This window comes from Pituophis catenifer, unplaced genomic scaffold, assembly GCF_029215685.1.
Source record: "Pituophis catenifer annectens isolate HBS135680 unplaced genomic scaffold, rPitCat1.0.hap2 SCAF_7, whole genome shotgun sequence".
Classification (NCBI taxonomy): Eukaryota; Metazoa; Chordata; class Lepidosauria; order Squamata; family Colubridae; genus Pituophis; species Pituophis catenifer.
Window position 1 is genome coordinate 9,854,655 of NW_027256887.1, and position 144,179 is coordinate 9,998,833.

General features: G+C 42.8%; 2 protein-coding genes across 6 annotated transcripts; one reads left to right on the forward strand and one right to left on the reverse strand.

The window, feature by feature from the left end:
* Positions 1-16,384: 16,384 nt before the first annotated feature.
* LRP6 (LDL receptor related protein 6) lies at positions 16,385-88,671 on the forward strand. 5 transcript variants are annotated; one of them, XM_070948064.1, is made up of 23 exons: positions 16,385-16,439; positions 25,664-26,057; positions 30,427-30,624; positions 42,141-42,337; positions 44,129-44,260; positions 50,287-50,683; positions 51,950-52,121; positions 62,216-62,432; positions 64,736-65,025; positions 65,907-66,133; positions 67,690-67,874; positions 70,141-70,467; positions 71,441-71,643; positions 73,634-73,845; positions 75,571-75,764; positions 78,452-78,661; positions 80,242-80,367; positions 81,871-82,107; positions 83,142-83,252; positions 84,718-84,948; positions 85,728-85,864; positions 87,594-87,691; positions 88,315-88,671. In XM_070948064.1, exons 1-23 carry the CDS (start codon positions 16,385-16,387, stop codon positions 88,604-88,606), a joined length of 4,842 nt encoding a protein of 1,613 aa, XP_070804165.1. In that variant the 3' UTR covers positions 88,607-88,671. The 5 variants fall into 5 exon arrangements, with proteins under 5 accessions (XP_070804165.1, XP_070804166.1, XP_070804167.1 ...); XM_070948065.1 differs by having other exon boundaries at positions 80,242-80,365; positions 82,004-82,107; XM_070948066.1 differs by lacking the exon at positions 30,427-30,624.
* Positions 88,672-105,064: 16,393 nt separating this feature from the next.
* BCL2L14 (BCL2 like 14) lies at positions 105,065-113,275 on the reverse strand. The gene is made up of 5 exons (XM_070947692.1): positions 112,837-113,275; positions 112,008-112,175; positions 109,012-109,082; positions 106,742-107,017; positions 105,065-105,218 (listed from the first exon to the last, which is right to left on the reverse strand). The coding sequence occupies exons 1-5, from the start codon at positions 113,273-113,275 to the stop codon at positions 105,177-105,179; spliced, it is 996 nt and encodes a 331-aa protein (XP_070803793.1). The 3' UTR covers positions 105,065-105,176.
* Between the last annotated feature and the right edge of the window lie 30,904 nt (positions 113,276-144,179).

The following is a 144,179-nucleotide window of genomic DNA, read 5'->3' on the forward strand; positions in this document are numbered from 1 at the left end:
AACTCAAAATACTTTGGCCACCTAATGAGAAGGAAGGACTCCCTGGAGAAGAGCCTAATGCTGGGAACATTTGGGGGCAAAAGAAGAAGGGGACGGCAGAGAACGAGGTGGCTGGATGGAGTCACTGAAGCAGTCGGCGTGAGCTTCAATGGACTCCAGAGGATGGTAGAGGACAGGAAGGCCTGGAGGAACGTTGTCCATGGGGTCGCGATGGGTCAGACACAACTTCGCAACTAACATCAACAATGGTTCTCTTCCGGGGAGTCGCAGCAGCAGTAAAACAAAGAAAAAACAGCGATGGCCATCTGTATTTTTGCAGCTGTGCCACAGCCTGGAATATCCAGGTAGTTTTTGACTAGCAGTCTTTATCCAACAACTAATCTTGGACACTCAACTGATGCACTCTGCGTTCAGAATGGAATTGGCAACAAAAGTGCTCAAAACCGTTAAAAATAGAGTTAATTAAGCCAGTAACCCGGGAGATTTTTTAAAAGTGGAAGTAAACTGGGCTGAAGACCATGCCCTCAAGGAAAATAGTAGCCCGCCGTTTATAATATTTCAGAAGAACATATTGGAGTTGGGGAAAGCTTTATAATGTGACACGAAATAGTGGTATTTTCTAGAATCACCTCTCTTAACATGGCAACTTTTAAAAGATATGGACCTCAATTCCCAGAATTCCCCAGCCAGTTTGCTGAGAGTTGAAGTCCCTCTTCTCCTAGCTATGTATGTATGTATGTATGTATGTATGTATGTATGTATGTATGTATCAATGGTGGGTTTCAAATTTTTTTTACTACCAGTTCGGTGGGTGTGGCTTGGTGGGCATGGCATGGCATGGCTTTGTGGGCATGGCAGGGGAAGGATACCGTAAAATCTCCATTCCCTCCCCACTCCAGGGGAAGGTTACTGCAAAATCCCCATTTCCTCCCGATCAGCTGGGACTTGGGAGGCAGAGAATAGATGGGGGCAGGGCCAGTCAGAATTTTTACTACCGGTTCTCCGAACTACTCAAACTTTCCACTACCAGTTCTCCAGAACTGGTCAGAACCTGCTGAAACCCACCTCTGGAATATATGTATATATGTATACAGAGGCCATATGCATATAGAGTATGTATATATGTATACAAAGGCCCCCACAGAGAGCCTTCTCTGTGGGGGCACCTACTATCTGGAATGAGCTCCCGGACCTGTGCGCCTTCCGCCACGCTCTTAAGACCTTTTTATTCCACCAGGCGGGCCTGGCCTAATCTTTTCCCTTTTTCTTTTTAATATGAAAATTTTAATCTGTTTTTTAAATGATTAGGGTGTTTTAAATCTGTCTGGGCCAAATTGTTTAATTCGATTTTATGCTGTTTTTTAAATTTTGTATTTATGTATTTTATCATTTGGCTGTTTACCGCCCTGAGTCCTTCGGGAGTAGGGCAGTATATAAATCAAATAAAGATAAAGATAAAGATGTATGTAACTACCCACCCACTCAACAGATAAAGTTGAGGACTTTATCTATATGGGGTCATCCCATCCAGGTCTTTGTTAAGTTACATTTGCTTTTCTGTACTAAGAATTCAAGCTTTCTTCTAGTTAGGAGATAGAAAATGAAGGCCATGGAGTTTATGAGCCTCTGTGGTTCCTATTTTTTCACTGAGTAGTTTTATTTAGACTATTTTACTCCAGGGTGACTCATGATCAGCAGCTAAATTGAATTCCATGGGATATCTAGTCACAATCAATGCTAAGTCGTCTGATCTGAAAGGGATTTAAGTGTGACAGATATAGTATGGATCCACCCCAAGGAATAGTTTTCCTTTTGTTCATGTAACAGTTGTAATTTTTTATTTTTCAGTCTTAAGCCAATCTGTCCTCTGGATCTACTCCCACTGTGTCATAAGATTAATCTTACAACTCCTGTGAGTCCAGAGCATCCAGCCAAAAGCATATTATCTGCTGGATTCCTGCATTATTTCCTTGGCTTTATCTGATCCCGTGAGATTAGATTTGAAGAATTATCAGATGATTGGTTTATGCACCGAGTTTGATTGGATCTTTCAATCATTCTTGAGGAAAAGACACACTCTTTTTTCCAAATTATCCAAGGATCAAAATGACAATTTTGCCTACACACAGATCATCCAGTGACAGACTCATGCAGGGCTAAAAGGCTGTATAAATTCATAATCCTCTAAGAGAGATTTTGGATTTTTAAAAAAAGAATAGAATGTGGTTTAATTTCGGAAAAAAACCCAAAGTCCTCGTGATAACCATTTAATTGGAGAGCCAGTTTAGTACAGTGGTTAGGGGACTGACCTAGACACAAGAGGCTGTGAGTTCTAGTCCTGTCTTGAAAGCCAGCTGGGTGACTATGGGTCAGTCACTCTCTCTCAGCCCGACCCACCTTACAGGGATGTTGTTTTGAGGAAAATAGGAGGAAGGCATATTAGGTATGTTTGTCACTTTGAGCTAACTGTAGAGTAATAAAAGTCTAATCAATCAATAAATAATAGAAGGGCTTTTTCTCTGTTACACTTCGTTGTTGTTAGTTGCGAAGTCGTCTGATCCATCGTGATCCCATGGACAACGTTCCTCCAGGCCTTAATGTCCTCTACCATCCCCTGGAGTCCATTTAAGCTCACGCCGACTGCTTCAGTGACTCCATCCAGCCACCTCATTCTCTGCCGTCCCCTTCTTCTTTTGCCCTCAATCTTTCCCAGCATTAGGCTCTTCTCCAGTGAGTCCTTCCTTCTCATGAGGTGGCCAAAGTATTTGAGTTTCAACTTCAAGATCTGGCCGCCTAAAGAGCAGTCAGGGTTGATCTCCCCTAGGATTGACCAGCTGGATCACCTTGCAGTCCAAGGGACTCACAGAAGTCTTCTCCAGCACCAGAGTTCAAAGGCCTCAATTCTTTGGCGCTCAGCCTTCCTTATAGTCCAACTTTCACAGCCAGACATTGCAACTGGGAAAACCATAGCCTTGACTATATGCACTTTTGTTGGCAGGGTTATGTCTCTGCTTTTTAGTATGCTGCCTAGATTTGCCATCGCTTTCCTCCCCAGGAGCAAGCGTCTTTTAATTTCTTGGCTGCAGTCCCCATCTGCGGTGATCTTGGAGTCCAGGAAAATAAAATTTGTCACTATCTCCATTTCTTCCCCATCTATTTGCCAGGAATTGAGAAAGCCGGACAACAATAACTTGTAATCCCATTATGTATTCATGTTATCTGTTTTTGTTGTATGTGCTTATTTGCATCACAAGGACCGCGAAGAATGAGTAATTGCATTTTTCTAGTAATTTAAATCAGAGATATCCTGCCTTTCCACTAAAAACCTTTGCAGTGTTGCATCTTTTTGCAAAGTTGCAACATTTAGTTGTTCCGTTGCCTCCTATGACATTATGAGGATGAGGATGTCACAAAACATTATTTGGAATTCCTAATTAGCTTGAAAGAAATGCTTATAGGGCACCAATGGCTTCAAATGCTCCTGATTGTCCTACATGCTTGTTTCTCTCCTTGGAGTCATTGAGTTGGGGGTTTGTTCACATGACATTACACCCAAAGGCTCAATGAACAAGGTGCTCACGCTTTCCCCCTTTCCCCTTCCTCAAATACTTTAAGAGGTGTGGAGGGGGCCATTTGTGTGGTCTGAATATTGAGCAGCTGCTATTTATGACTCTCACCAACCAGAAATTGTGGTTTACAATAAGTTGGTTAACTAGTTTGTAGCCATCAAAAATGGCAGCTATGTCAAGTCACCTTCAAACTTTACTGAATCGGGACAGTGTAGGGACCCCATACATTGGCTGCTTACAAGTCCATCTGTCAGTCCATCCATCCTTCTCTCTCTCCTCTCTCTCTCTCTCTCTCTCTCTCTCTATATATATATACACCTATCTATCTACCTACCTATCTATCTACATCTATATCTACATCCATCTACCTACCTACATCTATCTACCTACATATATATATATACCTACCTACATCTACTGTTTATCATTTACCTACCTACATCTATCATCTCTCTCTTTATCATCTACCTACGTACCTACATCTATCATCTACCTACCTACCTACCTACCTACCTACCTACCTACCTCTCTCTCTCCCCCTTCCTATGTGAGTTAGCCTGAAAGTTTAGTTCCAGTTCATTCATGGTAATGCATTTCTATTTTGGGGTAGAATAGCTGTAAGGAATGATCTTTACATTGGACATTGATTCCCTATAGCAGTTTTCTCAACCTTGCTGGCTGAGGAATTCTGGGAGTTGAAGTCCACATATCTCAAAGCTGTCAAGGTTGAGAGATACTGTTCTATAGCATAGTGAATAGGGACATGACAGAGATGTAGCAGAATTAATGGGAAAATATCATCATGATGAGGGAACCAGTTTGGGATAGTGGTTAAGGTACCAGCTGGAAAGCTGGAAACCATGAGTGTTAATCCATTTTAGGCAGTGACTCTTTTCTTAGACCTAGGAAAGAAGGCAACAACAATCCACTTCCAAAAACACAGCCAAGAAAAATGAAGGAATTTGTTCAAGGAGTGGAAGGCAGACCCACAAACTCTACAAGCGCAACTCTTACACAGTGGTGGGTGGGAAGATGTAAGCAAGCAGTTGAGCTGATAACCCTGACCGGATGTACAAGTAGTCCTTGACGTATGACCACAATTGAGGCCAAAATTTCCGTTACTGAGCAAGACAACTGTTAAGTGAGTTTTGCCCCATTTTATGACTTCTCGTCACAGTTGGCGAGTAACATTACAACTGTTGCTAACACGGTTGTTCAGGGAATCTGGCTCCCCCTTGACTTTGCTTGTTCAGAAGGTTGCCAAAAGTGATCACAAAACCCGGGGACCCTGCAACCGTCATAAATATGAGTCAGTTGCCAAACATCTGAATTTTGATTACGTGACCATGAGGATGCTGCAACAGTTATTAAGTGTGAAAAATGGTCGTAAGTCACTTTTGTTCAGTGCCTTTGTAACTTACAATAGTCACTAAACAAATGGTTGTAAATTAAGGGCTACCTGTATCTGTTGGGGTGTGGGTAAAAAAAATCAAGGTGGCGATCACAACTGCAACTGGTGCTCCACCCCTATTTAATGTGCATCCTGTATGTGGCACACGGAACAAGTTCCATGGGCTGGCAGGACAGCAATAGCACTTAGACTTGTATACCGCTTCATAGTGCTTTACCGCCCTCTCTAAGCGGTTTACAGAGTCAGCCTGTTGTCCCCAACAATCTGGGTCCTCATTTTATCCACCTCGGAAGGATGGAAGGCTGAGTCAATCTTGAGCTGGTCAGGATCGATCTGCGGCAGTGGGCAGAATTAGCCTGCAATGCTGCATTTCAAACACTGAGCCACCACAGCTCCTAAGCAGCAGCAGCGGCAAAAACTGTCCCATGAAGTGGTCAGTGAGGGCTTGAAAGAAAATATTTTTGCTGCAAATACTTAGAATGCCGGATTACATTAAGCCAAATCAGAGGTGGCATTCAGCAGGTTCTGACCAGTTCTGGAGAACCGGTAGCGGAAATTTTGAGTAGTTCAGAGAACCGGTAAATACGACCTCTGACTGGCCCCGCCTCCATCTACTCTCTGCCTCCCGAGTCCCAGCTGATTGGGAGGGAATGGGGATTTTGCAATATCCTTCCCCTGGAGTGGGATGGGAATGGAGATTTTACAGTATCCTTCCCCTGGAGTGGGGAGGGAATGGAGATTTTACAGTATTCTTCCCCTGCCATGGCCACCAAACCCCACATGCAGAATCTGTAGTAAAAAAAATTTGAATCCCACCACTGAGCCAAACCACTTCAAAGTCTGCATAATGGAGAACTGGCCAAGATCTGCCAGGCATCGGGACACACATACACACACACACAATTTGCATTATCTCTGGGAGGAGAGGAGACAAGGGGCCTGCGATGTGTGCATTTCCTAAGGCCTATGGTGAAAGAGCAGAGATAAAAACTGTGTTGTTGCCACACACAGGAAGATCGGTATTGTGATAGAAAAAGTAACCAAGGGGACTGACTATTTGAAGGCCTTTGGGAAATTCCAGTTTATAGGTTACCTAAGAAAGGCCACATCTATCCATACAGGCAGAGGTGGGATTCACATAATTTACCTACTGGTTTGTCCAACACTGAAAATGTGAGCGCATGCACATGCGCCCAGCCTGAAAAACGTGCCTAAATAGGACAACGTAGAGCCGGGGCAGGTGGGCAGCAATTCCACTACCGGTTCATGCAAACTGGTCTGAACTGGCTGAACTACCATCTACCATACAGGTAATCCTCAATTTATGACCGCAACTGAGCCCAACATTTCTGCAGCTAAGCGAAGACAGTTGTTAACTGAGTTTTGCCTCATTTTATGACCTTTCTTGCCACAGTTGTTAAGTGAACCGCTGTAGTAGTTAAGTTAGTAACACGGTTGTTAAGTGTTATCTGGCTTCCCTTTTGACTTTACTTCTTATAAGGTTGCAAAAAAGGATGACAGGACCCCGGGATACCGCAACTATCATAAATACGAGTCAGTTGCCAAGCATCTGAATTTTGACCATGTGACCATGGGGATGCTGCAATGGTATGTGCGAAAAATTCCCATGTCACTTTTTTCAGTGCTGTTGTAGCTTTGAACGGTCGCTAAAGGGAACTGTTGCAAGTTGAGGTCTACCTGTATAGTACTAAAACACTTGTACCTGTGTCTGTAACCTTCAATTGGGTGAAACGGTGCGTCATAACACAACACTTTTTGAGTCAATGTACCGCAAATGAGCTAATTTCTATAAGGTGCCAAAATCTGTGATGCATGAAATCCTGTGGAATTCAAATTTAACAAAGCTGTTGGCGATTTCAGCGTTGTTACACTGTTGTGGTCAACTGCAGTCACGGGATCACCATTTCCAATGCTGCCAACGTCCTACAAGTAAAGTCAATGGGGAAGCCAGTAGGAAGTCGTAAGTCATTCCTGCTCCCAAAGTTTTTTTTTGTCTGCCAGTGATCATTCTGTTTCTCTGTTTAGATAAGGAGATGCCTTTTAAATGACCCAACAGGTAACAGGTTATTAGTTAGCACCAAGCCCAAGGACTGTAATAAATTGAATAGACCAACAGATAGGTACATGGTGTAGATGACCAGGCTGAGCCTGAGAGTGGTCAAACGTGTCATAAGTCATGAGTCCCTGCGCGCCCACAAGAGATCCAAGTCCAGCCCACCTTGAATGCCTTTCAATATCTCCTGCTCATTTCCATTGACCGTTAGTTGGTCAGATTCTTGTAGAGAGCTTAAGCTTGCAATACATCTTTATACTCATTTGAACCGCCTGAATCTCCTGATTTCCCTGGTGCTTGACACATGGCTGCTGCTGGGTTACTGAGGGAACAAGGGATTGCAAGACTGCCTGGGAAATTGTCATGGAACGTTGAAAATGAAAATCAACTGACTGCAGCAGCAGCCAGTACCACTAAAATATCCACAACTTCTCCAAATTTAATTTCCTTCTGAGTCATGGGCCTGGATTTTGAACACATTCTGTAAGTTAGCCCATTTGAGTTATTTTGGTTCAAAAACCAAAACTAAAAAACCGTTTCACCCAGTGAAGGGTCAGGGCAATAAGAGTTTTCAATCAATCTATCAATCAAAATAGAGCTGGAAGAGACCTTGGAGGTCTTCTAGCCCAACCCCCTGCTCAAGCATACTTCAGACAAGTCAGCCTCTTCTTAAAAACCTCCAGTGATGAAGTACCCACAACCTCTGATGGCAAGCTGTTCCAAGCCGTTTTAGTAGAATATAGATTCAACAAAGGCACCTCTGTTATCCTCAGGTTTTTGCCAGATAAAATAAGAGAAGTTTGCCTTCTCCCCTGTATTCCAATCCAGCCAGTATGAAACCTTACGGCCCTTGGGAATTAAAAAGTGCAGAGAAATTTCCCTAGGTTTCATTCACACACACACCCTCCCCCACACATCTAGATGAGATTAAGAGGAGCAAGAGGAGGAGGAGGAGGCAGGCTGAATACAAAAAGAGACTTCCCAATTCTAAATGCTAGGCCTGACTATGGAAGTGATGGAAATAAGAACTGTTGATCATTTGAATGGAACTTCTTAAAAGCACCCGGGAACATTTCTACAGCTGATCTCAAAGGTGCCGAGTTTGAGAAAAGGAATTACAAAAACCAATTCTCACAATTTCTCATTTCTTTTTTTGCCATTCTTCCCTCCCAGCACAAGATGTGTGTTTGTATGCATGTCTGTGAATGCACAATACCAGCAGTATACATATATATACCTTTCCAAAGAATATGCTCCAGGCATCTCCTGCAGTGGATTATAACTTATTTATTTAAATTTGTTTTAGCTGCCATGGGCCAACTCCTATGGACTCTCAGTGGCATACAAAGAAAATCCATTAAAAACAGATAAAACACAAAAGCACAGAGCTCCAAACTCATTGATTGCCTGGCAACAGGGAATGCTTGTTTTGAAACATACATAAAAATGGGACAGTTTGAGTGACTGCTGACAGAGCCCTTCCAGGCTTTTTTTTAAAAAATCCTTGCATGTTTCTGGTTTCTAGAAAAACAGAAATATTTTTTCACCAGAGGATGTTACATATTGCTAATTAAATGTTCCCCATTTTTTCCAAGCACTAAAATCGCAATTGCTTTATTTGAGCGGTTTGCATTGGAAAAAGAGTGTAGCAATGCATTGTTTGAAAGGAAAAAATCTCCCAATAAATCGAGATTAAATTGGGAATTTCATAGAACCATAGGGTGGGAAGGGATTTCGGAGGTCTTGCTAGTCAGCCCCTGGCCCAAGGCTCTTCCGTGTTCGTGCTCTGCAAACTTCTTTGAGATTTTAAAAGCATTCCAACTTTTTTTTTTACAACTGTTCTAAGGAGCAAAACAAACAAAGAGCTCTGGAAACCAGTTTACCAGATAATCTATCCAGGTTTCATCATTTCTTGTCTTGGTGGTCTGAGCTACAAAAGGGCCTGATCCAGCAGGAAAAAATGCGTAAGGGCTACAGCACTTTGAAAAGATAGCCAAATATCTAGAAAGTGGACCTCTTCAAACGGAAACGGCATCTCTCTCTTCCCCTATCTATATCTATACCTACCTACCTATCCCCATCCACCTATCTCCCTACCTTACCTATCCATCCATCTCTACCTACCTACCTAAACCCATCCATCCACCTATATCTCTACCTACCTCACCTAAGTCTATTCATCTATCCATCTCTACTTACCTACGCACCCACCCACCCATGTCTACCTACTTACCTAACTATCCATCCCATCTCCCCTTCAATGTGACATATCTCATGTTTGGGATTTTGTAGTATGGCTCTTTGCAGGGAGGGAAGTCAAAAAAGTCAAGATGGTGGTCCCAACCATGCAATCAAAGCCCTGCCCCTCTTGTGTGCTCATGGTTGTAATGGTGTAGGGAACGGCTTTGGGAGACAGCAGGAACAGATGCATCCATGGGAACAGTCTTATAAGAGCCAGGAATGGAGGCGTGCTAAACTTGTCTGCACTCTGCAGGGACCCTCCCTAGTTTTTTGGGTTGTAAAGGTGACAGGGAAGGGAGGAAAGAGAAGTGTACTTTCAGACTTGCAAGCTTCTGTTAATAGATGCTTACAATACTGTAGAATTTGTCTATCTTCATGTCTGGACTTGGTAGGCTGTCAATGGTTGTGACCATCGCTTGCATTTTGAGCATCTCTCCTTGCGGATACCCCAGGCTGTAGGCTGTGTGCAAAAGGAAGTTGTTTAGTCTAGATGTGCTCCAACAATTCTGTAGGTTCTAAGGTGTGCCTGTTGCAAGTCTGGATTGTTATACAGTACATTCCCTGGTAAAAATAGTAGTAGGTATTGCAATGCTCTCTGGAGGAATCAGCCTTGAAAGAAATGCTTGGAAATTGAACTGTATGCAGAATTGGTAGAACAGGATGTCATTCTTATTACATCACGATTGTTTTTAGGAAGCGGATGATTTTCCATGACGGGGTCTGGAGAACTTAAGCCATTCATAAACCCCAGTACATTTTCACCCAAGAAAGGCCAGATGTTTGATACAAAGATACCCTATGGGTCTCCTCCTCGTATAATGTTAAGAAGTGTGGAATAACAGAAGTATCCATGTTAGCCATACTTGATCGAAGTCTGTTAATGAAGGAAAGAACATAAAAGCTAACAGAACCACAGTGTTGGAGGTCTTCTAGTCAAACCCCCTACTTAGGCAGGGAACCCTATGCCATTTCAGACAAATGGTTATCCAATCTCTTCTTTAAAACTTCCAGTGTTGGAGCACCTACAACTTCTGAAGGCAAGCCGTTCTCACTAATTGTTCTCACTGTTAGGAAATTTCTCCTTAATTCTAGATTGGTTCATTTCGATTAGCTTCCATCCATTTTTTTTCTTGCCTTGCCTTCTGGTGATATGGAAAATAAGTTGACCCCCTCTTCTTTGTGGCAGCCCCTCCAGTATTGGAGCACTGCTATCATGTCCATCTTATCACTAGACAACCCCAATTCCTGCAACCGTTCATATTTTTTAGCCTTTCGTCCTCTAATCATCTTTGTTGTCCTTCTCTGCACTCTTTCTAAAACCAAGTCCAAAGCTGTAACTTAAAATAATCTCTGTGCAGAATTCTTGTTTTAAATAAAAGCCTTTATGAAAAATGTTTGCTCTTTCCTTTTGTTCCATCACGTCCATTTCTCGGACACTGCCTGGACGCTTTTCTCGGCAATGTTTTTCAGAAGTGGTTTGCCATTGCCTCCTTCCTAGGGCTGAGAGAAAGTGGCTGGCCCAAGGTCACCCAGCAAGCTTTTGTGCCTAAAGCAGAACTAGAACTCAATTTCTAAGGCTGGTGCCTTAGCCAAAATACCAAACTGGGTCTCATTTATGAAAGTTAAAGAGTTGACAATCAGGATTCCCTTTAATTGTGAAATGTTTCCATTCCCCCACCCCTCAAAGAAAATGAGCAGTTTCAGTCTTCCAACCTGCTGTACTTCAGAATTTAAATTCCCTACAAATGCAGTTATAAAATTGCTCAGGAAACTGGGAAAATGAGATAGACATTGACAGCAAGACAGCTGCCAAGATTCAGCCAGCATTTTCCTTGAATGATAGAACCTTGTAGAAGAAAGCTTGTGGACGTCAACTCCCAGAATTCCCCAGCCAGCACAATCTTAAAGTTGTCAAGGTTTGATACCCCGGACATAGAACTATTTTTTTTTTTTTGCTTTGCAAAGATTGGACTAGACCGTAAAAATAGAGAACTGTTTCCAAGATATCTAAGATGCCTTTTGATCTCTTCTGACCTATTAAAAATAGTACATTTTCCTTCAATCCTGAATGCCAAATACTGTTCTTCCGTACATACAATTACAGGTAGTCCTCGAACTTTTGACCACGACGGGGACCAGAATTTCCATCACTAAGCAAGGCAGTGGTTAAGCGAGTCATACCCATTTTACAACTTTTTTTGCCACAGCTGTTAAGCGAATCATTGCGGTTCTTAAATGAATCACATGGTAATTAAGAGAATCCAGCTTTGCCCATTGACTTTGCAAGGAACGTTTCCAACTATAACTCTGAACAGTCGCTAAGTGAATGGCTGTAAGTCGAGGACTACCTGCAGTAAAAATACAGGTAGTCCTCGATTTACAACAGTTCACTTAGTGTCCGTTCAAAGTTACAAGGGCACTGAAAAGTGACATGACCGTTTTTCAGAGTTATGACCTTTGCAAGATCCTCATGATCACATGATCAAAATTCAAATGTTTGGCCACCTATTCATATTTATGACAATTAGGGGGCCACGCGATCCCCTTTTGCGACCTTCTGACAAGCAGTCAATGGGGAAGCCAGGTTCACTTAACAACTGCAGTGATTCACTTAGCCACGGTGACAAGAAAGGTCGTAAAATAGGGCAAAAAATAACTTAACAAATGTCTTGCTTAGCAGCATAAATTTTGGCCTCAGTTGAGGTTGCAAGTCGACCTGTATTCTGAAATGTTATTTATTTTTACTTTCATTCCAGGAGAAATAGACTGTTTAATACATGACAAACTCCATTTGATTCTTCCATTTTTCAAAGGCACAATGTAATATTTTGGAACCTGCCCCGCAAAACCCCGGATTCCATGAGAGATTTTTGAGCAGAAAGACATTTATAACTGCTATGGTTTGAAAGACTCGGAGGGCAAGCTAATGGGGTCCATCTGTGGAGTATTTTGCAAACTGAAAGAAAATAATGTTTCAGGGTTTGGTGGTTAAAACCTGATCCCCTTACGACAACAAAAGCATGTTTTGTCAAGTAAGACTCAAGTACTCCCAAAAGGTAAGAAAAAGAAAAAGCAACTTACGTTTTCCAGATGTCTTGACATTTTAAATAAATAATTGAGCTGTTGAAGAACACTGGTCTGCCTTACGGATAACTCAGCACAAGCTTCTAGCCAAAATTTCTCTCATTTTTTTCCAAGCTAATCTATCTTGGAGGGTCAGTTCTGCCATCCTTACATGATATCATACATAATGGAAATCTTTCAGATGGGAACAATTTGGAGGAGAAAGGGGGAGGGGAGATCTTTAACCCTTTATCAGCCTACACTTACTCCATGAAACTCTCACCTTTATCAGTTGTGAACTAATGCTAAATTGTGAACGTGGCTCTAGAATCACATCACAAACTAGCCACATTTTAGTCTAGAAGCATGTAAGAACCCAGCTAAAAAAAAACAAACCCCGGAGCTAACTGGATCAAACAATCTTTATTGCAGTCATTAACCAGAATACCAAATTTACTAAATAAGCTACGATTTGGCTAACCGTGAGCTCTTGGCATGTGCAAACCCAGCCAGCTTGTGTTAAGTAATTGAGTGTCATCCCAATAAATATGTTTTTATAGTCTGTTCTGCACCACGTAACATTGGGTGAATGAAACAAATTTATTTAATTGGTCCTCTTTTATGGGCTCCCCTGCCTGAACCATATACATTATCACCCAAATCTGCACAGCACCCTTGGGTTAAAATGTGATTGGCTTGTTTATGATTGTGCAAACATGCCCTGAGTGCACTACCCCAAAATCCAGGGGCCAACCTGCATTCATGGTTTATGTAGTCAGGGTCTCCTCGCTCCTAGGCCAGCACCTTAACCACTAGACCAAACTGGCTCTCTTGATGTCCTTACACAACTGTATCTAGGAAGTCAAGTCACCTTCAAAGTTCCAAAGGTCGCCCCCTCCATAGTCATGTGACCACACTTCTGACACTGGGGCAACTGAGTCACATTTACAGCCGTTTGCAATATCCCATAGTCCCTTGACCACTTTTCGCAGTGGTTTTGATGAAAACTGGCATTTCTGGTTTTCAGCCAAACTGCACCCATAGCAAACCATAGGTTCGCCTTAGGACCCTGGTGATTCACTTAACAACTGCAATAAAGGTCATAATATTGGGTCAGTCATATGATCAACTGTATTACAACCATCACGTTACAATAGTGAAGGGCAGTCTCCATTATGGTCATAATGCAAGACAAGGTCGTAACCACAAACAACACCTCTACTGTTCTTATAATTGAGAGCCAGTTTTGCGTAGTGATGAAGGCATCAGGCTAAAAACTGGGAGATCACGAGTTCTAGTCCAATCTTAAGCAACAAGCCAGCTGGGTAATTTTGGGCCAGTAACTTTCTCTCAGCTCTAAGCAGGAAGCAATGCCAAACCACTCCTGAAAACCTTGCCAAGTCAGTCTCTGAAAATTGGACACCGCTGAACAAAAGGAGAAAAAAAAAACCCTTAAAAATACAATTGGCATTCATAAAGGTTCAATTTTCCTGCAATTTTGTTTATAAACGCAGGATCATTTTAGTGTTTGAGTGACCAGACTCAGCAGAAAGTGACTTGCTATTTAAAAAAAAGTGTTTTTAAATTTCATAAATACAACCAAGTTGTGTGTTCTGTAATAATATATTTATCAACCTAAAAAGTGCAAAATAATTTTTTCCATCTTTATTACATAAAAACTCTATATTGTAGTGTAACTTCCTTTCTTTAAAATTCTCTTATGGGATAAAATGTTTCTTGGGAGATTTTTGTCAAGCCAAAGGACCAACGTAGAAATATTATTTCCTTTGCTAAGATTCTCTACCTTCCTGTCTCTAACCCTCCGAGTGTATTTTGTTTCAGATTCTTTATTAGTTATAAAGGACTAAGACCTTACGGATGAAGATGAAATCCTAAATACTTTTCCCCTGTAGATCCAGCCAAATTCACTCCCTCTCCAATTAGATTTAATCCTCCATTCAGTTCTGGGGTGATAAAGATTCCCTCCCTGGGCAAGTACAGGTAGTCCTTGACTTACAACCACAATTGAGCTCCAAATGTATGTTGCTAAGCGAGACATTCGTTAACTGAGTTTTGCCACATTTTACAACTTTTCTTGCCACCCTTAAATGGAATCATTGCAGCTGTTAAGTAACCCGGTTGTTAAGTGAATCTGGATTCCCCCTTCACTCTGCTTGTGAGAAGGTGTAAAGGGTGATCACATCACCCCAGGACACAACACGGGGTCATAAATATGAACCAGCTGTCAAGCACCCCAATTTTGATCTGGTGACTATTGGGGCTGCTGCAATAGTCGCAAAGGTGAAAAATGGTCTTTTCAATGCCCTTGTATCTTTGACCGGTCACGAAATGAACTGTTGTAAATCGAGGACTACCTATATTAGGCATCCTCATGGTTAATTTTAAACAGGGTATGAAAAATTTGGTCCCTGTGATTCTTAACGCCGAGCTGCAACAGCCAGAAACCCAGATTGGTTCTAACTTGAACCCGTTGGGCTCAGCTCTTCTTTTCCTGGCTGAGTTCCCCCTTAAACGTCCCTCGACTCCCGTTTTTCCAGGTTCACACGAGACACGAATCCCACTACCCCGGATCTCAGCCTAGCTTCATTCGTGGGACAGGCTGGCGATCCAGAGCCTCGTGGGGAACACCCGCTCGACACGCATCTTTCCTAAGCCTAGAACTCGTGTACGGGGGAGGGGAGGGTGTCCGACGCGCGTGTGAACGCGCAACCCGCAGGTAGAACGAGCGGACCGGAGTTTCCTGCTCCTTCCAGGCACGGCGTGTCCCTTCGGTCTGCCGAAAAAGACAAAGGGAACAAAGCGCTGTGTGAGGCAGCCGGTCCACATTCCTCGGGAAGAAAGGAGGCGTCTGGCTGACTGGCAGGCAAGGCAAGGCAAGGCAAGGCAAGGCAAGCTCCCTTTGGCCGCTGAATCCCGCCTCGCTTCTCTTTCCTTCCTTCCTTCCTTCGCCCGGTCGCCGAGAGCCCTCACCGGCTCCGTCTCAAGCCAAACACGGGCTCTCCTCAGTTACCTCACGCCGGACCTTCCTTTCCCTCAGAGAGAGAGAGAGACGCTTCACCTGGCGCGAGCAACGGCCGCTTTTGTGCCTGCGCGCCCTTTACGCGCTCGGCCCGAAAGTAGTTCCGACCAGGTCGGTCCACACACAGAGAGAGAGAGAATGAGAGAGAGGGAGAAAGAGAGCGCGCGCGGCGGCCGAGACCACATCACCACTTTCCGCGCGTGTGGAAAAAGTGGAAGCAGAGGTGGAGGAGAGGGGGGGCAAAGGAGTCCCTCCGGAATGCGGCAGGGGCGGCTCCTGGCGCGTCCTCAGGAGGAGGAGGAGGAGGAGGAGGAGGAGGGCGTCGTCGTCGTGGTGAAGGGGCCGAGCTCTCCCGCGCCGTCGGCTGTCTGAGGGAGGGAAGGAAGGAGAGAGAGGCGCGTCTTCCGCGCGCCTGTGTGGATGCGGCTGAGGGAAAGAAGAGGAGGAGGAGAAAGGAGGAGGAGGAGAAGGAGGCGGCGGCAGAAGGAGGAGGAGGGAGGAGGAGGAGGAGGGCGCCTGCCTGAGCGAGCCCGGGAGCGGAGCCAGGGCGGAGACGGAATGCGCCCCTGCGCCGCCCCGGGTTCCCAGCCGGCTGAGGGGAAAGCGTCTCCCTGAGCCAGGAAGGAACCGAAGAAAGGCGAGCCGGCGGGACAATCCCCGCCTTGGCTGGCAGGAGGAAGAGGAGGCGACGACGACGACGACGATGATGATGATGATGATGGAGGAGGAAGGCCGGCGCCGCTTCCCTCACCTTCGCCGGGCTCCCAAGTAGCCGCGCCTGGTTCTTGATAAAGCAGCGCCGTCCCTCTCTCTCTCTCCGCCCTCCGCGGGCCTCCTTCGGAAGCATGAGCGGGCAGCCCAGGAGCCGTCGCCGACGACGCCGACGCCCTCGGCCGCCTTCTTCGGCTCCTGAGTCGCCGCCGCCGCCGCGCCGCCGCCGGTGAGAGCCGGCCGAGCGAGCGAGCGAGCGAAGTGGGGTGGAAAAGATGGGCGCCGTCCTGCGGAGCCTCCTGGTCTGCGGCTTGTGCGCTTTGGCGAGAGGTGAGGGAAAAGCGAGGCCGGCCGAACCCGGGCTGGGACCTCCTGTGCAGGAGACACAAAAGACTGGGTTCACTTTTCCTTCCTTCCTTCCTTCCTTCCTTCCTTCCTTCCTTCCTCCTTTTCTTCCTCCTTTCCTCCTTCCTTCCTTCCTTCCTTCCTCCTTTTCTTCCTCCTTTCCTCCTTCCTTCCTTCCTTCCTTCCTTCCTCCTTTCCTTCCTCCTTTCCTTCCTCCTTTCTTCCTTCCTTCCTCCTTTCCTTCCTCCTTTCTTCCTTCCTTCCTTCCTTCCTGCCTTCCAGGCAGCCTTATTTTTTTCCTCACAAAGTTGGAGGGTCGCTTTCTGGATGGTGTTTTTTTTTGTTTCTCCCAGAGCCAGAAGAGATGATGGGGTTGGAGGCGCAACCTGGGGGTGGATGGGTGGGTGGGGGAGAGGTCTCTGCCAGATCCCCATCTCCCCACCTGGCTGGGGTTCCTTGGAAGGCTTCCCCGTGGGGCCGCCTCACGCGTGGAGGGGATTTGGAAGCATGGCCGATCCATAGATCCCTGGCAAAGAAAAAGTCCTTTCAGGATTGTTGTTTGTTGCTCTTGGGGTCTGCCACCTTAAAACACTCAGAAAGAGCCATTTGGACCCGTTTCCCACAGAAAAGAAAACACCGGGAGCCACAAAAACCCTTTCCCGTGCCTGACTTGTTTCTTGAGTGGCCACAAAACTATGTAGTTGAATTAAATGTTCTGTTTTCTTCTGAAACTTTTTATTTTTCCTCCTTGGGTTTATCCATGGTTGGCCTACCGGGGGTTGAAAAGCTCATGTGCCACATTGGCGGTTGTGATGCATACTTTGAGTGACAGGGAGCCGCAGCAGAGGGGTGAAAGAGCCACATGCGGCTCCAGAGCCCCAGGTTGCTGACCCCCTGGCTCTTGACTCTCTCCAGATTTAGTCAAAAAAAAAGTGCCTTGGAAATCGTGGCAGCCCGGGAAAAACAACGTGGAAACGTGGTGCCTCTTGTGCTTTTGCCATGCACAACAAGTAAAGTCTTTGGGGGTTTTTTTGGGGGGGGGGGGTATATTCAGGTAGTCCTCGACTTACAATGGTTCGTTTAGTGACTGTTCAAAAGTTACAGATGGTGCAAGGGGAAAAAAGGCAACTTTATGACAGTTTTTCACACTTGGGGACTGTCGCTGCGTCCCTCCGGTGGTGTGATCCCAAATCCAGACGCTTGGCAACCGACTCATATTTGTGACGGTTGTTGTTGCAGTGCCCCCCCCGTGTGTGTGTCCCCTCTTTGGTGACCCTGACAAGTAAATTCAATGGGGAAGCCGGATTCACTGAATAGCGGTTTTGACTGATTTAACAACTGCAGTGGTTTCACTTAAAGCAACCGCGGGCGAGAAAGGGTGTAAAAAAATGGGGCAAATTCCGCTGAATAAATGTTTCACTTAGTGACGAGGAAATTTTGGCCTCTATTGTGGTCGTAAGTCGAGGACTACCTGTACAACGTTTCGAATCATTTGAGTTGCACAGCCTGCTTTTGTTTTGGGCAAGGAGAAAAAAGGGCTCCTGTGACTCCAAGAAAAAAAAAACATGTTTAGTTTTAGTTTAGTTTTAGGGGCCTGGTTGGTCCTTCCCCACTGATCCAAAGTAACAAAGTAGTTTGCATGTTGCTTAATCGAAATGTGTGGAGTACTGTTACCAGTATCTCACAGTTTTTTGCATTAGTTCTCAGTGGCAAGCATTAGATGCTTAAAAGTAATTCTAACTTCCCCATGCTTTAATGGGAGGAAAATGACACAGCTGCTTTTTCTGTAAGGACCTGTATCATTCTTGAAAAATTCTCCTTCCAGGGATGTTTTCTGTTTTGTTTTTTAGATGAACTTTCAGAGGTTGAACTAGGTTGGAGGGAGTCCCAGAAAATCAGTAATAATGGGGAAAATATGTTCCTATTCCAGGAATATTTGCCAGATAAGCTGTTTTCCTATAGAAATCATGTGCATGCTTAAATTCATGGTGGAGTATCAAATTTTCCACTTGAAGAGTTAATCGGAGAGAGAGAAAAAATATGTTTACGTGAACTTTTTTTCCTGCATAAAACCTATTTGTGCTGTGTTTTCTATAAATAATCAGATTAAGGAGCACCCACAGCAGATGTGAAAGATTCAATATGTTCTATGAAAAAGTGTTTTTGATTTTTTAAAAAAACGAAAGTCCCACTATGTAGTTCCATATTTCTGTTAAGCTTTGTAAACCTTTTGCCATTTATGAGGAAAACAAAGTAGTGTTTAGTCCATGCTGCATGTTATTTTCCCTATGTTGATGCCAGAAATGGAATTTGAAACAATCATCAATAACTTTCCATTTGAGATTGCATTGAAATTAATGGATATGAAGTAAAAGAAGCATTCCTTCTGGGAAAAGAAAACAGAATTGGGTTCTTGTTCAGGATTTATTGCAAAGAACACAGCTGTCCAAAAGCAAGCTGGCATCTTGTCTGCGGACCCAATTAAAAATTAATAGCAGTCGAGGCAACAAATGGGAGAAGCAGATGATTGTCCTAGTGGACGATTATTTAAATATGAACCAACAGTGTGCGGCAGCAGCCAAAAAAGCTAATACAATCCTTGGTTGCATAAACAGAGGCATAGAATCAAAATCACGTGAAGTAGTACTACCTCTCTATAAAATCTTAGTAAGACCACCCCTGGAATACTGATCCAGTTTTGGTCACCATATTACAAAAAAGTTGTTGAGACTTTGGAAAAAGTGCAGAGAAGAGCAACCAAGATAATTAAGGGCCTGGAGACTAAAATGTATGAAGAACGGTTGTAGGAATTGGGTTTGGCTAGTTAGAGAAAAGAAGGACCGGGGGGGGGGGGACACAATAGCAATATTCCAGTATTTGAGGGGCTGCCACAAAGAAGAGGGGGTCAACTTATTTTCCAAAGCACCAGAATGCAAGACAAGAAATGATGGAAACTCATCAAGGAGAGAAGCAACCTAGAATTAAGGAGAAACTTCCTAACAGAACAATTAACCAGTGGAACAGCTTGCCTGCAGAAGTTGTGGCTGCTCCATCACTGGAGGTCTTTAAGAAGAGACCAGACAGCCCACTTGTGGTACCACTTGTGATATAGAGTTTCCTGCTTGAGAGCAGTGGGTTGGACTATAAGACCTCCAGTGTCCCTTCCAGCTCTATTCTGATTGATTGATTGATTGAGGCCTAGAATGTATTAAATGAAGGAATGAAAAAGTTCAGGTGGTAGAGTAACATATCATTTGGACCCTCTCCCTGTGTTTTCAAAAATGCCAGCACATCAGTGGTGGATTCCACTTACCTTCGCTACATGCGCTTCTGCGCATGCCCAGACCATCTGTGATGATGTCCGGGCGGGTGGGCGGAGTCTCCCGCTGCTGCTACTACCAGTTCGCAGGAACCAGGGCAAAGTCTTAGAAACCCACCACTGCAGCACATCCAAGACATGTGAAACATTTCCTCGGATCTGCTGGATTCAGACGTAACACTCCACCCCCTGAAATGAATGGGACCAAAACATAGCAAAAAATTATTCTAGTGAAGTTGCACAGAAGAAATTTGTTTGAGGTGCAGAAGGACCAGAGCACCAGGGGAAGATGTTTTTCCACAGACCAGAGGGGGCATGGTTTCATGTGCTGCTTGCATTCTGTGGATGAGGCTTCGCTTGTTTGCGCATCCTGGTTTCTGGCATGCTGCAGCCCGGTGCCAGTTCATGGATTGTGGGTTGAGGACCCCTGATTTAAGGTACAACCAAATGGCCACATTAAAATATCCATGAACTGACAGGAAAGTGCTAAAGCCTATTATATCTTAGTGACGAAACCAAAAAAAAGGGTGCTGACCTTCCTGTTTTAATGCAGAACAAGATCAAGAAAATAGTTTTCTTAGGCATCATCTTTCCTCTTATTGCATGTTTCCCGCATCAAGCATCCCACCTAACAACTCTCGGCTCGGAAATGCTGCATACCTGTGACCTCGCAGCCAAGCTATTTCTCAGCAGGGCTCTAGTGCTTTTCTAAAAGAGTGTTAAACCTATGCTAAACCTTCTCCCATTTGTTGTCATTAGGTCTAACTTTCTTGGTGTTACTTTCCCACCATCTCTTGCATTCTTTTTGGTAGAAGCCGTGGATACCCTGTATGTGTATGATGGTGACAGGACCACCCATGGACAGCTGGCAGAACCATAATTTGGACGGTTTAAATCAACTTTCCATGCAACACAAAATTAACACTCTCTCAAGACCCATTTCTTTTACATATAGGTTTAGCCTCTTTCAAAGGAATGTTCAATTTATGTTCACAAGGAACCCATGGAGGTCCTATAAGCATCAGTCAGACTTTACACAGACAATGCCCAATTTAAGCTGTGTGCCCAGAGCTTAAATTGGGCAAGAGACCTCATCCCTGACTGTATTATCACTGATGAAGCATGTTAGGTCATGTCCATAGCAAAATAAAAATAACTTTGTCCACAGAGAAAACATTGTTTGGGACACCCAATGGTGACTTTAAGCTGCCTCAGCTGTTGGTCGGACTTGAGATGAAGATAAGGTCATGAGGATATCAAACCTGGGGGGGGGGAATCATGTGTTTGCTGTTTAGCTCTGTGCCTGCAGAGTTGTGTTTTGTTGTCTTAGGTTGGAACTGGCTGTGGGCTAAGGAAGAAGAGAAGTTGGGTTGTGATTGTGAAATGTTCCATTCTTTGAAAGAATAATGACAAAGCTTGGCCCCGTAGATCAATGAAAATGTTTTCTTCTCTAACAGGCGGCTCCTCTGATGTGGTTCAGACCATTGGCATAAAAGTCAAATAAATACAATATATATTTGGTTCTGAAGGATGGAGAGCCATTACCCCCTCCCCCCAATAGGATACACATGAAGTGTCATCCTTCTCCATGCAATTTGTTGCCAGCTGTGTGTGTATGATAAGTTGCACACATATTTGGCTTTTTCACTGGTCTGGAGTTAAATGGAAAAGACTGCTGTGTTGCTTCTTGAAAAAGCATGGGAAAAAGTTGGGTGCTCTGCATGCGTTCACACATGCTCTGAAGGACCTTTTTTCCCTTTCAGTTTGAAATGCTGCACAGGAGTTATTTTTATTGCCTGGTTGGTGGTTGGTGTATTAATTCACAAACAACGGTATAGCAGAGGGGCTACAGTACAATCTTTTTGTTAGACTGGAGAGACCTGGTTTCAGTTTTCCACTGGCTAAATGTGAACCAGCTATTAGTGTGCCATCTGTATGGGGTATGTTCAGCCTTGGCTAGGAGAGGGTTCCTGATTAAGCATTATGTTCACTCAGTTCCATATCTGGAGGGATTTACTTAACAGAATAATAGTTGGAAGGGACTTTAGAGGTCTTCTAGTCCAACTCCCTGCTCCAGCGGGAAACCCTGTACCATTTCAGACAAATGGTTGAGCAATCTCTTCTTAAAAACTTCCAGTGTTGGAGCATTCACAATTTCTGGAGGCAAGTTGTTCCACTGATTAATTGTTCTCGCTGTCAGGAAATTTCTCCTTTTTTCTAGGTTGCTTCTCTTTTTTTTTAATTATTTTTTTAAATTTTATTAACATACATAAATCATAATATATAATATATAACAATATACACAATACAAACAATCGAGTGCTCCCCCACCCCTCGGGATCATTCCTGCTTCCAAAATCTTAAAGCTTCTTCTGGTGGTGGTATCCCCCTTCCTCCAGAAAACACGTATATTAGGAACTGTTTCCAGATTCCATTGAATTCGTTTACTTTCATTATGCCCCTCCTTACTTTAATATTACAAGTCAGTTTATCATTTATGGCAATATCACATACTTCCTTATACCATTCTTCCAAACAATAGGTTGCTTCTCTCCTTGATTAGCTTCCACCCATTGCTTCTTGTCCTGCCCTCCAAAGATGCTTTGGAAAGTAGCTTGTCTCACTCCTCTTTGTGGCAACCCTTGAGATATTGGGAGACTGCTATCATGTCACCCCTAATCCTTCTTTTCATTAAACTGGACAGACCCAGTTCCAGCAAAAGTAAATCTAATGTGCTTATTTGAAAGTAAGTACATCAGATTTCAGGGTGTCTTATTCAAAGCTTCATTCTTTAGTATTTCTTGTAAACTTTGGAAGACTTCATTTGTTTGGGTGTTGTAAATTGGCTGAGAGACTTAAGAACTCTATTGTTGAGGCATCTGATGACATGGGCTTTGTTTGGGAAAAATGCGGTTAGCCTTTCTGAGTTCTCAAGAAAAGTTGCTTTGCATAAATACTAGCACTTAATGGGGTTATTTATATGGGAGCAGGCAAATTTTGTACTTGCTGGGTAATATGTAAATGAAGTAGAGCAACCTTGGTTGCTTGAAATTGTATGGACTTCAACTCCTAAAATTCTCCAGCCAGCATTTTTCATGGTGGTTGTTAAATGAATCATGGAATCATGGAAACTGGCAAAAAATACTATAAACCAGCAGAAAAGTCACAAATTATAGTCACGTGACCATGGGACACTGCAACTGGCCATAGCTGTAGTCATAAATTACTCCAGCTATTGTTGTTTAAAAAATGAGTTATGATTTGTTGGGTTATGTAAATCCAGCAAATTTTGTTTGTACATCCAATCATGGTTATCAAAATCATGGTTTAGTGTAGTGTTTTAATTCAATTGTCCTACATTTTATGGAGAACTTTTAAAGAAAACATCCTGAGATACTCAAGTATTTCTTCCTAATAGCTCACATCTAATAAGATCAGAACCTTGATTTTTTTATGTGTTTATTAAAACAAGTTACACGTTTCCATTCCTCCAAATGTTATCTCTTCCATAAGTCAAGGGTTGTACCTACTTATGAAACTAAGAGTAAATGTCTAAAATTGAATTTCCTCAGACACCTCTTGTTTTCATTGTGGTATCGCGTACCATTTTTGTTGATCTCTTCATATTTGAAATTTAGATATAATCCGTTTGGGACAAGAGCCTGTTTTTTATTTTGATCACTTTTGGAGTAGACTTCAATTTGCAGACTTGACTGAATAAATTACATACAGAAGGAGAAAATAAGAGCAACCTGCAGCTAGAATAATACATAAATAAATCTGAATTTTCCAGTTTTCCTTTGGAGAGTGATATAAACAGAACTTGAAATAGGGCAAATTAGTCATTTGTCCTCCCATACCTTGGTGGAGGCATAGTTATCTCCTGGTGTTTCCTTGATTAGAGTGTTATTATCTGCCTGATTGTTTGGTGTTGATCGCTGCTTATCTGGGTATTGGTAGCTGGAAGGCATGCTTTGAGTCTTTTTGTTCCCTTCCAAGGTTTTTTAATTGACTCTTTTGACTTGTAGTTGTATAGTTTATCTATATTGATGGTTGATTTGTCTGAATGCCAAGCTTCCAGGAATTCCTTATCTGTTCTTTTATTGATTTAGCTTTGCTCTAGTCTAGGGTGCTGACAGTTTTCCAGTTGAAATAATGGCTGAGTCTGTCCATATATTGTGAAATGAAGGAGTTTTTTTGGGGTCTTCTGACTTCTAGTTGGTATTCATGGTATTCTTCTCTAGTCTTCTGCTTGTCTATTTTACATAGGTAGACCTGGATATCTATGAGGCTCCCAGTGGCTCTCCACCCACCCGCTTAGACTAAGAAGAGCAAGATTGTTCAGGATTCTCTCTTAAAATATATAATCTACCGGATTCTGGGAGATGGGCTTTCTTGATTGTTAGAGCAGCAATCCCCAGAGCATCAATCCCAGCTGTTTTTATAGGCCTTGGTGATGATCTTAGAGATAGTCCTCTTGTTTAAGAATATAAACAATGTATATGAGGTTATGATTCCTCAGCATAGGAATAGTTCATTATTGTTGGTTATTTTAATCTTCCTTTTGCATGGCAGTAAGTTGCTTGGAGTTGATGATTTGAATGGCATGTAAGCTTAATATACTATGAATATTACTCCCAGTGGCTCAAGGAAACACTCATATCCAGGTGACTCATATCCAGGTGGTTAAGTAATGCAAAAGTCATGCAAAAAAAGATCGTCATTTGGGCCACAGATAAGAGACATAGGAAGCATTTGTGAGATATCGTGGATGATGCATTTAATGTAATTAAAGAAGAGTTGACACGCTGAGGAGAATTGATGTGGTATTCAGATTATTGTAGACTAACCCACAACAGAATCTTCTTGCTTTTGGCCTAGTGTGATGCGCAGAAGGAATTGCTGAATGAACCAAAGTGTAAAACCATAATTGGCTGATGGTTAAAATTAGATTCACACATCACTTTTTTTTTTAATCCATGGAATTTTGAACAAGTCCCGGTTCGCATATGACATTATGGCATTCACCCAGGCGTGTACCCTAAAATTTCTGGACTTACTTATTACTCTAGGCCAGTGGTGAAATTCAGCCGGTTCTATCCGGCTTGGGCAAACTGGTAGCGCTGACGGTGGAGGGCTCCATCCGCCCAGACATCATCATGTCCCATTTTTGACCCTCTGCGTATGCGCAGAAGGCTCTGCGCATGCGTGGAGGAGGCGTGCGCACTCACATTTGTGAACCGGTAGCAAAGGTAAGTGAATTTCACCCCTGCTCTAGGCTGTAAGTAAATAAACCACTTGCTGAAAATAGCCCATATCTTAATACGTTGTGCGAATTCAGATTTACTGGAACTATTCTGAAGTTTTCTCACCTGAACAATAATGAGCAGAAAGTCTCCATGGAGTTACTCTTTTTTGAGAGATGTTTCCCTCTAAATTTGTCTCATCCTGTTTTAAGACCTTTTAAAAAGATTGTTAACACTATGTACTTCTTGAGTGAGACATATTATGTTACAAGTGGTGCTGGAACATTGTTAAATGAATTACACCTTGACACTGTGGTCGTCCTTGATACTGTGGTCATTAAGTCAAATCTTATTTATTTATTTATTTATTTATTTATTTATTTATTTATTTATTTATTTATTATATTTCTATACCGCCTTTCTCCCGTAGGACTCAAGGCGGTGTACAGTCAAGATATTTGGGGGGTTATTTGCAGACTTTTTGTAGTGCAAGAGTGAAACGTTTGAGTTACGGTGTTTTTAGATGAATGTTCACCTGGAAAAATTAATATCAGAAGTTAAACTTACTGATGATAGAGGTATTTTAAATGACTGGAAACTTTGAACCATGCTTGATTACATAACGTGTTTCTCTTTCTCCAAAGCATCTCCACTGTTGCTTTATGCAAATCGGCGTGATCTTCGGCTGGTGGATGCTGCGGACGTGACTGAGAATGCTACGATTGTGGTGGGTGGCTTGGAAGATGCTGCTGCGCTGGACTTTGTCTTCATCCACGGTTTAATATATTGGAGCGACGTCAGCGAAGAAGCCATTAAATGCACAAAATTCAACCAATCCGGAAGTGTGCAAAACATTGTCATTTCTGGGCTCTTGTCACCTGATGGGCTAGCTTGTGATTGGCTGGGTGAAAAACTGTACTGGACGGATTCTGAAACGAACCGGATCGAAGTTTCCAATTTGGATGGATCTTTGCGAAAGGTTTTATTCTGGCAAGAACTGGATCAACCCAGAGCGATTGCATTAGATCCTGTACGAGGGTAGGTCCATTTCTTTATGTGGTCAGAGCAATTTTTCCCAGCTCAGTAGAGACTCCTGAGCAAAGGGCATGTCCAAACTGATGCTCTGCTGTGTCATTGTTTCAAAACTTTAATTAAGCCATAATACAGGCTGTCTTCCCAGGAAACCCTGCTTGTGTACCATGAGGGTTGTAGGCTAGGCTGGGAAGTTGAAGGAACATACTAGATTCAGACAAGCCTGACTTGAGGAGGGAACTGTATTTTTATGAAGTATGCTTTAAGAAAAGTTCTTAATTTTCCAGCATCTAAGAATAAGAAGTTAAATGATTCAAGCTCAATTGCATTAGCATTTTTATGTATAGATTCATGAATCACAATAACTGCAGCATAGGTAAAGGTTCCCCTCACACATATGTGCTAGTCGTTCCCGACTCTAGGGGGCGGTGCTGATCTCCGTTTCAAAGCCGAAGAGCCAGCACTGTCCAAAGACGCCTCCATGGTCATGTGGCTGGCATGACTAAATGCCAAAGGCGCACGGAACACTGTTACCTTCCCACCAAAGGTGATCCCTATTTTTCTACTTGCATTTTTTACATGCTTTCGAACTGCTAGGTTGGCAGAAGCTGGGACAAGTCACGGGAGCTCACCCCATTACGTGGTACTAGGGATTCGAACCGCTGAACTGCCAACCTTTCAATTGACAAGCTCAGCGTCCTTAGCCACTGAGTCACCACGTATAACTAACTATATAAATAATTTATTTTATATGTGTATATATATATATTTATATACGATAAAGAATAGAAAACAAATACTTGACCTCTACAGGGAGGAAACGTGATGAGGGTATGGCTAACTGATGAAGACTAATTAGTCAGAAATAGATCTATATTAGTCTCCCATAAGGCAGCAAACTGCTTGCTTGCTATCTGAAAAAGCCTAGAACTAGTGGATGTGATTTCACTGAGCTATGGCTGCATTTTGAAAATCTTGGTTTACGTAGGAAAATACCCGGCTGAGGAGAAATACACATAAAGGGCCTACGATAAGAGAAAAAAACAAATATATGTATATGTATATATGTATATGTATACACACACACACACATATACATGCATATATATGCAGCATGGTAAGCAAAAATTAGATAAACTAAAGGATGAGGGGACCATGCACATGAGCAAACAGAACTGTTCATGTGCATGGCCCCCTTGCAATTGCCATCTTGACTTTTTTGATTGCTCTGTCGGCAATCCTGGAAGGATCCAAGTCAGTATAAATATTATCAGTAGGAAAAAAATAACAGGAGTAGGGTGTGCAAAACCCTCTTGCTTGGAGGAGGATGGAATGTTTTGAGCCACTCTGGAATTTCCATTTTTGTTTCAGACCGTGCCTATCCCTCTCTTTTAGGAATGCTAAGTAAGAATAAGTACAGTAAATGCTCACGTTTTCACAAAACTTGTTTTGGCCACCAACGGCAGTGGTTGTTATCAACTGCCTTGTTATCAATGGAGAAGGTACTACCATAAGCCTTTCAAAGAAGTAAGGCCCCTAAAATGCTCCTTGAAACCTTTGGTACAGGGAAATTGGCCTCTGAAAGGTTTAATGAACCTATAGTAGCCCCTCTAAAACAGGCAGAACTTTTGGGCTTCTCCCACTTGGGGGAGGGAGCTCTTAAAATGGCCATGAAGTGGTTCACAGGTATGTTATAAGTTTTTGTTTATCCTTGTATGTGGAATGACCTTGAAAGTCAACCAACGTGTGTGAGCTATTGACTATTCTCTTTAATCTATCCCAGATGTCAAATGTCCTTGTGCAGAGTGTGGATTTCTTTGCCAGAATGATCAAAACACAAGTGTTCTGTAAAAGTCCTCTTCATCTTTTTAAAAAACATACCAGATATACTATGTGAAGAGGTGCCTCCTTTTTTTGAGAAGAGATGAACATTTTTGATTGCAAATACATTGTTTTGCTTCATGGCAAGGTTGACTGTTCTCATGGTTTTAATCATAAAACCTAGTGTGAGCTATAGGATTTAAAATCTTCCTTGAAAATGGTCATTTGCCAACAGCTCATTAGTAGCTTTCCTCAATTTCTTCTCTGTGTATCTTCACCTTGTCGTCACTTTGACACTGAAAAATCTTGGCAGGTGAAATGTCAAACTGATTAAATTCAAATGTATTTTGTGGATTTAAAAAAAAAATAAATTGTGTGAGTTTGAATGTTGAATCATGATAATATAATATGCTAACTACATATGTCAGAATTATTACCTAAACCTTTTGTTTGAGAGCAGATTCCATAGGCATATGTTACTCTGAGTGTAAACACAAAGAACAATGAGAAAAACTCTGATTGAATTTCTCTGAATTCATTTGAGATGAGTTTCAAATGAAACTCTCTGAATTTCATTTCAGGTTTTCAGGGGTTGATGCGGGCAGTTCATTGCTATGTTGTAAGTCACCTTTGCTTCTGAATTAGAATCCAAATGATCATTCTCAGAAATTTAACAATATGTGCAAACTCAATTATTTCCTGAAGAAATGCCTAACTCTTCTTGAAATTCTCCAGTGATGAAGCTCCCACAACTTCTGAAGGCCAGCTGTTCCATTGGTTGATTGCTCTCACTGTCAGAAAATTTGTCCTTATTTCCAGGTTGAATCTCTCCTTGTTCAGTTTCCATCCATTATTCTTTGTCTGGCCTTCAGGTATTTTGGAAAATAGCTTGACCCCCTTCCCCTCTGTGGCAGCCCCTCAAATATTGGAAGACTGCTATCATGTCTCCCCTGGTCCTTCTTTTCACTAGACTAGCCATGTCCAGTTCCTGCAACTGTTCTTCATATGTTTTAGCCTCCAGTCCCCTAATCATCTTCGTTGCTCTTCTCTGCACTTTTTCTAGAGTCTCAACATCTTTTTTATAGAGTGTTGACCAAAACTGGGTACAGTATTCTAGGAGTTGTCTTACTAAGGCTTTATAGAGTGGTATTAGTATCTCACTTGATCTTGATTGTATCCAGGGGTAAAATGCTACTGATTCGGTAGTAATAAAAGCTACTGGTTCAGGTGAACCAGTAGTAAAAAAATGTTACCGATTGTCTGAACCGGTATTTCCGACTATCCGAAAGCAGGAAATCCTGCTTTTTAGCGAATCTAAATCGCGTGGCACAGCTGTTTCCCCCCCCCCCCTCACTGTTCTACTTATCTTCTTAAGCCTCCTTTTTCCACGCAGTGTGCGTTTGGCACGCAGTGCGCATGCGCGCGCGCAGCGAACTGCTGGATTTCACCACTGATTGTATCCTGTTAATGTAATTTAGGATTGCATTGGCTTTTTTGGCTGCCACTGCACACTTGGCTCATATTTAATTTATTTGGTTGTCCACTAAGACTCCAAGATTCCTCTCACAGTTTCTGCTATTACTTACTGTTTGCAAAGTGCTTTTTTTACATGAAAGATGATTCTAGTCTTTTGCAGAACCAGGTCTAGAATTAGTGCTAGATTTGGAGCTCCTTTTTTCAAGCATTGCTTCTTTTTTTTTTTTTTTTTAAATTTGATTTATATGCCGCCCTTCTCCGAAGACTCAGGGCGGCTTACAATGTGCTCAGCATGACCATGATTGGATGCTGGTCCTTCTGCCTTCCTGGGTATGGGTTTTTTTTTGGGGGGGGGGGTTTGCTTTCTTCTCAGAAATGGAAGGGTAACTTCCCCCATCCCTGTTTTTCTGAGGATATCAGAGATAATTCAAACAAAAACAAAAAACAGTTCTACCCAAGAGAGATATAATCCCAAATGATGCCAGAAATTTACAGGGAATCCTTGTTTTATGGACATCATTGGGATCAGAATTTCCATTGCCAAGCGAGTTGGTGGTTAAGTTAGCTACACTCAGTTTTACGACCTTTTGTCATGGTTGTTAAGAAAATCACTGCTGTTTTTAAGCGAATCATGCGATCGTTAAGCAAGTCTAGCGTCTCCCATTGATTTTGCTTGTTGGGAACCAGTTGGGAAGGTTTGCAAATGGTGATCAGATGACCTGGGGTGCTGCAACTGTCATAAATACATGCCATTTGCCAAGTATCCAAATTTTGATCATGCAACCATGGAGATGCAGCAATGGGTCATAAATGTGAGGATGGGTCATAAATCACTTTTTCCAGTGCTGTTGTAACTTTGAGTGGTCACCAAATGAATGGTTGTAAGTCGAGGACTATCTGAACCAGGGTATGCCTACCTCACAAACTAACCCCATTATCCAACTCGGATCAAGAACAGAGGTAACAAGCAATGTAGTTCATTGATATTTTGCTTCCGTTTGGAAGATGCTTACAGTGTATCTGGGGGGAAAATGTGGATGTAATTGTTTCTCATATTATTATTTTTTTTAAATCTCAGGTTCATGTATTGGACGGACTGGGGAGAAATGCCAAAGATAGAACGGGCTGGCATGGATGGTTCAAGCCGTTCAGTTATCATCAATGCAGATATTTATTGGCCAAATGGATTAACCTTGGATTATGAAGAACAGAAGCTGTATTGGGCAGATGCCAAACTGAACTTCATTCACAGATCAAATCTGGACGGGACACATAGGTATGAATTCAGATGGCAATTTTAAAGGAAACCTGTGTTTTTAATCTTAGACAAATGGAAAAGTTAGCCCTCAATTTACAATATTGTAATTGAGCCTTGAATTATAGTCTTAAACCGGGATGGGCAACCATAACTTCTTTACTGCCTGTGGACTTCAACTCCCAGAATTCCTGAGCCAGCTTCTGGGAGTTGAAGTCCACAGGTTGGAGGCCGCAGTGGCCCACTCCTGTCTTAAGTCATGGTTGTCATTAATCAGGTCATGTGTCTGTGACAAATTTGATGAACTTTTTTGCGGTGGTTATTAAGTGAATGCATTATACCCAATGGGCTTTTTTTTTGCCAGATCTCTGAAGTGTAAACACCAGAAACTGGTAAAAAAACCCTCCAAAAATCATGTTCACCTGGCTACAGAAACACTGCAAAAGACCATAAATGCAAGCTGGTTGCCAAGCATCCAAAACGTAGTCTTAGGTTGTGGCCATTGGAACTCCAGAATCAGGTTCTAAATACCTTTTTGGGGCTCCATGGTAAGTTTGAATAGTTGCTAAGCAACAGGTTGTTAAACGAGAACTGACTGTAATACAAGCCAAACGTTGCCCATGATTTCTCTGCTTTTGTTTTATTTTGTTAAATTTCAGATATCTTGATTTAGAATGATACTTTGTTTTTTTCTACAGAAGAAAGGTAAAGACAGTTAATTTTCTAAGAATTTCTGAAGGAAATTTCTTAATTTGTTTGATTCAAGTAAAATCAAATGAGAATGGCTTTTAACAAGAAAATCTGGCATTTAAAAAAAATGAAACACTAATTAATGCTTACTTTTAATTTTAATTTTTGTTTTTGTTTATTTTGCATGCTGTGTGGAATTCTTTCAACTGGGGGTAAATTGTGATAGTGAATATTAAGTGGGTGGGGAAAATTATGCAGCTATTCAAAACTATTTAAAATATTTATGAAGTCATTTGTTTAAATTGCACTGAAATATAGAAACATTTACAAATATGGCATATCTTTCAGTGGTATAATTTTCAGTCATTAGTAGTCTGAATCTATAGCAGAAAGGAAAAAGAAGTGTTTGGCTTAATAAATGGTCCCTACCAATACAGGTGGTCCTTGATTTACAACAGTTTGTTTAATGACCGTTCGAAGTTACAATGTTATTGAAAAAAGTGTTATTTATGACCATTTTTCACACTTATGGCCATTGTAGCATCCCCATGGTCACGTGATTTACGTTTAGATGCTTGACAGCTGACTCATATTTATGACGGTTGCAGTGTCCCAGGGTGATGTGATCCCCTTTTGTGACCTTCTGACAAGCAAAGTCAATGGGGAAGCCAGATTCATTTAACAACCCTATTACTAATTTAACAACTGCAGTGATTCACTTAACAAATGTGGCAAAAAAAGTGGTAAAAGGGGGCCAAACTCACTTAACAAATTTCTCACTTAACAACATAAATTTTACGCTCATTTGTGGCTGTAACTTGAGGACTACCTGTATTGTCCCTTCCCTGAGTAAGGATTACTCACAATATGGTCTTCTAATTGAATCTGACCACATGTAGAACACACAATAAAACTATACACCATTACAAATTGCAGCAGGGGAAGTTTTTTCTCATAATTATGAAATCACTGTCTTTGGCTTATCTGTGGTTTTTGTTCAAATGGTTTGTGTTGCTGATCTTTTTTTTTTTAATTGTCAGTGGAGTCATCCAAATATACTTACTGGATTCACTGTGGTTATTTATCTTTGTTGATTTTTTTTAAGCGAGCTCCAAAGAACCACTGGATGAATGTGGCCTGGTTTTTCAGAATAACATTTTTTTAAAAAATTCTTTGAGTCACTCTGGGCCCAGGGTGTTTTTGTAATGGTGTTCTAATGGCTTCAGTGTTTAAATTCAGTGCCAGGAAAAGTGCTCTTTTCCTTTACAACTAAATCTCACTTACATAGTTTTCAGTCCTTTTTAGGACCTAATTGTATTAAAAACATGTTACAGTCTAAATGTGAAAGACTGTACTTAATGTAAAGACTGAATGTAAAGAATTATCTTTGAATGCAGTTATATTAAGAGAGAAGTATTTATTGAAGTATCTACATGAAGACTTTTGTGAATGTTTGCAACTGTGTGAATCGTTTTTGGCTGATGATTGTGCCTCCTATCATTTATCTCAACTCTCCCCCCTCCCCATTTTGACGTTATTGGCCAATGATTTTCTCAATAAGACAGATCGGAAAAGGATGGCAAATGAATGTCTGGTCATTCAGCAGTTATACCCAAGTTGCTTAATTAAAAAGGTGTGATCAAAGATGAATGAAAATTAAAATAGTGGGTTTTTGTTTCAAAAATTACTCATTTGAAATGGAAAGAACAAGAAAAAAAAGTATTTACATGTCACTCTTATGAATTCTGCTACTTATTACTTTTTGCTTCCATAGTAATTATTGACTGGCATATAAAATGAAAATATATAATTTGGATGGAAATTGTAATAACAGACAAGATGCATCCACACTTTGTCACAGTCCAAATTGCAGCCCAGTGCCAGGATATTTATATCGTTATTAGTTGAAAAGTTGAAATACGACTTCTATAATAGTTGTCTTGCAGCATCCAAACCCAAAAATTCTTGGTCAAGACAATCTGATCTGGTGGCAAATTATTGTATATGATTATGGAGGGTGGCTTCTTATCTAGATAGTCTGAAAATTAGACCAGAGGAACCAGAAGTCTGCAAGGGTAAGTCCCAGTTGAGGAATTGGAAACTATATTTTTCATGCTTGCATTGGGATTCTGACTTTGAAAGTCTGAGGTTCGTGGTGGCAAAGTTTGCCTCCGCAGAATGCAGCTGCTTCTGTTCTTACTCCAGACTAGAGGAATTGTGTGAAGTTGTGACAAGATGGTATTGCCCAAAGACATCCAGGTACACACACATCAGGAGTATTATCATGCATGTTCTGTTCCAAAATGCTGATGTGATGGCTAGGGCCCTATTTGTTTTTGTGGTTTTTTATTCTGTACAGTGGTGGTGAATTCCAGAAGCATGTTAATCCATTTCAATCTACCATAGTAATATGTTCACATTGTTTGCTCTTATATTAAGTGCTCCTATATATTAAGTAATGGTCGATTATGTGCCATGAAGTCATTGTCAATGCTTAGCTACCATGTAGATTTTATCCGTGGTTACCTAAGTGGTCCTTCAACTTTTCCAACCGCATCCACTGAACTGAACTGAACTGTAACTGAATTCCACCCATCTTCGTGCTGGTTGTCCTCTTCTTCTCATTCGTTCCACTTTTCCCAGCTTTGAAGCCTTTTCCAGAGAACAGAAAGTGTCCACAATAGGGTAATTTGAACCTATCATTTATGCCTCACGTGAGAACTCTGGGCTGATTTGTTCTAGCATACATTTGTTTCCTTGGCTGTCCACGATATTCTTGGGATTGTCTTCCAACACCAAAGTCCAGAGTCTTCCTCTTCTGCTTCTTTAAAGTCCAATGTTCACTCCCGTGGATTGTGAGAGAGAATATCATGCTTGCATTGTTCTGATTTTTGTAGGTAGATACAAGGTAGTCCTCGATTTACGACCACAACTGAGCCCAAACGTTCTGTTGCTAAGTAAGACATTGGTTAAGTGGGTTGTGCCCCATTTCACGACCTTTCTTGGCACAGTTGTTAAGTGAATCATTGCCGCTAATAATTTAGTGATATGGTTGTTAAGTGAATCTGACTTCCCCATTGATTTTGCTTGTCAAGAAGGTAGCCAAAGGGGATCACATGATCTTGGGACACAGCAACAACGGTCATAAGTATGAACCAAATGCCAAGCATCTGAATTTTGATCACATGACCATGGGGATACCACAAAGGTTGTAAATGTGAAAAATGGTCGTAAGTCATTTTTTTCAGTGCTGTTGTAACTTTGAACGGTCACTAAATAAACTGTTGTAAGTTGAGGTCTACCTGTACACATCTCAGCAATTGAATATTTTTTTCCGAAGCTTTCATGGCTGCTCTACGGAGTGCTGGTCTCCAGCATATTTCTTGTCTGCTTGTTCCTTCACTGTGGATGGTTGAGCCTAACGGGCAGATATTGTCTGCCATTTCAGTATCATCATTGCCGATTCTAAGGCTGGTTTATCTAGTTGGATTCTCACATTTTATTACCTCGCTACAAAATAGTGAAACGCTGAACATCTCAAGATTAGTCTGAACGAAATATTCTAATTCAATCCGTGCTTTGCTTGAATTAATAGCCTTATCAAACGTACATGTTAGTTATAATTAATGATTGTAATTGCCAGGGTTATGAAGAACCAGGATGATTCATTCTATAAATGGATAGTTACACATTTAATACAAAGAAGTTCCTGGGAGTTAATGGGAGAATGCTGAAAAACAATGGAGTAAATTCAGTTAAGTCGAAGGAAAAGGAAGAATTTTGATTTTAGAATCTTATTTCATCTGTTTTTTGTTTTTTTTTAGCTAAGCCCTTGATCAGTAGACAGATACCTGTTAAAGAGTGGCTTATGCACTTCAGTAAGATACTCTGGAATTATTTCTTAGATCCCAGTCCAAATCTCTTTGAAATATTGGATTTTTGCCTGGTTAATATATGAAATTAAGGGCTTTATTACAAGCCTTTCAGACAGTAAAACACCCAGACAGGAAATACTGTCTCCAGAAATAGTCCTTTTTCTCATTAGTGGAGCAAAACAGTAGTTTAAACTTTCCTGACTAATGGAAAAATCTGTTTAAGACACTATCTCTCAAAGTAGTAGTGACCCGGATCCAATCATCTATTCCAAGTTGCATATCTGAGCAAATCAAGATGCATGGAAGAAATATATTTCAGTATAGTCTCAAAATAAGGTCGCTGTAGGAAAAATTAAAAATGCAGTAACGCGACTCCTGGGTTATCTTGCCAAGAAGGAGTTAATCATGCCAAGCCTTATGCAACTTTTATGAATCTGGTGATGGCTTTTGTCTCAACAGATAGAAATAGGCTGTAGCAAAAGTTCTACCATCCTTGTTGTTCATCCTGATTTTTCTCACTGTCATTTTATGTATAGATATTTCCCCCTTCATTTGACTCTGATTATTTTGTATTCAGCAACGGTGCCCTCTATGTTAGGGACAAAGGAAAGGACCTCTTCATCGTTTTAAGACAAAATCATGTTGACACAAGATGACGTGGTTCCTAACTGTCCCAGACACAAACCGTTTAAGCTCTGAAGTTTCACCAAACTTGGAATAATGTCCACAAAGAACCTGTTAACCAATGTCATCCTTGTAATATGATTCTGTCTGGGTGCAATTTCAGCTTCCTCGGTCTTGCATTCTAAGTCAGCTGCGCTTTCCGAAGATTGTTTTTCAGAGCGGTTGCCTCATATACAGCATGTTAATTTGGATTTAATTGAGTCATACCTCTGTGGCCAGGTTGGTGGACAAGTTGGACCTCATTAGGAACAGAAAGAATTGTTGCACTAGCTTAATCTGAGCCACCACCTGATACTTCAGGTGCAAAGCTGCCTTGGTAGTACAGTGGTTTAATGCACCCTGTTATTAACACAGCTGCCTGCAATTTCTGCAGGTTCGAATCTTACCAGGCTCAAGGTTGACTCAGCCTTCCATCCTTTCTAAGGTAGGTTAAATGAGGACCCAGTTTGTGGGGGCAATAAGCTGACTTTGTATAAATATACAAAAGTATGAAGGCTATTGCTTAACGCATTGTAAGCCGCCCTGAGTCTCTGGAGAAGGGCGGCATATAAATCAAATTAAAAAAAAAAAAGCTGAATCCAAAACCTACTCCAGCCTGTGAACCTTATAATTTTAAAATGTTGGTCTTAAATTAATTTTTATATTTTAATGTTAATTTTATACATTTTTGTACGTTGATTAGAGACATGAAATACAAGCAAACAAACTTGTGTTTTCCAAGGTACTACCACCACCACATCCAAAAGAGATTGAAAGGGTACTCTGTTTCCAAAGGATACTTGATCTCTGATCAGGATCAGTTCTCTGCGGTCCTCTTCTTTTGCCCTCAATCGTTCCCAGCATTAGGCAGTTCAGTTAACATGAATGAATTAGTGTTGTCTCCTTTCAGAATGTTGTTTGTGAGTTTCCAGTTTAGCTAATAATCCTACAATCCTCAGAGGGATCCTTTCTAGGTAAACCAGACCAGGAAGTCAACAGCACAGGGAGACTAAAACTATTTCATTTGGCTATAATAAGAGAGGTTTGCCCTGTTGCAATGTATGGCTGTGAAAGTTGGACCATAAGGAAGGCTGAGCATCAATAAATTGAGGCCTTTGAACGATGGTGCTGGAGAAGACTCCTGCGAGTCCCTTGGACTGCAAGGCGATGCAACCGGTCAGTCCTAGAGGAGATCAACCCTGACTGCTCTTTAGAAGGCCAGATCCTGAAGATGAAACTCAAAATACTTTGGCCACCTAATGAGAAGGAAGGACTCCCTGGAGAAGAGCCTAATACTGGGAACGATTGAGGGCAAAAGAAGAGGACCGCAGAGAACAAGATGGCTAGATGGAGTCACAGAAGCAGTCGGTGTGAGCAGGATTTTAAGGAACAGCTTGAGGAGGAAGGAGAGGAGACTTGAGAGGACCAAGAAACAAAGGAAGAAAAGACTTCTTTGTTCCTGAACTATTATTTGCAAATAAATCCCAGCTCTTTTATTAAGCTTTATAATTCCAGAATGCAGGCTACCGTATTTTGCTTATAACTCAGTTTCTGCATAGGATACAACTGGGTTGGGCAGTTGTGACTGATTTTGTGAGGTCTCCCCTGAAAATACTTGCTTATATTTAATTGTTTCAGCAAAATAGTATTCTCTTTTAATGGTTCTTTTCATTTCCTGGCTTTGTGGAAAATTGTACAATGACTTAAAAGTTCAGGCTGTGTGCATGAATGCATGGATTTATTTAATTTAATTTATTCAACCCCAAGGCCTGGGAGAGCAGCCAGGTCTTTAAGGCTTTCTAGAATGTCAGGAGGGCGGTAGCCAGATGGGGGAATCTCATTCCAGAGGGCAGGCAGCATGACAGAGAAGATGTGTTTCCGGGCTCCCAATAGGAGACTTTGCTTTATTGAAGGGATCCAGAGTGACCCAACTCGGTTGGATCAAACTGGCTTAGCTGAAGCCACAGGAGATAGGTCCGTGATGGCGAACCTATGGCACACGTGCCGCAGGTGGCACACGCACCTTCTCTGGGGGCATGTGAGCCATCGCCCCAGTTTAGGTCTGCGCATGCACGTGTGCCTCCCAGTAGCCAGCTGGTTGTCGGGTCTCTGTCACTCATGTGTGGGGGGGCCATGTGTGCATGGGGGGGTGAGGCACATGCACAGAGGACATGCGCGCATTGCATTTTGGGGGTTCAGGCACGTGCTTTGGGCACTTGGTCCGGAAAAGGTTAGCCATCACTGAGATAGGTGGTCCCTCAAGTCACCAGGCCATAGGCAATCTAGAACTCCATAGCTCATTAATAGCACCTTGAATTGCATCCAGAAGCATATTAATAACCAGTTCAAATTGCAAAGCAGAGATGGTACATGGGCATACCAGGGCACACCAATTACTGCCCGCACCGCTTCATTTTGGACCAGTTGAAGTTTCTCAGTGGTCTTAAAGTGAAGCTCCGTAGAGACCACATTTCAGAAGTCAAGTCTTGAAGCGACATAGGGCCTGACGGCTCCTGATCTAGGAAGGAACGCAACTGGTACACCAGGCAAAGTTTTGCAAAGGTTTTCCCGGCCACAGTTGCAACCTGCTCATTAAGCAGGGGCTATAAGTCCAGCAATATACCCAGATCGAGCACCATTCTTGAACGGGGAAGTGCGCCCTGATGGCTAACTCTGCCCACAGTCTGGAATTCAGTCCTGAGGTTGACTTAGCTCTCCATCCTCCCAAGGTCGGTAAAATGAGGATCCAGATTGTTGGGGAGCAATTTGCTAACGTTTGTCAACTGCCCAGATTGTGTTGTTAAAGCACTGTGGGGTGGTATATAAATTTTAAATGTTGTTGCTATTGCTATTCCATCCAAGGCTAAAGACGGAACATCCTGGGTTCTGGATGGCTGTAAATCCATAGCTACTACCATAGGATTGAATCAGAGATAGTTCTTCCCCATAGATAATTCGTACAATATGTAGACACTAAGATGGGGCCTACTTATTTATTTGCTGAAATGGTGCCATAATTCAACAGAAATGATATGCAGTAATCTAATTTCCCAGAAGAAAAGAGAATTATCAGAATACTGACTGAAAAAGAAGTCATGAACTTCGGACACTGGGTTTGCTTTGCCAAGGTTTTCTTTTTTCTCAGAGAGAACAAGTGCATTTTTCAAATAGTTGTTTGACAATACTGAATTCCAGAAGGACTGAAATGCAGGGCTTATGTTTTGCCTGCTAAAGAAGAAGAATCAATTAATTCTCGTTTCACCTTGCAGGAACATCCCTAATGAATAGTTAAATGTATTCCTGGTGGAAATTAAATTCAATTTATAGTCTCTGGGGAAACATTCTTCCTAATGCGATGAGTGTTTTTGCATTCTCTGTACTGTATGTTGGAGAACAGAATAATTCAGGAGCTGTTCACCATTTACTGGTAAACTCTTTCTGAATATTTGCAGTCAGATAGTTCTGATTAGAACACATTAGTGTTTGAGAGGGGAAAAATTAAAGCAACTTCTGTTTGGAGATATAACAATAGTAGGGATTTATATGTTTTAAAATAATATACATTTTAAAAAGTCCAGTAGAATGCAGTACAAAACACAATTTAAATAAAGAAGTTTTTAAAGTATTCTGTATTCCTAACTCAGAGCACTTAAGATTAATAATTGATTATTTCAGTTACGTCTAGCACTAGTCCATGTTTTTCTCTTATTATTAAAACTGGAGCAGGGGTGAAATGTAAAATTTGTTACTACCGGTTCTGTGGGCATGGTTTGGTGTGGGGGAGGTAATGTGACTGGGTGGGCGTGGCCAACTTTTTTTTTTAAACTTTTCAAAGCATTTTTTCTAATGCTTTAAAAGCTTCTGCCGATCAGGCAACTCAACTGGGATCGACAGAGAAGCTTTTTAAAAAATACCTCTCTGCCAATCCCAGCTGAGTTGCCTGATGGCAGAAAGGTATTTTTTAAAAAGCCTCTCTGACGATCCCAGCTGAGTTGCCTGATGGCAGAGAGGTATTTTTTAAAAAATACCTCTCTGCCGATCAGGCAACTCAGCTGGGATTGTCAGAGACTTTTCAAAGCATTTTTTAACCACCTCTTCAGCCAAGAGGTTGCAGAAAAAAAGGCTTTGAAAAGCCTCTGATGATCCCAGCTGAGCCGCGCGATCATCAGAGGCTTTTTTTTTTAACTTTTAAAAGCATTTTTTCGTTGGAAGAGATGGTAGAAAAAATGCTTTTAAAAGTAAAAAAAAAAAGCCTCTGATGATCGTGCAGCTCAGCTGGGCATGGGGGGGGGGTCAGGGATTTTTGCTACTGGTTCTCCGAACCGCCCGCCACCATCACTACCGGATCGGGCGATCCACTCCAAACCAGGAGCATTTCATCCCTGAACTGGAGGCTAAAACATACAAAAAATGGTTGCTGGAATTGGGTATGTCTAGTTTGATGAAAAGAAGGATCAGGGGAGACATGATAGCAGTGTTCCAATATCTCAGGGGCTGCCACAAAGAAGAGGGAGCCCAGCTATTCTCCAAAGCACCTGAAGGCAGGACAAGAAGCAATGGATGGAAACTAATCAAGGAGAGAAGCATCTTAGAACTAAGGAAAAATTTCCTGATAGTTAGAACAATTAATCAGTGGAACAACTTGCCTCCAGAAGTTGTGGATGCTCCAACGCTGGAAGTTTTTAAGAAGAAATTGGACAACCATTTGTCTGAAATGGTATAAGGTTTCCTGCCTGAGTAGAAGACCTCCAAGGTCCCTTCCGTTATTCTATTCTGTTCTATTCCATTCCACTCCACGCCACTCCACTCCACTCCACTCCACTCCACTCCACTCCACTCCACAGTTGGCTTATAAGTAGAAGAATGTAGCAGGTTCTTAGCATTAAAATGTGTCTGAAATACCATCATTTCAGGCACATTGTTGCACAGACTTAAATTCAGAACTCAGCATGGTTTATTTGCAAATAAGCATTGGTACAATTTGTGCTGTTCCTAACATGGAAGGGAGAATGCGTTTGACTGGGTGAAATCTTTAATATTTCTTGAAATCTACTTAAATGATCGCCATCAGAATCTCATAATTATTGTCCCTTTTAAAACACAATGTCCCACAGCATGATTTCTTTCCGGTGTAATTGAGTATGTCTGTTCTAATGGCCATCATCTTTTCTGTATATCCAAGTAGTCCTCGGTTTACGATCATTTGTTTAGTCATTTTTTGAAATTAATAGTGGCACTGAAAAAAGTGACATGACTGGTTGTCACACTTACGACCATTGCAGCACCGCCATAGTTATGTGATCAAAATTCAAGCACTTGGCAACTGGCATCTATTTATGATGGTTGCAGCATCCTGAGGTTGTGATTACAATTTGCAGTCTTCTAACAAACTGAATGGGGGAAACTGGTCTTGCTTAATGATGGCCTGATTCAATTAACAACTGCATTTATTCATTTAACAACCAGGGCAAAAAAAGATCATAAAAGCGGGTGCAACTCACTTAACAACCTCCTTGCTTAAGCGATGAAAATTCTGGTTTTTAAGTTGAGGACAACTTTATCTAATGCAAACAGTCTGCTGAATGGAGCTTTCTTTTGAGCAGTCTAGAAGTCTGTTTTTTGAACCCATTCTGGGAAATCCTCCTGTGGCAGATGCAGCGGGAATGCTTGTGGGAATTAATTTATATGGTGGTGGGAAAAAGCTTGCTGTCCTGATTAGGTTATGCAGTCTTGTGGCATTGCAAGCCAACAGATGCCCTCTGTTAAGAAACAGATCAGTGTACAAGTAGACACTGTTAAAGAATTATTGTGTCTACTTGTACACTGATCTGTTTCGCCTTCTCTACTGTACAAATTACATTAAACAAAATGTTAAGACATAAATGGTGAAATGTTCCATCAAGATCATGAATGAACTCTTTGAGTTCATTCAGGGGCTAATATTCTGAAAATAATTTTAAGACTTAAATGGTGAAATGTTCCATCAGACTCACCAATTAACTCTTTGAATTCATTCAGGGGCTAATATTCTGAAAATAATTCCATCACATTTAATGTTCCATCAGACTCGTGGATTAACTCTTGAAGTTCATTCAGTGTCTAATATTCTACTTGAAAATTAAGTAAAAGGAAGGCAATCAGGCCTCTCAGCTGTTTCAAGGGAGAAAAGATGCAAACTGCAAATTTCACAGTTCCATCCTGATTTCAAGAGGGTGGGCAGGGAAGATTAGAGAAGGATATAAAATGCTGGCCTTTTCTAGATCCAGGGAGATAATTTATGGTGTAATACACTTCTTTATTTATTTCCAGGCAAGCTGTGATTAAAGGATCCCTGCCACATCCATTTGCTCTGACGTTATTTGGTGACACCCTATATTGGACGGATTGGACAACTCGCTCCATCCTGGCCTGCAACAAATACACTGGACAGAACCTGCGTGAAATACATTCCAACATCTTTTCTCCCATGGATATCCATGTCTTCAGCCAACAGCGGCAGCCCAGTGGTGAGTCTTTCTTGCTGTCCCCAGAATGCCCAATGTGGAAATTCTCATTCATTTTGTAAGTTTTTCAGACTGTCACACGTACAGTTTATACAACATAGGTACCTAGCCACTGTGCTTATTTTTGGGGGCGGGGGTGGGCGGATTAGGCAATATTTTTGTGGTTGAAGAAATTGAATAGTAAACAGAAGAAATTGAAGACTTAAAAAGAAAAAGAACAAAGGAAATATAGCTAAATTTAATGCATGTTAAGTGTAGTTCATTTTGTTTGCCAGACAGAAAGATCAAATGCCTTAGTCTTACATCCTATGACTGTTGCAGTATTCCCATAGTCACGCAATCAACATTCAGACGCTTGGCAACTGGCATGTATTTATGATGGTTGCAGTGTCCCGGGGGTCACATGATCACCATTTGCCACTTTATTTGTTTGTTTAATCCGTTTGCTGCCCATCTCCTAGCGAACGACTGGGCGGATTCTGATAAATTCAGTGGGTGAAACCAGATTTGGCTTAATGGTGTTATTCACCTAACAGCTGCAATGATTTGCTTAACAAATGGCAAAAAAAAAAAAAAAGATGATAAAATTAGGCATGATTGCCTTAACCACCTTGCTTAGCGACATAAATTCTGGTTCCAATTGTGGTCATAAGTCGAGGATTATCTGAAAAAAAGGGTTTAGACAAACCATATAAAGAAATATGACCATGTAAATTTACTTATTGGAAGATTTGAAAATTCCAGGGAAAACTTTAAAAGTTTACTTATGGCCTGTTCACAAATGCACAAGAGACTCTCTCTTCCCAAGTGGCACTACTGACTATTGAGTCCTTCCTGAAGGAACCTTTTCTGTTCGTTCTGAAGGCATCTTCTCTCTTAGTTGGTCTCCAAGAGTAGAGATGACTGTGGTTCAACCTATATTTATAGGAAGCCAGAGAGAGCAAATTTTTCCATGGACTACACTGTCCTACACTGTTCTAGTAGGGCTTTCCATTTTCCTTTACACATGCATGTACAGATCCACTGTACATAAATATCCACCCCTGCAGTTCAGATACTGCATTTAACTGTCAGGCCTGCAGTAGTGGTGAAATCCAATTTTTTTTTACTACTGGTTCTGTGGGCATGGCTTGGTAGGTGTGGTGTGGCTTGGTGAGCATGGCAGGAGAAGGATACTGCAAAATCCCCATTCCCACCCCACTGGGGGGCCAGCCAGAGGTGGTATTTGCCGGTTCTCCAAACTACTCAAAATTTCCGCTACCAGTTCTCCAGAACCTGTTAGAACCTGCTGGATTTCACCCCTGGCCTGCAGGCCTGCCACATTTACTACTGTGGGAAATTGGGAGGGGGGATTGTATAGAGCATGAGCAATATATAGTTATAATAACATTCCTTTCTCAGAGAGTCAAGGACATCTTGCCCTGCACCTGGAGGGTTGGAACTGGGAGGTATCTCCAGTTGGGACGGTCTTTGGATTGGACCATGTGATGGACATGTGGGTGCTGGGCAGGGACTTGGACTTTCCTTTGGGTGGGGAAAACCTGGAAGCTTCAGATTCGGATTTTCCCAGGTGTGTCAATATGACATCTCTAATAAAATGGAACTTTGAGGAACTTCAAGTCTTCTTTCGTTGCGAGTGTTACTTGGAACCCTGACATTAATGTTGTCTGCCTTGAATTGCTTTGGAGGGTATTCAACACCCATATTCATTTTATCTTTCACACTTTTCCCCTCTTTATAAGGCAGGTTTGCGACTAACAGGGAAAACTGTTCTGTGCTTTTTGTATTTGACAGCTCCAAACCCATGCAGGAATAATAATGGTGGCTGTTCCCATCTGTGTTTGATGTCTCCCATCAAGCCCTTTTATCGGTGTGCCTGTCCCACAGGTGTGAAACTCCTTGAGAATAAGAAGACTTGCAAAGATGGTAAGTTGGGCATCAGCACCAAACAGGGATGTCAAAACGGTCAGGGAGATGGTTGCGGCCAGGTGATGAAAGCCCCATCCCCTTTTTTATATGCATCACATTACACCTGCCACCAAAGTAATCCAACGGGAAGATTTAATATTCATTTAATTTATATCCCGCCTTTATTGTTCTTTTGTAAGAAAACTCAAGGTGGCAAACATAATTGTGCTGAACCGCTCCATCATACATACACATAACCGTGGTTTAATGGGTTTATTAATATGCCCCAACAGTTCCCCTTCACCAAAAAACCAGAAATATCCCAATTAAGTCCAGCCACCAGCAGACCAATGCTAGTCCATAGAGCGATGGCCAATGAGTCCACAAGGCACCTGAAAGTTTTCCAATCAAAATAAAGCCACCAGACAAAATTAAATCCACAATAGTAAGAAGGTTCATAAGGCACAGTCCAAGTGACGGTGTCAATCCAAAGCAAGGCAGGAATCACAACAACCAGAAAACACACAGCTAGGGAATGAAGACCTTATTATTCCCAGCATCACCTCCTTCTGTCTGCTGTGTTAAATAGCAAAGCTGCTGGTGCAGCCCATCAAGAAGAACAAGGCTGCCTCCTCATGAGTGATCTGGCTGATCTTCTCTGCTTCTGCCTTTTCTCTGCCTTCCGTGTTCTTGGATCAGGTGCAGAAGGCAGTTCCTCTTCCTCATCCCTGACTGGCTGCAGCTGCTTGCTTTCCCCATTTGATGCCTCAGGGCTGTCCTGCTGCAACTGTGCTTCAGCCAAATCACTCTCAGATGGCTACTTAGAGCCATTGACCAACTCCCCTCCTAACGTTCCAGGAACTGGTTCATCCTCTCACCACCACCACCCGTCCCAGCTGACATCTGAAGAGGTATCTGGGGAAGCATCCGGGGGAGTGATCACACTAATACTCCTTTCTCTTCCGATTTTCCCCACAACAACCACCTGGTGGGATGGGGTGGGTTTGAGAGAGAGTGACTAGCCCAAGGTCACCCAGTTGGCTTTCATGACTAAGGTAGGACTAGAACTCACATCCTTCCGGTTTCTAACCTGATGCCGTAAGCCAGTGATGGCTAACCTTTTCCGGACCGAGTGCCCAAAGGGCGCGGCCAAACCCCCAAAATGCAATGCACGCGCACCCCGTGCATGCACACACGCCCCACGCATGCACGGCAGAGACCCAACAACCAGCTGGCCAGCGGGAGGCGCGTGCATGCGCGGCAGACCTGAACTGGGGCGACGGCTGGCATGCCCACAGAGAGGGCACTGCATGCCACCTGTGGCATGCATGCCATATGTTCGCCATCACGGCCTTAAGTAAACCAGATTGGCTCCTAATAATATATGAATGCCCATGGTAATTTTCCCTGACTAGGAATGGCCATTGGTGATGAATTGGCCAAAATTAGTAAAAAATAAAATTAAATTAAAAAATCCTCTCTTATCAAAGTTTGATGAAGCAGGATTTGGAAAAGGCATTTTCTCTGCATGGCATCTCATCTGTTATTCAGTTGCCCATAGAACACAACTTTGAGAATTAAAACTGTGGTTCATTCAACTTTTCCCCTTTATGCCACTTCCCAATCAAGTCAATAAACCTCATTTTTAAGTGGTTAAAAACAAAAAGAGGAAATGGAAGAAAGTAAGCCCAGCTGTGCAGTGCTGAGTTTTAACTTTTTCCTCAGGGGAAAAAAAAAATACATGTCTGCGATCCATCAACCCCTTCACTGTTGTAATTGTATCAACAAAAAAATTTCTTTCCCAAGCTGAATAAAAATCAAGGAAAAGATGTATTAGTGATAAATTACTTGGAACAAATATTTTCTGCAAGGGATCAAACATGCCCATTTTAACACAGTAATTCAAACCACGCAGGCTCTCAAGATAGTCAAACTTTTTCTCTGCAACGTGTGTGAAATACTGTGTGGAATTTATAACATTTATACTACTTGGCCCTGATGGAGAATCTGTGCAGTGAAGGTGAAATCTGGCTGACCTCACTAGTGTAGTTTCCATGACGACTAATTTTTCGGGGAGGCAGGGAGTCCTCACAATTTATAGCAGAGAGAAACCTTTTTGTAAGTCTCTCGTTTTTAATTCACTCCTTGAAGGCCCAGTTGCCCTTTGCTTCCTATTTCCAGCAATTCCAAAAATCTTTAGGGAAAACTTTTTTTTAAGGAAATTGCATAAAATTAAATCTGCGGTTAAATGATTTTTTATGGCTGATATCACTGTCGGGCCACTTAAGTTCAGTGTCTGCCTGCTTTCGAAACAACCCTTAAGCATGAATGTGGATCAGAAACTCTCTTTTCTACAATTTAAGTGCCAAAATAATCCTAGAGAGCAAAGAGCCAGCCAACGTAGAGAGAGAAGGGAAAAAAGGGCTCGCTGGTAAGATGATCTTATGGTGGCTTACAGAGTTGTCTTAAAAATGTTTGTGGTGTGTAAAACACTCCCTGATATTGGTCATGCCATTCATATGTGGCTGTGGCTTTTTTTTTTCCTGGTATGATACAATCGTGACTGAAGAATCAGTCGGTTTGGCTTTTGAAAGAACATGCATATCCTTGGCATAATCTGTATATGATTTCCTCCATTGCTAGAGTAAACACAAATTTCTATGGCTAAGCAAGACAGTTGTTAAGTGAGTTTTGCCCGGTTTCACAACCTTTTCTTGCCACTGGTTGTTAAGTGAATCACTGCGATTGTTAAATAAATAAGTAACCCCATTGTTATGTGAATCTAGTTTCCCCGTTGACTTTGCTTGTCAAAGGGTCGCAAAAGCTGATCACACGACCTCAGGACAGATGAAGCAGTTGCCAAGCATCTGGATTTTGATCACGTGCCCATGGGGATGCTGCAACGGTCATAAGTGTGAAAACGATCATAAATCACTTTTTTCAGTGCTGTTGTAATTTTGAGTGGTCACTAAATAAATGGTTATAAGTTGAGGACTACCTATAGTTCCAGAGGCCCTCAAATACATGTATAGGGTTGTCTTCTCCATTCAACAGATTGGCCCACTTTCTCTAGCAGTGAAATTCTGAAGTACTTGCACCGCCATGACGGAGAGCTACCCAAAGTATCTTCATCTTTTTTTTTTTTTTTTTTTTTTTAATTTTGATTTATATGCCGCCCTTCTCCAGAGACTCAGGGCGGCTTACAATGTGCTCAGCAATAGCCTTCATACTTTTGTATATTTTATACAAAGTCAGCTTATTGCCCCCACAAACTGGGTCCTCATTTAACCTACCTTAGAAAGGATGGAAGGCTGAGTCAACCTTGAGCCTTGGAGAGATTCGAACCAGCAGTAAATTACAGGCAGCTGTGTTAATAACAGGGTGCTTTAAACCACTGTAGTACCAAGGCTCTTTATCTTATCCTATATTTCTTTGTTCCTCCTTGTGTGGCTTTTATCAATCAGATCTAAGTTCATCTAACATCAGAAAAACCTGCCTGAAGTTAACTTTCATTCCCCAAAAGATGGACATTCCTTAGTTCTGCCCCATCCTGAGCTCAAACTAAACTAAATTATATGGATTCATATAATACACTAACCTCTGCTAAGGAAACAGAATGGATGGGGCCATTGAAGAAGCTATTCCCAAGTAGTTATAAAATTGTCTTGTTCACACGATCTCGTAAGTAGTGTCTGAATCCTTCTGCTCAGAAGAGGGCCATGTGCTCTTCTACACCAGGGGTCCTCAAACTACACCCCATGGGCCGGATACGGCCTTCCCAAGCCATTAATCCGGCCCACGCAGGACCACACGGCTGCCCCGCTCACATTGCCCCGCCTACCCGCCATCCACCTTCTGGAGGCCAAAAACGGGCTCATTTTTGGCCTCCCTATCCTCCAGAGACAGAGAGAGAAAGGGACACACACACACACACACACACAGAGAGAGAGAGAGAGAGAGAGAAGTCCCTCATACACACCCCAAGGCAGCCACCACATCCCTTCACTAACTTGCTTTCCACCCCCAGGAGCATAACAAATTAAAGTTTAATTTGTGTGTATTGTTTGGACTGCTAAATTGGCCATGCCCGCCCAGTCACATGACCACCTAGCCATGCCCACCCAGCTGGTCCAGCCCAGGGGTGGATTGTACTTACCTTTACTACTGGTTCGCGATGGGATCACGGGCGTGAGCGTTGCTCGTGCGCGTGCCTTGCTTCTGCGCATGCGCAGATCGCCGATTATGACATCCGGGGCGGTGGGTGAGGCCTCCCGCCCGTTTTACTACCGGTTCTTGCGAACCAGTCCAAACCGGGGGCAACCCACTGCTGGTCCAGCCCCCCCCAACAGTCTGAGGGACTGTGAATTGGCCCCCTGTTTAAAAAGTTTGAGGACCCCTGTTCTAGACTCATGATATGGCCTTGAGCTTCAAGAAGGCAGATTCTGAGTTGAGTGTGGTGTGGAAAACCCCAGCAGTAAGAAGCAATAAAGGTCCATTGAAGGGGGTGTGAACCTCTTGTCATCTCTTTTGAAAAAGCTGGGCTTATTTTCCTGGTCTCACACAGAAGCTGTACAGTCCCAGAAAATCATGGATTACAGGATGCAACATAATCAGTCACCGCCTTAACACTTGAGTGTGTTTCTTTTTATTTTTTTTCCCCACAGCTTCTAAAATGAAAGGTTTCTCTCTCTTCAGCCCTTGTGTGCTGATGGGGACAGATGAGAGGATCTTGGGAATAGATGAAAGGGAACAATAGACGACCAGGGAAAAAGTGAGAGAGAAAAAAGTCCTGTTTTGCAAGCCGTACCCCAAGCTGTATAGATTTTGTACTCTGCATTTAATGGCAGTGAAAATGAAATCAACTTTTAATTCCTAAAAAGGGAACTGCAGGGGCATTCTTTTTTTTTTCATGTGGGTGATAGGCTATTGCCTAAAAGTTAGGGATGGTCAACATTTTCAGTTGAAAGCTGATGCGATGGGAAGGTCTGGGGACCACATCTGTGAATTCCCCGTGTTGCTGTTCACACAGATTTATTGCCTGCCTCGATTAGGGCCACTGCAGAGCGGAGCACAAACTCTGATGATGTATCTGGGAGGAAGTAGAGGGAAATCTCTCCCCACCTCCCAAGCGACTTGCGGTTGCAAGTTGCTGATATTCCACCACAGAAAAGCATTTGTTCCGAGCAGGACTGCAGGATGGGAGAGGGAGAAATTGCTCGCAGCTTCCTTACTCCTAGAGAATGTTTGCTTCCGATTGCTGGCACCTCAGTACCCTAAGCATTGAGACACCAGGCATCTGCTTCTAAAGGCCAGTCAGTCAGTTTGAGAAACGGTTCATCTGGAGCATCTGCCAGACATCTCTTTCTATTTCTAAGCTGATCAAAGTGATGAGTTCAGAAGGCTGTTCTTAAGCTGTTAATGGCAAGGGGAGTCCAGAGTCTTGAGATGGCTGGAAGGAGGAAATAGTGAGGAACCAAACTAGGTCAGTCACTGGGACCAGAGGTTTAGTTTTCCCAGCTTTTGGACTCGTGCTGGAGCCCATCCTCAGGGAACTTCTCTATACTGGAATGTATGTTACGGGCTATTCTATGTGTTGTATTTATGTGGTTGGGTGTGGCTTCCTATTGATTGATTGCTGTGGTGATGGCTGGCAATTGGCTATTGTTTCTTGGGCTTCCAGTCCTGGATTCCTAAGTACCTGATAAACTGGTGATAAATCAGCACTCCTGTTGACTAACGAGGGCTTCAATCACTTCCCTGGCTACCTTTGTACCTACTCAGCCTACAATTCAATTTGCCTTCATTCCTAGGAAATGTTGAGCTCTTTCTCCCACCAGATCCACCTTGCAAATGTTAAATGGCGTCATTCCTTCCTTTGCTAACATTTCCCTGCTGCTGGACTCATTGACTGACGGTGGGTGGGTCATTGGCTACCCATGATGTCACTGGGATCTAAATAACCATGACATTCCTGTATGTTTTCAACAAAGAGGCAGGTGACCGCAGAAATGATTTTAATTTTAATTTGGGTTTCATCTATGCAGGAGCGATGGAGTTGCTACTGCTGGCCCGAAGGACGGATTTGAGGCGGATCTCTTTGGACACTCCGGATTTCACAGATATTGTGCTGCAGTTGGAAGACATTCGTCACGCCATTGCCATTGACTATGACCCCGTGGAAGGGTACATTTATTGGACAGATGATGAAGTGAGAGCCATCAGGCGTTCGTTCCTCGATGGCTCAGATAGCCAGTTTGTTGTACAGGCACAAATTGCACACCCTGATGGCATTGCTGTAGATTGGGTGGCCCGAAATCTTTACTGGACGGATACGGGGACAGACCGCATTGAAATCACGAGGCTTAATGGGACTATGAGGAAGATCTTGATCTCAGAAGACCTGGAAGAGCCGAGAGCTATAGTTTTGAATCCTATGATGGGGTAAGGCACATATTCTTATTGTGAAGGTTTTTTAAAAATTAAGAAATACCATATTCTCCAAGTCAAATCTATTGTTCATTTCAAGATGCTTTCCCTGATTCAGAAATATGAATCTCCCTTATTTACTGACCATGAATAATTTCTGGTGGTGGCTCTCAGTTTTAGAGTACTTAAATTAGGATTATTTGGGACCAAGAGGAACTTTCTAGCTTGTTTTAGAATAACAAAATAACAGAGTTGGAAAGGACCTTGGAGGTCTTCTAGTCTAACCCCCTGCTTTAGCAGGAAACCCTATGCCAAGATTAGCCTGGAATGTAAGGCCCCTTTAAAAGTGGCTGAATTTTTTACAAGGATTTCCTAGGCTACTGACCAGGCTGCAAGAGATTCGTTGAAACCATAACAAAGTCGAAAAAAAGTGCAGCCCATCTGCTTGATCCTCCGCATTGTCACCCTAGGGATCCCCACAGTGCATCATTACACATTTACTGAGTTGCCTGTTGTGAGCTATTGTGAGCCTGTTTGAACACTGATCTTTTCCCCCTTTCTTAAAATAGTGAACTGAGGCAGTTTTAAATTGCTTTCCATTTGCGTTAGTCTTTTTTTTTTTTAGCCCATGAGTAATAGGGTGTAAAACATTTTAGCTGTTACAGATCTGCAACTTGAACTTATTGTGGATTCACCTCTTTAAAACATTAACTTTTATGATGTCTTTCTAATCATCCTTACACTTTTAAGAAAAGGAGGGAAAGAATGATGGCCCTTGGGAATTTTTTTCCAGCAAATAGAGGCTGATCTAATGTTGGAGAAGATCCAACTTGGTGTAGTGGTGAAGGGACCTGGCTAGGAACCAGGAGACCGTACGTTCTAGTCCCACCTTGGACACGAGACTAGCTGGCTGACCTTGGGCCAGTCAGTCTCTCTCAGTCCTTGGAAGGAGGCAATGGCAAACCACTTCTGAACAACCTTGCCAAGAAAACTGCAGAGGCTCATCCAAGCAGTTTCTGAGAATCGTTCAGGATTTGAACGAAAGAAGAAAAAAAAATATGTTCCATGTCCACGAAGTACTTATTTATTTATTGAAATTATACAGCAGATTGTCACGGGAGTTCAACCAGACAATTTTGCAGATATGTTTTAAGTCAAAATAATTTCAGCTGCAGAAAGTACAGGCCATGTGCCAAAGTTAGCACAGTTTAGTCTCTAGTCAATACTACTACATGGTTTTTGCAGCCCCTGTTTTATTCCATCTTATCCTTTTCCTTTTAGCTACATGTACTGGACCGACTGGGGAGAGATTCCAAAGATTGAGCGGGCTGCTTTAGATGGTTCTGACCGAGTTGTACTGGTAAATACCTCACTTGGTTGGCCCAATGGATTGGCACTGGATTACATTGAAAACCTGATATACTGGGGAGATGCCAAAACAGACAAAATTGAGGTTTGTTATTTCCATTTCTCTTCCTTAGTCCAAAATCCAAAGTACTTCCTTGAGATGTGCTATTTGTGTCAGTGGCTCAGCTTATGTTCCTGGTGAGAAGCGAATGGGTAGGAATCGGTTACGAGTAAACAGATTTTAGAATCAGAATCAATGATTGTTGGATTGACATATTCATATGATCTGCTGATGTTCTCCAGTCATGATCTAACTTTCCTGTTGCTGCCTGTTGAATCATCTGTGAAGGATGAGGAGTCCGAATGGTTTATGAACAATACTGAGGAAACTGCTGTATGATGCCACCAATGTTGGAAGTCCCTAGTTTTCAGCTGCTGCCACAGCTGCGCAATTTTTTAATAAGTTAGATCAGTGATGGCTAACCTTTTCCGGACCGAGTGCCCAAAGCGCGTGTGCAAATGCACGCATGCGCCCAAACCTGCAAAATGCAATGTGTGTGTGGCCCCTGTGTACGTGCCCTGCCCCTGTACATGAGCGTGCCCCCCTGTGCTTGGCCCTCTGCGTGCGCCCCCGTGCATACCCACACGCCCCCTGTGTTCACTCCCCTGCGCATGCGCACACATCCCCCCACACTAGCCCCCCCATATGCGCACAGGCCACCCCACACATGCACGGCAGAGACCCAAAGACCAGCTGGCCGGCAGCAGGTATAACAGGAGGGCGACGGCTCGTGTGCCATCAGAGAGTGGGACTGCATGCCACCTTTGGCAGACATGCCATAGATTTGCCATCACGGGATTAGACTTCAAGTTCCCAGTTTAGCAGCTTCGTATTTACTATTCTAATCTTCCAAAACTAGCAACCGAATCCCATTATTGACTTGCAGATCTTTTCAGCAGATTTCAGCAAGCTGCTCTGAAATACCATTGTATTATTGTATTATATTATATATTATTGTATTATACACACAAACAGAATGCCGAGAAAAGGGGGAAAAAAACCATTGCTCCTTTTACCATATCGATGGATAGCTCTGTTAATTCTTCTAGGGTAGGGGTCTCGAACCCATGGCTGGCTGAGGAATTTTGGGAGTTGAAGTCCACAAGTCTTAATGTTGCCAAGGTTGGAGATTCCTGCTATAGGGCAAAGGAAGAATAATAGTCTTCAAAACTGGAGTAGATTTTTCAGAATCCCTGGAGCTTTGATCTAAGTCAGCCTCTGAAGCAGAGGAATTCTGGATTTTGAGGTCCACATTGCTTAAAGTTGCCAAGGTTGACAGACACTGTTCGGGAAACTTCCTCAAGATCCGGTTCTTTCTTTCAGTAATTTGGAGAGTAGCTTCATAGAGATAATCCTCAAATTGCAACCAGAATTGGGAACCAGAATTTCAGTTGTTAAGCAAGGCAATTATTAAACGAGTTGTGTCCCAATTTTAAACCTTCTTTTTCATGATTGTTAAGTAAATCATGTGGTCACTAACCACATCCGGCTCGCCCCATTGACTTTGCTAGTCAGCAACTGGCCGGAAAGATCTCAAATGGTGATTAGATCACCCTGGGATGTAATCTCATATTGTAGAGTAGACCATGGGGATGCTGCAACGGTTGTAAAGTGTGAAAACCAGTCACAAGTCACTTTTTTTCAGTGCCGTTGTAACTTTGGATGCCCACGAAACGAACTGTTGTAAGTCAAGGACTACTTGTGTTAAAAAAGACACCACCGTGTTGCAGTGCGTAAAATGACACCAGCTCTTAAAGACTTCCAATTTAAAATGTGTGTGTGCGTATAATTTTTTGTTTTTCTTAAGCAGCATTTCTCAGGTGACAATTTTGTAGAATAAAGGAAAAGAATCAGGGCTGTTGCAAAACCTAATGTTGTATCTTAGATTCCACTCCCTCCCACCCCACCCCTTGTGTCTTCCACATGCTTGTGTGGGTTTGGTTTTTTTCCAAGGTTGCTGATTCATGTTGCACTGTGGCTTTTCTCCCCAGATAATAAAGCCTCCACAGGGACTAATGGATATTGGCAGGGGTCTCAGCAGGAACCTTTGTTCCCTATTTATCTGGCAGCCTGCAGCCTGCAGCTGAGGGGGGCGGAGAAGAAGGGGGAAGTCTGCAGTTTGGGGCTTCCTTCTTTATCTCAATCAATTTTCTCCACCTATAAAACGTCTGTTGAATCGGTTGGCTGTTTATGAACAGGGACAATTCCTCACTGGCTTCCTTTCTTTGCCTGTCATGCCATGAGGTTAAAAATGCATGATCTGCTTTGCTCGGTTGGGATTACATGTTTATTTTCTGCCTGGAGATGAAATTGGAAGGGGTGGGGGGGGGGGGCGGGGCGGGCATGAAATCACCAAGGCAGCCAGTCTTAAAATGAGGATTCCATTCAAAATATCCAGCACTGATGGACTCATTGGATCTGTCTAAACAGTCTGGATCCTTGCAGCTGGGTTTTAATTTTGATCTTTGTGCTTTTTATTCAATGAAGGTTTAAAAAAAACACCCCAACACCCCACTGTGTTGAGCTTTGGAGCAGCCTTATCCCTCCTCCAAAACATTATTTATTGTCTCATCAATTTTCACGGTATGGAATATAATCATCTCCTCCTACGCTAAGAGTCCAAAGCAGGAGAAGGTTCCAGATGTACTTTTTGGAAAGCGTGCTTCATTCCTTTCCTGCACAGGAATTTTGAGGAAAAAAACAACCAACCCCATTATCCTAACCTTGGTGATTTGTTTCTTCTTTCCAAGGCAGCTTTATCGCAGCTTTATCCTGCTTTAGACTTGCTGCTCGGTTCCTCCTTCCCTTTGCACCACTTTTCTAAGAGAGAAATGAGGCTGGAGAAATTGACCAAGTGCCAGGGATTGTGCAATGAGGGAAGAATGCAGACGAAACAGATCTCACCAACTTGCTGCTTACTGTAATTCTATGCTGGTCAAACCATTCCAACACATCCTAATGAATTTTGATACGGCGTGTGTGCCTGAGGCCCTAATTTCACAGCCCTTTCAAAAAAACATTTTAAAGTCTGTTTCCAGGCAGAATATAATGCTAATACCCTAAATGTACATTTGCTTTACAGTCAGTCTACCAAGATTTACTAAAAGTAGTAATGCCTACGACAGTTGCTAAATATTAAAATTGTATAGGTCTTTAAAATATCTTCTTGGAACAGGGAAAGCAGATGCAAAAATAATTCCATCTGTTAAGGAGAAAAGGCAAACTTAACCTTCACAATACAGATAGTCCTCAACTTATGACCAAATTTCTGGGGAGCTCTCCTTGAAGCTTTAAAAAAAATGCCACAGAATGTCTAACTTAAAACAATTTCTGCTATCCATTCATGCGAAGATTTCTGAAAAAAGGATCACTTGGAGATTGTTCTGCAAATCTTCAATACCTTCTATCCCCCCATTGACTAGCTGAAGTAGAACTGAGCAGAGTGGTAATCATAATATTGTTCGAAATGTTCTCCTTCTCTTTGGAACAGCTATACATGCAATATGAATTTTTGCAGAACCACTTTTGTGTGGCAAATCTCAGGCATCTTGCAGAGATTCCATGTTTTTAATCCCTTCATTTTTTGAGAACTTTCTATTCAATTGGACCTCTCTGTAGTGGTGGGATTCAAAATTTTTTACTACCGGTTCTGTGGGTGTGGCTTGGTGGGCATGGCAGGGGAAGGATACTGTAAAATCTCCATTCCCACCCCACTCCAGGGGAAGGTTACTGCAAAATCCCCATTTCTTCCTGATTAGCTGGGACTCAGGAGAATAGATGGGGGCGGGGCCAGTCAGAGGTGGCATTTATCGGTTCTCCGAACTACTCAAAATTCCGCTACCAAATCTCCAGAACTGGTCAGAACCTGCTGAATATCTGCCTCTCTGGCACTTTTCCCTTTGCATACGAATAAGTGCAATGGCCCTCTGGCACTTTTGTATGCTGAGTTCAAAAACACTGATAGAATACAGTCCCAAATACCTGTATGTAGTTCTGATTTACACCATGGGTATCCAGAAGACACACAGTTCCTGCAACTCTGCACAAGTAGGTTACTTTGAAGCTCAGATATCAATTCTAGAGTCAAAAAATCTATTCTACTTTCTCTGAGTTGGTTTACATTGGTTTGCAATGGGATCGCATTGCGAAGAAGTTTCTGCGCATGCGCAGATCGCCGATGATGACATCTGGGGAGGTGGACAAGGCCTCCCGCTGGTTTTACTACCAGTTCTTGTGAACCGAGGGCAACCCACCACTGGGAAGTATCGATCGTTCTGCAGGGGCATCTGTAGAGGTCGAGGTGGGTTTAAAAAAATCACGATGGCCACCACACATAAAAAGTGCAGGGTTTTGGTCTTGGCTGCCATAGTGACTTCTTTGACCCCATTCTGGATCAGGTTTGATGGTCATTGGGATTTTTCATCAGTCCCTGTTAATCAGTGGTGGAATTCAATTTTTTTTACTACTGGTTCTGTGGGCGTGGCTTGGTGGGCGTGGCAGGGGAAGGATACTGCAAAATCCCCATTCCCACCCCACTCTGGGGCCAGCCAGAGGTGGTATTTGCCAGTTCTCCGAACTACTCAAAATTTCTGCTACCGGTTCTTCAGAACCTGTCAGAACCTGCTGAATAGCACCCCTGCTGTTAATGATGAGCAGGTTATTTTTTTTAAGAGAGATGTATCGCTTCAAAAGCAATTCAACGTTTTTGTACATCCGTTGCCCTGCAAATCTGAATTGGCATATTTGCTTGCCAGTGTCTTCTGAAGCAGGACATCTGTGCGCCTGGAGCTTGGTCACTAGCGTGTGATGTGGGAAGCCACATGTGTTTTCTGTTGTTGTTTTTATCCTTGTAGTTAAGAGCCATCTAGATTGTGAAATCCATCCACGCTGTGGTTAAAATCAGCTCCAAAGGTTAAAGAGAGTGGCTGAAATTTAGATGCGCTTCTTTACCTACAGACGTTCTTATTTCTCTTCTTTGAGAAGAAGCCTTACCGTATAAAGCTATGGACAATGTAGGGTTTTTTGGCACAGATGTACTGAATTGCATTGAAATGTTCTCCTCTGCCTTGCTTTTTCTTCTTCTCAAATACTCTTGTGAGGAGCCAGGAATTTTGCTAGGCAGGACCTCTATTTAAGGAATATGAAATACAGTCTCAAGAGTCAGGAAAAGAACAAGCAGCTGTTACTTGTAGCCTGCTCTCGCTTTCTGTTCGTAAATCAATATTCCCTACATGGGAATTTGTTTTGTTTAAACTGTGTTTCCCCTAAAAAGGGTGGGCTTTGTACCTGAAGGACTTACTGTGATAGGTACTTGAATGGGTGGAACAGCTTGATCATCACTTCTGGTCTTCTCCAGAATTACTTAGCTGAAGTAGCCTGCAACATATTACTTTCTTGGCAGCCATCTTGAAATTCTGGTATTTCCTTCTCATCTTTCCTTGGGACTGATACTTGCTAGGTGAGAGACAAATCCTTTTACAGTAACTAAAGATAAAAGCTGGCCAACATAGAAGAGCTGGTTGGCCTCCAAAGAACGGGTCTGCTTGTGGTGTCGTTTCTATGGGCCATCTTCCCCTCTGCATAGTAGGATAGTAAAACTCTTTTATCTCCCGCAGGCACCCTTGTATATTTAAATAAGGAATATGGCTATAAATCCAATATATGTAAATTTTAAAAAGTGTAGTAAGTTCTTCATAGGGTGAGAGAATCCAATAGAAGAGAGTATCCTCCTGAGTCCTATGGAGATAGGCAGCATACAAATCAAAATAAATAAATAAATAAATAAATCAATCAATCAATCAATCAATCAATCAATCAATCAATCAATCTGCAGCTCAGGGTTGAACTGTGGAGTCCTTGGTGCTCTCTGAGCCTGGCTGATTGCTTACAGATGCTTCATTACCCAACTAGGTTACATCATTAGTGCGAGGAAGTTGGGGTTTGCTCCCTGTTATATACAGTTTGTAGCTTATATATAATAAATAACATATGTGTGGCTTATATGCAGTAGTTACTAGATATAAATGATATAGAAGCTACATATACATGTAATCCTCAATTTACAAACATTTGTTTAACAATGGTTTGAAATTACGACATCCTTAGAAAAAGTGGCTTCTCACCCATCCTTGAAGTTATGACTATCCCACCATTCCCGAAGTCACATGCTTGCGATTCAGCTGCTTGGCAATTGGCTTCCATTTATGATGGTTGCAGCATCTTGTGATCAGATGATTGTGACTTGAGGCAGTGTTTATTTTATTAGAGAAAATGTCCCTTGTCTTTCTGTTTACGCCAACACTCAAGCAAGTGAAAGAGTGTTTTAGCACAGGGTCCTCTGCCTGGGGGCTGTGGCCTATTTGTGAGTGGTAGGCTGGTGCTTGTGCACAATCATACAGCTCAACTTGCCTACCCCTCGCACAAAACCATCCCCTCTTCCCTGCCGCGCCCCCCCCCCCCTTCCTGGGCCGGGCCGCCAACCCGGAAAGTTTGGGGAACGCTGTTTTATCAGACAACAATAGAGAAAAGGATTTCCTGCTCCCTTCTCAGCCAGTGTCTATAAAACATACCAAGTCTGCACTTTCCTCCAAGAGGAAATCATAGATAATAAATGACTGAACAAGCCACTGAACTGGAGCAGGAACATCTGGTTGGAAGGTGCGCCATCTCTGTCACCTCGACTTCCTTGGTTAGATGGCTCCCTGAAAGGAAGGAAGCCCAGCCATGACCTTGCCCCTTTTCTCTGCAGCAGCAGCATCCCATCAAATCTCCCAGGTATTATTATAATGTTTGGTTCCAATCACTGTCTCTCTCCCTGGCCCATCCCAGAAGTTCAAAAGGACGCAGCAGTTAAAAACACAAAAAGAAACCATTCTACCACTGTGTGAGTTCAAGCCTGACTTTGGGGTCACCTCCCCAGCAGCTGGAAGGGATGTGGTGGCTCAGTGGCTGAGACGCTGAGCTTGTCAATCGAAAGGTCGGCAGTTCAGCGGTTTGAATCCCTAGTGCCGCATAACCGGGTGAGCTCCCATTCCTTGTCCCAGCTTCTGCCAACCTAGCAGTTCGAAAGCACGTTAAAAAATGCAAGTAGAAAAATAAGGACCATCTTTGGTGGGAAGGTAACAGCGTTCCGTACACCTTTGGCGTTGAGTCATGCCGGCCACATGACCACGGAGACGTCTTCGGACAGCGCTGGCTCTTAGGTTTTGAAATGGAGATGAGCACCGCCCCCTAGAGTCAGGAACGACTAGCCCATATATATCGGGGGAACCTTTACCTTACCTCCAGCAGCTGCTCTCCACACTTGAAGGGCAGTGGGTCTGTTACCTTGTGGAACAGGAAGATGGACTTGGATCTGCTACGTGGTTTTGAGGAATTACTCATCCCATAACAAAGAAAAAAGCTTGCTAGGTGGAGAGAATTTCATTCTTTTCCTTATAAAAATAAGTGAGTAAAATTGAGCAGGAGAGACTAAACTCCGCCTGGTTGCCATCTGGAATAAGTTGTAGGAATTCTAATGCGGGCTGAAAAAGAGCTGACCTCCATTTTGAAGTTCTGTAACTAGGACCCTTTCTCCAGTGATCCTTTTGGCCTGAGTGTTTTACAAAAAGAAGCAGTTGCTTAAAGGGCAAGCCATAATAAAAGTGGCAATTCATCATTTTTATGAGTCCAGGAAAGTTTTAAATCCAGGTTAGTGATTGGTGTCATTTTAGAAAAATAAAATTGAAGTAATAGAATTTATTGTCAACAAGTTTTTCTCAATTTGTGATTGGAATATTTTTCTCTAGATATATTGGAGTCATATTTTTCCATTTATCCTCATTCTTTTCTTTTACTATACCTGTAGTTTTTAAGTAAGAATTTTTACTATTACAACAATAAAACCTAGTACAAACTAAATTTAGAGAAAGGGAATAAAAAAAGAGAGAATAAAAAGTGCAAGCAAAAAAAAGGATGAAAAAATTTCAGTATAAAGAAGTGACTTCCAACCTTTCTCACAAGTATAAACAAATTTAAACATTCTTTATGCTCTAAATATGGTTACACACAGATCCCATCCCTTATTTGTAAACAAATTCCTAAGACGTGAACTTTTCGATCCTTGTATCGGCAAATAATCCATAAAGGGTTGCAGAACTTTTTTTAAAAAAGTCTTCTTTTAACTTCAATCAAATAAAACAACTTTATAATCCTTCTTTTTACTTCTAACAAGCTTCTAAAGATTGAATCTTTAATTCAATCGAATATTGTCATAGTATTTGGTTTTTCCCCCAGTTCTTTATTCCATTGTTCCAAGGTTTTTTTTTTAACCCTCCTCTTTTGTAGATCCAATAACAAAACATTTCCAGGTCATTCTCTTGGATTGTATTTGTATTTCCCTTTTAATTTTTAAAACTTCAGACAGGTTCTTTTGTATATCCAGTAAAATGGCCTTTTCCAAATCATTCTCTTAGCCTGTAATTTATAGTTCCACTTTCAGTACTGGTTTTTTAGACATAATCTATCAAATAGAAGCAGACATCATTACTAACACTGTTGATGCTATAGCTGCTAATTTCTGGTCCCATTCTTCAAAGATCTCTTTTAATAACAATAATAGCAGTCCCATAGTGCTTTATAGCACTGGCTGGGCAGTTTACAATGTCAGCATATTGCTGCCAACAATCTGGGTCCTCATTTGACTGACCTCAGAAGAATGGAAGGTTGAATCAACCTTGAGTCCTGTCAGGATCAAACTCTAGGCTATGGGCAGAGTTAGCCTGCGATACTATATTCTAACCACTGTGCTACCAATGGTTAACCAGTGGCTAATGTTTCTTTTGTCATTACATTTTGTGTCATTTTATAAGTCCCAGTATTAATCAGTATTAAAAATAGGCTTGCTTTTTTCCTCTTTCTGCTTTTTCTTCACTTTAGTCCCCTCTAGTATCCAGGTACTGAAATCAGTAAAAGTAATTTATCTTTGTTATGTCTTGCAATAGCCAGCATAGCCAAAATAAATCTATTTCCCATGAGAAGCTATTTATTTTTTTGCAGTTATCTTATGCTAAAGGAAGGTCAATTTTCCAAATTTATCTAAACCCTTAATATGCTTATTTAAATAAAAACCTTTAGTTTTTTCTTTTTTGTTTCAAATTCTTTCAGTTGTTAAACTTTTCTTCTGAAGGTCTCTAATTGCTTGAAGAAGGTTAATAGGCAATTTCCAAAAGTGATTAGAAAGTGAGGTTCGTGAACTTAGTGTCCTTTAAAAGGTTCCTCTGTGATTGTGATTAAAATGACTGTCTTTGTCTCCCAGCACTTAAAACAAGTAGAAAATTGCTGGCTTGCAGCTTCCTTTCGAGGAGCAGTCATCCGAAGCACATATGGGCAATTTCCTTTCCTTTCCTTTCCTTATCCAGAGAGGTTCCAAGGAATCGATCTACTCCTCAGTTAATTGTTAATTCATTTTTGTCATGGTCGTCAGCTCCACTTTCAGAGAGACACCTTTAGTTCTTCAAACCTCCTCTGGAACTATGTCTCAATTCATTTTTAAGCGGGCAGATATGATATGAAAAAAAGCTTTGGATTAATTACAGGTTTTGGCTCAATTCCCAATGATGGGAAATGTGAAACCCAGATTCACACAGACAAATAACCCTGAACTTATTTTATTAGGTAATTCTGCTTCATCTCTGAAGCAACAAGGAAGATGTAGCTGTAGTGGGAAAGACAGTAAGCACCACTACTCAATGCAGAAGGGACTTGTGAATATATAAATATATAAATAGGGCTTCCGTATTCCCTGGTATGAATATTTCTTGTCTTCAGTAATGTGTTTTTCTTGCCGAGTCTGTGAAGTTTCTGCTGTTAGCTAGAAATGCAGCTAATTAGCTGAATGCAGAGCTAAGATTTAATGACATATCTGATGTGAAATCTAATAATTTCCAGTTAGGTGTAATGGAATTTGTAGCAGGAAATGTTATCAAAGAAGATTGTTTGGCAGATAAAGTTCATGCTGAAATGCACATGTTAATTTTTGTGAGTTACATTTTGAGATTGATTGAACTGCATTGTCTGACAAGAATTACATTTTGCAAGAAGGCGAGTTTAAGCTTCCGAACCCATCTTGTGTGTGTGTGTGTGTGTTTGTACTTGTGAAGGTCATGAAAATAGATGGAACCAGCAGAAGAGTCCTTGTGGAAGACAAGCTGCCCCACATCTTTGGTTTCACTCTGCTGGGGGACTATATTTATTGGACAGACTGGCAAAGAAGAAGTATTGAGCGGGTTCATAAGCGGACAGCAGAAAGGGAGATCATAATTGACCAGTTGCCTGATCTCATGGGCCTCAAGGCTACCAACGTCCACAAGATCTTGGGTGAGTGTCTTAAAAATCTAACTCCTCTCCTGTAAACCAAAGAGATTATTTTGTAAATGAGAACATTTACATACTTTTAATCACCTAAAAGTGATGCGGTGGCTCAGTGGCTAAGACGCTGAGCTTGTCGATCGAAAGGTCGGCAGTTCAGCGGTTCGAATCCCTAGTGCCGCTTAACGGGGTGAGCTCCCGTTCATTGTCCCAACTTCTGCCAACCTAGCAGTTCGAAAGCACATAAAAGCAAGTAGAAAAATAGGGATCACCTTTGGTGGGAAGGTAACAGCGTTCCGTGCACCTTTGGCGTTGAGTCATGCTGGCCACATGACCACAGAGACATCTTTGGACAGCGCTGACTTTTCGGCTTTGAAATGGAGATGAGCACCGCCCACTAGAGTCGGGAACGACTAGCACATATGTGCAAGGGGAACCTTTACCTTTAAATATCCTAACCATAAGAATAAGGAATTTATGAGGATTTGAAAATTCTCAATACAGACCCTTTCAATACCATCTAAAATGGGGTGGGGGAGGAGAAAGACCCTCTAATGATTGCAAAAGATGATCACATGACCCCGGGACACTGCAATGGTCACAAGTATGAACTAGTTGTCAAGCATCTGAATTTTGATCACATGACCATGGGGATGCTGCAAAGGTTGTAACTGTGAGAAATTCTCATTTTTTTCAACGCCGTTGTAAGTTTGAACGGTCGCTAAATGAACTGTTGTAAGTCGAGGACTACCTATATTTGTATTGGAGTAAGTGGAAAATCAGTGTTGTCACATTTTCTAACAGGCTGTATCAGCTATTATGGTGGAACGTAGTCTGAAGTTGCAGGAGCAAGTGTCTCTTTCCCAGGAAGCTATCGTATTTCCTCGAAAATAAGACATCCCCTGATAATAAGCTCTCCCCGAAAATATTTAAATGCATGCACAGCTGGTCTCCAACATTTCCTTTGGTTAGGGTTAGGGAGACAGAGCTAGAAATCAAGTAAGATGGCAAGAGGAGCGCCGTCTTGTTCCATGCGCCCCAAAATAATAACAAAATAAGGCCAAGCGCTTATTTCGGGGTTCAAAAAAATATACCGTATTTTCCGGCGTATAAGACGACTTTTTAACACATGAAAATCTTCTCAAAAGTCGGGGGTCGTCTTATACGCCGGGGGTCGTTCTCCTGTAACCAGGCAGACCAGCCCGAAAGACTGACGAGCCTTAAATGGCTCTGACGATCCAAGCTCTGATGATCCCAGCTTTGCCTGCTAATCAGGCAACTCAGCTGGGATCGCCAGAGCCATGTAAAAGGAAAAAAGTTTCCCCCCTCCAGCTTGCTTACCTTAGCTGCTAGTCACAACGCTTGCCTTGCTTCGCTTGCCTGAATCCATTCCATCAGCAAGCCACTCCCTGCCTGCAATTAAGCAGGCAGGAAGTTGTGGACTTCAACTCCCAGAATTCCTCAGCCAGCAAAACAAAGCTGGCTGAGGAATTCTGGGAGTTGAAGTCTACAAGTCTTAAAGTTGCCAAGGTTGGAGACCCCTGTTCTATTGGGTAAGTTTTTTTCCCCTTTGGGAGCTTTAAAAAAAATAGTTAATTGGGGTTTTTTTTAGTTGTTCTTTTTTAGACCTAGCCATTTAAAGTTTAGGAAGTTTTAAATTTAGTTTTCATATAAAAATAAATTAAAATAAAATAATATTTGTGCAGCTTTCTGAGATTTAGTGTGTTTCTGTAGTGTTTCACTCTAACTACACAAACACATAAAATCTCACAAAGTTGTATGTAGAATTTTGTGTGTGTAAAGTGTGAAAGTTGTTTTTTTGGGGCTTTTTGTGGCTGTGTGAGGTTCCTGCTTGTTGCAGGGGCCATTTTGGGTCTAGCACAGCTGCTTTTACATTGTGGGTGAGCCAGTTGATGTTTTTTAATTTTTATTTGGTGTGCGTTGGAAGAGGGGTAGTCTTATACGGCGAGTATAGCCCAAATCCTATATTTTAACAGGAAAATTCGGGGGTCGTCTTATACACCCAGTCGTCTTACACGCCGGAAAATACGGTAAGAGTCTTATTTTCGGGGAAACACGGTAAGAGACAGCAGAGCTTGGAATTTCTGGTGGGCAGGAAGAGAACAGGCATAGATCATTCCACAGAGTGTATCTCATAGTTATTGCAGATAATTGCTTTGGTCGGGCAAGATTCTGTCTGTGGGCGAACAGCAATAAACAGTTCAGAAGTAACTCCATTCTTTGGACCTGACAGCTATGGAGAAATGATAAAGATTTAGCAACGCTAAAGGCTTCGTTTTTGCTTTCTTTAGGTACAAATCCTTGCGCAGAATCCAATGGGGGATGCAGCCACCTCTGCTTGTATAGGCCTCAAGGATTGCGCTGCGCCTGCCCCATCGGCCTGGAACTCCTGAATGACATGAAGACCTGCATTGTCCCAGAAGCCTTCCTGCTGTTTTCCCGTAGAGCGGATATCAGGCGAATCTCTCTCGAGACAAACAACAATAATGTTGCTATTCCATTAACAGGAGTCAAGGAAGCCTCTGCCCTGGATTTTGATGTGACTGACAATCGCATATATTGGACAGACATCTCGTTGAAGGTAATGTGGTCATATCTGTCAGAGTTTGTTGCAGAAATCATATCCAGAAAGCACACACAGATAACTGATTCAGCAGGATTCATTAACTTCTTCATATACGTATAACACATGAAGATAAATATACAATGCCAGTGGCAGATTCTCCAGTGCAGTGGTAGTTACAAGCAAAACACAGGCAGAGGAGAGAACAGTTTAGCTTTGATTCAGCAGACTAGTTTTAGTTCAGAAGCTGAGCACAGAGCTTAATACAAACAGAACCTCCTCTATACAAGGCAGTTAAGCCAGGGGTCTGAAACCTTAAGCACTCAAAGAGCCATTTGGACCCATTTCCCACAGAAAAGAAAACATCAGGAGCCACAAAACCTGGGTGGGCGTGGCCAACTCGATGTCACTCACTTTATGATGCTACAAAGTTCGTAAGTGGAAAAAGGTCATACATCACTTTCTCCAGTGCCACTGTAACTTTGAACGGTCGCTAAATGAACCGTTGTAAGTCGAGGGCTATCTGTAGCTCCTCCTTTCCTTTGCTAAATGCTTGTTAGTGGTATTATTCCAAAGAAGAGAGAGAAAAATGCATCTGGCTTCCCTGCTACAATATATAATCCTGTTTCCCCAAAAATAAGATCTCCCCAGATAATAAGCCCAATCGGGCTTTTGAGTGCATGTGCTAAAATAAGCCCCCCCCCCCCCCGAAAATAAACCCTCCCCCAAATAAACCCTCTCCAAAAATATTTAATCACACATGCAGCAGTCCCCACCATTTCCTCTGGTTAGGGTTAGTTCTATTTGACAAGGAGCTTTGTTTGGATCCCTTCTCAAAGATACTGATAGGTAGCACGGGCACCTAAATTTTTATGCTTCCCCCTTTCTCTTCCTTGCAGACCATCAGTAGAGCTTTCATGAACGGAAGTGCCTTGGAACACGTGGTTGAGTTTGGATTGGATTATCCAGAAGGCATGGCTGTGGATTGGTTAGGGAAGAATCTCTACTGGGCAGATACGGGAACAAATCGTATCGAAGTGTCAAAATTGGATGGGCAACATCGCCAAGTTCTGGTCTGGAAGGATCTTGACAGCCCTCGGGCGCTGGCTCTGGATCCTGCTGAAGGGTGAGCTGCTTGTTTAATTTTTGATACGAAGCAATTAATCTGAATTTTTAATCTGTTTTGTGTAATCTGAGAAATTAGCCCTAAAAAAAATCCATATGATATTGTACAGATACCAACCAGTTTAAGAAATTGGGCAGAAATACATCTATAAATCAAAACAAGGATAAAAAACTGAGGATACAACAATGCACTGGATTTTATAATTGGGTAATTCCATTTACTCAATTATAAAGAAGGGTATGGTGGCTCAGTGGCTAAGACGCTGAGCTTGTAGATTGAAAGGTTGGCAGTTCAGCGGTTCGAATCCCTAGTGCCGCATAACAGGCTGAACTCCAGTTACTTGTCCAAGCTTCTGCCAACCTAGCAGTTCGAAAATGCACGTAAAAAATGCATGTAGAAAAATAGGGACCATCTTTGGTGGGAAGGTAACAGCATTCCGTGGCGCTTTTGGCGTTTAGTCATGCTGGCCACATGACCACAGAGACTTCTTCAGACAGTGCTGGCTCTTCGGTTTAGAAACAGAAATGAGCACTGCCCCCTAGAGTCGGGAACAACTAACACATATGAGCAAGGGGAACCTTTACCTTTACCTAATTCTATTTACGTGTGCTATTTTTCTTAGCTATTTTATTATTTACATTTGCATAAAGCTCCCCTGAATTGGCCAGCCAGTGCAATTGCGCCAAATTAGTTTAAAATTCAATTCAAATTTTACACAAATGAACAGATACAGTGATAATCTTGTACAAAAATTCCCTTCTGTAAACAAAAATTAAGTCCCTCCCATAGTAAAAAGATACAACACTACCAATTTCATAACAATGTAAATTGCTATTTAGAATTATACCAGTCTGGAATTTTTTTAAAAAAAAACTACCTCCCTCCCTTAGTGAAGATTCAACACTACTAATTGCATAACAGTAATGTAAATTGCTATTTAGAATTATATTAGTCTGGAATGTATTAAAACATTTATAAAATATCAATAAATTTGTTTTAGACAAAATGATGGAAAAGTTTAGTTTAGTTTTAGTTTTATTGAATTTGTATACCGCCCTACTCCCAAAGGACTCAGGGCGGTGAACAGCCATAAAATAAAACAATATAAAAAAACCCTCAACCCCATCTTCGCAGCATGCCACCTCTCTGGGTTCCAGGACCCATCATTGAGGTAGGCCCTCGATAACGCGGAGGGCCAGGCTTGCGAGAGGGGGGAGTCTCGCAGGGCAAGAAGCTGTGACCTTAAATACATCTAAAGCTCTGAGGTAGTGATAAGGTTTGGCCAAGGGCTCTGCTATGATAGTCCAAAATGTCCTAGATGGTCAAAACGACCCCCAGAGGCCCTCACCAGCCAAAACACCCCATCTCTACCACAGCGAGCCTAGAGCTGGGTCGCCATCTTGGAGCGTGCGCAATTTTTGAACAAGATTTTAAAACTTGTTTAGAAATCTTGCTCAGAATAATAAGTTTAAATTTTATCATTAGGATTTTTTTCTATTCCTGATTTGCTTGTGCATCTTTATGAAGTAAATATGGAATATTTGATATGTCTTCAGGTTTATGTACTGGACCGAATGGGGTGGGAAACCCAAGATTGACCGAGCAGCCATGGATGGTAGTGAACGTTGTACTTTAGTGCCAAATGTGGGGCGAGCAAATGGTCTGACAATCGATTACGTCAAAAGAAGATTGTATTGGACTGACTTGGATACCAATTTGATCGAATCTTCAAATATGCTGGGTGAGTTTTGCTTGGCCATAGATCTCAACACTATCTGACACTTGGGAAGGGGCTTCCTCCTGTATCTCCCTCTCAGTCTTCTCAAAGCCTTTTCAGGGCCTTCCATTGTTCTTTAACAATTTAATGACTTCTTGTAGTTCACATTTTATTTAGTATTAGCCACCTCAAAATCAGTAGAAAGGTGAAAAGGTGAAAAAAAAATGAAATTTAGAAGTTTTAGACATTGATTTATGACAGTCAATTTATCAAGTACTTATCTTCTACAAATTAGATATTTATTGATGCTTTAGTACTGTTCAGACATGGAGCAAAATGTACACATTAACACCCAAAAATAAAAGCAGATTCAAATGAACCCTTGCAAGCTCTCTTCTAGAAATGGGAAATAGGACTATATCATCAGAAAAAATGTCACATTTTGCAATTACGATTCCTGAAAGATAATGGAAATGTGGCTTAAGCTAATCTTTTTCGGACTCTGAACAGTGACAGGGTCAGGACAAAAATTACATTAAATTAAATTTAAAAACAGTTTGGGGCCACGATATCCCCAAAGAGACACTTTCCATACTCCAATGTCTGAACTCTTCAGAATGAGCGAGGCCTTACGGGCCCCCATTTAAGAAATTCCTTCTCCCGGCAGGTACACCGGTTGTCAGCTTAATCTCTTTTTGGCCCTAGCTAAATAAGACATTTTGCAGATGATGGCCCAAAGATAAGCAAGATTAGGCCTGGGTAGGACTTGGATGGGAGCCCATGAGAAACTCTTTAGGGCTTGGAAGTTAGAAAAGTATCTCAGAGGAAGGCAATGCCAAACCATTTCAGTACTATTGCCAAGATGTGTCCTTCACCCCTGAATGGGTTTCCTAATGACCTCCTGATGAAAGGGAAGCAGTGTTTTTCAGACACCTCCAAGACTGACAAGATGCTGCTACCTGAGCCAGACAGCCTAAATTTTAGACTTTTATGAAGAAGAGAAGCAGGCTTTTATATTTATGATTAAAAAAAAATAACATTTTTCCTACACCTATATTCCAACAATAGAATATTATACACATAGCAGTAGCACTTAGACTTACATACCGTTTCGCAGTGCTTTACAGCCCTCTTTAAGCAGTTTATAGAGTCAGCCTATTGCTCCCAACAATCTGGGTCCTCGTTTTACTGACCTCGGAAAGATGGAAGGCTGATCCTTGAGCCAGTCAGGATCGAACTCTTGAAGTGATCAGTGACTTAGCCTGCAGTACTGCATTCTAACCACTGCACCACCATGGCTCTTAATATTATACACATTGTTTGTTCCCTTTGATAAGTACAATAGTTTGGGCCATTTTGTATTTTATTGACAAGTTTCATAATGTTCCAAGCGATACAGATTCTGCTTTGTACGTGAGGGATAAGCAATGTGCGTGAGGCAGGGCATTCATGGCAACGCACAGGTAGTCCTTGACTTATGAATGTAATAGAGCCTGCCCACTTCAGTTGTAAATTGTGATGCTCATAAAGCAGGTCACCTACATGACCAACCCAATTTTAAAATTGTATCAGTCGAGCAAACTTCTTGTTAATTATGAGCCATTTTCAGCAAAAAGTCATAAGTTGAGTCATGTGATCATAGAACGCTGCAAACTGTCATAAACTCTGGCCAATTGCAAGTGCCCAACGTTTGATCACATGACCGCGGGGAAGGGGAACAACCATTGGAATTTCAGAACCAGGTTGTAAATAATATTCCGGGAAGGGGGACTTCAAACAGTTGCTAAACAACCAGTCGTAAGTCAAAGACAGGTAGTCCTCAACTTATGACCACAATTGAGCCCCAAATTTTGTTGTTAAGTGAGACATTTGTTAAGTGAGTTTTGCCCCACTTTGCCACCTGTCTTGCCACAGTTGTTAAGTGAATCACTGCAGTTGATAAAGTTAGTAACCCAGTTGTTAAGTGAATCTGGATTCCCCATTGACTTTGCTTGTCAAAAGAGGATCACATGAGCTTGGGACTCAGCAATGGTCATAAGTGTGAACCAGTTGCCAAGCATCTAAATTTTGTTCACAGGATCATGGAGATACTTACAAAGGTTGTAACTGTGAAAAATGGTCATAAATTATTTTTTTCATTGCCGTTGTAACTTTGAACGGTCACTAAATGAACTTGTAAGTCGAGGACTACCTGTAGATAATTTCTTAGGGTGTTAGTGATTATCTGTAGAGGTGATACATCTAGTGATCTTCTACCTTTCTTTCATTTCATTCCCTTCCCCAAATCCAGGCCTTGACCGCGAAGTTATAGCCGATGATTTACCGCATCCCTTTGGCCTGACTCAATACCAGGATTACATCTACTGGACAGACTGGAGCCGACGTAGCATCGAACGTGCCAACAAGACCAGCGGACAGAATCGGACCATCATCCAAAACCACCTGGATTACGTGATGGACATCCTAGTCTTCCATTCATCCCGGCAAGCTGGCTGGAATGAGTGCGCTTCCAGCAACGGGCACTGCTCCCACCTCTGTCTGGCAGTGCCCGTAGGTGGCTTTGTCTGTGGATGTCCTGCTCATTATTCCTTGAACCCCGACAACAGAACATGTAGTGGTAAGCCAGAAACATGGATGGTGGTGTTAACCTGCATTCCTAAAGGTTCACTTGCCATAAACTGAGGCCATAAACTTTTTATGCTCGTACTCAGATAAAAATTGTTGAATTGAACCAAGGCTATTTTTTATTCTTAATCATAAAGTTTGCATCTTTTTCTCAAATCCGGATAGGCTACAGAAGATGGAAAGTTTTAGAGAGGCATGCCTGTAGGATTATGTTTTTTTCCCCCTCATTTCTTGGATGTGCACTGTTTACCCATTAATTGCTATTTTTAACAATATTGCCTAGGAACAGTTATGAAGTAGATTTGCCAACCAGATTTGGACATTTTAACCTAAAAAGTATTTTTAGTGTCTAAAAAGTATTTTCTATTTTTAAAGATGGAGTTACAATTTCTCTACCCACCCCCTAAAGAATTTCCCTTTGAATAAGGTAAAGGTAAAGGTTCCCCTCGCACATATGGGCTAGTCGTTCCTGACTCTAGGGTGGCAGTGCTCATCTCTGTTTCAAAGCCGAAAAGCCAGCGCTGTCCGAAGACGTCTCCGTGGTCATGTGGCCGGCATGACTCAACGCCAAAGGCGAACGGAACGCTGTTACTTCCCACCAAAGGTGGTCCCTATTTTTCTACTTGCATTTTTTACGTGCTTTCGAACTGCTAGGTTGGCAGAAGCTGGGACAAGTAATGGGAGCTCACCCCATTATGCGGCACTAGGGATTCGAACCGCTGAACTGCCGATCTTTCGATCGACAAGCTCAGCATCTTAGCCACTGTGCCACCACGTCCCTTCCCTTTGAATAGCACCTTCCTTTCTCCAATCTCCCTCTTTAGGCTCAATTCTTTCCACAAAGGAAGGCCTCTCCTTTAATTGCTGCTATCTTTTCATTCTGTGGGGCACTTTGGAATATTTTCAGAGTTAACATCTTCAGCCTAACTCACACTTTCCCTTCTGTGTTTGCATTTCTCCCTAAGCCCCTACAAGTTTCTTGCTCTTCAGTCAGAAGAATGCAATCAATCGTATGATAATCGATGGGTTGAAGAGTCCAGAGATCATCCTTCCGATACACAGCCTCAGAAATGTTCGGGCAATCGACTATGATCCCCTGGAGAAGCAGCTTTACTGGATCGACTCTCGCCAAAACATTATCAGACGGTCACAAGAGGATGGCAGTCAGGTATCTAAACAAGGGCTGTTCAGCTTTCAAAGAGAGACAAAAGGCAAAAGAATTCTTGTCTTACCGGATTTAATGTTTGAAACACTTTATAAACGCTGCTGCTTGTGCAGTAGAATTTGCTGGTTATTAAACTGACAGATGGAAATCAGCTGAAAATAGGAACATCTTAATTTTGGATAGAGGAGGCAAATTCAGTGTTGAGTTTAGGTAGAGCTTAATTTTACTGCATAAATGTTTTAAAGGTATATGAATAAAGCTCATCAAAATAAGTTTTTAAAAGATCTTTATTTAAATATGTCCTATTTAATTCTTTAGCTTCTTGAAAAGTAGATACAGGATCAGTCCAGTTTCTGAATTTTTAAGCCATGAGCTCTGAATGGACACATTCAATTTCAATTTTTTCATGTGGCAACCCCCCCCCCCCCAAAAAAAAATCAGGAAAAAACTTTGAAAAAGTTTAGTATTAGTACTGAATATTGATTATTCCTGTGCCCGATATAATCAAAATTCCCCTAAAACTCTCAGATTTAATGATTTTGGAATATAATTCAAAGCAACACTGACTTCTTTAAGTTCAAAACATTTATCCATACATTTCCTTATGTTGTAATCATGGAAAAAACACCTCAAGGGCCTAAGTTTTTGATGTTATGGTAGAAACATAAAATGAGTGCAACCCTTTAAATATCCATTGTGGCACTGGCTATAACTGAAGGAACCTTGGATCTTGTAAGTAATATAAATGGACTTTTGGGTAAATTGTCTTGGTAGCTAATACTGTGTACCTACAGTATTAGAGGTAGTCCTTGAGAATAATTTATTTAGTGCCCATTTGAAATTACAGCAGCACTGAAAAAAGTGAGTTACCATGTTTCGCACTTACAACCATAGCAGCATCCCCATGGTCACATGATCAAAATCCACACGATTGGCAACTGGCATGGATTTGCTGACAAGCAAAGTCAATGGGGAAGCCAGATTCACTTAACAACCGTGTTACTAACTTAATGACTGTGGCAAGAAAGGTTATGAAATGTGGCAAAACTCACTTAACAACTGTCCGGCTTAGCAGCAGAAATTTGGGGATTAGTCATGGTCATAAGTCTACCGTAGGAATATCTGTATTGTCCTAGTAACTGCCTGAAGGGGGTTTAAAAAATCCCCTCTTGGTTTGGGAAATTCAGATTGGGAGCTGAAAGATTAACTCACGTAGCTTAGTTTTCTTCTCAGTATTGTCTCATATTTTGGTCTGAAATTTAAACAGGACTTTTAAAATTTACGTTCTTTTGAGTGTGTCTCTCTTTTGAGTATTTGGTGTTTTGTCAAAGTATCAAGTTTCACAAATCCTCCCATTTGTGGAAGGTAGCCAAAAAAACCCCAACACAAACCTAAAAGAGAATCTACAGGTGGGATTAACACATCTACTGTTTCTCAACACTTGAATTGGTATTTTTATTCTTTTGCAGCCAAAAGAATTGCTCAACTTTTTTGAGATGTGTTTACGTATCATTTATAAGATTTATACATATAGCCATCAATCTTACATTCCATAACCTTAGGTGGCTTATAAAATAGTGATAAAAACATCAAAGCAGTCTAGTGTTGTGTTCGCATTTCTAGCAATATTTTTTTTCTTTTTTAATATAAAAAAGTATGTATCACATACAGTATTTTTATACTGTCAGTTGTAGAGTTTATCAATATTTGCTTAACAGGGAAAGTTGGATTCCTTTTTCACCATTTATTCTGTTGTCGCTCTTACTGTTTCTTGTTCAGTGAAGAAGAACAAAGAATAACAAACTTCATCGTCCTTCACCACCACTGATCATTGTGTATCCTAGCTGGTGGGACTGTCTAAAATATTTTGGGGAGGGTAGCAGGTTGAGAGAATGACAGAGTTATATAATTTGTCCCACACTAAGTTAGCTCTGTGCCAAGTTCCGGTTTGTTTCTGATGGAGTCCTTGAAGCATCTTGTACCTTACTTCCAGAGTTCTACCATTGTGATGAGTCCCGTCCCCAACCAAAATCTAGATATCCAGCCATATGATCTGAGTATTGATATTTACAGCCGTTACATTTACTGGACTTGTGAAGCCACAAACGTCATCAATGTCACGCGGCTGGATGGACGGTTGATGGGCGTGGTGTTGAAAAACGAACAGGATCGGCCCAGAGCTATCGTTGTGAATCCAGAGAAGGGGTAAGTAGGTTGCAGAATGGGAAATGTTTAGACATTCCAGTTCCAGATCCTTTTATCACTTGACTTATCTCCTGCTCTTGTTTTCTGCTGTGCCACGTCAACCATTTTATGTTTGAATGCTTTAAAGAAAATCAATATCACGATATAAATCCTGAGGCGCTAACACTCACGTTCTAAAATGTGCATTATCTAAACAAATGACATATTGTTGTATGCCTTTAATGGTTATGCACATTTTAGTTCGGGTGTGTAAAACATGAGGAAAAACAAGGAACAATTCAAGGAATTGATACCATTTTTTGTTGCTTCCGCTTTTGATTTCTAGAAACTTCAAGAAGCACCAGCGTTTAGGAAGCCATGAGAGAAAGAAGGGGAAATGATGAACAAAATGTTACATTTTTTTATATCCCTTTTCAAATTTGTCAAACTCAAAATAGTGGGAGTTATTTTTTATTACCTTTCTAAGTTGCTTAAGAGTTCCATTCTTAAGTGTCGGAAAACACTTGATTTAAACTATATTACACAAAATAAAAGCCGGTCCAAGGAAACATGGAATAAAGAGGTTAAAATCAGTGGCACTATATTTATAATAAAGAATGCATATAATTGTAATAATAAATCAGTACAGAAATGTGAAATTGTTTTTATAACATCTAAGAATTTTAAAGATGTCTTCATCTATGAAACTAAAGGATTTATGTAGCACAGTTTTGTAAATAGTGTATGTAATACAGATAAAATAAATGAATAGGAGAATCCTCCATAAATTAAGCAGTTTCCTAATCTTTATAGAAGCAGAAGGATTAAATAAAATGTTTAGGAACTATTTAGTCTCACGTTTTTTGTAAACCACAGAATTTTTTAAAAATTAAAATATTCTTCCTGCTACAAAGCAAAGGGAGAGAAAATCCAGAACAGTTGGTGGATTTTTAAGCTCTAGTTAATGAACTGTACTTCATTAATGAGAGCTTAAAATTATGTATGCAGTCATAATTAACAGATTAAGATATTAGCTGCTTTTTAACATGCAGCTTTTCTGTTTACTTTTTAAATATAATACAATTCTTATTTTTTTTTTAAAAAAATGACATCAAAGATTATCTGCATTTCAAACTTTGAACCCTAAGTAACTGATACCATCAAAACACGTAGCTTTGGAAAATTGGAAGGAAACTTTCTTGTGTTTTTTAAATTAATTTTAAATAAAATAAAACGTTGAATTCCATGTAACTCCAAGTAGCTTCTTTGGCAATGGTGTGGAATTGTCTTTTTCCAGAACCTTCATTCAACCTTCAGCTTCAGATTTTCTTATAGCCTCCCACCAGGGGTGGTATTCACTTACTTTCCCTACCGGTTCGCAAATGTGCGCACACGTGCCCCGTCCACATATGCGCCTGGCCTTCCGCACATGTGCCCAGCCTCAAAAACATACCTAAATAGGATGGCGGGGGGCGGGCTCACCCACGATTTCCGCTACTAGTTCGGGCGAACCAGTCCAAACCGGCTGAATACCACCTCTGCCTCCCACCCAATGTGCATCACATTTAATTATTTCAAAATCAGCTGTTTGCCAGCACCTCTTGTGTTTTGTTTTGTTTTTTTTTTTAGTTAGTGTTCTCTTCCCTGCATCCACAAGCAGTGCAACGATATCCAGCCTGCTGATTTAGTAGGGGACAGGATAGAAAGACCACGCGTGAAATAACTTGATCGTCTTTCATTTGGCAGGTACATGTATTTCACCAACTTCCAAGAAAGATCTCCCCCTAAAATTGAAAGGGCGGCATTAGATGGAACTGAACGGGAGGTCCTCTTTTCCAGCGGGCTCAGTAAACCCGTTGCCTTGGCCGTCGATAACAATTTGGGGAAGTTATTCTGGGCAGACTCCGACCTGCGGAGAATCGAGAGCAGCGATCTGTCTGGTAGGATAAAGTGTTTTGTTTTGGTTTTTTTGCTTTCAGTTAATCCCCCTTCCTTTTGAGAATCAAACTGTGTTGCAAACTGCTTGTTACAAAAGTTGTGTTCTAACAACATTCCTTTTATACTTAGGCTTGCAATGCAACGCTTTCCAGATTGAGCCACGGTTTAACTGTGCTAATCTAAGAACCCAAATGTACGATGCTAAATCTAATCATGCATACAGCCCAGCATTGTTCTCTTCCCTATTACGGTGTAATTGCAGCTTTTCCATGGATGATTCCTAGTTACCTTTGTAACGATTTGTGTATTCCTCTTGGGTTACCTTGACTCAAATTAGTGCACTGCCTATTACAGAGAAAATAGGGAAATTTGCTAATCTCCTGTACAATAACCATATACGGACATTAAAACAGTAACCAGAATAGTTAAACTGACCAGAATAGTTAGTTGGGCTTTCTGATCAAGACGTTGCAGCCTTCCTTTTGCAACTTGGGCAAGCAATTAAAAAAAAAAAAATACTCTCTGGCTTGCAAAAGTCCTTTTCTACCTTCTTTTCGTTATTACTTATTTCAGGTTTTGATTTTCCTGTACAGGTAGTTCTCAACTTATCACAATTGAGCCCAAAATTTATGTTGTTAAATAAGACATTTGTTAAGTGAATTTTGCCTCATCTTACAACCTTCCTTGCCACAGTTGTTAAGTGAATCACTGCAGTGGATAAATTGGTAACAAGGTTGTTAAGTGAATCAGGCTTCTCCATGGATTTTGCTTGTCAAAAGGTTACAAAAGGTGATGACATGACCTTGGGAAACAGCAACGGTCATAAGTATGGATCAGTTGCCAAGCATCTGAATTACGATCACAGGGATTCTGCAAAGGTTGTAAGTGTGAAAAATGATCATAAGTCACTGTTTTCAGTGCCGTTGTAACTTTGAACAGTCACTAAATGAACTGTTATAAGTCAAGCACTACCTGTATTCCCACCTCTGCTTTCTTTACAAATAGTGATTTACATTAAACCACAAGAGCATTTTTACGAAGCCTCTTGCTCTCTCTCTCTCTTTTTTTCCCCCTGTACGACAGAACACATTTACAAGTCATAATTGGGGTTTCTGGAAGACCTATTCTGTGGTTAGAAAATTATATCTTGCGGTTTGGTTGGATGAGATTTAGAGAACCTTATAGCTCTATTGGTGGGAGAGCTGGAACCATTGATTTTCCTTTTAAAAAATAAAATCTCCCACATTCCTCAATCCCTGTCAAGGAAGTTGGGATCTCCTTTTCAATAGGATGAGTCAGAATTACAAACCAGTACAAACGTGACCCCGGTGATTCTTCAAATGCCCCCAATTCTATTCAGAATAGAAGATACTATAGAATAAAATAATCCCTGGAGTTTGGAGGGAGAGTCTTTTGAACAGTGGAAGAACAGGTGGTGCCATTCAGCCGGTTCAGATCGGTTCGGGCGAACCAGTAGTAGCGACCTGTGGGTGGCCCACCCCCACCCTGGGGTTATGCCGTCCTATTTAGCCACGTTTTCTAAGCCGTGTGCATCGGGTGGGTTCTACTTACCTTTACTACCGGTTCGGAACGGGATCGTGCGTGCACCTTGCTTCTGCGCATGCGCAGATCGCCAATGATGACATCTGGGGCAATGGGCGGAGCCTCCTGCCAGATTTACTACCAGTTCTTGTGAACCAGTCCAAACCAGGGACAACCCACCACTGGCATGCAAGCTGCACGCACGAGCGAAGCGCAGGCGCAGAAGGGGCGCAAGTGAAGCAAGCGTATGCGTGAGTTCACATTTTTGGTGTACAGTGAACCGGTGGTAAAATTATGTGAAACCCACCTCTGGATAGTAGCAAGAATGTCTTCCTCAGATTAGCAGGTGAGATACCTGGAGAAAGCAGACTTTTCTTCCCGCATATTCTCATAATGGAGTGGCTAGGACAGTCTAGCGTTTCTGCTTTTTCGCAGCATAGAGACTTCACCTGTTTCAGTTTCCTAAATTGTAATGTTCAGCTCAGTTGATAACATTGTGATTTGTAATGTTCTAAAACCCTATTTCCTGGAAGTCGGGTTTGTCTCTTCCCATATGAAATTTGGCATCAGCCTTGCAACATCTGCTTTTGGCTCCATCAGAATGATAGGCATTGCTAGAAAGGTTTTTTTTCCCCCCAGGGATGTTATCATATCTCAAAACAGGTGTGGTTCCATTTAGATCAATTTTAGATACATGTTAAATATACTTACCTTTCACTTTCTGTTGAAATGCATGCTAATCAACTTAAATCAGGAACTTTTATTGGTTGCTGATATTGATATTGTTGTTGGACTGGATCTGGGTAGTCCACTTTTAAAGTCGTGGAAGGTATGCATTGTGTCTTGTGACTGGATATCCCATCAATTTAATATCTTTTATGCAAACTATATTGTCTTTATGCCGAAACTTCTGGCAATCAGCTCCAGAGATGTTGCATTATTAAGGAGAAGACAAATCTTTTGTAACATTTTGTTTCCAAACATAAACTTGGAACGTTTGAAATTTGTTTACAGCTGTTGTGCATTTTATTGAGCTCATTCGGCATTATGGTTTAGGCATTTCACATTAAGACGCAGTCACAGCATATGTGAAGTCAAAAATATTTTGTTTTGGTTCAGTTTCCCCTTTCTTCCCCCCATTTCAAAGGTGCAAATCGGATAGTATTAGAAGATTCCAACATACTGCAGCCTATAGGCCTGACCGTATTTGAAAAATGGCTTTACTGGATTGATCGTCATCAACAGATGATTGAGAAAATTGACGTGACTCGCCAAGAGGGACGTACAAAGGTTCAGGCTCGAATTGCTCAGCTGAGTGACATCCATGCCGTTAAAGAACTCAACATGCAGGAATACCGTAAGTCAAGGGTGTCAAACTCGATTTCATTGAGGGCTGCATCAGGATTTGTGTTTGACCTCAGAGGGCCGAGGGAGGGAGGCATGGCCAGCTCGATGTCACTCAGGTCGGGGGCACCTGTGGTGGCCAAGTGCTAAGGCAGGACTTCCCTGAGACCATCCCTTACATTATATCCTTCCTTCCTTCCTTCCTTCCTTCCTTCATTCCTTCCTTCCTTCCTTCCTTTTCTTCTTTTTCCTTCCTTCTTCCTTCCCCTCTTTCCTTATTTTTCCTTCCTTGCTCTCTTCCTATCTTTCCTTCTTTTTCTTTGTCTTTCCTTTTTTCCTTTTCTGTCCCTTCTTGCATGCTGAAATGCAAAAGGGTAAACATTTCTCCTTTTGTTTTGTTTTCAGTTTGTTTTGATAGCCCTCTGCCAGCTAAAACGAGTCTTGGCGGGGGGGGCTGCATGCGGTCCCCCGCACCCTGTTTTTGGCTGCGACGGCCTCCTGCAGCCCTCTGCTGGCCCTGTTTTTGGTTGCGTGCGGCCCCCTGAGCTCCATTTTCACTGGCAGAGGCATCACGGGCTGGTCCTTTGCTGTTTCCAGGCTGGCCCTGCAGGCCAGATCTAAGCACCCGGCGGGCCATATGCGGCCCACGGGCCTTGAGTTTGACAACCCTGCCATAAGTATTTCACCACACCGAAGGAAGAACTTAAATGTTACCTCTCATAAAACAGCTTCCCTATAATTTATTAGTTGGAGAATATGAGAGTGACGTTTATTCACCTCATACTTGCCAAGTTTGAGAAATACTGGTCTGAAAGCTCTTATGCTTAGTTAGAAGATTCCCATTTACAGTAGATCCCATGCAAAATAATATTTTCATGAGATTAGCAGGTGAGATACTTTGAGAAAGCAGACCTTTCTTTACTCATGTTCTCATAATGGCCTGGCTGGGACACTACAACGTTTCTTGTTTTTTCACAGCATAGAGACTTCACATGTTTCAGTTTTTTAGATTGTAATTTTAAGCTCAGTTGATAACATTATGATTTTTAACGTTCTAAAATCATATTTCTTGGAGGTGGGATTTGTCCCTTCCCATATGAAACTTTGGCATCAGCCTTGCAACATCTGTTTTTGGCTTTATCAGAATGATAGGCATTGCTAGAAAGAACGCCCCTGGCCCCCCCAAGGAAAATGTTAGATTTGCAGCTCATTTCTTATTGTTTAACTTTCTTTGGAAGGAAAGTGCATCAGTCAGTTTAACAATATGACCATCTTAAGCCTGTTGGGATACTATGCTGACCTTAGAATCTTCCCAGAAATGTCATCATGCAGCGATAGCTTCGCATTTACATTCCAAGACATTGAAAAGATGTTTTGATGCTAAAGTTTACGCTTACATTTGCCCTTCTTGCTGAAATCATTTGTACTTTTTCAAAGAATTATTGATAATGGAGAGGTAGCTGATCTTCATGGAGATTTTGAGCCACTTCTAGGAGGCAGTCTGAAATCTATAGTTCTCTGATTTAAAAAAAAAGCAGGCAAACAGGTGTTTGAGATATAAAATACCATCTGTAAATGCTCTTCATCTTTCAGGACAGCACCCCTGCTCCCAAGATAACGGTGGCTGTTCTCACATCTGCATTATAAAAAACGATGGAACTACACGTTGCTCCTGTCCCATGCATCTAGTCCTTCTTGAAGATGAACTTTCCTGCGGAGGTAAGACTTTTTTTCCTTAAGATATTCTTGATTTAGGTAGAAAGAGGTGCGATGGCTCCGTGGCTTAATGATGCTGGAGATAGTCTCAGCACCGGTGGTTCGAGCCCAAGCACTGTATGGCAGAATGAGCTCCCATCACTCGCCTCAGTTTCAGTCCACCTAACAGTTCAAAAACATCTTCTGTGCAAGTTGATAGATGGGTACCACTTCGTTGGGGAGATGAGCTGGTGCTCTGTGCAGGCAGGCAAATTCATGATGACTCTGAACCTTCCCGGTTGTGGTGCTCGCTTGCAAGGCAGCTCTGCGAAGGGTTGGAAGCCTTGGGTGACGCTGCAGGAAGAGCCACTTGTCTCGCCCTCCTGTGGCACATTTTGGGAAGTGCGCAAGCGTGTCATATAAAAGGGCTGGTACCCTTGGCAAGCCCAACTACTACTCTGCAATAGCTTTGTGGTCTCCTGGCTACTGTAACAATGTCGTATTTTAATAGCAATAGCACTTAGACTTATATGCCACTTCACAGTGCCTTACAGCCTTCTCTAAGTGGTTTACAGAGTCAGCATATTGCTTTGACTACGCCTTCCATCCTTCCGACGTGGTAAAACGAGGACCCAGATTGTTGGGGGGGGGCAATATGCTGACTCTTTAAACTGCTTAGAGAGGGCTGTAAAGCACTGTGAAGCGGTATGTAAGTCTAAGCACTATTGCTATTGTATATTGAGGTACAACTATGGTTCCTAGAGTCATTGTGTTCTGCCCTAGCTACGGACCCAAAGAACGCAGCACACACAAAGTCTGTACAAACCTTAGTTTACTAAACAAACCAGTTTTTTACAACAACGGCTGTTAATTAACTGCATTAACAGCCGCCAAGAATTCAAAGAATAATACTGAAAGCTTACTGTGGTTGGCAGAATGCCCAGAAGCAATTTGCAGGAAGCTGATAAGATAAGCAAGACAAAGACACGGTATGTGAACGAAGTTGTTCCCTGCAAATTGCTTCAGTCGGCATTCCTCCTTAAATAGGCTAAGGGAGTGGCCAATTAGCCCCAAGCCTTACTCTTGAGGAGACCTCCTCCTGAGGAGCCACTCCTGCCTTTTGGCAGCTCTGCATGCCTGTGCATCGAGAAGAGGCTCCTCCTCTTCTTCCTCTTCATTTAAGGGAGCTTCTGGAGGTTCTGAAGGCCCTGGCTGAATCCCTGCCTCTGGCACCACATCTTCTCCAGCCTCCTCATTGTCCGACTTGAGTGCCAGCTGCACAGGCTGCTGGCGCAGCACCACACCAGCCTCCTTGCTGTCTGAATCAGCTACTAGCTGCACAGGCCGCATACGGGCCACAACACATTGGTCACGGGCAGAGAGAGTTCAAGCAATGCATGTTTCAATCAAATCCCAAATTTCCAGATATGTAACTCCAGCTTGTGCTGAGATACACAGTATTTAGACAGCTACTTCACTTATTGTTTTTGTTGTATCTGAAAATAGAGAGTTCCCTCTCCCCAACAGAGCCTCCAACTTGCTCCCCGCAACAGTTCACGTGTTACACAGGAGAGATTGACTGCATCCCTGTGTCCTGGCGTTGTGATGGGTTCACGGAGTGTGAAGATGCCAGTGATGAGAAGAACTGCCCCTTGTGCTCCGATTCCCAGTTCCAGTGTGAGAGCGGGCAGTGCATTGATGCCACCCTGCAGTGCAACGGAGAACCAAATTGTCAGGATAACTCAGACGAAAAGAAATGCAAAGGTATTCCATGTTCCTGAGCAGTTCAGCAGTTTGAATCCCTAGTACAGGTCTCCTGTGTGAGCAGAGGGTTGGACTAAATGACCTCCAAGGTCCCTTCCAACTCTGTTACTGTTAAAGTAGAGATTGCTAAAGGTAGTCCTCGACTTACGACCACAATTGAGCCCCAAATTCCCACGGCTAAGCAAGACAGCCGATAAGTCAGTTTTGCCCCCGTTCTACGACCTTTCTTGCCACAGTTGTAAAGTGGATCACAGGTGTGTGTTAAATGAGTAACACGGTTGTCCAGTGAATCTGGCTTCTCCGTTGACTTTGCTTGTCAGAAGGTCGCAAAAGGGAACCGCATGACCCTGGGACACTGCAACCGTCATAAATGTGAGTCAGCTGTCAAGCATCCGAATATAAATCACAGGACCGCGAGGATGCTGGAACGGTCATAAACGTGAAAAAATGGTCATAAGTCATTTTTTTCAGTGCTGTTGTAACTTGGAATGTGAACTGTTGTATGCTGAGGACTACCTTTTTCAATTATGGTTAAGTCAAGGATTAGTTGTAATAGGCTGTGTTGTCCACTGGGGGGAGATGTTGTGCATTTGTGGCCAGCAACTCTCATTGTTTTTGTTGTTGTTGTTGTTCCTTGGCAATGCAATTCTGGCATTGTTTGTAATGCTGGCATTAGCCTAAGCAGTGTAAGTTACTGTGAGGTCCATTTTCACCCTGAATAAGCCATCCACCCCTTTGAAATTCCTTATTAATCTAGTTTACATGCTTAGTTTTGCCAGATCATGGCTTTGAAAGTGTACCTTTCATTGTACGCTTCCCTGGGGAAATTTTACCTTTAAACAGCAAGCTGCAAAATTTGAAATCAGGTGTATACAATAATAAAGGCGATCCAAGATAAGGAAGTTATTTTTGTTCAGTCTAAAACGTTTACCGATGCGGTTACTTGTCTTATGTCTTTATCTGTTGAACATCTAACTTGCAATTTTAAATATTTTTCTCGTCCCTTAATGATGGATTTGCTTTCCGCCCTCCAGTGCTTTGTTTAACTGACCAGTTCCGGTGTGCGAGTGGTCAGTGCATTGGGAAAAACAAGAAATGTGATCACAGCCTAGATTGTAATGACAATTCAGACGAACAGGGCTGCTGTAAGTATACCCATATGTATATGGGTCTATGTTTTTAATGTTTTACTTCTTTGTTTCGCTTCATTGTCTTTTGTTTTGTTGTAAGCTGCAGGGAGTCAGAATTATTCAGCAGCATGCAAAAATAAAATTTGCTTTGCTGAATGGCAGGTTTAGCCCTTCACATGCTGACAGTGTTCTGCTCTGTGCAACGAAACATGGCATGTTAGGTTTGATTTGTACTGTTGATGTTACCTAATTTGGGTAATGACACACCTGCAAGAAAATAACCAGGGGGGGGAGAGAGCACCAAGGACCCCTCAGTTTGATTCGTTCTGTGTAATTTTGCTTTAATTTGTATCTCGCGGAAGGCTACTCATGTGTGAAGATACTCAGCTTTACTAAAATTCAGGTTTTGTGGCAAGTATCAATATAGTGAAGCAGGTCAGTTATTTCATGATATGTCCCTCTTTCCATTGATATAATTGGGCAGATTTCAGAACACATTAGAATAGAAATAGAAATAATAGGAATAGGGATGGGATGGGATGGAAATAGCAATAGCACTTAGACTTATATACTGCTTCACAGTGCTTTACAGCCTTCTCCAAGTGGTTTACAGAATCAGCCTATTGCCCTCAACAATCTGGGTCCTCATTTTACTGACTTCAGAAGGATGGAAGGCTGAGTCAACCTGGAGCTGGTCAGAATCGAACTTCCGGCCGTGAGCAATGAGTTAGCCTGCAATACTGCATTCTAACCACTGCACCACCACGATTAGAATAGAACAGAACAGAACAGAGAATAGGAGTAGAGTAGAGTAAAGAATAGAAATAGAATAAAGGAGAGGGATAGGCTAGAATAGAATATAGAATAGAATAGACTATAAAATAGAATAGAATAGGAATATAGAATAGGAATATAGCAATAGCAATATCAAATAGACTTATATACCACTTCACAGTGCTTTACTGCCCTCTCTAAGCGGTTTACAGAGTCAGCCTATTGCCCCCAACAATCTGGGTCCTCATTTTACCCACCTCGGAAGGCTGGAAGGCTGAGTCAACCTTGAGCTGGTGAGATTCAATCTGCTGAACTGCAGCTAGCAGTCAGCTGAAGTAGCCTGCAGTGCTGCACTCTAACCGCTGTGCCACCTCGGCTCTATAGAATAGAATACAATAGAATAAAATAGAACGTACTAATACTATCTGAATACAAAACTATACTAAACTAATACTATGTTAATGCTATACTATGCTGTGCTATTCTATACTATATTTTTTCTCTGGTGCATAAGCTCTCATACTAACGATATAATACTGATATTCTCTAATGATATCTATTAGAGAAGATAGTAGAAAAGATGAGAAGGATAATAGTAAAACAGCTATACAAATGGGTAAATATAGACAAAAGACATTAAGGAATAGAGAAGTTCTACCGAGCTGTAGTCTTTTTTTTAAGTTTGATTTTTCTCCTTCCTTTTAAGACACAACCGAAGAACCAGCCCCACCTGCCACCAACACAATCGGCTCCATCATCGGTGTGATCCTTACGGTTTTTGTCGTTGGTGCGATGTACTTCGTTTGTCAGAGAGTGCTGTGCCCACGCATGAAAGGAGATGGAGAAACAATGACCAATGACTACGTTGTCCATGGACCGTCTTCTGTGCCTCTGGGTTATGTGCCTCACCCAAGCTCCCTTTCTGGATCTCTTCCAGGTCAGATTTATACAGGTAGTCCTCGATTTACAACAAGTTCCTTTAGTGACCGTTCAAAGTTACAATGGCACTGAAAAAAAGTGACTTACATCCATTTTTCACACTTATGACCTTTGGAGCATTGAGGGAATCCAGCAAAGCATTTTGCTAGTTAAGAAAATGTCCAGCGTGGCTGGAAATCTTATAAAAAAGGCTACAGATTTGTGACTTGCATTTGGGAAGGCAAAAGTGTCACATCAATCGTATCTCTTCCTTAGTGTGTAAAATTAGAGGGGAGGGCAAACAGATTCTTCAGACACATCTTTTTGTGGTCTTAAGTTCTCTCGTTCCCCAGAATGCCTCCATCGCAGTGGTGGAATTCAATTTTTTTTACCACCAGTTCTGTGGGCGTGGCTTGGTGGGTGTGGAAGGGGAAGGATACTGCAAAATCCCCATTCCCTCCCCACTCCAGGGGAAGGATACTGCAAAATTCCCATTTCCTCCCCACTCCTGGGGGAAGGATATTGCAAAATCTCTATTCCCACCCCACTCTGGGGCCAGCCAGTGGTGGTATTTGCTGGTTCTCCAAACTACTCAAAGTTTCTGCTACCGGTTCTCCAGAACTGGTCAGAACCTGCTGAATTTCACCCCTGCTCCATCGGTCCTGGGAAATCCATCTTCAGAATGACCTCTGCGTCATTATGATCATAAAATCAGGACTCCTCTTAAATTAGGTTGGACAAATGATCCTTAAATAAATCTCCTTAGTCTTTAACTGAATTCCCTTGGGTTTTCTTTAGGAATGTCCCGCGGTAAATCTGTGATCAGTTCACTTAGCATCATGGCAGGAAGCAGCGGCCCACCTTATGACAGAGCTCACGTCACCGGGGCGTCCTCCAGCAGCTCCTCCAGCATCAAAGGAACCTACTTCCCTCCAGTAAGAGACACCCCCCCCCTTTTCTTTTCTTTTTTTTTTGGAATCTTAAATCTGAAAGACTGACTCTCAACACAAAACTGAAGCAATTCAGTAAAGTTGATGGAACCATATGGATAACATGGGAGAAAATGTGAGTTTAAGTTTGCATAAAAATTTGGGATTAACCATGTTGCCCTATCCTACTTCCCTTTATTGGCAGCATTTTATGATGAAGAGCACATTCTCATTACTTATATTCTTTCACAAACACTTTCTACTGGTGTTTTAATCTCAGCTTTCTTCCTCCCTCCCTCCCTCCCTCTTTCCTTCTTCCTTCCTTCTTTCCTCCCTTCCTCCCTCTCTATTTCCTTCCTCCTATTTCCTTCCTTCCCCCCTCACTAACTCCTCCCTCCTTCCCTATTTCTTCCCGCTTTCCCTCCCTATTTCTTTCCTCCCTCCCCCCCTCCTTTCCTCCCTATTTCCTTACTCGCTTGCTCGCTTGCTAGCTCTTCCCAAACCAATAAAATACACGGACAAATTTTAAATTACAGAATTCCAAACCTGAACCAATTAACAATGGGCAAAGGGCACCAATCAAAGATCTTAGTGGAAACTTAACTACTGTTTTCCTGGCTTCCCAATTAGGACTTGCAGAAGGAAGACCTTGACCTCCTGGTCAGAAAAACCACTAAAAAGCCTTTTGGTACTTTGCATTTTGGTTTGGGTGGTTATGCCAAGAAAGTTACCATAGATGTGAATCCCAAAGTATATCTTGTTTATGTACTCTTTCAAAAAGTGCAGATCAGAGCATTTGCTTAAAATACTGCCGGGGGTGGGGGGGGAGGAAAATTCTTAAGTATCCTTGTGGGAGGGAAGGATAGTGTGATACTTTAAATTTAACAGATTAATACTGATCGTTGGGGCATCTATTGATCATTGTGGAAACTCCAACGTGATTGTGGAGATCTAGTGGAGTAATTGAACGGGATCCTGGCTAATCTAAAATGTTTAATTTGTATATTGGTGGAGGATTCTTGGCTGTGTTGAAATTATCTGAACAAAATACTCTATTGGCCAGTTTAAATTTTATTTATGAAGAATGGGTGCTTCAAGAAGAAAGGGTAGAAAATAAATATAATGAATAGAATAAAAGTAAAGATCATTTTGGGGATTTGTTTTAACGTCATTTGAGGAAAATGTACTATAAGAAAGATTTATCGTGAGACTTGAGAAGAAACGGATATAACTGTTGATTTAAAAAATTAAAAAATTATTAAAAAATTATTTTCTGTGCCACTGTTTCCAACTTTAAGATTTGTGGACTTTGTCAATGTGCTGGCGGGGGGATTCTGGGAGTTGAAGTCCACAACATCTTAAAGGTTGCTAAGGTTGAGAAACACTGCACTAAGCACTGCTTTGGCTCTTAAGCAGAAAAGTGATTTATAAAGTTATTAAGTAAATACGTCCTTAAAGGATCCAATTCCAGCTGAAAGTAACAGGGACACAGAATACAAATTATTCTGAAGATTGTCAGAATCCAAACGGGAAAGATGGCTTATAGTTACACCAGGGGAAAGAAATCTAGCTTTAAATGTAATAAACAAAAAGAAAATACCTCTACAAAAGCAGTGCTATAGTATATGTAATAAACTTCAGTTTGATGTTCAGTATGGCCTTCCTGGTGTGGAGAAAAACATTTCCTTTGAGCAAATACGGTAAAACTGACACTCCCTCTATTCTCCCTTTAAAGATTTTGAACCCTCCTCCATCACCAGCAACAGAGGACTCCCGCTACACAATGGAATTTGGTTATTCGTCCAACAGCCCTTCTACACACAGGTCATACAGGTAAGTCCTCATGTCCCCAGTCTGAGTTTTGTGATACTTGTCTGATAGGTTCAGGATATTTCCTGGCAGTGATTTGCGTTGCATCTGGAGAAAAGATGGACCACAGGGCTAGGCTTTCTGTAGAAGGCATGAAATTCTTCTGGCTTGGTTGCTGCTACAGCAATTCTTAGAAATAGGAAGCTGTTTTTGAAAGCCTGCTTGATGGAGGACACACACAGAGCCAGGTTGACCTTCCATCTCATTTAAGAGCCACCCACTCTGTAAAAGGAAGTCAATCCAAAAATCATGTCCTCCTTGAATGTCTACGGAGATTCTTAGTCATCCAGATCACTGTTGTCCCAAAGGTGCTTTTTCAAGAGGCAACTAGATTTTCTGGGGTTTTTTTTTTGAAGACGTTTCGCTTCTCATCCAAGACGTTTCAGAGCTGAAGAAGCGTCTTGGATGAGAAGCGAAACGTCTTCAAAGAAAAACCAGAAAGTCCAGTTGTCTCTTGAAAAAAAAAAGCACCTTTTGGGACATGTCCTTCCGTGGTGGCAACAGATAACAACGCCACATGTCTCGAGAAGACCTTCGGCTGTTTTCTGATGTTGATGCTCACACGCCTCTTAATGTTTTCTGCACAGCTACAGGCCGTACAGCTACCGCCATTTTGCACCTCCCACAACCCCGTGCAGCACCGACGTTTGTGACAGTGACTACGCACCCAGCCGTCGGGTGATGACCGTGGGGGGCAAAGGCTATGCCAGCGACCTCAACTACGATTCTGAGCCCACGCCACCGCCACCCACCCCACGCAGCCAGTACTTGTCCGCAGAGGAGAACTATGAGAGCTGCCCGCCCTCCCCGTACACAGAGCGGAGCTACACACACCACCTCTACCCGCCGCCCCCTTCTCCTTGCACCGATTCCTCATGAGGGAAGCCCCCCACCTCAACGGCGTCCAGCTCAGCTGTGTAAATAGTGTTGCTTGGGAGCAGACTCTCCTGTGTACAGTTAGAAAGTTTGACCTGGGGGAAGTTGCCTTTTGTAGAATGGGGGAGAGGGAGGGAGCAAAGAGGTTATTTATATATTTTTCCTAAAACAGAAATTGCTGCTTTGTGACATAAGAAATTTTTTTTAAAAAAAGTTTGTATACAAAGTTTTTTTTAATTATTATTTTTCCAAATGGAACACAAGAAGATGCCTTAAATCCGTGAAGGGACTGAGCATGTAAGGAAACGGAAGGACCTGGAGATGTTGCTGTTCAATGAGCCAAATATCAAAAAAGAAGACAAAAAAAGGAGGAAGTGGCTTTTTAAAAAAAAAAAAAAAAAGAGGAAGGCAAAAACAAGGAAAAGAGTAAAAGGACAGAAACCACAAAGCAGCATTTAAAAAATACCTGCAAAGAGCTGAGTAACTTAATGTTTTTTTTTACTCTGACGGGAGCAATTAAATTAAACTTGAAGAAAACTGTTGAGGCAGATCGGTACACCAAGAACTTTGTTTCCTACAAAAAATGGAGCTGTCGGCGCACTCAAAACAGTCATGCTCACCCACACTTCTGAACATGTCCTGGAATTCCCGCCACTGAAATTGTCCCAGGTGTTCTACTACATTACCAGCTCTTTGTCGCTATTTTGAAGTTCCATCATAGTGTTGCAGGTGGTTTTGTCCAAAGCTGTAGAAATGTCTTGTAGTTGAATCCAAAGTGGACAAAGATACTTGAGACCTGGAGTGGGGGGCACCTCCGCTACCTGCTAGCAATTTCTTCAAGAAGCAGCGCCTTTTCCTGGACTGAGGGAGCAGCCACCGAGTCCCAAGAAAACACAGATTTGAATTAAGGAGCCTTGGCAACAATTGACTCAGCCATGTGTTTCCCTGAGCCTGTGGGGACCCCTTACAAGCCAGTGGTGAAATCCAATTTTTTTTTTACTACCGGTTCTGTGGGCGTGACTTGGTGGACATGGTAGGGGAAGGATACTGCAAAATCTCAATTCCCACCCCACTCCAGAGGAAAGATACTGCAAAATCTCCATTCCCACCCCACTCCAGGAGAAGGATCCTGCAAAATCTCCATTCCCACTCCAGAGGAAGGATGCTGCAAAATCTCCATTCTCACCCCACTCCAGAGGAAGGATGTTGCAAAATCTCCATTCCCACTCCAGAGGAAGGATGTTCCAAAATCTCCATTCCCACCCCACTCCAGAGGAGGGATGTTGCAAAATCTCCATTCCCACCCCACTCCAGGAGAAGGATCCTGCAAAATCTCCATTCCCACTCCAGAGGAAGGGTGTTGCAAAATCTCCATTCCCACCCCACTCCAGAGGAAAGATACTGCAAAATCTCCATTCCCACTCCAGAGGAAGGATGTTGCAAAATCTCCATTCCCACTCCAGAGGAAGGATCCTGCAAAATCTCCATTCCCACTCCAGAGGAAGGATGCTGCAAAATCTCCATTCCCACCCCACTCCAGGAGAAGGATCCTGCAAAATCTCCATTCCCACTCCAGAGGAAAGATACTGCAAAATCTCCATTCCCACCCCACTCCAGAGGAAGGATCCTGCAAAATCTCCATTCCCACTCCAGGGGAAGGATCCTGCAAAATCTCCATTCCCACCCCACTCCAGGGGAAGGATCCTGCAAAATCTCCATTCCCACTCCAGAGGAAGGCTGCTGCAAAATCTCCATTCCCACCCCACTCCAGGGGAAGGATACTGCAAAATCCCCATTCCCTCCAGCTGCGCTAGGCCGTGCGCAACCCCGTTCCTGGCACAAGATACAACCTTTTGCAAGATTGGAAAAGTCATCCATTTCAATGAGGGGGGAGTTAGCATCTTCCCTTCTTCCAAAAATTGAGGGATTTTGCTTCTGTTGCTAACAGGAGAGGGAACAGACATACCATTGGGGTCTCTGCTTCTTCCTTACTTGCGTAGAGTCCCAGGGTCTGAGTCCTTGGTGATCAGGCTCCTTGTGAGTGTGTGTGTGTGTGTGTCTCTGTGTGTGTGTGTCTCTGTGTGTGTGAGAGAGAGACAGAGAAATTATGGGTGTATGCAAGAAATGATTTTCATTTCTTCCTGCCAGTACAATCGGATTAGTTCTCCTACCACGTCAGTGATGTTTTCAGACCCAAGACAAGGGTTATTACCTCTGAAAAAACCTCCCAGCTTTTCAGTAGACTTCAGTGCCCCCAAAGAGGGGCCCTACTTTTTTTTTTAAATCACACAAAGAATAAAACATATAGGTGGCATATTTATGAAAGTGAACGTTGGATTCTTAGTTTAATGTAAAAAAAAAAAAAAAGAACATATACCCTTGCAGTTCATTCAGTGATTCTACGTGCACTGAATCGCCACGGGCAGCTTGTATTTTAAACCATGCTAATTTTTTTTTTTCTTTATCAAGAAAATTGCAAACACTTTTTTTCCCCAGTCTGGCTGCATCCTTGATTGGAAATGCTGCTTCTCACTGGGGCAACATCAATCCGGCCATAGCCAGATTTTGCAGCATGCGACATCAACATACTGCTTCCTGCTCTCTGGCAAAACTTTCAATTCTTAAAGCCTGAAACACTGTGAATGCCCGTTTTTTAACCTTCCTCTTTGTCAAAATATTTTCTCAGCTCTTGACGTTGTTGATTTTTAAAAATCTTGGTGAGATATATATATATATATAAAATGAAGAGAGGTTGCTCAGTTGTCTTCATTATATGTTACTGAAAAAAATGTGAGAAACTCTCCAATGCTACCAGTTTTCAGCTTTTTTTTTTTGATAAAGCAGACAGGGAGCAGCTAAAAAACTTTTATTAAGGATGCTCTGAATTGCAAACTTTGGGACTGAAGATCACACAGAGATTTTAAAACGGTCCCTGGGAGATAAGATTGACCTCGCTTTGTGCTGATTGCTAACCGTTATCGGATTTTGGGACACAAGTTTTTAAACCCCTTCGGGATTCATAAATGCAAAGTACTTTAACTAGGTATGCTCTTTGTGAACCAGAAGTTGTCTCCGTTAGAGGCAAAGGATTCCCAAGGTTTATATCCTGTTTGGATGGCTCCATGCAAATGTCATGAAACAGTATCTTCTTTACAGGCTTGATTTGCCAGTAAATAGGCAAATAAATAGGTTTCCTCCTGTTCTCCATAATTTCATGTTTCTCACAATAACAGTTTCATCCCAGCAGGGAAATGTAAGCTGCAGAGCCATGGAACGGATCCATTCCAATACTAGAGATATTAATAGACTCAGACCTGAATTGTTGGGTTCTTGAGGTTCTCATCAGGTGCTAGGACATATCTTCAGTGGGCAGCCAAGCTCAGAACAATGGTAAATTCATCCTCAGACTTTTAAGAAAGGCAGGCATCGAGATGCACTGAAAAAGAGACCTACTAACCCTTTACAACAACCGTAATGAATTTGATTAGTCTGATCATGTCAAAGGCTATAAAAGTAGTATACTTTTGCAGCTACCTTTGCAGATAATGTGTTTTGATGTGGCTGAGCGTACATCTCCTTCCATTTATTCCACCTTTCCTTGGAAATCTTCAATACGCCACAATTTTAGTTGCGCATCAGATGTGTGATAGCTGCAGGTCCATAGCAGAAGTGGTGTTCACTTACTTTCCCTACCAGTTTGCAAATGTGAGCACATGCGCGCTGTGCTTGCATATGGCTTCAAAATGTGCCTAAGTAGGATGGCATAGCGCCAGGGAGGGTAGGCAGGCCCACCCACGATTTCCGTTACCGGTTTAGCTGAACTGGTCGAAACCGGCTGAATACCACTAGCCAAACCGATGCAAACCGGCTGAATACCACCTCTGGTCCATAGGCAAGGAAAGCTGTCTTATTTCAACATTTTCCTCCACCTCATATTCTCTCGCATTCTAAAAAGTGATTAGTTTGCTTCGGCGAAGACATAAAGCTAGGACAATTAGTTTTAGGAAGCTTTGTGGCTGGTTTTAAAATGATCTTTCTTAAAATAAACCTCTCCCCCCAGGACACATTTTTTGCGAAAAAACAACAACCCAATATTTAATTTTTTTAAAAAAAAACCTTTAAATAAAAGTGACCTGTAAAAATCCATGAAAGCATGCTAACAACATTGCTAGTTTTTACTTAAGGGGTTTAAATGTGTGAAATACTTTTAAAATAGGAAAGGAGTAATCAAAACAGCTTGACCACTAAAGAAATAAAGTCTTTATAAAGGAATTGATTTTATTTTTTTTAGTAAATGGAATGTTTCAGCACATGTTCCAAATATAGGTAGGTTAGGAAGTTCAATTCCCAGTCAAATCTATTAAGAAATACCTCATAGGGATTGTAAAGCGTGTACTTATTCATTCAGTTTTGCGCTGAATGAGGCTACAAAGGAGGGTTTGTAATTTACATTGATATATTCATTAAAAGGTACTGGTTCATTTGATCCCAGGGGCCACTTTTATATTGAAAATATTTTTCAACCAAGGCTATCCATGGCAACAGCTGTAAAAAAAAAATCCTATTTTAACACCAAAGTTAAAACAAACTAGGAAAGGAAGATTGACAGTAGCAGAGAATGTCAAAGAAAAATAAAATAAAAGTGAAAGCTTATAATACCAGACTTCTCCCTGACCCCAACCCCAAATGAAAACGAAGTCTGGTGTTCCTGTTCAATTGTGCCATTTTTTAAAAAAAAGCCAATCTGGGGAAAACAGTGAAGAAACTCTGAGCAAAGAGACTCCTAGGAGCTGAAGCAAGACTTGTCTCTTAAGTCAGGGTTGGGCAACTCTGGCCCCTAAACAACTTGTGGACTTCAATTCCCAGAATTCCAGAGCAGAGCCAGCCATGCTGGCTCAGGAATTCTGGGAGTTGAAGTCCGTCGGTCGTAAAGGGGCTGTAGTTGCCCACCCTTGTTCTATGTGAAGGATCCTGTGCTGCTTTTTAACCTTTGAATGTTCTTGCTTTGTTTTTGTAACTTTTAAACTTTGTCACTGTCTTGTTTTTTTTTTTTTTTAACCCAAATAATACGTTCATAAATGTCTGTATGACGGTGCTTTGCAAGGATATATAATGACGACCAACATTTGGTCAGCCCAGTTCACTCGAATTGCTAAATGTTTGTACTGTAAAATAAAGAATGTTTTACTTGCAAGCTGTACATAACTCTTGTACAAAGTTCCTCATCCTTTTTTTTTTCATTTATTATTACTATAAATGGAGTTGTAATAAATACATAGGTTTTTTTTTAAATAATAAATTTGGTCCGAAAATCTATTCAGTGCATTGATGGCTTAGATCCGAGCTAATAAATTGAAAAAGTAAGGTATGGCAGTTAAATTAGGTCGCTGTGTAATGCATTAAGGTAGTCCTCCAGTTATGACTGAAATTGAGTGACAATTATGCTAATAAGTGGTGATAGCTGTAAAGAGGTCACTATGTGACCAAACTTGATTTTACAACTTTTACATGGTACCGTGTTTCCCTGAAAATAAGACCCTGTCTTATATTTTTTTGAACCCCGAAATAAGAGCTTGGCCTTATTTTTGGGGAGGTCTTGTTATTTTGGGGCGCGTGGAGCAAGACGGGGATCCTCTTGCCATCTTACCTGGTTTCCAGCTCTGTCTCCCTAACCCTAACCAGAGGAAATGGCGGGGACCGGCTGCCCGTGTGTTTAAATATTTTCAGGGAGGGCTTATTTTCGGGGGGAGGATTTATTTTCGTGAAGACACAGTAGTCATTAAATGGACCCATTGTTAATGGGGTTGCCGATCACCCAAAACACCGTCATGTGAGTGTGATGATACAGTGTTTGAACTTTGGATGTTAAGCTTTTTGTGAGTCCGCTGTAAATTTGAGGGCAGCCCCGACAGGCACAGCTCGACTGGCCCAGCCATGGCCAATGCTCCTTGCCCGCTGCTGAATTTGGCCGCAGGGGGCTGCCGGGCCTCTGCAGGCGGCGGTGGCGGCGGCAGCAACACCTGCTGAACGTGTCCTATTTTCGGGGAAACACGGTACCTACTGCCCATAGTATAAATGGATTTTTCTTTTTGTACAAAAGGCATAATCTCTTTCACTGTTCACTTCCACAAAACAGCCCACTGTAATGCCACAATGCAAGTATAGGGGTGCCTATTATTACTTGTCATAATAAACAGCCAAGCTATTCCAGATACCATGTAGAATTAACTGTAAGAAACATACTACATTTTAATTTTATTTTAATTTTATTTATTTTATTTGATTTTTTTATTTATATGCCACCCTTCTCCGGAGACTCCAGGTGGCTTATTGAAAGAAAATGGTATTATTAGCCAAAAAGTGTACATTCAAAGATGTGGTAAGGGTGGGATTTTCAGTGGCCCGCAGATCCACACCAGAAATACAGTACCTACATCTTAGCAGGCAAAAATTTCCTCCATGCCAGCTGCTCAATTGTGTCAATTTTTTCCTTTTGGACCCCAGAATTGAATAACCACTAGAAGATAATTTCACTCGAGTCTAAAAAAATTCAAACAATCTTGAATTAAACTTTTTGGCTTCCAGGTTGGTGCAGAAGACCTTCCAGGCCCAAAACGGGGTACGGCGGGGCGGGTGGACGCAAAGTCCCAAAATGCAATGTGAGCGCTACACGCGCACGCGTCCCTCGCATGCGCCCCCCCCCCCACGCATGTATGGCAGAAACATGAAATCCAGCTGGCTGGCGGGAGGCATGCACACACGCACAGTGGAACTGGGCTGGGGCGATGGCCGGCGTGCCAGGCAACATAGCTCTGTGTGCCACTTGGGCATGCATGCCATAGGTTTGCCATCACAGTTCTATTCATTATTTTTCTGTTCTATTGATGTTTGTAGTCTGGGTTATCTTTTAGGCTTGCAAACATTTTGCTAAGTAACCTCTGTCAGGGTGCTAATTAATCCCATTCTGCTTTTGGGTAATCGCACCTTGATTTAGAGACGTGGATCGAGACTTTTCCCTTGAAGCATACTTTAAGAAAATAAACCCGAAGATACATTTTTCTAAGAAAAACTCATTTATTTGTTACAAAGAAAATAAAACATCTCACTAATCTAAATAGTTACATTTTGGCAACGTTCCTGCCGGCCACCTCTCTTGGCAGGAGAACAAAGAAAGTGAAGGAATGTAGGCATGCGCAGTTAGCTTAAAGATAAGAAACTTGGCAAGCTACGGAAAGTCTGAAAATCCAAAAATAAAAGCTCATCTGGTAAATACCAAAACGCAGTGACAACCTCAGTGTGGGAGACATAGAAAAATGAGGTTTGTGCGTGACAAATGCTAGACGTATCTTTCTTTCATGTCAGTTATACATGATAAATGGGAAGGACCCTGGATTGCAGTTGGAAGTTGGACACGTATGACTGATCATGTGTGAATAATATCTATTATTACATTTTTATTGCATTTTGTAATATACAAATGAAAATAAAAATAGGGAAGCGAGGAAGCGTGGGGTAGGGGGGGAAAGAAGAAAACAGCCAAGCAGCCAAGCTTGAAAAATCCTGACATAAAGGCTGGCTGATTTCTTGGAGCAGAAACTCACACAAGTACTAATACCACTCTATAAAGCCTTAGTAAGACCACTCCTAGAATCCTGCATCCAGTTTTGGTCACCACACTATAAAAAAGATGTAGAGACTCAAAGTGCAGAGAAGAGCAACCAGGATGATTAGGGGACTGGAGGCTAAAACATATGATGAACGGTTGCAGGAACTGGGCATGGCTAGTCTAGTGAAGAGAAGGACCAGGGGAGACATGATAGCAGTCTTCCAATATCTGAGGGGCTGCCAAAGAGAGGGGGGGGTCAAGCTATTTTCCAAAGCCCCTGAAGACCAGACAAGGAATAATGGATGGAAACTGAACAAGGAGAGATTCAACCTGGAAATAAGGAGAAATTTTCTGACAGTGAGAACAATCAATCAATGGAATAGAAGTTGCCTTCAGAAGTTGTGGGAGCTTCATCACTGGAGGCTTCCAAGAAGTGACTAGACTGCCATCTGTCAGAAATGGTGTAGGGTCTCCTGTTTGGGCAGGGGGTTGGACTAGATGACCTACAAGGTCCCTTCCAACTCTGTTACATGTAAAAAAAACACTGACTTCCAACTTTTTTCAGCACAATAGAATAAAAATAGCAAAGTACAATTTTACAGTAGGTGGCAGCACCAAAGCCGACTTCAACCGATGGCAAGAATGTAAGCTTTGCATGCCCAGAGCCTGGGGAATCTGGAGAGGTTAGCCTGGAAAAAAAGAAACAGAAAGCAATTTCCATCGTGCTGCCAAGAACACTGCGTGGATGCGATCACCAGGGGCCGAACTCCGCTGAACAGCATTTGTCTCTTTATTCAGAAATGAATAAGCTGACTTTGGGGGTTATTTTAAGGAAGTAACCGCATGTATTAAAAGAGACAATTGAGTCCCAAGGCTTAAAACAGGAAGCATCACGTGCTCGGAGAATGCCAACAGTGCAGAAAAAAAGGACCGAGTCAGATATGCTGAAAGCCTTTGGCAGCCTATGGTGGGGATTTTTTTAAAAGAAAAAAGGGCAGGGTGGAAAAGGAGGAGGGGCTTCCACATTCTCTTCATCTTCAGGAGACAAGAAACACAAAAGAGGGGGGAGGGGTTTCAACCTATTTTCCAAAGCAAGGGAAGACAAGACGAGAAACAATAGAGGGAAACGAATCAAGGAGAGAAGCCGATTCTGTAAACTGCTTAGAGAGGGCTGTAAAGCAGGGGTGAAATGCAGCCGGTTCTATCCGGTTTGCACAAGCCGGTAGTGACTGCGGTGGGTGGTTTGGCGAGCCGGTAGCGCTGGCGGCAGGAGGCTCCGCCCCCCCCAACTAGGACGTCATCACATCCCGGTTTTCAACCTCTGCGCATGCGCAGAAGGCTTCCCCCCAAACCGGGACATCGTCACGTTCCAGTTTTGACCCTCTGCGCATGCACAGACAACATGGAGCATGTGATCGCAGCGCGCGTGTGGCACGCACACATTACCAAGCTGGTAGGAAAGGCAAGTGCATTTTATCCCTGTTGCAAAGCGCTATGAGCCAGCAATGTGCAGCCGCCACCAAAAAAGGCTAATACAATCCTGGGTTGTATAAACAGGAATAGAATCAAGAGCATGTGAAGTATTAGTGCCGCTTTACAAAACCCTAGTAAGACAAATACCTGAAATACTGCAACCAATTTTGGTCACCACACTACAAAAAAAGATGTCGAGACTTTGGAAAAAGTTCCGAGAAGAGCAACTAAGTTGATCAAAGGCCTGGCGAATAAACCATATGAAGAACGGTGGCAGGAACTGGGTCTGGCTAGTCTAAAGAAAAGAAGAATTAGGGGTGACATGATAGCATTATTTCAGTATTTGAGGTGCTGCCACAAAGAAAAGGGGGTCAAATTATTCTCCAAACCACCTGAGGGCAGGACAAGAAATAATGGTTGAAAACTAATCAAAGAGAGAAGCAACCTGGAATTAAGGAGAAACTTCCTAACAGTGAGGACAATCAATCAGTGGAATGGTTTGCCTTCAGAAGTTGTGGGCGCCTCAATAAATTTTGGGATAGAAATTATAAATCGACAATGGCAACTACTTAGAAAGAAAACCTATACAAAATGTTTTATAGGTGGCATCTGCCTGCCAAATGTTGGAAATGCAATCAGGCACTGGGCACATATTATCACATGTGATGGCCATGTGCAAAGGCAAAACCTATGGAATGCATGCCAGAGGTGGCACACAGAGCCCTCTCTGTGGGCATGTGGACCGTCACCAACTGCTCTTCTGGTTTCCGGCAAGCAGATGCGCACTGGCCAGCTAGTCTTTGTGGGGGCTGGAGCACCAGAAAACAGACTGAAAACAGCCCGAAAAATGTCTTGAAAAAAGCCACAAAATGACCTGAAGAACAGCCTGAAAACAGCCCAAAAAATAGCCTGAAAACGGCCAAAAAAATGACCAAAAACGGCAAAAAAACAGGCATGCGCGCCAGTGGTGGATTTCAAAATTTTTTACTACCGGTTCTGTGGGTGTGGCTTGGTGGGCGTGGCATTGCTTGGTGGGTGTGGCAGGGGAAGGATACTGTAAAATCTCCATTCCCTCCCCACTCCAGGGGAAGGTTACTGCAAAATCTCTATTCCCACCTCATTCCAGGGGAAGGATACTGTAAAATCTCCATTCCTACCCCATTCCAGGGGAAGGATACTGTAAAATCTCCATTCCCACCCCACTCCAGAGGAAGGTTACTGCAAAATCCCCATTTCCTCCTGATCAGCTGGGACTCGGGAGGCAGAGAATAGATGGGGGCGGGGCCAGTCAGAATTTTTACTACCGGTTCTCCGAACTACTCAAAATTTCCGCTACCGGTTCTCCAGAACTGGTCAGAACCTGCTGAAACCCACCTCTGATGCACACGCCGGCCAGCTGGTCTTCAGGTTTCCGGTGCTCCATCACACAGTGCACAGTGCACAGTGTGCACACGTGTTCCAGTTTGGGCACCGAAAAGGTTAGCCCTCACTGGTATAGGGTCTCCTGCTTGAGCAGGGGGTTGGGCTAGAAGACCTCCAAGGTCCCTTTCCACTCTGTTATTCTGTTAAGAAGTCCCTGCTGTATCCCTTCCTTCCTTCCCCAGGCGCACAAGGCATTCAGTCCCTCTAAGATGCTCTCCATAACAACAGACTCCCTCTCCATGTCTACTTTCATGTCATATGGGAATGAGCTGAAGCATGGACCATGTTCTGTCCCCCTTCCCCACACAGGCAAACACACAACCAGGCATGCCTGCCAAGTTTTTATTAAGCAATCAGACTAGAAACCCTTGCAGATAAGAGTTTTGGCAGTAAACTGTGTAATGCCTGCCAAGTCAGTTTTCACTCACAGTAAGCAAGAGAGGGTTTATCCTCAGTCCGGTCCAGTAGCAAAAAGTAATCCACGAAGCAAGAGTTAGCCAAGGTCCAATCCAAATATGTACAAGCCAAATTCCAGGTAACGCAATGTGACTCTCAGGTTTTTAACTTTGACCATCACAAAGCCTGAAGAGCAATCACACCCACTTTTATTCCTTGTGGGGTGTGGCTCAGTGACTCAGCTCAATCTCTGGCCCTCCCACGCCTCTTTTGTGGCTGCGCACGCTTCTCCCTCCGACGCTGCCTGGGATCAAGCCAGGATTCATCATCCTCACTTCCTATCTGTTGTTGTTCCAATATGCTTTCCTCCTGGCATATCCCAGGCTGTTCCTCTTGGCCTTTGGATGGAACCTGAGGCATTGCCAGAGAGGAGGGTCCTGGAGAGGGAGGCCTTGTTAGTTTCTCCCATCACCTTCTGAGTCCTCTTCCTCTGTTAGGACAGGTTTGGGAGTCGGGGTCACAACAGACCAGACGTTTGAAGTGACAATGCCGTCTCTAGGGAAAAGGCCATGTGGGGGGGGGGAGGCAGAGAGATCAGAATGTGGGTGGTTTTAGGGGGGGTTGGGGATTGAAGTTATGCCAGCCCTTGATTATGAGTCGCACCAATCCAATGCAAGATCAGCAAAAGGAACGCAGGGATGAGAAAAGCACAAATGCAGGATCTGTTTCCAAAACAACCTGAGAATGTTTAATTGGACGTTGAGTGAAAACAAGGCGGGGGGCTGTGGCCAGGGAAAAGGGGGACTTAATTGCATCTTTTTCATGCCGTGTCAACAGATTCTGCTTTGCTCTCATCTGTAACTGCTTTGTTCTCGGTAAAATATACTCTTGGACAGTGGTGAAATCCAATTTTTTTTTTAATACCGGTTCTGTGGGCATGGCTTGGTGGGCGTGGTGGGCATGGCAGGAGAAGGATATTGCAAAATCCCCATTCCCTCCCCACTCCTGAGGGAAGGATATTGCAAAATCTCCATTCCAACCCCACTCGGATGCCAGCCAGAGGTGGCATTTGTGGGTTCTCCGAACTACTCAAAATTTCCGCTACCGGTTCTCCAGAACCTGTCAGAACCTGCTGGATTTCACCCCGCCCTTGGAAAAAAGGAATGAACCAGGGGGTCTGTCTTTGCTAATTAGACTAAGTTGGGGTCTCCAACCTTGGCAACTTTAAGACTCGTGGACTTCAACTCCCAGAATTCCTCAGCCTGGCTGAGGAATTCTGGGAGTTGAAGTCCACGAGTCTTAAAATTGCCAAGGTTGGAGACCCCGGAACTAAGTGGGATGGATGACATTAGATGTTAATGAAATTACCTGGGTTTTGACTGACTCTTGCTCTTTAGCAATATTTTCCCTGAAGCTTTTTTTTTAATGTGGTTATTGGCAAAAATTGCATGATCTCCTCTAGGATAGGCTGACTGGCTAAGACACTGAGCTTGTCAATCAAAAAGGTCGGCAGTTCGGCGGGTCGAATCCCTAGTACAGGTTTCCTGCGTGAGCAGGAGGTTGGACTAGATCAGTGATGTCTAACCTTTTTGCTGTCACGTGCCAAAAGAGTGGGGCGTGTGTGTGGACGTGTCACGTGCGCGTGTGCCCACACCCATAAATCAATGCACCCGCCCCCCCCCATGCGCGTGTGACCCAAACATGCTCCCCCTGCTTTTGGCATGCAATGGCACAGTGGGCCCGGTAGGCCCATTTTTCGCTCTCCCCAGGCTCCAGAGCCTTTCTAGGAGCCTGGGGAGGGCGAAAACGGCCTTCCCCACACCTCCAGAGGCTGGAAACGGTCCATTTCCCGACTTCCAGTGGCCCAAAAATTAGCTGGCTGGTGCACGCATGCGTGCTGGAGCTGAGGTAGGGCAACGCTTGCGTGCCCACTGATATGGCTCCGCGTGCCACCTGTGGCACGCATGCCATAGGTTCGCCATCACGGGACTAGATGATCTCCAAGGTCCCTTCCAACTCTGTTACTGTTATTGTTGTTGTTATTATTAGGATGATGATGATGATGATGAGAGCAACGGGGCACTCTCATGTGACACCTCTCCTGCGTGAACTGCACTGGCTCCCGGTGGTCTTCCGGGTGCGCTTCAAGGTGTTGGTGACCACCTTTAAAGCGCTCCATGGCTTAGGGCCGGGGTATTTACAAGACCACCTTCTGCCACCAATACCCTCCCACCGGCCAGTACGCTCGCACAGAGTGGGCCTCCTCAGGGTGCCATCCGCCAGACAATGTCGGCTGGCGACCCCCAGGGGGAGACCCTTCTCTGTGGCGGCGCCCGCCCTCTGGAACGACCTCCCCCCAGAGATACGTACAATACCAGACCTCCGGACTTTTCGTCGAGCCCTGAAAGCTTATTTATTTCACCTGGCCAGGCTGGCTTGATCCCACAGTTTTGGTTAAATTTAATTGATTTTAATTGGGTTGTTTTAAATTGCGGCCAAAAATATTTAATTATTTTTAAACTGTTTTTAAATTTTGTATGTTCTATCTTATTCTGGCTGTTCACCGCCCTGAGTCCTGCTGGAGAAGGGCGGTATACAAATTAAAACAAATAAATAAATAAATAAAATAAAATAAAATAAAATAAAATAAAATAAAATAAAATAAAATAAAATAAAATAAAATAAAATAAAATAATAAAATAAAATAAAATAAAATAAAATAAAATAAAATAAAATAAAATAAATAAATGATGATAAAGCTGAGTGAGTGATACCTAAAAGCATTGTAATACTTTCAACTATGCTTCTCTTACTTTCTTAACACCACACTATGGAATTACTCTTTTTTTCCTTGTGACTGCACACTGAATCAGCCTTTGCAGGGCATTTCCATAATTTCATAACCGCCAGATTTACCTCCTGATCTAAAAACCCCATTTTACGATCTTAAAAAAACAACAACAATCACTTCTACCCATTCTGTGAAAATAGCTCAGTCCTCAGGCAAATTAAACTGGGACTAAGGATACGATCTCTCCAACGGCGTTGCATTTTCTGGCCTTTTTATTTTATTTTATTTGGGTGGTTTGTGATAAAATGCCTGTTACGGCTGTGCGCTACCACAAGGGATTCCTTAAGTGTGTGGTTTTGTGTTTGGCATCTCTGAGTTATAAGGCTCCTTCTTCAGCGTCAACTCAGTGTAAGCAGGGCCAATTTCAACTGACTCGTCATTTTGAATGCTTGCATTTGTATTTTTTTAAAAAAATCTTAAAAATCTGATTGGTTTCTCATATAAATGACACAATAATGAAGGTAACTGTGAAAGCCAGCATGATGTAGTGGTGGTGAACTAGAACTGAAGGAACCTGGGTTCTAGTTCTCCCTCAACCACAGAGTCTTGAGGGGATTGGGGCAGTGGTGGAATTCAATTTTTTTTTACTACCGGTTCTGTGGGCGTGGCTTGGTGGGCGTGGCAGGGGAAGGATACTGCAAAATCTCCATTCCCACCCCACTTTGGGGCAGGGGTGGGTTCTACTTACCTTTACTACCAGTTCACAACGGGATTGCTCATGTGCGCTGTGCTTGCACATGTGTCTTGCTTCTGTGGATGCGCGGAAGCTTCTGCACATGCGCAGATCACCGATGACAACATCAGGGGTGGTGGGCGGGGCGCTTCCGCTGGTTTTACTACCGGTTCTTGCGAACCGGTCCGAACCGGGAGCAATCCACCACTGTTCTGGGGTCAGCCAGAGGTGGTATATGCAGCCCACCCCTGCATTTGATTTGTGTTTAGCCACGTGAATAAAAGACTGTTCCTACCCTATTTGAAAAGGGGTTTGTTGGTACTCACAAGTAAGTGGCTTATCATTACTTGCTAAGGCTGGGTCAGAACCAGGGGTGGGTTCTAACATTTTTTACTACCGGTTCTGTGGGTGTGGCTTGATGGTCATGTGACAATTCTTTAGGATTTAGCAGAGGTACTGGTCTACCAGGCTTTTAACTGCTTGCAGAGCTGTACTGGTCTACCCATTTGTTTTTGCAGGCACCGATCTACTCATGTACTGTATTTTTGCAGGCACTGGTCTACCCATTTATTTTTGCAGGCACCGATCTACTCATGTACTGTATTTTTGCAGGCATTGGTCTACTCATGTATTTTTGCAGGCACTGGTCTACCCATTTATTTTTGCAGGCACCGATCTACTCATGTACTGTATTTTTGCAGGCACTGGTCTACTCATGTATTTTTGCAGGCACTGGTCTACCCATTTATTTTTGCAGGCACCGGTCTACTCATTTGTTTTCTTTTAACACTGATCAGCTGTAGGGCAGCCCTTTGAAGCCCCGCGGCAAGAGTTTAAACAGTTTTTTTCCCTCTAGCCATCAGCTGGGACTCAGGAGGCAGCAATAGATTGGGGGTGGGGCCAAATAAAAGGTAAGAATAATGCGGGGGGTGGGGGGAGTGGGGGGAGGCGGAGGGATGCGGGGGGGGCAAAACCGGTTTGGTGACATCATATTGTCACCGCTACCGGCTCGGGAGAACCGGGCCGAACCAGGAGGAACCCATCACTGGTCAGAACCTCTTGTTCTGTTGGCTTTTGTTGGTGGTACTAGACAAGGGGGCTAGGCGCTAAGAAAAGCCACAGTGACAATAATTAACATGTGCCTCTTCCAAAGCCTAATGACTAAGACAACGATCTTAATTCAAAACCCAAGAAAGCCACCTTCGTCTCTTAAGAAACTTTGAAGAGATGATCACCGTGATTCCAGACTCGTTCGCTAGATTTTAAGATGCCAAGGAAGGAAGAACAGAGCTCACTCCGCAGAGGAACTAAACAAGAAAATGCAGAGAAGGAGGGAAATCACTTGTTTTATTGTTCTCTTAATTATGTACATCTAAATCAATTGTTGTGACTTAAGCTAATTTTGTGTTTTAGGATTTAATCACTTTCCGATCTAGATTCGGGTCTATCATCCCTAGTACACCTTTTCTTTGGCCAAACCCATTGTGTCATGTCCTATTTACACTTGTACCAAACCTCCCCAAGGAAAGGCCGGGGGGCGGGGGGGGTCGAGAGATCTGTTCAATTAAAAAAAGAAAGCATCCTCAAGATGGTGATACCAAAGAGCTACAGTGGTTTATGAGCAACACTGATGACGACCCCAGGGAAAAAGGGGAGGGAGCTCACAAAAAGTCAAGAAGTAGCAGCCATCTTGTCTTTTTTGGAACCCCACTCTTCAGACACCCCCAGGAAAAGGAGATGGCGGCAGCCCAATGTCCGTCTTCACATTCCTGGCTCAAGGCAGCCATCCTTCTTGCTTGCCCTAAAGCTCTCATCCAGACTGAAGGAGCAAGGATGATTTGCGTCACGTGCTTAACAGGCCCAGAATCCAAATTTGCAAAATAAGTAAGCTTCATTCCACCAGGAGACTTCGGGTCCTTCCAGTAATAAGGCCGCATGGCTCTTTCGTCTCTTGGTCAGGTAGAGCAGAACTAAAACAGATAATTGCAGATCCTGTTCTTGTCCCGTGACATCTACTGGTTTTCTGAAAGATTCCATGAACCATCATCTCCCCGAATTGGAGGCAATCATGAGAGTAACTTAAGTTTTTCCTCTCACATCCCAATCACTTTTCTCCATATTGACCAACGCTCTTGAAGATGAGCTCTTTTCCTCATTCAACTTCTTCCTGGTCTGGTAATCCTAAAGCTTTCAGCTGGGGGGAGAAAAAAAAGAAAGGAGAAAAGGGATCAATGGGATTTAGAAGTGTCTCCTGAGATTCTCAGTCATCCAGCTCATGGTTGTCCCACAGACAGGGAGACAACCCTGGGCTTCAGATCCTTTAGCAATGGGTTCTCTATCCTGTTGCTGGGTGGGCGTGACCTAGTTGGCCGCCTGCACCATGGCACGGGGAGGCATTTTTCGCCCTCCCCAGGCTCCGGAGGCTTTCCTTGAGCCTCCAGGAGGGCAAAAATGGCCTCCCTCTGGCTCTGGAGGCTCTCCGGAGGCCGAAAATTGGCCCGTTTTAGGTCTTCTGGCCCCTTTTTCATCCTCCCCAGACTCCGAGGCTTTCCGCAAGCCTCTGGGAGGGTGAAAACAGCCTCCCCCGGGCTCCGGAGGCTGGAAACAGAACTTCCGGTAGATCCATTTTCGCCCTCCAGAGCCTCCCTGTGGCCCTGCACTTACCTGGCATCCAAAACAGGCTGCGTGGAGACTCCTGGGAGGGGCAAGGTGGGGTGGGCATGGTCAGCCAGTCCTTGCAACAACCAGTTCAGTGAACCAAATTAAAATTAACATCTGGTTCGCCCAAACCAGCCTGAACCGGATGAATCCCATCCCTGGCTTTTGAGGAATAGGAGGAAAGTAGGAACTGAGGACTACCAGAAGGATAGTCATTCTGAGCAGCATGGACCTCTTCTTCTAAGCTACAGAGATGAAGAACTGCTTTGGGATTCCTAGTGGTTGTCCTACTCATCATAACTACATGCTTTTAAAACCTCCTCCTCAGTTGCTTCGTGTTGCAGAGCTACCATTTATGGAATTATCTGAGAAGATTTAACTTTTCAGTTCAATGACTACATTCTTCTTGAAAGAGCTTATGAAAACATATGCAGTTATAGGAATAATGTTGATGAAAGCATTGGTTTCCTTTAAAGGTGATGCCCTTTTTACAGACTGCAGAGAACCCCAAGTCTCCAAAGTGGACAACAGATAGTAGCATCCAGTGGTGAAATCCTCTGAAGTCTGTTACCAGTTCTGTGAGTCTGTTACCGAGCTTTGCGCGCCTGTGCAGCGCTAAAAAAGGAACATTTTGAAGCCTTCCAAGTCTGCAAAGATAAGTAGAACAGCGAGGGGAGGGAATCCACTATGCCACACAATTTAGATTAGCTAGAAAGCAGGAAATCCGACGATTCTAGCTAATATAAATAGCACATAACAGCTGATCGTCGCCCAGCTGATCATTGGAAATACTGGTTCACCTGAACTGGTAGCATTTTTTACTACCGGTTTGCCCGAACTGGTCCAAACTAATAGCATTTCACCTCTGGTAGCATCTAAGAACATGTGACTCAAGTTGATTAAACCATTGGTTTTTTTGACCCTGGCAACTTTAAGATGGGTGAACTTCAACTCCAAGAATTCCCCAGACGGCGTGTTGGCTGGGGAGTTCTGGGAGTTGAAGTCCATCCATCTTAAAGCTGCCACGGCTGAGAAAAACAGATTTAGACAATCTCTTACCCATCCCCCTTGGCTTTGAATCCAAGGGCTGAAGTTTTCCTGCAGGTATTTTGTTCCAAAGCCCAGCACAAGATTCATGGGATGATTGTCCACTGCAGTGAGTCTGGTCGTGGCTTCCATAATCAATGCAACTTTCATGCTCTTAACTTCATCCTCTGAATTCACTGTGGAGTCTATGGGCATCTCCTCAAGGAACTGGTCCGTCACTCTCCTGAAGAAGGCATAGGAGGTCATCATATCCCAGATACTCTGACAGAAGGTCTTATCCTTCTTCATCTGGAAGAGGAAAGAGAAGCTATTTTATTGTATTACTTTATTTTATATTTTATTATATATATATATGATTCTGTGCAGTTCAGAGAACCCCCAAATCCCACTCCGGACTGGCCCCGCCCACCTCTCCCCTCCCAGGAGTCCCGATGCAGCCCATTTTGGATGCAGGTAAGAGCAGGGTGCACTCGGAGGCTCAGGGAGGGCAAAAAATGGGCCTACCAGAAGTACGGGAAGGCCAGAAATTTCTGGCCTCCAGAGGGCCTCCCGAGCCTGGGGAGGCCTTTTTCACCCTCCCGGAGGCTCGAGGAAAGCCTCTGAAGCCCGGGGAGGGCAAAAACGCCCACCATGACCATGCCCACATAGCAACCAGGCAGAGAACCCCTTGCTAAAAATTTTTGAAGCCCACCCCTGGTGGAATGGCTTGCATCTAGAAGTTGTGGGTGATCCATCAACGGGAGTTTTTAAGAAGAGATTGGCAGCCATTTCTCCAGAATGGTATAGGATCTCCTTCCCGAGCAAGAGATTGACTCCAATGCCCCTTCCGAAGTCTGTTATTCTGTATTCTATTCTGTATTTTGATGAGCTTGTATGAGAAATTAAGGACCAAAAACAAAAAGAAGATGCCCAAGCACTCAAATGGCGCTTCTTGATAACGTTTTTGAGCCCTTGGTCTAGATGACCTTAGGACTGAGGATAATTTGAACCTTATCATCTGCGATTCTATGATAGCTTCAAATTTATATCCTATGGTATTTCTGTGGGAGCTCAAAATGGGTTCCCTAGGATTTTATTTTCCTTTATTTTATTTTATTTTATTTTTATTTTAATAAAATATGGTTCCCTCCATATTTTATTTCACCCTCACCCATAAGTCAGGTTGTTTAATGCCCCCCTTATAATAATGGTGGACTTTTTTGACAGTTTATTCCAGTAAAAATCCATGGCTTTTCCAAGGACTTTAATGAATTTACTCCCAGGTAAGGGTATTTAGGATTACAGACTCTGTGATTTTTTTGAAATCGCCTTTCTAATGTATGTCTGTGAGAATACTTCCAGGTGCTCTGATCATTGAAAATCACACAGTTGATCTTTGGGGGGTGGGGGTGGGGGAAATTGTGCTCAACATAGACAGGGGAACTAATAAATAATGACTTATTTCAGAGATGACCAAATTCTGCATTCTTGGGAGATTTTTCTCTTTGATAAACCAAGGTGGGGAATCTAATCGTCTTCTTTTAACAAGCCCAAAGTCCTGTACGGGGTGCAGAGGTGGGTTTCAGCAGGTTCTGACCAGTTCTGGAGAACCATTAGCGGAAATTTTGAGTACTTTGGAGAACCGGTAAATACCACGTCTAACTGATCCCTCCCCCCATCTATTCTCTGCCTCCCAAGTCCCAACTGATTGGGAGGAAATGGGGATATTGCAGTAACCTTCCCCTGGAGTGGGGTGGGAATGGAGATTTTACAGTATCCTTCCCCTGGAGTGGGGTGGGAATGGAGATTTTACAGTATTCTTCCCCTGCCATGCCCACCAAGCCACACCCACAGAACCGGTAGTAAAAAAATTTAAATCCCACCACTGGTGGGGTAGGTGGATTCTGGGTAACTGAATGGAACTAGAAGAGGGTTTTAGTGGCCGGATGCCCTTCCTGTCACCAATGGGGAGTTTTGTTCAGCAGATCTATTCTCAGTGTGCCCAGAGAGAGAAATATCTGCCTCTACCTAGGATTGAACTCACAGCCTCCTGATTGTGAGGCGAGAGCTCCACCTCTAGGCCACCGCACCATTCCAAGGGGGGGGGGCAATCTAATGAAGCTTCAAGTTGCTCCGTGCTTTCTCTGAATTCAAGGGAAGATCTTCTTCCCGGAGAGTTTTTCAGAAGACAGCACTAAAATCCATGCGCTAAATTGTAAATGAAGAAAAATAAGGGAGTGATGTGAACGTTTCTTCAGTTAATTTGCAAACAGAGCTTCGGAGTCTATGCCACCTTAGGTTACCTTTTCCGCCAGCTCATCTCCGGACTTCCGTAACAAAGCAACTATTGCATCAATAACCTTTTCTTCATTGTCTGGTAAAAAGATAAAAATAACTGGCTGATTTTCTTTTCTTAAGAAAGCAAGTAAAATAACAAAGCTCTTGGACTAATGGTTTTGTAAGATGCTACTAGAAATGATTGATTGCTTAGGTGCCATCAAGTTGTTTTCGAACTCCTTCTTTGACCACATAGAGATTTTTTCCATGAAAAAAATGATTACTGGATAAACAGTAATTAAGGCACTCAAATGCCTTGAGCTTCCTATTGCTTTCAAAATCCTTATTGATATACCGTATTTTTCGGAGTATAAGACGCACCGGAGTATAAAACACACCTTAGTTTTTGGGGAGGAAAATAAGAAAAAAGCTGATTGGAAGGTGGATCGGCCTCCAGAATACCCCCAATCAGCTGTTCCCAGAGGTGAATTTTAGCAACAGGTTCCTTGGTTGTGAGCTCTGTGCCTTGCTTTTTTTTTTTTTGCTTTGTTTTCTGCCTCTGAAACTTCTGAAACTCTGTTTCAGAAAAAACTTTCTTTTCTTCCTCTGAAAGCCTCCGAAACAGAGCTTCAGAAAAAAAGCCTCTGAAGCTCTGTTTGGGGGCTTCTTTTCTGAAGCTCTGTTTGGAGGCTTTTTTTTCTGAAGTTCTGTTTGGGGGCTTCTTTTCTGAAGCTTCATTTCTGATGGTTTTTTCAGCCTCTGAAACCTCCATTTGAGAAGCTGGATGGGGCTATATTCAGAGTATAAGACACACCCAGATTTTCACCCTCTTTTTTGGGGGGAAAAGGTGCGTCTTATACTCTGAAAAATTCGGTAGTTTAAAATGTCAAACTCAAATTTAAGCAAATTGGGGTGGGGGGGGGAAATCCCATAGGCACCATCATCTGCACCATCATCAGCAACGTCAAGCCCTATAAGCCAAAGGTCTATAGAAAGTTTGATTCAGCAGGAGGAAATAAATTCACTTCAGAAAGACATGCATTGTTTCAGTCACTACGAGAGGATATCGCCAAGAACCATAATGAAGTGAGGAACGATATGGGAGAGATGGAAATGGGAGAGATGAAGGAAAAAATGGAAAGCATGGATGAAAAAAATGGGAAATTTTCAGCAGATGTTAGCTAAAACTGAAGAAAAGATCAAAACGATTGAAGAGAAATCAAAGCAAACAGAGAGTGAGGTTGTCCAGTTTGGTCTCCTTCTGCTACCAAATGAAAAATCTGAAATGAGGTCAGATCTCTCCTCCGGAGAAAGAGGAATCTGTCAGGATCATTTCATGAGCCACACTTGCTTCTCCAGGCTGGCTCAGAGAGGCTCTTTGGCAGTGATGGCTAACCTTTTTGCCGTCACGTGCCAAAAGCGGGGGGAGTGCAGGGGGGTCACACACATGCCCACACCCATAATTCAATGTGCCCCGCCCCCATGCATGGGCACACGCCCCCTGCGCTCCCCCTGCTTTTGGCACATGATGGCATGGTGGGCCCGGTAGGCCCATTTTTCACCCTTCCCAGGCTTCAGAACCTTTCTAGGAGCCTGGGGAGGGCGAAAATGGCCTCCCCCTTCAGAGGCCCTCTAGAGGCTGGAAACGGACCATTTCCCAACTTCCGGGGTGACCAGAAGGCCCATTTTTTGCCCTTCCTAGGCTCCAGAGCCTTTCTAGGAGCCTGGGGAGGGCGAAAACAGCCTTCCCCACCCCCCTGGAGGCCCTCCAGAGGCCGGAAACAGTCCATTTCCCAAATTCCAGTGGGCCCAGAAGGCCTGAAAATCAGCTGGCCAGTGTGCACATGCGCATTGGAACTGAGTTACGGCAACGTTTGCGTGCCCACAGATATGGCTCCGTGTGCCACCTGTGTGACACACGTGACATAGGTTAACCATCATGCCTCACGCCTGCAGGGCCAACAGGAGGGATAGCTTAGGTTGGCTGCTCAGGGAACCAACTCCACTGACTGCAGCAGAAAGGCAAAATGGCTGGAAGAGGCTGTGATGTTCACAACAGCTCTCCTTGGCCAGTATGAGGCATTGAACCAGTTAAGGTTCCTGTTTTGGGGGACAGTTCTGCCCCTTGTAACATCTGATGAACTAAGCAGTTCATGGTACCTCTAATCTTGTCACCATATACCAATTCTCGTCAACTTTGGCCACTTGAAGAGGTGTGGATTTCAACTCCCAGAATTCCCCAGCCAGCATTGTTGAAGTCCACACCTCTTCAAGTGATTTTCAAGTGAAAACCTGTTGGAATTCATTGTTGGGATGTATTTTTATGCAACAACTATAGTAGTATTCAACCAGTAGACGACAGTGTTTACAAGTTTGGATCTATGGTATATACTCTATGCTCTTTTGTTCTAAGTAGAGTTTCCTGTTTCCTATAATGATTAAATAGATGAGCAGTAAAGCACATGGTGACTGTACTCTTTGTTTGCTCTGTGGTGCTATATATAAACAAAATTTCTAACCAAACCTCAGCCACTGCCTTCTTCTCTTCTTCCTCTTAAATACAGATTTCTCCTTTGTACTAGAGGAGTTGGGTGTATATGTGTTCAGCTCCGCCCTGCTTAGCTCTCCCCAATGACAATGGCCAACCCCTCCTTTCCAAGTCCTTTACTTGAGCTGCTTTGACTAGCTAAGCAAGATGACCTCTCCGTAACAGAGTTGCTGAGTTTGGAAACAAGGATCTAGAAATCCCTCAATTACCAGTTGAACAACAGCCTGGGAAATCTTTTGCCCTGTGCATATCCTGGGAATACGTTCAAGACTCCTCAGTAAAATATTGTGGAGGATAGTTGTGTTGAAATGAGTGGAACTGCTACAAGGCATTCAGAAAGCAAGTTCGGGTCTCATCTAGAACTTACGTTAAAATGGAAACTTTCTGCAAAGCCCATGTGGGCAAGGGACTGCGAATGTCCATGAACAGAAAATCAGTAGCAAGAAATGTCCCCATGAAGAAAAAGCACTTTACCTAGTCCATCAATTGCGGGAGGTGGGATTGGCTTGCTGGTCGAGCCACCATCTTCTTCTAGACTCAATGCACGTTCCATTACTGGGATGCTTTTCTTCCCACCGGGAAATCTGGAATGATCCACTATCTCAACAAGTCTCTCTGCCAAACGAGAAATGTCCGAGTCATCTAGGAAAGGAAAACAAAATAAGAGTGGAAGAATTCCATTCAACCATCTCCCTCCAGCTAATGCATTATTCAGGAACATACAATCCGCTGCATCATCCGAAGATGCATTTAGTCGTTACAGCCGAAAAATAAACGGCAGCCATTTTGGAATCCAGTTTGGCTCCATGACCAGAGGGAAAGGAGAACAGCCCATGAAAATTACAGGTAATCCTTGGTTTATGCCCACAATTGGGACCAAAGATACCTTTCATAAGCAGTTAACCGAGTCATGCCCAATTGGATGGCCTTGTTGAGTACCAAAAACCATGAGTGCCAAACAAATTTTCCCGACAAGGAATAATGTAGCGAGTCACAAGGCTAGCTTGAGTACCACGCACAATGAGGACCAGGACAAAATTTTCACATCAAAATGCGTTTGAGTACCAAATTCGATGAGTTTCAAAGCAGTTGAGTACCGAGGTACCACTGTACATAAAAAGACAGAGAAAACTTCAGGCACACATCCAGTTGCCATCTTGACTTCTTTCACCAGGACTTATGGTCAACTGTTGTTAGAAATAAGTTGTAGGAAGGTCACCTTGAAGAAAGGCTGCTATGCTATCACAATTAATTCCCCTTACTGTATACAACCCAAGTTATAGGAAACCCATGACATGCCCACCTGGTAAACCGTCAGCTCTGGCGATCAGCTTCATGGCATGGCCGTTGACGGAGTCCTGCTTAAGGGATGCTCGGTTCCTGGCATCTGTTGCTTGTGGCCTTAGGCAAGAAGGAATACAAAAGCATTTCCAGTTGGTTCTTGTCTTGGTCTTTGCTTTTTTCTTCTTCTTTGCCTTCTTCTGGTCCTTCTGCTTTGGTGGTTTATGATCTTCTGGACAAATTTCTGGGAGGGTCACTTCTTCTCCCTTGGCTAGAGTGTTAGCTTGCACAACCTCTTCCTGGACTCTGGGTTCTCTTTCTAATAATTGCCCATATTTGCTCGCAGACAGTCGACGCTGTGCGTAGACCATCAGGACTCTGAATTCTACGCTGGTTCTGTCTGTATCCTCCAAAGAGATTTCTTCCATGTTGGCCAAGCCATTCTGATATTCGTTGTTCATCCTGCAGGTTCTATCAGGTCCTTCCACTCTATAGGAAAAGAAGAAAAATCCACATCACTTCTAAGTTTTTAACACTTTCCCTTCTTTTCTGCCATTTTAATTCTCAGCTGAGGAAACAGGGGTGAAATTCGATAGGTTCTGACAGGTTCTGGAGAACTGGTAGCGGAAATTTTGAGTAGTTCGGAGAACTGGCAAATACCACCTCTGGCTGGCCCCAGAATGGGGAGGGAATGAGGATTTTGCAGCATCCTTCCCCTGGAGTGGGGAGGGAATGGGGGTTTTGCAGTATCCTTCCCTTGGCATGCCCACCAAGCCACCCCACACCCACCAAGCCACGCCCACAGAACCAGTAGTAAAAAAAATTTGAATTCCACCACTGTGAGGAATGTAATGAACATTTCGAGATGTCAAGATGGTCACTGGATGAAACTGTTTTACACCCAACAACCAAGTCCAGGAGTAGCCAAAAACAGCTGAGATGGCATCTCCAAATGGTAGGAGATTTTTAAAAAAAAAAATAGAGAGAAGGCTTTAAGCACACAGTTAAAACCACCACAATCTTGACATTTTTTTACCTCTTCCCATGGATTCCCCAGAGCCAGACACATTCTCTGTAGAAGGAGAATCATCTCAGATATGGTGGCCAAGAATCAGGAGGAGTCGAGTAGTCCTTTTTCTGACTAACACATTTTATCAACGCTCACAAAAGCTTCTACTTTTAATAAAGTGTGTTAGTTTTTTTAAAAAAGGTGCTATTTGTCTTCTTCTGATTGTTAGCCAGATGTACGAGAGTCTTTCTTATTAGGCATTTCCTGCATGCTCTATTTTAGTGTTTCTCCAACTTGGTGTTGTGACCCAGGCCCAAGTAGTTAGTATTAAATGCAAACAGTTCGAAAACAAACAGACTTTATTAGAACATCTGAGAATTAACTCATTCTCAGCGTAGTCCAAACTCAATTAAAGCAAATTCTTCAAAACACCATTCCTCAGTTTATCACCAACCTGGATATAATTAGGCAAACTGCCAAATGCTTCTTTTGGCAAAAGTTCAGAAGCAGAGGACGCCAAGCAAGATAAGAACCAAGTTTATCAACGTTGTTTTCCGGCAAAGAGGCCAAGAACCGTTGCTGGTCTTTTAAGCCTTATGGGAGGGGCCAATCATCTCCTGGCCCTACTCCGGAGTCGTCCTCTCTGCTTTAGCTGCTCCTGCCTTTTGGCAGCTCTTCTCATACGTGCACTAGGAACAGGCTCCTCCTGTTCCTCTGCCTCTCTACTGTCAGCCTCTGGAGGCTCCGAAGTCCGCACATCACTCCCCAATGGCCCTGGCTCCATCTCTGCCTCCGACGCAGAGCCCTCATCTGGGCCCTCCCCAGCCTCCAGGACTGGCCAAAGCATTCAACCTCTCACCAGTGGTGGGATTCAACCAGTGTAAAAACCGGTTTGCTGAGTATGTGCTGAGCACGCTACGCTTGCATGTGTGCCAATCACATGCTCCGTGCACGTGCAGTGCATTTGAAAACAGCTTTAAAACTAACCTTCTACTGCAGTCGCGGTGAGTAAAACAGCTGAGGCGCAGCAATCCGATCTGCCGTGCCTATCAGCTGGGCTTCAAACAAAGGAAATATACGTCGGTATAGCACAGGGGCGGAGAGGCGGGACCAGCTGATTGTCGGAGAGAACAGGTTCACTCTCAGCTGATCGTCGGAGCTACTGGTTCGCCCAAACCGGCTGAATTCCACCCCTGCTTCTCACTGTTGGGAGCCACACATTTATTTCAAGAAGAAATTCAATGACTCTTTATATTTTCTTCCTAGTCACCCGATTCTATTAGATTCAGGATGGGAAACTCTCATTTTCGTCTCTTTGAAAACAGCAACAATAAGAGCCGCCAGAAATCAAATGTGTGACTTCTCTAAAATTTAGCACAGGGTTTCCTCACTAGCATGGACGACTAAATGCTACGGATTTCAACACTTTCTTTGCCCAGTCAATTAATGGCCGTTGAATAAAACCAAAAAGTTAACCCTTTTGTGTGTGCTTTTACACGGGAATAAGGGCAGTGGTGGGATTCAGCCAGTTCGCACCTATTCGGGAGAACCGGTTGTTGGAAGAAATCTTATTTTGTTTTTTTCCACTTTACGGGGCTAATCCTGTAAAGAAGGCAGGAAGGAAACATTCTGGTGTTGCTTCCTGCCTAATATTTATCACCCTGCTTACAGAAACTGCCTCTCCGGTTAACCCTTATTACATTGTAACAGCTAAGGCGAAGTGCCCATCGATGTGAGTGACGTTGAATTGACCACACCCACACAGTCACATGACCACCAAGCCACACCTACCCTGCTAGTCATTAGGGCCGGAAATCGGTTGTTAAATTATTTGAATCCCATCACTGAATAAGGGTCTGCTTTTCCAAACAGCCCATCTTCTTTGGGCTCACCTGGCCCAATCCTATGATTCTCCAGATCCTGACAGCATTATCAAAATAACTCCATCTGGTAAATTAATTCACTGATGTAGCCAGGTCTAATATCCCCATACATTCCAAATGATGAGCTAGGCACCAAGTTTTTTAAAAAATCTGCTTTGTTTAAGATGCTCATTGCATGGATCAAACATATGGCACACCTGAAAAACTTAGGAAATTCCAGGTTTCATACAAGTCCAAAGGTGCCCATTTTCTATCTCCTTGCTTCCTTCATTTTACAGAAGCTAAAAGGAAACTGCTAGCAAACTATTTCTAGACCAGCTGATTTATTTTAGGCGTATCAGCCTTCGTAACCTTCGTAAACTCTGGTGTGATTTCTCTTCTTGAGCCCGTTCAAAGTACAAAAACAAGTTTGTGCCAGTTTACAAAAGGGATGTGATTGCCTGCTTCACTTCTCGTTTCTGAGAAATCAAAACATTTCTTCAGCATAGAATTGCCCACTACTTTTCTGGCAGGGCCCTGTTGGCTCTAAGAAGCTCTTTTCAACAAATAAGCTTATATCATTTCAATAACCATCAAGGAGGTATTTTGTGTGACTTACCCTTTCCACGCAAGCATAAATTTAGAATTATTAGAATTCTTTATTGGTCAAGTGTGATTGGACAGACAAGGAATTTGTCTTCGGTGCATAAGCAGCGGTGAAATCCAGCTGGATCTATCTGGCTCGTGCGAGCCGGTAGAGCCGGAGGTGGGAGGCTCTGCCCACCCGCCAGGATGTTATCAAGTCCCATTTTTGATCCTCTACGCATGCACAGAAGAGGCGCGCATGCTCACATTTCAGATCTGGTAGCGAAGGTAAGTGCATTTTACCCCTGTGCATAAGCTCTTAGTGTACATAGAAGATATAAGTGTACATAGATAAAATAGAATAGAATAACAGAGTTGGAAGGGACCTAGGAGGTCTTCTAATCCAACCCCCTGCCGAGATAGGGGACCCTACATCATTTCAGGCAAATGGTTGTCCAATCTCTTCTTGAAGTGATGAAGCATCCACAACTTCTGGAGGCAAGTCGTGCCACTGATTGATTGTTCTCACTGTTAGGAAGCAAGGGCCTTAATTCTAAGTTGCTTCTCTCCTTGATTAGTTTCCATCCATTGCTCCTTGTCCTGCCTTCAAGTGCTTTGAAGAATAGATGCCCCCCCTCTTTGTGGCAGCCCCTCAAATATTGGAAGACTGCTATCATGTCACCCCAGCTCCTCTCTTCATTAAACTAGAAATTGTCTGGGAATGTCCTTGGTTCCCAGGAGAAAGTATCTTGTTTTGGCTACAAACCCCAAATATCTCTGTTCTCCCTTCCCTATCCCCCAATTCCAGTGTGGCAGCATCAAAATGGCCTCGGTCAGGTCAGCTTCAGGGTTGACAGGTGGCCCCCCCTCATGAATCACAAGATACAACACTTAGAGATAGTCATAGAATACTAAATAAGCAACCAACAGAAATTCTACTAGGAAACTAAATAAAACAATATAAATCGTAAAGATACAAGCAGCAAGGTTAGTGTCATAGGTAGAAAAGGAGATAGGTAATAGGAAGGATGAGAAGAATAATAGTAATACAGTCTTAGTAAATAGTTTGACAGTATTGTGGGAATTAGTTGTTTAGCAGAGTGCTGGCATGGGGGAAAAACTGTCTTCGTGTCTAGTTGTTCTGGATAAATAAATGGATAGATAAATGGAGTCCGTGTTTGGTACACTGGTGAAGGCACCAGGCTAGGGACCAGGAAGCTATGAGTTCCGATCCCACCTTAGGCACAAAGCCAGCTGGGTGATCTTGGGCCAGCCACTTTCTCTCAACCCTAAGAAGGAAACAATGACATACCACTTCTGAAAAACCTTGCCAAGAAAACTGCAGGGATTTGTCGAAGGCAGCCTTTAAGAATCAGACACAATTGAATCAATTAAAAAAAAAAAAGATTAGCGATTCAGATAGAATTCTGAACTACAGTATATTTCTTCTTCCTTGCCTGCATTTAGACTGGTTCATTATAAAGGCTTTTCCCACCAATGGGAGCGCTAAGGGTGATACGACAAAGAAATTCTTCCTGGGGGGAAAAAAAAAACAGCTGCTAGGAGAAGTGTATTTTTCATGAAAATAAAAATAGCCCATTGACTCGTATAGTGATACAGTGAGTACACTGTTTCTGGGGACAGCTGCAGACGAGTGGATCATTAAAAATATCCCCAAAGAAATTCGAACAGTCCATTAAATTGGGAGGGCAAAAAGTAGAGACATCATGTAGCATCTTATCGTCTTCTCCCAGATGCCTACAGATAGGGTTCTCCTGCAAGGATGCTCACCTCCTTCTTACATATATTTTTCACCAGCCCAATAACCCAAATTCTCTGGAAAGATTCCAGGTTCAATTAAAAAAACCCACCAAACATTAAAGGTAAAGATTCCCTCGCACATATGTGCTAGTTGTTCCCGACTCTAGGGGGCGGTGCTCATCTCCGTTTCAAAGCCGAAGAGCCAGCACTGTCCAAAGACGTCTCCATGGTCATGTGGCCGGCATGACTCAACGCCAAAGGCGCACGGAACGCTGTTACCTTCCCACCAAAGGTGGTCCCTATTTTTCTACTTGCATTTTTTTTTTACATGCTTTCGAACTGCTAGGTTGGCAGAAGCTGGGACAAGTAACGGGAGCTCACCCCGTTACGCGGCACTAGGGATTCGAACCGCTGAACTGCCGACCTTTCAATCGACAAGCTCAGCGTCTTAGCCACTGAGCCACCGTGTCCCACCAAAAACATTACAAGGATCCAAAGCGTGAGCAAAAATGTCCCGGGAAAGGATATGCAACCAAAATGATAACTCGATGGAGAATCAACTCAGAAACGCAGCCTCCATTGAAGGCAAAAAGTTTCTTCAGAAACATTTTGAGAAGTCAAAGGGACGATGAAGAAGCTTGTAAGAGTGCCAGAACTTTACGAGGGACCTTGATGTCATCTCTTTCTTTGGGCTTCCCAGAGAAAACGGCAATGGGTAGATACGGTACTTCATCCCTTTCCACGGTACTTTCATCCCTTTCCACTGCCAGGAACATCAACCCCAAAAAGGGGGTTGGACTAGATGTCCTACAAGATCCCTTCTGTTAATCTGCTAAATCTGTTAAACCTTTCAGCCCCATTTTAACCCATTTGCCACCTCCTTTGCCCAAGGAAAAGTCAAGACAAGAACATTCAGCAAATGAATGTCTGTGGTGGCAATATGTACTGCAGGAACACTGAAACACCGTCAAGTTTTTTTCCCCCCTTCCTCAGCAGAGCTAGAAGTTGCTTCGCTTGGTAACATCGATGTAACAAAACTCCCAAGAGGATATCTACCATCCAGGTTTAAACAAACCCAACATTTCAACGTAGCTCATTATTATGAATAATTTGAAGCAATACCTTTGAATTTTTAGTGTCCCGACGGTCCTGAAGAAGGAGAGTCTTCCTGATCTTTCTACAGGTTTCTAGGTCTGCCTATAAAATTACTAAATGGTTGAGAGTCGATACAATGGAATCTCCCCCCGTTTGAGCTGCAAGTCCAACAGCAAACGTGAGGAATTCAAATGAAAGAGTAAGAAGAGCTTTCACTTCCTCATTAGGCAGCCAAAGGTTAAAGGGTGGAGTTACCCAAACAAGCTCAAACAGAAATTAAACATCACCCAAGATGAAGTCACTCTGACTTAGTTTGAAATCAAAGGGCATCCTGCACGAGATGCAAAAACAACAGGAAAAGATATGGGTGAGGGACATCATCTAAGCAACGTCTTGAAACGGTGACAAGGAATATCTTGGAAACCTCTTGGGCAATCCTCTATCTCTCAGCACAGCCTCTATTGTTTTGGAGGCAAAGAAATTCGCTCGTGAGATATTCCTCAGGCGTAGACATCTAGACCAGGAGGACCTAAATCAAACAAACAACTGAACAAAACTAATTCCAGCAAAGCAGAACATGTTTTTTTGTTTTTTTGTTCTTCTCGCAATTCCAAAGTCTCGGTATTTTCTAGAGAAGTACTCTCCACGGTCTCTTCTCCTTTTAGTGTAGTTGCTTCTTGGTTGAACATCTGAAATCTATGCCTTCAACTGACGTTGTTAGAACATATTCCACTTCTTGATCTAGAAGAACCCATTGCCTCTCTAGTGGCTGACCACTAAGTTCTCTATCTCCACTTCCAAGGTCAACCATCAAAAGAAGAGCTGAGTCTTTTTTTTTACTACACGAGTCGTGAAAATCCCCTCGGTGGGAGAGGGAAAGGTTGCACTGAAAGACAGCTGAGACTGAATAAAATAAGCTACACTTGAAGGAGGAGTTAAGTTCTGTTCATTAAGGAGGAAAGAGCTGCTGTTTTCAGGATCAACACCATTTTCTTCAAATCGGCAGCTCCAATGGGAAACCACTGTGGTCAGAAGTAAGCAAGCTCTTTCTCAAAGGAGAGAGATTCAAATCTGCTCTTTGAGGATTTGCAGCCCAGTCTCCCTGTAGGCCGAGCGCCAAAGAATTGAGGCCTTTGAACTCTGGTGCTGGAGAAGACTCCTGCGAGTCCCTTGGATAGCAAGACGATCAAACCAGTCAGTCCTAGAGGAAATCAACCCTGACTGCTCTTTAGAAGGCCAGATCCTGAAGAGGAAACTCAAATACTTTGGCCACCTAATGAGAAGGAAGGACTCACTGGAGAAGAGCCTAATGCTGGGAACGATTGAGGGCAAAAGAAGAAGGGGATGACAGAGAATGAGGTGGCTGGATGGAGTCACTGAAGCATTAGGCGTGAGCTTAAATGGACTCCGGGGGATGGTAGAGGACAGGAAGGCCTGGAGGAAGGTTGTCCATGGGGTTGCGATGGGTTGGACACGACTTCGCAACTAACAACAACAACTCCCTATATTCATTTTCAGAGTAGGGGAAATCTGTTCTTAATTGGTTCTCTGCCTTGATTATGACAGTACTTTAAGGGTGCACAGGTTTCTGAAATTAATCTGCCAAAACAGAGAGAGAGAGAGAGAGAGAGAGACCTATAAACACTGTTCAGATTTCAATTCCACTTCAGGAGGAAAATCACCCCATTGAGTTCCTGCTATTATAGCCAAAACCCTTATAAATGCAGACCTTAGTCAATAAACAGGCAATAAGCCAATATTTGACTTCTGTTGCTAAAATGTGTTGGTTCAATGTCACTACCCTGACTTCTAGTGGACAAAAAAAATATTAAACATGGTTTTGCGGAAAGCACTCGGTCCAGTTTGGAAATAACCGATCAAATTTGGGCCTATCTAAGGGGACTCCAGTCTGATTAGATGCCCAGATCTGGATGAAGTTCAGAAAAACAGACTTTCTTAGCATGAGAAATCAAAAATGCTTCTAACTTTGTTGTTCTTCATCAGAATAAGTATGGTAAACCAAGAAACTAAAGGATGCGGTCGCTCAGCAGCTAAGACACTGAGCTTGTCAATTGAAAGATTGGCAGTTCAGCGGTTCGAATCCCTAGTGCCACGTAATAGAGTGAGCTCCCGTTACTTGTCCCAGCTTCTGCCAACCTAGCAGTTCGAAAGCACGTAAAAAATGCAAGTAGAAAAATAGGGACCACCTTTGGTGGGAAGGTGACAGCGTTCCGTGCGCCTTTGGCGTTTAGTCATGCTGGCCACATGACCATGGAGACGTCTTTGGACAGTGCTGGCTCTTCGGCTTTTTAACGGAGATGAGCACCACCCCCTAGAGTCGGGAACGACTAGCACATATGTGCGAGGAGAACCTTTACCTTTTTTAAACCAAGAAAACTACCAAATGTTTACCATTCCTGTTGTACAGATTTTGAACAGCAGTGGGTTGCACATTATGTTGCTGCCGGTTCACCGTGCACGCTCTCTTCGTGCGCGTCCTCGCCCGGTTTGTGTACATGCCTGCCTTCCGCACATGCGCACGGCCTCAAAAACATCCCTAAATCGAGCCGGGGCAGATGGGTGGGTATGATTTCTGCTGCCGATTCAGGTGAATCGGTCCGAACCGGCTGAATACCACCTCTGATTTTGAAGCAACCTTTCTTCCCCATGTACCTCTTTTATATCCTTTTCTTTTGCAATAGAATGTTGGGACTTTTGCAACATCAGGGCCTGGAATAAGAATACACAGAGGCTTTGACTTATGACCGGTAAGTTTAAAGCTGCAATAGATCTCCCAAAAGCTACTTACAGCCCAGTTTTGAAGTTCTGACCAGTCAAGTGACCACATTTAGGGTGCTAAGCGGTTGGCACACATTAATGCTATTTGCAACACCCCACGATCACATGATCACGTTTTGCAATGTTTTTGCCAGAAATCAGTGTTTACTTCTGGTTTCCAGCAAAAACCACGCCATAGTGAACGATGGGTTCCCTTAATGACGACAGTGCTTGCTTAATGATTGTGGTATTCACCTAACTACCATCATGGAAAAGGTAGTAAAATTGGATCTGGTCATGTGGTGACTTGTTTTACGACCATCATGCCTATGTTTATTATTGCCAGGCTCAATTACATTCGTAACGTGAGGACAACCTGTAATCATATGTATTAAATTTCAGTCAATTCAATTCAAATCTTTATTGTCAGTGCACAACATATGTGCAATGTTGAGCTCCCTCAGTGTACCCCACCCTCAACACAATACAACTCACAGTGAAGACAGAAAATCCCTAACCCAATAAATCATATTAACAAAACGCCCAGTCCTATTGCACCAGTGTGAACATGTTTCACATTGCACCGGCCCTGCAGTCCATCATACTACGTAGTTATGATGTTATTTCTCATTCAGGAGTCTTGACAGCCCACAGATAAAAACTGTTCTTCAGCCTGTTTGTACGGCTGGCTATACAGTCAGGCAAACCAAAGGGCTTATTATTGTCCTATTGATGGCAGCATATACAGGTAGTCTTCGACTTACGGCTATTTGTTTAGTGACCATTTGAAGTTACAATGGCACTGAAAAATGGGACTTACCACCCTTTTGTGCACGACTATTGCAGCAACCGCATGGTCATGTGATCAAAATTTGGATGCTTGGCAATTGACTCGTATTTATGACCCTTGCCGTCAGCAGTGGGTTTCATGTATTCTTACCAACGGTTTGCCGCGCGCATGCTCGCTTTACGCACTCGCGCACCTTCCACGCATCTACCCGGCCTTCCACGCATGTGCTTTGTTTGCACACGTGCCTTCCGCGCAGGCACCCAGCCTTGAAAACGTGGCTAAATAGGACGGCATTATGCTGGGTGCCGCTACCGATTTGCCCGAACCGGCTGAATACCACCTCTGCTTGCAGTGTCCCTGGGTCATGTGATCTCTTTTTGCAACCTTCTGACTAGCAAAGTCAATGGGGAAACCGGATTCACTTAACAGCCGTGTTACTCACTTAACAACTGCTGTGATTCACTTAACAACTGTGGCAAGAGACGGTTGTAAAATGGGTTGCAAAGCTCACTTAAGCGTCTTGCTTAGCAACAGAAATTTTGGGCTCAGTTGTGGTCGTACGTCGACCAGTATTTAACCCCAAAGCTAAGTAGGATCATCCTTAAGTAGCCCTTAGAGGAGAAAGCACAACGAAAAGTTGAAAGTACATCCTGGCAAAAGTCAAGAGCAAACCCTTTCTACATTGTTCCCCAACCTGCATGGGATGATACACGGAGTCGTTAGGTTCAAATTTCACCGGAAGGTGTCCTTTCTGTGGACTTATAGCAAAGAGAGGACATGCTTTTAAGAAAAGATTGTCCCTTTTCTTGGCTGGCTGGAGTGAAGCTGAATGTGAAAAGTTGAGACAGACAAGTAAGGAATGCAGTTATTATCTCTTAAACCATTGTTAGGCCAGATGGGACAGCTGATGAGCCATGGTGGCACAGTGTTTAGAGTGCAGTACTGCAGGTTACTTCTGCTGACTGCCAGCTGCCAGCAGTTCGATTCTCACCGGCTCAAGGTTGACTCAGCCTTCCATTCTTCCGAGGTTGGTAAAACGAGGACCCAGATTGTTGGGGGAAATATGCTGACTCTGTAAACCGCTTCAAGAGGGCTGTAAAGGACTGTGAAGTGGTATACAAGTGTTAAGTGCTAGTGCTAATGGGATTCATAAAACATTGTTGCACAACCATCCAAGACAAAAAGCAAATGGTAGAATGAAAGATCTCTCCATCATCATCAGAAATGAGTGGCCGATGATAAGTTTGATCTGAGGGCAATTCTGTGGCTTGTCCCAGGGGTGAAATGCTACCAGTTCGGTCCGATTTGCCTGAACCAGTAGTAAAAAAGGCTACTGGTTTGCCGAACCGGTAATAAAAAAGGTAAAAACAAAAGTTCCGACGATCAGCTGGGCAATGCGCGATCGTCCGAACTTTTTTTTTTTTACTTTTTAAGCACTTTTTTACTACCGGTTCTCCAGAACCGGTAGTTAAAAATGCTTTTCAAAGTTTTTTAAAAAGTTCCGAAGATTGTGTGTTGCTCAGCTGATCGTCAGCACTTTTATTTTTTACTTTTTAGGCATTTTTTGCTACCGATTCTCCAGAACTGGTATTAAAAAATGCTTTAAAAAAGTAAAAAAAAGAGAGGCTCCAATGATCACAGATGTGCCACGTGAGTCAGAGCCTTTTTTTTAACTTTTAAAAGCATTTTTTAACAACCTAATAGGTTGTAAAAAATGCTTTTAAAAGTAAAACAAAAAAGGCTCTGAAGATCGCTCACCACAGCTGATCTCCCCCCCTGTGCATGCTGTTCAACTTACCCCATGCCTCCTTTTGGTGTGCACTGCACGCATGTGCGTGCACCTTGCATTTGGTGTGTTAGGAATATGGCTATTACCTAACTTGTTGGGTTGGCAATATATAAACCATCAATGTAGCTTTAAGACTGCTGTATTGCATCATACTGTGTCCTGATTCGTTAGCTCTGTTGCCAATGTCCTTAAGAGGGAGCTAGAAACATGGCTTGTTCTCTTTGCTGTTCTTGCTCTCTGATATCTCTGTATGCTTCTGTTTGCAAATCAAATAGAACTGTTTACTATGAATGACTAAGACAACTGGTAAGAAGACTGTTATTGGATTGTCCCTGGAATGTCGTTTTGGCTATCTCCTGTTTTATATGTGTATGACCTGGACTGTTTATTGAACTGTGCTTTTCCTTTTCCTGAAAGTAAACTATAACACAACTCAGTGTATCTGTGTGGTGACTGTGCTTATTCATAACTACTCTCAACCGCTTTCATGTGCATACCCTTACTATTCAAGGGTTACTCCGCAAATTCCTTTACATGGTGCGTGGTGTGTACTGTGCATGCACAGCACACATTTGGCATGTGGTGCACATGCACAGCCAGTGAACCAGTAGTAAACCAGTTCAGATTTCACCACTGGCTTGTCCCCATTTGCTATGTCCTACAATTTTACATAAACTGGAAGAGAGCTTCATTGGGGACTGGAAATATAATGCCGTGGGTGGAGAGCTTTCTTATCCACCTGAGATCCATCGAATAAATCCCATTAGCCAATCACGTTCTGAATAGTTACGCTTTGTGGAATGTTAGTTTTCAACTCCCTGATTTTATCAGAGATGCCCTATCAAGATGTGGCCCTTTGCCTAGACTACAACGGTGGAGTCCTTAAAGTTTGGATAAGGTGTGAAAAGCAAATTATCATAATGCACACTAAGGAGAGGCCTGAATTGGAAACCAGGTGAGAAGCCTTGGATTAAAAACACGGCATTGCTTCTACTCCTAGAACTCCTGCAGGTGTTCACAAGGTACAACACACATAAAAACAGGAACAAGTTCACTCCCAGTGTTGTGGCTGCCATCTTGATCTTTTCTTTTAACCATCCCTGAGTCCTCTGGAGGATGAAATATACCTGCTTCCTCTTGGTATTCCTTTGTAAACATAAACTAGACCAGATTATTCCTGCAGATCAAAAGAGGTAAATCTTTTCATACCGTAAGGTCCCAAAATGCACTTGAGTCACCAGAATGCCAAAGAGAGAGACCCAAGAAGAGGCTTGGAAAAAATATCAGCTTTTATTTGTACAAAGAAGAGCTGGGTAGATCATACCACTACATCAGAGGTGAAATGCTCCCGGTTTGAACCGGATCGCCTGATCCGGTAGCGATGGAAGCGGGTGGTTCGGAGAACTGGTAGCAAAAATCCCTGCCCCCCCTCCCATTGCCCAGCTGAGCTGCGCAATCATCAGAGGCTTTTTCTTAATTTTTAAAAGCATTTTTTCTACAACCTCTTTGGCCGAAAAAATGCTTTTAAAAGTAAAAAAAAAAGCCTCTGATGATCATGCGGCTCAGCTGGGATCATCAGAGGCTTTTAAAAGCATTTTTTCTACAACCGCTTCGGCCGAAGAGGTTATAGAAAAAATGTTTTTAAAAGGAAAAAAAGCCTCTGCCGATCAGGCAAGTCAGCTGGGATCATCAGAGGCTTTTAAAAGCATTTTTTTACAACCTCTTCAGCCGAAGAGGTTGTAGAAAAAATGGTTTTAAAAGTAAAAAAAAAAAGTTGGCCACTCCCACTCAGTCATATTACCCCCCCATCAAGCCACGCCCACAGAACCGGTAGTAACAAATTTTACATTTCACCACTGCACTACATACAAAAAAAGAGCATGCAGTGAAAGGCCACACCTTGGGGAAAGTATGGCGTCCTTTTATATCTTCAGAGACATCAGCTTAGTATCCAATTCTGCCCCTCTGGGGGCAGTGCAGCAAGGAACAGGCGGATTGAGTGCTTAGCAACAGTTATTTGCCCGATGTAACCCTGCCAATCCATGACATACCCCACTTCTTGAGATATGCACCAGGCACCGAGTTATACAAAAAAAACAAGATAACAGAAGTTAGATCACTGGTAGAAGCAAATGGCAGAAGCAATTCCAATTCTTAGCAAAGCAATTCTTACAGAAGCAAAACAGCAAGTCAAACCAATTCTACTGACTCTATTATTATGTCCCACTAATTCTACCTATTCTATTATTATTATGTCCCTTCAATACTAAAATGCAACTTTGTTCATTTAGTTACATTTTGGGTTCTGACATCCCACGGGGGAATGGAGAGGTGTCCAAAAAAATCAAGATGGCGGCCATGCAACTGTCCTCTTGGCATTTTGGATCCTTTCCATGGAACCTCCCTTCCAAGTGTTAACCAGATCTGGACGTAGTCCTTGACTTATGACAACAAGCATGGCTGGAACGTCTATTGCTAAATGAGGTGGTTGTTAAGTGAGTGGCACCACCACTTTTACAATCTCTGTTCTCTTTTCCCTGTGCAGAACAGGGAACCCCCACCCACAGGTCGCAACTACCGGTTCTCCCGAACTGGTCCAAACCGGCTGCAGCCCACCACTGGACCTGTAGTGCAGAAACATCTGGACTCCTATTCTTATCACCCAGAGAGATGGAAAAAATCTAAAGGAGGTCGATCCAAAGCCATCAGGGAGTTGAAGAGCTTCTTCATGAAAAGTTGGAGCCTTGTCTGTAATGAATATGCTTCTAAAATTAGTCTCCCTGGGCAAAGAGCTTCGGTACACACACAGAACACGGGTGCAAGATGTCGACAACTCACTGAGCAGTGATCTCCCTAAGACCTTGGTCTTTGGATGAAGAGGAAGCCAAGTCCTGATGTTCTGGGTGCCTGCTGAGAAGCTACAGTGGAGAGAGCAAACTTCTAGGAGTCATATCTCCTTCTTCCTCCATTTAGTCATTTTTTAAAAAATAATTTATACCCCGACTCTCAGCCCACAACTGAGATTTAAAGAAGCTTTGTACTTCTTTAAACTTTGGAGACACTTCCTGCCACCAGATGGCAATCGTTTTCAACGTTTCATTTCTCTGATCCCAATTCAGGCTGTGCTTTATCAAACTTTTAAATAATAAAATAAGAGTTGGAAGGGACTTTGGAGATCTTCTTGTCCAATCCTCTCTGCTCAAGCAGCAGACCCTGTACTATTCCGAATCAATAGCTGCCCAATCTTTTCTTAAAAACCTCCAGGGATGGAGCATCCACAACTTTTGGAGGCAAGCCATTTCGCTGATAGGACAGGACAGGACTGACAGGACATTTCTCCTTAGTTCTAGATTGCTTCTCTCTTTGAGAAGTTCACTGCTTCTTGTCCTGTCTTCAGGGGCTTTGGAGAAAAGGTTGACCCCCTTTTCTCTGTGGCAGCCCTCAGATATTGGAAGACTGCTAGGTCATACGGATATCTGCAGCATGTTTCGCTTCTCATCCAGAAGTGGGTTTCTGGAGAATTGGTAGCGGAAACTTTGAGTAGTTCGGAGAACCGGTAGTAAAAATTCTGACTGGCCACATGTGGTGGTTATGCTCAAAGGTTAAAACATTCTGGAAAATGACCCAAAAACAACTGGAAGAAATTACTACACAGAAAGTGCCTCTTCGACCAGAAACTTATTTATTAGGAATATTGACAAAAGACTACAAAAAAGAAATACAATATTTGATAATACACATTCTTACAGCAGCCAGAATTGCTTTTGCACAAATGTGGAAATTGGAAGACACGCCATCAGAAGAGAGAACAATACAAAAAACATTGGAATGTGCGGAGATGGACAGACTTACCAAAGAAATTCAAGAAAAAGAAGACTCAGATTACTATTTGATTTGGCAAAAATGGTACGATTGGTTAGAGAAAAAGAAGACGAAATAAGGGAATACCACTCAAGGACACAAAAATGAGGAACCAAAATTAATATCACTACATAAATATCGTTATATAATGAAGGATATATATATAGATATAGATATATGGATATACAAATTACCGATGTCGCTCCATTCACAAAACTCAAGTTGCATGACTTGATTTTAGTGTACAGTTTGTTTATGTATAGTTTGTTTTTATGTGTGTATGCTTGTATATGTATGTTTGTTTATTGTTAATAAAAAAATTTTAAAAAAAATTCTGACTGGCCCCGCCCCCATCTGTTCTCTGCCTCCCAAGTTCCAGCTGACTCGGGAAGAAATGGGGATTTTGCAGTAACCTTCTCCTGGATTGGGGAGGAAATGGAAATTTTACAGTATCCTTTCCCTGCCCCGCCCACCAAGCCCCACCCCGCCCACCAAGCCACACCCACAGAACTGGTAGTAAAAATTTTTGAAACCCACCACTGTTCTCATCTAAGAAGCTTCTTCAGCTCTTCAGAAGCTTCTTGGATGAGAAGCGAAACGTCTTCAAAGAAAAACCAGAAAGTCCAGTTGCCTCTTGAAAAAGTACCTTTGGGACAACCATGACCTGGATGACTGAGAATCTCCATAGACATTTGGACTATAAACTTCACGATCGCCTCCATGTTGAGAGCCCATGGAAACCTGATGGAACAGCAGCAGCTGTGAGTCAAAAAGCAAAATGGCGGTGTTCTTTTAGTTGCATAAATTGCACCCTTATACATACAATTTACTCCTTTGGGGGCAAACGTACAATGCCTCAACATAGGTCAATAAACAGCATTCCAGTAACGGAAGCAGATGGAGAAATGAGTCCACCTTGTAATTTTGTCAGCCAGCCCACAGGTCCTGCCTCAAACAGCAGCTGGGTGCTGTGTATGAAGAGGAATCGATGGGAAAATAGTACCTTTTGAGTGGGAGTTGAAGTCCACAGATCTTAAAAGTTGCCAGGGTTGAAAAACCACCAGTCAATCCAGACCAGCTCTAGGTAGCAATATTAGGCCAGGAAGTAGGAGTTGCTTCTTTTTCATGTTTTATTTATTTTATTTATATAACATTCAATTTCCATCAAACAGTGTGTGATCTGGGTACGGTTATTTTTAAACAGTCATAATCCACATATTTGTTATAGTATTCATCACAATAATATTGATAATGTTATAATATAGTAACAATAATACTTAACATCAGAGGTGAGTTTCAGCAGGTTCTGACCAGTTCTGGAGAACCAGTAATGGAAATTTTGAGTAGTTCAGAGAACCAGTAGTAAAAATTCTGACTGGCCCCGCCCCCATCTGTTCTCTGCCTCCCAAGTCCCAGCTGATTGGGAGGAAATGGGGATTTTGCAGTATCCTTCCCCTGGAGTAGGGTGAGAATGGAGATTTTACAGGATCCATCCCCTGCCACGCCCTCCAAGCCACGCCCTCCAAGCCACTCCCACAGAACTGGTAGTAAAAATTTTTGAAATCCACCACTGCTTACATCATTTTCTTTAACAACTCTCCACATTTGCATTTTCTTCTCCTCCTCCTTTCTAACTCCTGTTTCTGTTGTCTAGCCATCAATAAAATACATCCCATATCAAAAAAAACCTCAGTTTCTTCTTTATCCTTAACAGTGAGCGTTAATCTATCCATTTCTGCGCATTCTAATATTTTCTAAATTACCTTCTCCTCTGATGGAATCTCATCATTGAGATTCATAGGAGTTGCTTCTATGGGGTGTTGAGGCAACTCTTTTCCTCTACAAAGTTTTAGATGCAAAAACATGAGGCAGCTTCCAGACCTGTCCCAATCCTAGACTGATTCTGTCTTCACCTGGACTTGGATTCAAAGCGCATGAGTTGATGAAGGAGGATAAATACAATCTAGTAGGCTACCATATCCGGATTACAGACTCTCAGCTACCACTTGAGGGCAGCAAAGAGGTGCAGGATGAGCTCCTGGCTGCCACCTGGAGGCTATAAAGGATGTTTGCATTCCAGAGTGTTTTGGTGCGGGGTGGCTATAACAAATCTAATCATAAATAAATATGATAGCTCTAGTATGAAAGTGTGGGAGTTAGCAAGTGATCGTCAGATAAGTCAAAATGGCAGCCATGCAAAGATTGGCCCCTTCATTGCTGATCAGCAGTTTCTCTAGAACAGTGTTTCTCAACTTTGGCAAGTTTAATTCCCAGGGAATTCTGGGAGTTGAAGTCCACGCATCTTTAAACTTGCTGAGAAACACTGCCATAGAGCAGGGGTGTCAAACTCGAGGGCCACATCAAGATTGTGTTTGACCTTGGGGGGGTGAGGGGCATGGCCAGGGGGCATGGCCAGTATGACGTCACTTGTGTCAGGGGTGCCTGTGGGGGCCCAAGTACTTTGTCAGTGAAAATGGGCTCCTGAGCTCCGTTTTCGGCTGCAACGGCCTCCTGCAACTCTCTGCCAGCGAAAACGGAGCTCACGAGGGCCACGCATGGCCCCCCTGAGCTTCATTTTCACTGGCAGAGGCATTGTGGGCTGGTCCTTCACTATTTTCAGGGCAGCCCCATGGGCCAGATCTAAGCCCCCTGCGGGCCAGATCCGGCCCCTGGGCCTTGAGTTTGACACCCCTGCCCTAGAATAACATTTCTAAACTGTTATTTCCCCCAAATCTAAGTATGAACTAAGGCCTGTTACAGTGAATCATATGAGGGAATTTTTCAAATGTTGTCTGAACTTGTGGCTCCTTTCAAAGAAGCTGGATTGTTTCCTTCTCAACTATGTCCTCAGGTGTCAAAAAGCTTAAGATGGCGTCCACATTCATAGAGTGAAATCCTACTCCTTTCCTACATGCCTCACGTGTTCTACACATGTAAAAAGGACCAAGGCTTTGTTCACACATCCCTGGCTACTCCTTTGACTCTTTTCACCATCCCCCTCGGCAAATATCCAATAAATATGCACCTGTCTTTGGTTAAACTTAGAAGAGAAGAAGGAGAGGAACAAAGAATTTAGCTCATTGACTTGCACATAACAACATGTTGGAAAGTCTTCCCTTAATTAGTCCTTTGAAAGACCCCTCCCACCTCTAATAATTCATTTTAGGATTTGATATATTTTGATGTTTGTCATTTTTCTATAATATTTAATTTTTTAAAAACCCTAATTTAATTTTTAATTTCTACTGTTAATTTTTATATCTTACCATATAAAAATTATATGTTATCTATGGTATGATAAAGTTAAAGTTAATGTTGATCTTTAATAATGACTTTGCTAGATTTAAACATATTCCCTTTCTAGCCATCGTCTTTTACCCGCTTCAAAGCTTTAATTGTTCGTTTCTTAGCTTGCCTCCCATATTCCTCTCTTGGATCTTTATTTCTATCTACTTCCACATCTTGACTACTCAAGATTTATAAAATGTTACTGATATTAAATTTGGAAGGTGAACATGGTATGATTCAGCGGGCAAGGAATTTAGGATATAATGTAATGTTTGAACAATTGGAAAATATGTGGACAAAAAGTTTAAAATTCACACCAAACTATAATTTAAAAGAAAATTTATAGAAGATGATGTATCACTGGTATTTAGCACCGGATACGTTATCTAGAATATATAAAGATATTTCAAATGAATGTTGAAATTGTAAAAAGCAAAGAAGGGACTTTTTAATCATTTATGGTGGTCATGTGATAAAGCAAATAAGTTTTGGAGTAAGATTCATATTTTAATATGGAAAATTCTTAAAATGAAGATAAAGATGGAGCCAGAAACTTTTCTTTGGGGTTTAATGGAAAAAGACTTGGAGAAAAAAATTGGAACTTTGATCTTTTGAATTCCTCAGCCATGCTCATTCTCAACCTAGCTTCCTGTGTTGTCTGAGGAATTCTGGGAGTTGAAGTCCACAAGTCTTAAAAGTTGCCAAGTTTGGAGACCCCTGTTCTAAGGAAATGTAGTGCACCAACATGCTTCTCAGCAGCTTCTTGACTCTCAGTTCAACCAATTTCACAGTCAATGGTGTAGTTTATGATACTTAAATGATTTCTGTAAATGTTTATGGAGGAAAGCTGAATTTTTAACCAGTGGTGAAATCCAAATTTTTTTACTACTGGTTCTGTGGGTGTGGCTTGGTGGGTATGGTGTGGCTTAGTAAGCGTGGCTTGGTGGGCATGGCAAGGGAAGGATACTGCAAAATCTCCATTCCTATCCCACTCTAGGAGAAGGATACTGCAAAATCCCCATTCCCTCCAGGGGTGGGTTCTACTTACCTTTACTACCTGTTTGCATCAGGACTGCCTGCGTACTTCTGCGCATGCGCAGAAGCTTCCTGATGATGTCAGCATCAGTGGGTGGAGCCTCCCCCAGTTTTACTACCGGTTCGCAAGAACCAGTCCGAACCGGGGGGTAACCCACCACTGATTCCCTCCCCACTCCTGGAGGAAGGAGATTGCAAAATCTCCATTCCCATCCCACTCCAGGGGAAGGATACTGCAAAATCTCCATTCCCACCCCACTCTGGGGCCAGCGAGAGGTGGTATTTGCCAGTTCTCCGAACTACTGAAAATTTCCGCTACCGGTTCTCTGAACTGCTCAAAATTTCCACTACCGGTTCTCTGAACTGCTCAAAATTTCCGCTATGGGTTCTCCAGAACCTGTCAGAACCTGCTGGATTTCACCCCTGTTTTAAACCTGGTCTTATTCTTGGAAACAAAGTTTTCTCCACCAACATCCAGTTTTGAAAGAAGCTTGACAAACCAGTCCTGCATGGGACAGCTGCAGTTTAAAGACTCTGCCATTTGGTTTTGATATGGATTTTTACATTAATCACCAGGGAGATGAGATGCCCTCAAATAGCTGGCAAGAGGCAGATGGGGGTGGCAGCAGGAAGATTTTTTTGGGGGGGAGGTTGAGTACAGCTGCTGTGAATGTCATTTCACACCTCTGTCGTGTGGGTCGGTGAAAAGAAAGGAGGGAGGAACCCCAGAGCGGCTGTGTTCTTGGGGACAGAATATTAAGTAGCCCCCAACTCTCTTTCATCCACATTTGAAGCTCGTGGAATTGTCCACATCAACAATAATGTATTAAAGGAAACTTTATTGTTCCAGCAGGTGGCAGAACATAACTAAAACTGACCTTAGCAGATCTCAAAAAAAACCCTAAGTAAAGTTGGACCTGGTTAATGCTTGGATGGAATTCCATCATGGTTAGAAGATAGACTGTTGAAGAAATAGCTCATAAGGTTGCCCTGACAGGCCCTTTTCATAGGATGGTCATGAAATTGTGTGGATGTATCTACAGTGCTGCGTAACGGGGTGAGCTCCCGTTACTTGTCCCAGCTTCTGCCAACCTAGCAGTTCGAAAGCAGGTAAAAAATGCAAGTAGAAAAATAGGAAACACCTTTGGTAGGAAGGTAACAGCGTTCCGTGCGCCTTTGGCATTTAGCCATGCTGGTTACATGACCATGGAGACATCTTCGTACAGCGCTGGCTCTTCGGCTTTGAAATGGAGATGAGCACCGCCCCCTAGAGTCAGGAATGACTAGCACATATGTACGAGGGGAACCTTTACCTTTATCTACAGTGTAACAAGGAGTTGAACTTGACTCGAGTGAAACGTTGCCTTTATTCAGATGTGGGCTTCACATAATTTAATAACCGGTTCGCCCCAGCACCGAAAATGTGAGCGCGTGCAAGTGGACTTCTATGCATGCTCTTTGCTCAGATGCACACTTGCACACATGTGCATGGCTTAAAAAATGCCACTAAATAGGACGGCATAATGCCTGGGTGGGTGGACGGGCCAACCTGCAGGTCACAACTACCGGTTCATCTGAACTGGTACGAACCGGCTGAATCCCATCCCTGCTTTTATTATATTTTTAAGAGAGTTCAGTGTTTACCCAGGTGGGACTTTAAAGAACCACTACATGTACTCTTAAAACAGAACAAACACCCACTACAACTATACATGGATTTGGTGTAATTGTCTTCCTCACTTGCATTTGGAGGAAGGTGTGAGGATGGAGATGAATATGGATGATGTGGATTGAACGCACACTTTGGAATGCATTTTTAGGGAAGGGAATAAGATTTCAGAGCTCTTCCACCCCATTAAAGCTACATTAGATGTCTTCCTGAAAGCCATTCAGTGAGTTTCTGAATGAGCCAAAATGGATTCTCAGCTCACAACGAATTACTTGCGAGCCACTTTCTGAGTGGACCAGAGGTGGGTTTCAGCAGGTTCTGACCAGTTCTGGAGAACTGGTAGCGGAAATTTTGAGTAGTTCGGAGAACCGGTAAATACCACCTCTGAGTGGCCCCGCCCCCCATCTATTCTCTGCCTCCCAAGTCCCAGCTGATTGGAAGGAAATGGGGATTTTGCAGTATCCTTTCCCTGGAGTGGGGAGGGAATGGAGATTTTATAGTATCCTTCCCTTGCCACGCCCACCAAGCCGTGCCCACCAAGCCATGCCATGCCCACCAAGCTATATGCTATAAGCTAGATATATGGATATACAAATTACCGATGTCACTCCATTCACAAAGCTCAAGTTGCATGGCTTGATTTTAGTGTACAGTTTGTTTATGTATAGTTTGTTTTTATGTGTGTATGCTTGTATATGTATGTTTGTTTATTATTAATAAAAAAATTTTTAAAAAAAATTCTGACTGGCCCTGCCCCCATCTGTTCTCTGTCTCCCAAGTCCCAGCTGACTCGGGAGGAAATGGGGATTTTGCAGTAACCTTCTCCTGGATTGGGGAGGGAATGAAAATTTTACAGTATCCTTTCCCTGCCCCACCTACCAAGCCCCGCCCCGCCCACCAAGCCACACCCACAGAACCGGTAGTAAAAAAATTTGAAACCTACCACTGGGTGGTTCCAAGACAAATGCCAACTTTGAAGTGCTTTGGGGCACATCAGATCAAGTGCAAGCAGGGGTGTGGAAATTTCTGTAATTACCTCCTTTTTTAGGGAGATACCAGGACAATAGGGGCCATGGCATCTTTGGGAATTCATGAAATTTTTAAATATTTTTTTATTATTTTATTTATTTTGTCAAACATGTACAAGCTAGCAGGTATAGGTATAAACATAAACGAAGGAAGGAAGTACAGGTAAATGGGGACAGTAGGACAGGGACGGTAGGCACGCTGTTTTGTGGCTCTGTTGCCTGAGCCTGGGCTATCGACAGATGCAGACTCCGAGAGTGAGGGAGAGGAGTTGGCAAGGCCTCCCTCTCCAGGACGCTCCTCTCTGGCAATGCCTCCAGAGGACACCGAAGGCCAAGAGATAGGTCCAGAGCCAAGCACGTCCCCGCAGCCACAGGTAGACAGCGACAAAGGAGATAAGTGCTGGCTGGATCCTTGACAGTGGCGCAGGGAGAAGTGTGCGCAGCAGAGGGGAAGGCGTGGCAGAGATTAGCTGTGTCACTGGACCACACCCCACAGGGTATAAATGTGGGTGTGGTGGCTGGTTCAGTTTGTGACGAGCAAAAACTAGAAATAATTCATGATCTCTGCATTACTGGACTGCCTTGTCGGACTGCATTTGGACTAATCCTTGTATTGCTGAAACTTTGCCTGCTTTATCGGAATGCTTGCAGTCTAATCTTTGTTTTGTGTGAGTAAAGTCTGAATTGGCAGCTAGCCACTGGGTTGCTGCCAGCTTTATCTTCAAAGACTTTGTCCTGTGGCTTATTAACTCCGGGCCGTCTGTGGGGGTGCGTGTGTGGGACGGGGACAGAACATGCTGGTGCGCTTATGCACACCCCCTTTACGGACCTCTTAGGAATAGGATGAGGTCCACGGTAGACAGTTTGAGGTTGAAGCTGTGAGGGTTTGAGGATGTAACAACAGAGTTGGGTAGAGCATTCCAGGTGTTGACCTGGACTCTGTTGCTAAAGTCGTATTTTCTGCAATCGAGTTTGGAGCGGTTTACCTTGAGTTTGTATCGATTGTTTGCCCATGTATTATTGTGGTTGAAGCTGAAGAAGTCGTTGACAGGTAAGATGTAACAGACAATTTTGTGTACTACGCTTAGATTGGCCTGCAGGTGGCGCAGCTCAAGATTGTCCAAGCCCAGAATTTCAAGTCTGGTGTCATAAGGGATTCTATTGTGAGTAGAGGAGTGGAGTACTTTTCTCGTGAAATACCTCTGGACCTGCTCAATAGTGTTAATGTTCGATATAAAATGTGGATTCCAGGAGGAGCTGTATTCAAGAATTGGTCTGGCAAAGGTTTTGAATGCCCTAGTTAGCAATACAATGTTACCAGAGAAGAAGCTTCGCAAGATTAGGTTAACAATGATTAGGTTAACAATGAAGGTGTTCATTACTTAAATGAATATTAAATTTAATGCCAGTTTAATGCAGAAATATAACCAGATGAAAGGTTAAGGCCAGGGGTGAAATATAAAATTTGTTACTACCGGTTCTATGGGCGTGGCTTGGTGGTGGTGGTGGGGTAATGTGACTGGGTGGGCGTGGCCAACTTTTTTTTTTTTTTTACTTTTAAAAGCATTTTTTCTACAACCTTAAGAGATTGCAGAAAAAAATGCTTTTAAAACCCTCTGACGATCAGGCAACTCAGCTGGGATTGCCAGAGGCTTTTAAAGGCATTTTTTTCCCCTACAACCTCTTTGGCAGAAGAGGTTGCAGAAAAAAATGCTTTTAGAAGCCTCTGACGATCAGGCAACTCAGCTGGGATCGCCAGAGGCTTTTAAAGGCATTTTTTTTCCTACAACCATTTCAGCTGAAGAGGTTGCAGAAAAAATGCTTTTAAAAGCCTCTGACGATCCCAGCTGAGCCGCGTGATCATCAGAGGCTTTTTTTTTAACTTTTAAAAGCATTTTTTTGGCCGAAGAGGTTGTAGAAAAAATGCTTTTAAAAGTAAAAAAAACAGCCTCTGATGATCGCGTGGCTCAGCTGGGCATGGGGGGGGGGTGTACAGGGATTTTTGCTACCGGTTCTCCGAACCACCCGCCGTCATCGCTACCGGATCAGGCGATCCGGTCTGAACCGGGAGCATTTCACCCCTGGTTAAGGCCCCGTGTTGCACAATCTTTATTGTGTGGTATGGCCATCTATTGTCCTTGACCCCCTACTTCAGTCCAAACTATTTCTCATTGCTTTCTCCTGTAGTTAACTTCTCAAAAATGGGTTCCAAGGGACAGTCACATCCTTATCGCAGATCTGTTCCAAAGGTCACGTCTCTATGGCGTCTCCACCTTCCATCCAGGGTGTTCTCTGTATGTTCTGACATCAGATATCATTACACGAGATAATCACACTTCTTGTTTATATTTATTGCTCATCTAGCACTGGAATGTCACTTCTAAGACAATTATGCCAAGCCTTCTTAAGATCAGAAACAGCTGAGTTGCAATCTGCAAAAGATAAATCAAATAGAAGCATTTGAGGGACGTCTACTTCATTTTCCAACTAGTTTATCTACCAGTTGGCTGAAGAATTGCATGAATGTTGAGAATGCCAGCTTTCTACCACCATCACCGCCACCTGCATTTGATTTATTCGCTGCTTTGTTTTATTCTCTTTCTAGTACAAATGTGAACAAAACATAGGAGTATCGATTCATATTTCTTTGACAAATGTGCTTGGCTATCACTGTTTTATTTTGATTGCTCTTTCTCAGCTGATTCTATTCATTACATTGCATTGTGACTATTTTCACCTTTAGAATTTGCCTCATTCATTCATTCATTCATTCATTCATTCATTCATTCATTATATTATATTGGAGGTGGAGACCCTTTGAGAGCTGTATGCAATGAAATTTCATTTTAATGTATGCCAATTAGTGTACATTCAAAGGGACAATAAAGTTATTCTAAGTTGTTGTGACCGAGGTAGTAATCGACGCAAACAGTTCCAAAACAAACAGACTTTATTAGAACAGCTGAGAATTATAGGGAAGTCGGGGGGGAGGGGAGGGTTAGGGAGGGTTAGGGAGGTTGGGAAGTTTGGGGGGGAGGTGGGGGGGGAAAAAGGGGTGAAAATGTAATTGTAAAACTTTTGCAATAAAAAAAAAAAAAGAACAGCTGAGAATTAACTCATTCTCAGCGTAGTCCAAATTAAATTAAATTAAAACAAACTCTTCATAACACAAATTCTTCAGTCTAATCACCAACCTTGGTATAATTAGGCAAACTGCCAAAGGCTTCTCTGGGCAAAAGTTCAAAAGCAGAAGACTTTGACAAGAGATAAGTGCAGCAAGATTATCAACGTTGTTTTCCGGCAAAGAGGCCAAGAGCCGTTGCTGGTCTTTTAAGCCTTATGGGAGGGGCCAATCATCTCCTGGCCTTACTCCTGAGTTGTCCCTTTTGCTTTAGCTGCTCTTGCCTTCTGGCAGCTCTTCTCATACATGCACTAGAAAAAGGCTCCTCCTGTTCCTCTGGCTCTCTACTGTCAGCCTCTGAAGGCTCTGGAGTCTGCACATAACTCCCCGATGGCCCTGGCCCCATCTCTGCCTCCGACACAGAGCCCTCATCCGGGCCTTTCCCAGCCTCCAGGACTGGCCCATGTTCTTCCTCAGCCTCATCGCTGTCTGATTCCGCTGCCAGCTCCGCAGGCTGCTGGCGAACCACAATACAAGTCTAAGTCCAAGTCATTCTATATTTTCTGGCTGTGTCCTTAAAACAATTCTATTGTATGGAGAAAAATAAGAGAAAACAACTGGCTTAAAGTCAACCAATAATCAAGAGGGTCATGGAAATCATTGTACCTTCAAGTGATTCCAAGTGGAGTCTGCATTTATTGCCAAAGCAGGTCAAGATGGTTGACTTGATTTTTAAAGTGTAGTTGGAAGAAATATCCTTCTGGATTCTGCTCCAAGTGGGGAAAAAGACACTGGAAACAGGGAGTCTGCTTGGAAAGATGGTTTAATGGTGGACAGGATCACATGGCTTGAGTTCCTGAACAGAAAAAAAAGGGGCAGATACAGCAAGTCTCCGGGTTTTATGCTCTCTCTGGCTTTGAACTTCCTGGGGCCCAGAAAGAGTATCCTGATTGGTTGTCAGACTTCCAGAGGGTGGGGGTCTTAGATAGCCCTGCTGGCTGATGTAATCTTCCCAGGTGCCATGTGGTGAGTTTTTGTCCTAGATGGGTCCCATTGTCTTGCAGATGAGGTCCATTGACAAAGATTGAGTTTCTGCCTCTAGCCCATTAACAAAAGGGTGGGGGCAGGAAGGTGGGAGCTGCTTTGTCTTTAAAACATGCTTCTCCATTTCTCATCCAGGGAAACATAATATTCTGCCTTTTTAATATTTCCCAAAATATTTCATTCTTCTAGGAAAGGGGTGGGTACTAACTTCCTACAGTGTGTTGGCAAGGATTGTTATAAGAGATCCTTGGTCAGGAATTACTCTCAAAGGGATCCAGTTGTGAACATCTGATCCCTTCCAGGAGACATAGATCAACTCTATTGTGCTGCCCTTGTAGTGTTTTCACATCTTCATACATGGTTGCTATGAGATATTTTATACATTTAGGTCTAGTGTCAACAGCCTGATACTTTGGCATTTGTCAGTAGGAGGCAGAGGACTGGCATTCTAATTGCACCCTACCCCAAATTTAGAAGATAGAAATATTTGAGGAGGATATTTATACTTGCTATAGGGATGCTATTTAGAGTTCACTGGTCTCCCAGTTCCACCTCCTCTTCCACTTGCCTTTGTTTGACAGTTTCAGGGATTCTGGGCTAGATCAAGATGACTAGAAAAAATGTTCAGCACACTCAAATGAGATCTTTAACTCATGCAGCTCGTGGTCAAGATGTCATTTAGCCCTCCAGTTCCGAAAAGGAACGTAATATAAAGAATGGATCAAACTTTCACTTTGTATTGGCCACTTTCTACCAGTTAGAGTGATTGGTGAAATGTTTCCATTATTGTAAAACAAGGGTCGGCAACCTTAAACACTCAAAAAGCCACAAAGGTCCTAAGCAGAAGCCTCCCATTCAATTCTGGAGCTGACCGGAAATCCGGTTCCCCCACCATAGAGTCTGCTCCTAGCGTGGCATCCTTTTTCCTCTGGTGACTGGAAGTCCAGTTCCCCCACCATAGAGTCTCCTCCTAGCGCGGTGTCCTTTTTCCTCTACCTGTCCTAACTGAAAGCCCTATCAACTGTGGAGCCGACTGGCAACAGGGAGCCACAGCAGAGGGATGAATGAGCCACATGCGGCTCCAGAGCTGCCGGTTGCTGACCCCTGCTCTAGAACTTGTGTATCTTCCCATTATGGACCATAAGCATTGAAGGAAGACCCATTTGCAGGACAAGGAATTCTTTGAAGAATTTCATATTTCATTTTCATGAAATAAAAGAGTCTTTTGGAGTCACTAAAATAACATAAATAGATTCTTATTGGTTGTAAACCTCCGAAGCTGAAGATGGACTCTGAATCTTTAGACAATTCTGTGCGATTCTGAGATACTTACATGGAAACCACCATTATTGTGAGTTTTTGGGTTCTTCTACTACTGCTACCAAATGAAATATAACCTTCATGTTTATCCCATCATGGAGGAAAAAAAGAAAGCGCTAGAAAAATATAATGAGGGTAGCAGATCACAGAAGAAGATGGCCATAACATCTGGAATTCCAGTATCCTTTTGCGGGTGAGGCTAGGGATTTCTGAATATTAAAAACCTCCTGTGAAAACTCAACTGAACTGGGATTGTAGGTGTGAGGTGCTGGTTAATGGAGAAGAATTCTTCATCTATAAAGAAGCCTATTGAGGGGGGAATTTGAGCTGATTTCCTGTTTAAGAAATCATGGATGAGATATAGGAGAGGACCCTGAATATTATCCATCTATTTCCCATTCATGCACAAATCTGCTCCTAGTCTGGTGACTTCCCAGAATAGCGATCATTCTCTTCAACCTCATAAATGATGGTTAGGAGCTGCAGGATAACATTTAAATTATGTTGGCAACTAAAAGAAGGAAGGGAAGAAGTGATCTACCAGACCGTATGTTCTTCGCTTCTTATTTTATGACCTTAGGAACCAGATGTTTGTTTGGATGGCTTCCATGGATCTATCAGCCCATAGCTGATAGATTGACTTGTCCCTAGTCTAATTTCTCTCCAAACTAACAAATTGGGGGTTTTTTCCCCTCCTTAACGTCACCTTCAAACACTGCTCCAGATGATAGCGGAAAGAGAACACTATGCCTGTTAATAACCTTATCAGTCATGAATGTGGATGATTTGCAGCTTCCTGGTTAGGTACATTTAACATTGAGCCATGTGAAAAAGTAATCAGGAAGCAGAACAGAATGGTTTCCCCAGGCCTTACGGTAAAAACGAATCCTGCCCTATTAACTGGGTGCCTGTTTTGGCCTCTGCTTTCAGGAGGGTCCAGAAGAGAAGTCAAAGAGGTCAAGATGGCAGCAGGGTTGGAGTTTTTGTGTTATGTGGTTGTGAAAGTCATGCTTCGTTTCTCCCACTTAAGAGAAGGGAGATCTTAAAGGAGTTTGGCTAAATAGTTCCCATTTTCATCTGGAACAGAGGTGTCAAACTTGATTTCATTGAGGGACGCAATGAAAGGTGTTTGACCTTGGGGGGCAGGGGTGGGGTGGCCGGGGTGTATGTGGCCAGCTTGACGTCACACAAGCTGGCCTCTGGGGGGCGCCTGTGGTGGCCTGAGCACTCTGCCAGAAAACACGGACTCCTGAGCTCCGTTTTCGGCTACCACGGCCTCCTGCAACCCTCTACCAGTGAAAACAGAGTTTTGGAGTGCCACCTGCGCCCTTGCGAGCTCTGTTTTTGGCTGTGACGGCCTCCTGAAACCCTCTGCCACCGAAAACGGGGCTCGGGAGGGCTGCATGCGGCCCTCCTGAGCTCCATTTTTGCTGGCAGAGACACCACAAGCCGGTCCTTTACTGTTTCCAGGGAGGAGCTAAGCATCCCACGGGCCGGATCCCACCCCCGGCAGTGGTGGGATTCAAATTTTTTTTGCTACCGGTTCTATAGGCGTGGCTTGGTGGGTGTGGCAGGGGAAGGATATTGTAAAATCTCCATTCCCACTCCACTCCAAGGGAAGGTTAATGCAAAATCCCCATTTTCTCCCGATCAGTTGGGACTCGGGAGGCAGGGAATTGATGGGGGCGGGGCTAGTCAGAGGTGGTATATACCGGTTCTCCGAACTACTCAAAATTTCCACTACCGGTTCTCCATGTTAGGTTCAGCTTGCAGCTTACTCCTAACTTGTTGGTCAGGCAATATCTGTTTCTTTAAGAAACAACTGAGCCACGTAATCAGGGTTTGCTGAACCCTGTAATTAGGCTACAGAGCATAAATAAGCAGCACAGAGAAGCGTTCCTTCTTCCTGCTTCTTCCGGATTGATACCTGATTGTATCCTGTTGCTTACTGCGTCTGTTATATGGTACTGAATACCAAGAGTTACTAAAGTCTGTTTGCTTTGGTAAGGGAAGATACTTACTGGACTGATATTACTGTTTATGACCTTGGACTGTTTTACTTACACCGAGACTGTTATCTATAAAGTATTATTCTCACACGAGCTGGACGTTTATCTCCTTCCCTGTGTGTTTCTGCTCTGCTCGTTGCACAAGCAACAAATACTTTTTACACACACCCTAACATTGGTTATGGGCCCAGAACGTTCCAGGGCTCTTTAATTTGTTTTTGTGGAAGTGAGAAGTGCAGGCAGTGGGTGTAGTAGTCAAGATGATGGCTTTTGAGCAAGGTACAAGTTATTCTACTATAACCCGGTTGGATGGAACAAACTATGTTACCTGGTCCACAAAATGCTGTCTACTTTTGCGAAAAGAAGGACTGTGGGACATGGTTAATAATCCACCGGTCATAACTGCATTGAATGCTGAAGAAGAAGATGCCAAAAAGATAGCGAAGTTTCACAGGGACAACGAGCGTGCTTTATGCATCATTGGCCTGACACTGGAAGACCAGCAACTTGTCCATTTCCGGGGCGAAGAGTTTGCTGCGAGGTGTTGGTCAAAGCTAAAGAAGCTCTACGTTCGTGACTCTGTGGGTGTCCATATCTACTTGACACGGAAATTATTTCGCTTACATCTTCAGAAAGGAGGAGACATGATGGCTCACCTGGACTCTATGACAGGGCTTTTCCAGGAGCTACATGAGAAAGACCTTGTGTTTACTGAACTGCAGCAAGTTTATATTATTCTTTCATCGTTGGATGACAGTTATGACTCTTTTGTTCCATCATTAGAAGTATTGTCTAGAGATGAACTAACATTGACCAGTATAACTGGTAGGTTACTGGATGAGGCCAAACGTAGGCAAGAACGAGACCAGTTAAGGATGCAACAGCAACCAAAAGTGGAAGCTGTATATGGAATGTCAATATTGTTAAACGCTGTTATGCTTGTGGGGCTAAGGGGCACATTGCAAAATATTGTAATAATAAGAAAGTATCTGCTAGAAACTCTGCTAAACCCAGGAAAGGGTGTAATTTAGCAACCAGTTCATCTAATAATATAAAAGATGATTGGTGGGTGATTGATAGTGGTGCCTCTCAATCCATAACAAAAAACAGAAAACTGTTTCTAAACATGAAGAAAAGTACTAAAAAGGTCAAATTAGCTAATGGCTGGAATGTGACTGTAGCTGGGGAGGGACTTGTTCAATGTTCTATTAGTAAGCACCCTTTACCCATGCTTTATATCCCTAGTTTGAAATATAACCTTTTATCTGTAAAGTCATTACTACATTCTGGGTTTACAGTAACTTTTAAAAACAACAAATGT

Bases quoted from the DNA above. Each gene is read 5' to 3' on its own strand.
- LRP6 (XM_070948064.1), top strand. From the start codon at position 16,385: ATGGGCGCCGTCCTGCGGAGCCTCCTGGTCTGCGGCTTGTGCGCTTTG. The intron at 16,440-25,663 runs GTGAGGGAAAAG...CTTTCTCCAAAG, and splicing joins CTTGTGCGCTTTGGCGAGAG to CATCTCCACTGTTGCTTTAT. The intron at 87,692-88,314 runs GTAAGTCCTCAT...TTTTCTGCACAG, and splicing joins TCTACACACAGGTCATACAG to CTACAGGCCGTACAGCTACC.
- BCL2L14 (XM_070947692.1), bottom strand. From the start codon at position 113,275: ATGAACAACGAATATCAGAATGGCTTGGCCAACATGGAAGAAATCTCT. The intron at 112,176-112,836 runs GTGGGCATGTCA...TTCCTTTCCTAG, and splicing joins CAGAGCTGACGGTTTACCAG to ATGACTCGGACATTTCTCGT. The intron at 105,219-106,741 runs GTAAGAGATTGT...TTCTCCCCCCAG, and splicing joins TTCAAAGCCAAGGGGGATGG to CTGAAAGCTTTAGGATTACC.